The sequence below is a fragment of the Oncorhynchus clarkii genome, unplaced genomic scaffold, assembly GCF_045791955.1.
Source record: "Oncorhynchus clarkii lewisi isolate Uvic-CL-2024 unplaced genomic scaffold, UVic_Ocla_1.0 unplaced_contig_10369_pilon_pilon, whole genome shotgun sequence".
NCBI lineage: Eukaryota > Metazoa > Chordata > Actinopteri > Salmoniformes > Salmonidae > Oncorhynchus > Oncorhynchus clarkii.
The window spans coordinates 9,423-153,601 of record NW_027261126.1 but is presented as its reverse complement, the minus strand read 5'-3'; the positions used below and the strand labels follow the sequence as shown (position 1 = coordinate 153,601).

The following is a 144,179-nucleotide window of genomic DNA, read 5'->3' as shown; positions in this document are numbered from 1 at the left end:
ATTTCAATATGATAATGCATCATTAAAGTAGTCAACTACTTTTTCAAGGTAACTTTAAGGTTCAGTAAACTATATTTTCTTAAGGCTAGATTTAATGTAGCGTAACTTCTTCCAGAGTGAAGTAATTGTTAGCTTGATAAACTTTCATAGTAGCTTCCCCACCACTGGTATTTATTGTGTAATTAATTAGTAGTATTATTATTATACAGTGGGGCAAAAAAGTATTTAGTCAGCCACCAGTTGTGCAAGTTCTCCCACTTAAAAAGATGAGAGAGGCCTGTAATTTTCATCATAGGTACACTTCAACTATGACAGACGAAATGAGGAAAAAAAATCCAGAAAATCACATTGTAGGATTTTTAATGAATTTATTTGCAAATTGTGGTGGAAAATAAGTATTTGGTCACCTACAAACAAGCAAGATTTCTGGCTCTCACAGACCTGTAACTTCTTCTTTAAGAGGCTCCTCTGTCCTCCACTCGTTACCTGTATTAATGGCACCTGTTTGAACTTGTTATCAGTATAAAAGACACCTGTCCACAACCTCAAACAGTCACACTCCAAGCTTCACTATGGCCAAGACCAAAGAGCTGTCAAAGGACACCAGAAACAAAATTGTAGACCTGCACCAGGCTGGGAAGACTGAATCTGCAATAGGTAAGCAGCTTGGTTTGAAGAAATCAACTGTGGGAGCAATTATTAGGAAATGGAAGACATACAATACCACTGATAATCTCCCTCTATCTGGGGCTCCACGCAAGATCTCACCCTGTGGGGTCAAAATGATCACAAAAACGGTGAGCAAAAATCCCAGAACCACACGGGGGGACCTAGTGAATGACCGGCAGAGAGCTGGGACCAAAGTAACAAAGCCTACCATCAGTAACACACTACGCCGCCAGGGACTCAAATCCTGCAGTGCCAGACGTGTCCCCTGCTTAAGCTAGTACATGTCCAGGCCCGTCTGAAGTTTGCTAGAGAGCATTTGGATGATCCAGAAGAAGATTGGGAAAATGTCATATGGTCAGATGAAACCAAAATATAACTTTTTGGTAAAAACTTAACTCGTCGTGTTTGGAGGACAAAGAATGCTGAGTTGCATCCAAAGAACACCATACCTACTGTGAAGCACGGTGGTGGAAACACCATGCTTTGGGGCTGTTTTTCTGCAAAGGGACCAGGACGACTGATCCGTGTAAAGGAAAGAATGAATGGGGCCATGTATCGTGAGATTTTGAGTGAAAACCTCCTTCCATCAGCAAGGGCATTGAAGATGAAACGTGGCTGGGTCTTTCAGCATGACAATAATCCCAAACACACCGCTCGGGCAACGAAGGAGTGGCTTCGTAAGAAGCATTTCAAGGTCCTGGAGTGGCCTAGCCAGTCTCCAGATCTCAACCCCATAGAAAATCTTTGGAGGGAGTTGAAAGTCCGTGTTGCCCAGCAACAGCCCCAAAACATCACTGCTCTAGAGGAGATCTGCATGGAGGAATGGGCCAAAATACCAGCAACAGTGTGTGAAAACCTTGTGAAGACTTACAGAAAACATTTGACCTCTGTCATTGCCAACAAAGGGTATATAACAAAGTATTGAGATCAACTTTTGTTGTTGACCAAATACTTATTTTCCACCATAATTTGCAAATAAATTCATAAAAAATCCTACAATGTGATTTTCTGGATTTTTTTTCTCATTTTGTCTGTCATAGTTGAAGTGTACCTATGATGAAAATTACAGGCCTCTCTCATCTTTTTAAGTGGGAGAACTTGCACAATTGGTGGCTGACTAAATATTTTGGCCCCACTGTATAATTAGTGTTTTTTATTTTTTATGTTTTTTATGTTTTGGTTGGTGCGAAGAAATATCCCCTTTGGGGCGATTAATGAAATACTCTGTTATGTTAAGGTTGGGGACCAGCAGAACAAGGTCCAGATAGGTCTGCCGTCTGACCTGGCTGTGTCCGTTGGAGGGACCCACTTCACCACTACCCACCAGTACATCCAGCTGGACAGCAGCAGCCCTCTGACCGTCACCTCCCCTACCCAGGGTCACCTCCAGCCTCTCCAGCTCCACACCCACCCTGGGGTGGGCCTCCTCCCCCACACCCTCACCCTCGCCCCCTCCCAGGTGCTGGTCCAGTATACGGATGGGTTAGGGGTCAACAAAGCTGAGGGCGGACACACCAAGGTATTTACATCGTTTTTTATTGAATATATTTTTAGACGTTGAACTGTTTGCGAGGAGAGCTTGTGGGTAAGCATGTCATTGTACAGTGTAGACTACACTGTATCCTGTGGATATGATAAATAAAGATTGATTTTATTTGAAGGTGGTGCAGCTGAATGGAGAGCTGGAGAGGAGTTTCGGTAAACAGAGCTGTGCTGGCATCAAAGGAACCTCCTACTCTAACCAGAACAATCAGCAGGTTCACCATGGATATGAAGCTCGACACATCCTCATTCCCGCAGACTACACTACCCAGGATTCCACAGGACTACAAACCTCCCTGGTGCTGGTAGCAAACGCCCAGCCCAACCCCCACCCTCACCCTACCAGTGGTGCTGAGCAGGACAAGGTCCAGGTCCACCCATCACTAATACACAGTGAGGGAGGAGGCATCTGTCTAAGGAAACCTGTCTCCAGAACCTCCTCTTTCACCTCCCTCAACTCCTCTGAGGCTCTGAAGGTCTCTTCTGCCCCTCACACAGTTATCCAGACCACCCACCACTCTGACGAGCATGTACACAGCCTGTACTCCACCACCCAGGCACCAATCATCGGCTACATCGCCAGGGCAGGTAACCAGCATGGCGTCAGCTACGCCACCCTGCCGCAGCACCTGGTCATCCCGGACGGCCAGTCCCTCCAGTCTCTCCTGATACCCGTTAACGGAGTTACCACCACTACGGACCTCGAGGCTGCCTGCTCGGTGACCGCCAGGACGGCCAGCACCACCGCCTCTCAGCTGGCTCCAGCGACCGCATCCCTCCCCCGCCACACCTACCTCACCGCGTCCCTGTCCAAGTGTGAGATGCTGGGGTCGGATGGCCACCACCAGTCCCCTGCTGTACTCCAGGCCCAAGTACTACCCATCCAACACATCCAAATCCCGTCTAACACAACTGCTAATGTGGTGGCGTCCCCCTCCCCTGCCCCAGACATAGCTCCAGGACCTGTCCAGGCCTCCCCCTCTCTCTCCTCTTCCCCCTCCCCTGCCCCAGCCCTAGCTCCAGGACCTGTCCAGGCCTCCCCCTCTCTCTCCTCTTCCCTCTCCTCCACTCCAGCTCCTGTCCAGTCCACCCCCACTCTCTCCTCTTCCCCTGCCCCAGCCCTAGCTACAGCCCCTGTCCAGGCCTCCCCCTCTCTCTCCTCCTCTCCAACCACGCTCCCTCCGTTCTTCATGCGTGGCTCCATCATCCAGCTGGCGGACGGGGAGCTGAAGCGAGTGGAGGACCTGAAGACGGAGGACTTCATCCAGAGTGCTGAGATCAGCAGTGAGCTGAAGATTGACTCCAGCACAGTGGAACGCATCGACACGGGCCAGACACCCAACGCTGTCATCATACAGTTCGGTGTCGGGGAACACAAAGCACAGGTAAGCTTGCAATGCTTGTTGTTGTCTCCATTCCCCTAGACTCAGTGCCAGTCTGTTTGTACTACCCTGCCAACGCCTTGTCACTCATTCTCTCACCGCAGTGGTGTTGAAAAGAGCACAAACAGATCTGAGACCAGGCTACCATAACCCCATCCTAATGTCAATGTTTATGCCAATAACAGTTTATTGTGTATCCTTTGTGTGTTGTATTCCTCTGCAGGTGTGTGTGGAGGTGCTGTTAGAGTACCCGTTCTTTGTGTTCGGCCAGGGCTGGTCGTCCTGCTGCCCTGGCCGGACCACTCAGCTGTTGGAGCTGAGCTGTGCCAAGCTGTGTGTTGGGGACGTGTGTGTCTCCCTGACCCTCAGGAGCCTGAGGGGCGGCGGTGGCTCTGTGTCTGGGAGGAACCACAACAGCCAGGGTCACGAGGTCAAGCTGAGGCACAGCCACAACACTGGGGACATCACACAGGGGTCTAACTGCCAGGGGAACAGTCAGGGGAATAGCCAGAGTAATGGTCAGAGAGACAGTCAGAGTATGGACAAGGACTTTAGGAACAGTTTGAATGCTGCAGGCAGCAACAGTGTCTTCCTGGTGCAAGTGGCCAAAACAGACAGGTTGAATGAGGAGGACAGGGACGTCCCCCGCTGTGTGGACCAGGTGACAGGATCTGGACTGAGACCCGGATCTGGACCAGGGGTCTACGGAACTGGAGTTGGACCCAGGAGCACCTCGGACCTGCAGGCTGTCTCAGGGAATGGAGAGATGATAGGGAGAGACAATGGAGAGACGAGAGAGAGAGAACAGAATAGCCCCATGCTCCCTCCGCCCCTCAAGACAGAAGTGGGTGAGGCAGACAAAGAAAAACCCTGGGGTCGTAAGAGGAGGTGGTCTGCTCCAGAGAGAGATCAGACAGAGAGGGCGGACGAGGAACCCCCTTTGACTCTGCCAAAACCCTCTTTTATAACTCAGCAGGTCAAACTCTCCATCGAGGGAAGGTCAAATGTTAGTCGTTGAAGGAGCTGGAGTGTTGTACAGGAGGTAGGGAACATAGTTTTATATGTTTGTAACGTTGTTAGTGCTGTTTGGTTTAATCTATCTATCCACATTAATGGAAAGGATTCATTTACCTGGTATATACATGTTTTATGATTCTATTTCTATGGAAGGAACATTGTTGTCTCTGTGTTTGGCCCACAGCCTGGGAGGCCAGTCTCTCTCCAGAACACAGTTATTGGCCCACAGCCTGGGAGGCCAGTCTCTCTCCAGAACACAGTTAGTGGCCCACTGTCTGGGAGGCCAGTCTCTCTCCAGAACACAGTTAGTGGCCCACTGTCTGGGAGGCCAGTCTATCTCCAGAACACAGTGAGTGGCCCACTGCCTGGGAGGCCAGTCTCTCTCCAGAACACAGTTAGTGGCCCACTGTCTGGAAGGCCAGTCTCTCTCCAGACCACAGTTAGTGGCCCACTGCCTGGGAGGCCAGTCTCTCTCCAGAACACAGTGAGTGGCCCACTGTCTGGGAGGCCAGTCTCTCTCCAGAACACAGTTAGTGGCCCACTGCCTGGGAGGCCAGTCTCTCTCCAGAACACCGTTTTGTCACTAAAGCACCTTATACCACCCACCACTGCGACTTGTATGCTCTAATCGGCTGGCCCTCGCTACATATTCGTCGCCAGACCCACTGGCTCCAGCTCATCTACAAGTCCATGCTAGGTAAAGCTCCGCCTTATCTCAGTTCACTGGTTACGATGGCAACACCCATCCGTAGCACGCGCTCCAGCAGGTGTATCTCACTGATCATCCCTAAAGCCAACACCTCATTTGGCCGCCTTTCGTTCCAGTTCTCTGCTGCCTGTGATTGGAACGAATTGCAAAAATCGCTGAAGTTGGAGACTTTTATCTCCCTCACCAACTTCAAACATCTGCTATCTGAGCAGCTAACCGATCGCTGCAGCTGTACATAGTCTATTGGTAAATAGCCCACCCATTTTCACCTACCTCATCCCCATACTGTTTTTATTTATTTATTTTTCTGCTCTTTTGCACACCAATATCTCTACCTTTACATAACCATCTGATCATTTATCACTCCAGTGTTAATCTGCATAATTGTAATTATTTGCCTACCTTCTCATGCCTTTTGCACACAATGTATATATAGACTCCCCTTTTTTCTACTGTGTTATTGACTTGTTAATTGTTTACTCCATGTGTAACTCTGTGTTGTCTGTTCACACTGCTATGCCTTATCTTGGCCAGGTCGCAGTTGCAAATGAGAACTTGTTCTCAACTAGCCTACCTGGTTAAATAAAGGTGAAATAAAAAATAAAATAAAATAAAAAAACACAGTTAGTGGCCCACTGCCTGGGAGGCCAGTCTCTCTCCAGAACACAGTTAGTGGCCCACTGTCTGGGAGGCCAGTCTCTCTCCAGAGCACAGTGAGTGGATACTGTAGCTAGCAGATGGTTGACCTGGAAAGGCTTGAATTTACTAAACCATGAGATTTGTCCTCTATATTGACCTATAAAGTGAATTATGCATGTGTGAGTTATATCAATTGATAATTTCTGCCTTGTTAGAATACAACCCTCTACTGCTCATCGTTACCCTCAGTCATCAGAACCCCCCCCCCCCCCAAAAAATAGGATGGAATATTTGTTTCAATGAAAAACCACAATGTGTGTAGTAAAGGATTACACATATACCGTATTCAGTGCATTCCTGAAGTATTCAGACCCCTTGACTTTTCATACATTTTGTTACGTTACAGCCTTATTCTGAAATCTACACACAATAACACATAATGACAAAGTGAAAACTGTTTTTTAAAGATATTTTTATCCCCTAAAAAACAGTAATACCTTATTTACGTAAGTATTCAAACCCTAGTGCTATGAGACTCGAAATTGAGCTCAGGTGCATCATCCTTGAGACTCTTCCTAGAGCTGGCCGCCCGGCCAGAAACAACTCTCTCACCGTTGCTGCTTGCTATAGACCACCCTCTGCCCCCAGCTGTGCCCTGGACATCATATGTGAATTGATTTGTCCCCCATCTATCTTCAGAGCTCATGCTGCTAGGTGACCTAAACTGGGACATGCTTAACACCCCGGCCATCCTACAATCTAAGCTTGATACCCTCAATCTCACACAAATTATCAATGAACCTACCAGGTACAATCCCAAATCCGTAAACACGGGCACCCTCATAGATATCATCCTAACCAACCTGCCCTCCAAATACACCTCTGCTGTTTTCAACCAAGATCTCAGCGATCACTGCCTCATTGCCTGCATCCGTAATGGGTCTGCGGTCAAACGACCACCCCTCACCACTGTCAAACGCTCCCTGAAACACTTCAGCGAGCAGGCCTTTCTAATTGAACTGGTCAGGGTATCTTGGAATGACACATCCCGTCAGTAGAAGATGCCTTGTTATTCTTTAAAAGTGCCTTCCTCACCATCTTAAATAAGCATGCTCCATTCAAAAAATGTAGAACCAGGAACAGATATAGCCCTTGGTTCACTCCAGACCTGGCTGCCCTTGACCAGCACAAAAACATCCTGTGGTGTTCTGCATTAGCATCGAATAACCCCCGTGATATGCAACTTTTCAGGGAAGTTAGGAACCAATATACACAGGCAGTTAGGAAAGCTAAGGCTAGCTTTTTCAAACAGAAATTTGCATCCTGTAGCACAAACTCAAAAAAGTTCTGGGACACTGTAAAGTCCATGGAGAATAAGAGAACCTCCTCCCAGCTGTCCACTGCACTGAGGCTAGGAAACACTGTCACCACCGATAAATCCACTATAATTGATCATTTTAATAAGCATTTTTCTACGGCTGGCCATGCTTTCCACCTGGCTACCCCTACCCCGGTCAACTGCCCGGCACCCCCCACAGCAACTCGCCCAAGCCTCCCCATTTCTCCTTCACCCAAATCCAGATAGCTGATGTTCTGAAAGAGCGGCAAAATCTGGACCACTACAAAACAGCCGGGCTAGACAATCTGGACCCTCTCTTTCTAAAATGATCTGCCGAAATTGTTGCAACCCCTATTACTAGCCTGTTCAACCTCTCTTTCGTATCATCTGAGATTCCCAAAGATTGGAAAGCTGCCGCGATCATCCCCCTCTTCAAAGGGGGAGACACTCTAGACCCAAACTGCTACAAACCTATATCTATCCTACCCTGCCTTTCTAAGGTCTTTGAAAGCCAAGTTAAGAAACAGATCACCGACCATTTCGAATCCCACCGTACCTTCTCCGCTATGCAGTCTGGTTTCAGAGCTGGTCATGAGTGCACCTCAGCCATGCTCAAGGTACTAAATGATATCATAACCACCATCGATAAGAGACATTACTGTGCAGCCATATTCATCGACCTGGCCAAGGCTTTCGACTCTGTCAATCACCACATTCTTATCGGCAGACTAAACAGCCTTGGTTTCTCAAATGACTGCCTCGCCTGGCTCACCAACTACTTCTCAGATAGAGTCAGCGTGTCAAATCGGACGGCCTGTTGTCTCGACCTCTCTATGGAGGTGCCACAAGGTTAAATTCTAGGGCCGACTCTCTTCTCTGTATATATCAATAATGTTGCTCTTGCTGCTGGTGATTCTCTTTCCACCTCTATGCAGACGACACCATTCTGTATACTTCTGGCCCTTCTTTGGACACTGTGTTAACTAACCTCCAGATGAGCTTCAATGCCATACAACTCTCCTCCAATTGCTCCTAAATGCAAGTAAAACTAAATACATGCTCTTTAACCGATCGCTGCCTGCACCTGCCCGCCCGTCCAGCATCACTACTCTGGACGGTTCTGACTTAGAATATGTGGACAACTACAAATACCTAGGTGTCTGGTTAGACTGTAAACTCTCCTTCCAGGCTCACATTAAGCATCTCCAATCCAAAATTAAATCTAAAATTAAATCTAGAATCGGCTTCCTATTTCGCAACAAAGCATCCTTCACTCATGCTGCCAAACATACCCTCGTAAAACTCACCATCCTACCGATCCTCGACTTCGGCGATGTCATTTACAAAATAGCCTCCAACACTCTACTCAACAAATTGGGTGCAGTCTATCACAGTGCCATCCGTTTTGTCACCAAAGCCCCATATACTACCCACCATTGTGACCTGTATACTCTCGTTGGCTGGCCCTCGCTTCATACTCGTCGCCAAACCCACTGGCTCCAGGTCATCTACAAGTCTCTGCTAGGTAAAGCCCCGCCTTTATCTCAGCTCACTGGTCACTATAGCAGCACCCACCCGTAGCACGCGCTCCAGCAGGTATATCTCACTAGTCACCCCCAAAGCCAATTCCTCCTTTGGCCGCCTTTCAAGTTCTCTGCTACCAATGACTGGAACGAACTGCAAAAATCACTGAAGCTGGAGACTAATATCTCCCTCACTAGCTTTAAGCACCAGCTGTCAGAGCAGCTCACAGATCACTGCACCTGTACATAGCCCATCTGTAATATCGCCCATCCAACTACCTCATCCCCATACTGTATTTATTTATTTATCTTGCTCCTTTGCTCCCCAGTTTCTCTACTTGCACATTCATCTTCTGCACATCAATCACTCCAGTGTTTAATTGGTATGTTGTAATTACTTCGCCACCATGGCCTATTTATTGCCTTACCTATCTTATCTTACCTCATTTGCACACACTGTATAAAGATGTTTTCTACTGTATTATTGACTGTATGTTTGTATATTCCATGTGTAACTCTGTGTTGTTGTATGTGTCAAATTGCTTTGCTTTATTCTTGGCCAGGTCGCAATTGTAAATGAGAACTTGTTCTCAACTAGTCTACCTGGTTAAATAAAGGTAAAATAAATTAAAAAACGATGGTCACTCTGACAGAGCTCCAGAGTTTCTCTGTGCAGATGGGGGAACCTTCCAGAAGGACATCCATCTCTGCAGCACTCCACCAATCAGGCCTTTATGGTAGGGTGGCCAGATGGAAGCCACTCCTCAGTAAAAGGCACATGACAGCCCGCTTGGAGCTCGCCAAAAGGCACCTAAATGACTGACCATGAGAAACAAGATTATCTGGTCTGATGAAACCAAGATTAAACTTGTTGGACTGCATGCTAAGCATCACGTCTGGAGGAAACTTGGTACCATCCCTACGGTGAAGCATGGTGGTGGCAGCATCATGCTGTGGGGATGTTTTTCAGCAGCAGGGACTGGGAGGCTAGTCAGGATCGAAGGAAAGATGAACGGAGCAAAGTACAGGGAGATCTTTGATGAAAACCTGCTCCAGTGCGCTCAGGACCTTAGACTGGGGCGAAGGGTCACCTTCTAACAGGACAACGACCCTAAGCACACAGCCAAGACAATGCAGGAGTGGCTTCGGGACAAGTCTCTGAATGTCCTTGAGTGGCCCAGCCAGAGCCTGGACTTGAACCCGATCGAACATCTCTGGAGAGACCTGAAAATAGCTGTGCAGCGAAGCTCCCCATCCAACCTGACAGAGCTTGAGAGGATCTGCAGAGAAGAATGGGAGAAACTCCCCAAAAACAAGTGTGCCATGCTTGTAGCGTCTTACCCAAGAAGACTTGATGCTGTAATCTCTGCCAAAGGTGCTTCAACAAAGTACTGAGTAAAGGGTCTGAATACTTATGTAAATGTGATATTTCAGTTTTGTATTTTTTATAAATTAGCAAAAAAAAAAAAAGTTTTGCTTTGTCATTATGGCGTGTTGTGTGTAGATTGATGAGGGAAAAAAACTATTGAATCCATTTTAGAATAAGGCTGTAACGTAACAAACTGTGGAAAAAGTCAAGGGGTCAGAACACTTTCCGAAGGCACTGTATGTTGCAATCATGTCAGTTTACAGAAATGTGGGTGTGTATAATTTAGTTATAGGCCATATTCCAGAAAGTGAATTCAAAGAGTAACCATATTGATTTGAACATCAACCAATGTCTACAGGACAGGGTTAGTAGTATTGTTGTTGCTAGGTTGTGTCCCAAATGGCACCCTTTTCCTATAAAGTGCACTAATTTTAGGCTATGGTCAGATGTAGTGCACTATAAAGCGATGAGGGTGCCATTTGGGATGCATTCTTTGTGATTTAATGTCTTCATTCCCTTCTTGTTTTAGATATACTGTAGTAAGTTACCTGATAGCTTCTCCTGCAGTGAGTTGTACTTCACCTTTTATCGGTGGCATTCTGTGGTTCTTCTGGACGTTATACAACGTTTTACAGTGGTTCTTCTGGACGTTATACAACGTTTTACAGTGGTTCTTCTGGACGTTATACAACGTTTTACAGTGGTTCTTCTGGACGTTATACAACGTTTTACAATGGTTCTTCTGGACGTTATACAACGTTTTACAGTGGTTCTTCTGGACGTTATACAACGTTTTACAGTGGTTCTTCTGGACGTTATACAACGTTTTACAGTGGTTCTTCTGGACGTTATACAACGTTTTACAGTGGTTCTTCTGGACGTTATACAATGTTTTACAATGGTTCTTCTGGACGTTATACAACGTTTTACATTGGTTCTTCTGGACGTTATACAACGTTTTACATTGGTTCTTCTGGACGTTATACAACGTTTTACAGTGGTTCTTCTGGACGTTATACAATGTTTTACACTGTAAAAGGTGGTGGAGTGGGGAACCACTGACATTGAACTACAGGTATAGTGAACCTGTCCAATTAACTTAGTTGTAATTGTGTTGTATGTGCAATACCTGAATTATAGGTTTGTGTTTTTCCATGTTAAATCATTACAGCCAATGACCCTCTAAAATGTCTCTGATTCACTTTCATCAGTTCTTTGTATGAATGACATCCCATGTAAAACTCAAACCTCAACTTGCAATATGTCACCTAAGAATACATTGTATCTTCACGTGACATGAATCATTAAAATGTATATTTTCATACTTTTAATTCAGGCAAATCATGGTACTATCAAGTGAAAAAGCTAGAGTCAAGATCATCAGTGAAATAGGGACCAGTGCTACAGGTTCAACAGTAGAGGAACCTGTGCACATGCATGTGGACATTTCTTTACATTCTGTAACTACCTGGCCTCACTACCCACTCGTGTACCCAACTTACTTTAGACTGAATTCTAACAGGTGTCTCTCTTTTCTTTCAGTTTAAAATGATACTATTTATCATTTTTCTTACAGCCAAAATAAAGTATTTACTACAGAAGTCAGGAATGGTGTGTGTGTGTGATTATCATAAAACTGTTTATCATCACAGAAAGCAATTGGATATTTTCAAATTCATTGAGAGAGAGAGGAGGGAGAGAGAGAGCAAGAGAGGAGGGAGAGTGAGAGAAAGAGAGGAGGGAGAGTGAGAGAAAGAGAGGAGGGAGAGCGAGAGAGAGAGGAGAGGAGAGAGAGGAGAGAGGAAGAGAGAGAGAGAGCGAGAGAGGAGGGAGAGAATAGAATAAATAGAGATTATTAGACTGTTGTTTGCATCTTGCCAATAATCAGGTGAACTGGCAGAGAAACAGACACCGCCCATTGACTGTTTTTCCCTGAGATATGTATGTGCTAAAATATAAACATTGTTGTAGATATTATACAAAATAGGATCATTGTTATTATTGTTCAATCTGTGATTTAAAACATTTTCATGCATTGGTCCACAAACCCCAAAAAAGGTTGTGAAATAACTTTTTTGTGTACCTCATATGTAAGATACATTTATGTACAACAGGAAACAGGAAACAAGAGGAATTGAAGACTTCAAAGTTGCTTTTCTAACTGTGGTATTACGGTTTAATTTGTAGGATATACTCCAATCTGTTCTGTATGATCTATGGTCTCTTTCTTAGAGAGTTTTTGCAGGTTTATGGACAAAATATTTCAGTGGTTATTTTTTTAAATGTTTCATTTAGATTTCAACAAATTTGTTTAAAGAAACACAAAAGAACATGAACAAATGTACTGTCTCTGTATACTCAGAATAATAAATAACAGAGTCAACTGAAATTCTGTCATTCGTCTTTCAAGAGGAGCAACAGAGCAGCTGCTTACTCTAGCACTCTGTTTTTCCAGCCTGGTCTCATAGACTACACATAACATACTCTAGCACTCTGATTTTCCAGCCTGGTCTCATAGACTACATGTAACATAGTAAATGTAAATCCAGATTTCGAAACACTAAATTTATTATAATATGTTACATTTGGTATGGTTACATAAGACAGAAGGTTACTTAAGACAAAAAACAAAAGTAGAGTGGTTGGTCAGGTTGGGTAGGTGTAAAACATGAACATCAAGCAACCCAAAGGCTGTGTGTTCTGAATAACATCAGACAATTTTAGAATTTGATCTAATTAGCAACTTTGGAACTACTTACCAACTTTGCAACTACTTAGCATGTTAGCTAACCCTTCCCCTAACCTTAACCTAACTCCTAACCTTAACCCCTAACCTGGCTAACATTAGCGTTAGCCACCTAGATAACTTTAGCCTCAAGAAATTAGAACTCATAACATATCATCCGTTTTGCAAATTCGTAACATATTGTACGAAATGGAAGATGGACATCCACAAATGAATAGCATGCCAAACGTTACATTTCATACTATTTGAAGTGTCACAGATATACGTTTACTATGTTACGTCTACCCCTGAGTCCAGGTTGGTATTTCATTCTGTTTCTCCTCTTTCTGTTTATTGTGTACAGGCAACAAAAAAACGCATGCATTCACATAAATATTGTTGTAGATTCACACTTTTACATTTTAAGTTAAATCAGCACAATGGAAACAAGAAAGATTATGTTGTCCATCCGTCCATCCATTTACTACTATGTGAACATGTGGCTGGCCTGCTGTGTGACTCTGATAAAGGTGGTCCTGCGACTGAGCTCCTTCAGTTTGGCAGCTCCTACGTAGGTGCAGGTGGAGCGCAGACCACCCAGAATGTCCCTGATGGTGGCCTCTACATCCCCCCTGTACGGTACCTCCACCGTCCTGCCCTCTGATGCTCTGCAGGAGGAGAGGGGTATGGAGGGATTGAGGAAGAGGGGAAAACTTGTCAATAAATCTATGGTCTTTCCATTGGGTTGATCAGGCACATTGATTTCTTAGGTCTTCGACATCATCAACAGTTTTGTACTAAACAGACCAGAGCTAACTACTAAATGAACATTTTGTGAAGGAAATGTGTGCGCTTGCTTGTAAGTTACTGTAAGAAAAACTGAAAGGATACTGTATTTATATAGTGTGGGCGGAAGGTAGGCTAGTGCATGGGTTCCCAACCAGGGGTACAAGGACCCCCTGGGGTACTTGAGAAGACTCATGAGACCATAGGCCTTCTGGTAAAATGCACAAGGGGGTACTTCAGGGGTACTCCAGGCAGAGCTAAATTCAGTCGGTGGTACAGTAACCGAAGAAGGCTGGGAACCACTGTCCTAGCGGTTAGATCACTGGGCCATTAACCGTAAGGTTGCTACTTTAAATCCCCACCCCGGCAAGGTGAAAGCAATCTGTTGAAGTGCCCTTGAGCAAGGCACTTAACACTCATTTCTCCAGGGCCCTGGCTTTGAACTCACTCTCCGAGGGCGTCTCAGGGAGAACGGGATATGCCCAGTTCCCATGTGTAAGACAGGACAGATAAAAGCACCCACCTAATGAGTACTGTTTACCTGTACTCTGCCACTCCCCCTACATGTTTCTTCATGGCCGTGTCAGAGCTCATCCCATAGAACAGCTGGACCTTTCTGCCATTCTTCTCAATGACCTCCCCGGCACACTGGTCGTGGCCAGCCAGCATGCCCCCCAGCATCACAAAATCAGCTCCAGCGCCTAGAATCACACACACACAACCCTGTTGAGAGAGGGTCAGGCAAGGCAGTATTTTTGAGTGACACAACACAATGCATGCGCTCCAAATGCATCCTATTACCAATATAGTGCACTACTATGACCAGGCACCATAAAGAACAGGACACACACACAATGTCACTATGATAGTATGATTTATCAAACCAGGACTCACCAAATGCCTTAGCCACATCCCCAGGACAGCTGCATCCGCCATCCTGGTGAGATAAAACAAAACATATTGAGCAAACATTGTGGAACGTTCAGTGGTTTAATGTCTCAAAGGGAAAGCCAGGTGTAACCCGAGCTCCAGCACCTTTAACCCCTGGGTTCGTTCAGATAGAAATGTTGTGTAGATACATGTACATGTATTGTGCAGGTGCGTTGCACCCTCCTGAATCTGACCCAAGAGGTCAGAATGTCAGAAGGTTCTTGAGGTCAGAGGTCACTCACTGAGATGATGTGAGCCTTCAGGCCGTGGGCGGAGTCTGCACACTCTATGACAGCACTGAGCTGGGGATATCCCACTCCCGTCTTAATGCGCGTCGTACACACAGAACCTAGAGGGGAATCATGACGTGTCAGTTTGTCAGGAGCTGAATGCACTCAGCTGAAGTATTGTTCTCTCTTGAAGGGAGCCATGGTGAACTCATGACTCCATATAGTGCTCTACTTATAGTGCACTATGTAGGGAAGAGGGTGCTAGAGTAACAGACAGAGTAACATAGAGTAACAGACAGAGCAACATAGAGTAACATACAGAGTAACAGAGTAACAAAGTAACAGACAGAGTAACAGAGTAACAGACAGAGTAACAAAGTAACAGACAGAGTAACATAGAGTAACAGACAGAGTAACAGAGTAACATACAGAGTAACAGAGTAACAGACAGAGTAACAAAGTAACAGACAGAGTAACAGAGTAACAGAGAGTAACAGAGAGTAACAGGGTAACAGACAGAGTAACATATGGAGTACCAGACAGAGTACCAGACAGAGTACCAGACAGAGTACCAGACAGAGTAACAGACAGAGTAACAGAGTAACAGACAGAGTAACAGAGAAACCGACAGAGTAAAAGAGAGAAACAGACAGAGCAATAGAGTAACAGAGTAACTAATAGAGTAACAGACAGAGTAACATATGGAGTACCAGAGTAACAGACAAAGTAACAGACAGAGTAACAGACAGAGTAACAGACAGGGTAACAGAGTAACAGATGGAGTAACAGACAGAGTACCAGAGTAACAGACAGAGTAACAGACAGAGTATTGGAGTACCAGACAGAGTACCAGAGTAACAGACAGGGTAACAGAGTAACAGATGGAGTAACAGACAGAGTACCAGAGTAACAGACCCACCTGGCCCAATACCCACTTTAATGATGTCAGCTCCTGCCAGGATCAGCTCCTCCACCATCTCTCCTGTCACCACGTTGCCAGCCTGACCACAGTTAGACACACACAGACAGACACACAGACAGACACAGTCATAGCATTTAGAATCCCTATACAGCTACCAAACCAACTAACTACCAAACAGGTGATAGTTTAACATTGCATGGCACATCACATTGCACATGTTAGAATATTTGCAGTAATTAAAACGACATAAGCAAATTAAGTCTTGGAAAGCTGTTCAGCTGTGTTAACTTGATGGAACGGCCTCACCATTATAGTGTGTTGGGGAAACCTCCCCCTGACGGTTTTGACAAACTCCACAAAGTGTTCAGAGTAGCCGTTGGCAACGTCCAGACAGACAAATCTGATGTCAGAGACGGCCTCCAGGACGCTGCACAGCTTCTCCAGGTCGGCTTGACCGCTGCCTGAACTGACCGCTACGTGCTGAGGGGGACGGGGACAGGGCGGCAGTGTGAGAGAACAACCAGGGTTGGAAGGATGGAGGTGCTACCGTAGAAATAGAATCATTAGAACGGGTCTGGAGCCTCTGATTTGACTGGTAAACTTGACTGGTAAACTGATTTGACTGGCATCATTGACTTGTAAAGGGGTGGCCGTTCTAGCGATTATATTTCTATGGGTGCTACTATAAGCACTCCCATAACAAATCAGAGCACTAGTCCTTATAAGCGTTAGAAACATTACCATGGGCCACCCACTATTTCCATAACAACTCCTGAATTCAATACATTATTCAAACCCTGGGGACACCACTGTTGCATGAGGTCATGAAAATGCTGTATGATGACAATTCTAGCTGTCCTCCAAACATTGTTGTCTATGTTTATTACAAACCTCCAAACATTGTTGTCTGGGATTATTACAAACCTCCAAACATTGTTGTCTGGGATTATTACAAACCTCCAAACATTGTTGTCTGGGATTATTACAAACCTCCAAACATTGTTGTCTGGGATTATTACAAACCTCCAAACATTGTTGTCTGGGATTATTACAAACCTCCAAACATTGTTGTCTGGGTTTATTACAAACCTCCAAACATTGTTGTCTGGGATTATTACAAACCTCCAAACATTGTTGTCTGGGATTATTACAAACCTCCAAACATTGTTGTCTGGGATTATTACAAACCTCCAAACATTGTTGTCTGGGATTATTACAAACCTCCAAACATTCTGGAAACTTGGCTGCAAAAGCCTTCCACTCCTCCACAGTGTAGTGCTTCTGCATGGCGGTGAAGAGAGTTTGCTAGAGGAGAATGTAGAGAAACAAGAAGAACGGAAATTCACAGCGTTACTTAGTACTCTGGCAACTGACCATTCACAGGTCATCACCCTGGCAACCCATTCACAGGTCATCACCCTGGCTACCCTTTCACAGGTCATCACCCTGGCAACCCTTTCACAGGTCATTACCCTGGCAACCCATTCACAGATCATCACCCTGGCAACCCTTTCACAGGTCATCACCCTGGCAACCCTTTCACAGGTCATCACCCTGGCAACCCTTTCATAGGTCATCACCCTGGCTACTCTTTCACAGGTCATCACCCTGGCAACCCTTTCACAGGTCATCACCCTGGTTACTCTTTCACAGGTCATCACCCTGGCAACCCTTTTACAGGTCATCACCCTGGCTACTCTTTCACAGGTCATCACCCTGGCTACTCTTTCACAGGTCATCAGGTTGTCAAGACTTCACTGAAGCAGACCTGGGGATGACTGGACTTGTTGTTGTTGTTGTTGATAGAGAAACAACAGAACCACTGGAGTTTTTCCTGGTCTGGTCACGTGGTCAGTAGAAACTCCCTGACCCTTACCATGGCATGTGTCCAGGTCTGATCATGTGGTCAGTAGAAACTCCCTGACCCTTACCATGGCATGTGTCCAGGTCTGATCATGTGGTCAGTAGAAACACCCTGACCCTTACCATGGCATGTGTCCAGGTCTGATCACGTGGTCAGTAGAAACTCCCTGACCCTTACCATGGCATGTGTCCAGGTCTGATCACGTGGCCAGTAGAAACTCCCTGACCCTTACCATGGCATGTGTCCAGGTCTGATCACGTGGTCAGTAGAAATTCCCTGACCCTTACCATGGCATGTGTCCAGGTCAGATCATGTGGTCAATAGAAACTCCCTGACCCTTACCATGGCATGTGTCCAGGTCTGATCATGTGGTCAATAGAAACTCCCTGACCTTTACCATGGCATGTGTCCAGGTCTGATCATGTGTCCAGCAGTGTTTCCATACTGCCCTCTCCCACCTGGACAAAAGGAACATCTATGTGAGAATGCTATTAATTGACTACAGCTCAGCGTTCAACACCATAGTCTCCTCAAAGCTCATCGCTAAGCTAAGGACCCTGGGACTGGATCCTGGACTTCCTGACGGGCCGCCCCCAGGTGGTAAGGGTAGGTAACAATACATCCAACACGCTGGCCCCTCTGGGGTGCGTGCTCAGTGCCCTCCTGTACTCCCTGTTTACTCATAACTGCATGGCCAGGCACGACTCCAACACCATCATTAAGTTTGGTAGGCCTGATCACCAACAACGATGAGACAGCCTATAGGGAAGAGGTCAGAGACATGACAGTGTGGTGCAAGGACAACAACCTCTCCCTCAACGTGATCAAGACAAAGGAGATGATTGTGGTCTACAGGAAAAGGAGGACTGGGCAAGCCCCCATTCTCATCAATAGGGCTGTAGTGGAGCAGGTTGAGAGCTTCAAGTTCCTTGGCGTCATCACCAACAAACTAACATGTTCCAAGCACACCAAGACAGTCGTGAAGAGGGCACGACAAAACCTATTCCCCCTCAGGAGACTGAAAAGATTTGGCATGGGTCCTCAGATCCTCAAAAGGTTTTACAGCTGCACCATCGAGAGCATCCTGACGGGTTGCATCAATGCCTGGTATGGCAACTGCTCGGCCTCCGACCACAGGGCACTACAGAGGGTAGTGCGTACGGCCCAGTACATCACCGGGGCCAAGCTTCCTGCCATTCAGGACCTCTATACCAGGTGGTGTCAGAGGAAGGCCCTAAAAATTGTCAAAGACTCCAGCCACCCTAGTCATAGACTGTTCTCTCTGCTACCACACAGCAAACGGTACCGGAGCACAAAGTCTAGGTCCAATAGGGTGCCATTTGGGAATAGGGTGCCATTTTGGGAATAGGGTGCCATTTTGGAAAAGGGTGCCATTTGGGAATAGAGTGCCATTTTGGGAATAGGGTGCCATTTTGGGAATAGGGTGCCATTTGGGAATAGGGTGCCATTTTAGGAATAGGGTGCCATTTGGGAATAGGGTGCCATTTTGGGAATAGGGTGCCATTTTGGAAAAGGGTGCCATTTGGGAATATAGTGCCATTTTGGGAATAGGGTGCCATTTTGGGAATAGGGTGCCATTTGGGAATAGGGTGCCATTTTGGGAATAGAGTGCCATTTTGGGAATAGAGTGCCATTTTGGGAATAGGGTGCCATTTGGGAATAGGGTGCCATTTTGGGAATAGGGTGCCATTTGGGAATAGGGTGCCATTTTGGGAATAGGGTGCCATTTTGGAAAAGGGTGCCATTTGGGAATAGAGTGCCATTTTGGGAATAGGGTGCCATTTTGGGAATAGGGTGCCATTTGGGAATAGGGTGCCATTTTGGGAATAGAGTGCCATTTTGGGAATAGAGTGCCATTTTGGAAAAGGGTGCCATTTGGGAATAGGGTGCCATTTTGGGAATAGGGTGCCATTTGGGAATAGGGTGCCATTTTGGGAATAGGGTGCCATTTTGGAAAAGGGTGCCATTTGGGAATAGAGTGCCATTTTGGGAATAGGGTGCCATTTTGGGAATAGGGTGCCATTTGGGAATAGGGTGCCATTTTGGGAATAGAGTGCCATTTTGGAAAAGGGTGCCATTTGGGAATAGAGTGCCATTTGGAATGCACAATCCCAAACGGTACAGTGCTAACCTTGCTGAGGACCTGTGCCATCTCAAAGGTGCCCGTGGTGTCCATGTTGGCAGCGATGATGGGGATGCCATGGTAACTCTGTTTGGAATTACGGAATGTGAACGTCCTCCGTAGGTCCACCTGTGAGGAGGGGAGCACAGTAACAATAAATAATCCTAGTGTATCCCAAATGGGACCCTATTCCCTATATAGTGCACTACTTCTGACCAGAGCCCTATGAGCACTACATAGAGAACAGAGGGTGCCATTTGGGACGCAAGCCAATAAATCACACATTTTATTCATGAACGCCTATCAAAACACCAAAAGGTACAAATGCATGATTCGAAGAGGAAACCACACAGGCATTTAGCATTAGAAGTTGTGGGTATACTGCCTGAAGTCAGGACAGTTGACATAACATGAGAGGATTGGGAAGACCAGTTAAGTTGTGGTAATGTATAACATACGGGTGATGTTTGCTGGATTTGCCCCCAGACTGACGGCCTGTATTGAAACTATTTGAGGGTTTAAAGAAGTTAGAACACTGGTATTGAAGTAGATTATTTTATTGTTTTAACTATTAAAAAAATACATATGTTCATATTTCTCCCCGAGATGTCTCTCCATCCGGGATAAAATGTATGACAATGCTGGCAACAAATAACCTATTATCCATCCTTTAATCTAATTCAATGACTAATCAACGAACCAATGGCTGCTAGTGAGTGTATGGCCATATGCTAAAAGCATAATATTGTGTCAACTACAGTAAAACGACACATAAAAAAAAAGCCTTGATCTCAATCCTCTGATGATGATGTCTCATTGTTTCCTCAGCCTGCCTGGGTTCATCATGAATCAGCCTGAGCATCAGCCTGCCTGGCTTCATCATGAATCAGCCTGAGCATCAGGCTGCCTGGGTTCACCATAGATCAGCCTTAAATGTGTTCACAATGAATCAGCCTGAGACTCAGCCTGCCTGGGTTAATCAGAATCAGCCTGAATCAGCCTGTCTGGGTTTCCCGTGAATCAGCCTGAATGGGTTCATCATGAATCAGCCTGAATCAGCCTGCCTGTGTTCACCATGAATCAGCCTGAATCAGCCTGCCTGGGTTAATCAGAATCAGCCTGAATCAGCCTGTCTGGGTTCCCCGTGAATCAGCCTGAATGGGTTCATCATGAATCAGCCTGAATCAGCCTGCCTGTGTTCACCTGAATCAGCCTGAATCAGCATCATGAATCTGAATCAGCCTGTCTGGGTTCATCAGGAATCAGTCTGAACCTCAGCCTGTCTGGGTTCATCAGGAATCAGTCTGAACCTCAGCCTGTCTGGGTTCACTGTGAATCAGCCTGAATCAGCATGTCTGGATTCACTGTGAATCAGCCTGTCGAGGTTCACCCTGAATCAGCCTGTCTGGGTTCCCCCTGAATCAGCCTGTCTGGGTTCACCCTGAATCAGCCTGTCTGGGTTCACCCTGAATCAGCCTGTCTGGGTTCACCTTGAATCAGCCTCTCTGGGTTCACCCTGAATCAGCCTGTCTGGGTTCACCCTGAATCAGCCTGTCTGGGTTCACCCTGAATCAGCCTGTCTGGGTTAATCCTAAAAGAATAAGCAAATAGAACTTCAGATGTAGGACAGAACAGATTAACAGTGTCTCTGTCTACGTCCCAAATGGCACCCTATATAGTACTCTACATTTGAGAGCCCTATGGTGCATTATATAGGGAATAGGGTGCCACTCAGTGTCACACTCACTGTCCCCTATGGGCCCTGGTCAAAATAAGTGAACTATATAGGGAATATAATGCCATATGGGAATAAGGTGCAAGCTTGACTCTCTCATGTCATGTACTGTAAAAAAAATATATGTATAAAATAGAAACACCCACAAATGTAGTTGTTTCAACCAATCCTTATTCAGTAACTGGTACCAAAGCCTTGTTTAAGTTGACTCAACTCTTCAGTCAAAGTGTTACCTGGACTTTTTTAGTAGGCCCAACAATATCTCTAATATGAGAAAACGCAAGAAAAGAATTCAGCCGACTTAAAGTGATGGGTTTTCTCCATTTGTCTCATATGTTCATTCAACTATAAATGATTATTTTTGGTATGTTACCTGAAAAAAAGGCTGTGGAACAGTCACACACGCACACGCACACACAACACACACACAAATGTCCTAATAACAGCCTGTGGATTGTTGTCAACAATAAGGCATATTCCATTTAGTTAGCGTTTAACTGAGAGTGTCATGTCTCATATCCCACCGTGTCATATCCTGCCGTGTCATGTCTCATATGTCATCACATAGAGGTATAGGTGTTGACAGGCGCTAGCCAGGCAGAACATTGTGAACTCTGTGCCAGGCAGGCAGTGGGAGAAGGCACAAATATACACACACATTGACGTATGCACACACACACAAAGACCAACATTCAGCGTCAAACACACACACACACAAGCATGCACGCACAGGCGCACACACACGCCCATACAAGCCCCGCTTATGGGAAGGTGACCTCCACACACACACAGGGAAGGTTACTGTGTTCTGCTGTAGCAAGCTAAGGAACCATAGTGTATGTTCTACACAGATATCCTCTACATCACCAGTTCTATATGGAATCCTATGGTATCTTTCATCACTGACCCTCCACAACTGACCCACCCAACACAGCTGGCTTGGGATAGTTAGTATGTCATTTGTGATTCAACGCAGATTTGAACATAATACTTGATGCTCTTGGCCCCCTTGGGAGTCCACCATGGCTCTACCTTTCTCTTTTCTGTGCTGACAAGGCAAAACACATTAGACATCTACAACAGCAGCTATAAAGGCTGGTTTATAACACCTTACCTCTGACCTGCTCTTCAGGCTGCTTCTCTTGGGTCTGAACAGGACATCTTTAAAGTCCAGCTTCACATCCACGTCTATCCGAGGCATGATGGCCTGTCACCTCCGGGATGGTCCAATCCCTGTCCCAGTCCAATAAATCAATAATTCTATGAATCACTAGATCAACATAGAGCCTGTGATGTGGTCTGCTGAGACCCAGACAGTAGCCAACCCTGAACCTCCAGATGCATTAAATATTTATAGCATGTTAACAGGCTCTCCTCTCCCAGCAGCACACACACCTATGGCTTTATTTGGTCTCTCTCTCTCTCTCTCTCTCTCATATATATAACTGAGAGCAGTGCAGAGGGAGGCAGACGCAGTTGCAGCACTAGTAGAAGTGGTATTGTCACTGGCCATCTGACACACATTCATGTCAGATGGACCTATCACTGCAGAGAACAGCACAGCTGCTGACAGAACCAGGAAGTACTGGAGTCAGTCAACATCCTCAGAGGGGATGGGGTGAGGTATATACACTAAAACATTCACAAGGTAGGAAACCCCAAAACGGTTTTTTAATGGGTCACTGAAGGCCAAATTCTGTGCATTACTTTGCATGAATTCTATGAGTTATTATCCTATGGATAAAATTGTCATCGTCATCCTCTTCATTGTATCATTCTATTCATCATCCTCAACTATATAATCAAAATAATTTCTCAAATATTGAGAAAATGGAACCTGAATCACATAATGAAATAGGGTGTATTACCCAACCATACCACTAGGAGGGGAAAGGGAGTTTCTTTTCATGAGGAAACAGCTGAAATACAAACTGTTCCAAAGTCCCACAAAGAAATGTCCTAATGACTGCGGACCGTATTCAACAATGAGACATTTTCCATTTAGTTAGTATTTAACACAAATGATCACCTTAACAAATTATGATATCTTCACCCTGGGATATAGGCTACCCTAACTTTAAGGAATTCAACAAAAAGTTATTCAAATGAGCAGTAGTTCACATTGTGTGTAGCCTAAGGTTTTTTATTTTTATTTTTACATTTGTCAAATTAATATTTTATTTCAACCATTTTAAAGTATTGAATTGGTTATCTTTCAAAATGTGACAGAAACATGGTTACTGACATGCCACTCTTGTAGTCTCTTGCTTGGCACATTGCGAAGGCTGGTGGGTTGGGGACAAGTAACATAGTGTTAAATGAGCCAAGCAGCCCAGAGCAAGGCAGTTAACTCACTGTTCCCTTCGGGCGCTGAAGACGTGGATGTTGATTAAGGCATCCCCCCCCCCCTTTAGGTTATCAGTAACAGCATTGCTCAGTGCAAACACAACTCCTTTAGGATCTCTATGACATCTTGAGACAAGTCCACAACTGATAGAAAATACTCACAAATGAAACATTAAGTACGAAATAAATATTTTATTAATACTTGAAAATAAATATGAAATCTTGCTTTAAATTTCAACTCATTAAAACACAGCTTTAAATACAGAACAGAACCTTAACTACAGAAATCATTGATCAACAAATTGAAATCCATTGTTCAGGTACATGGTGTAAATAGCTATTTAAAAAGAAAGGAAGAGCTTTGGTAGAGAATTCTTCTCCATTTCCTTTAACCCTTATTTTACCAGTTAAGTTGACTGAGAACATGTTCTCATTTACAGCAACGACCTGGGGAATAGTTACGGGGGAGAGGATGTATGAGCCAATTGGCAGCTCATACATGATTAGGTGACCGTGATGGTTTGAGGGCCAGATTTGGGAATTTAGCCAGGACACCAGGGTTAACACCCCTACTCTTGTGATAAGTGCCATGGGATCTTTAGTGACCACAGAGAGTCAGGACACCCGTTTAACGTCTCATCCGAAAGACGACACGCTACACAGGGCAATGTCCCCAAACACTGTCCTGGGTCATTGGGATATTTTTTTTTAGAGCAGAGGACAGGGTGCCTCCTACTGGCCCTCCAACACCACTTCCATTAGTATCCAGGGACAAACCATGTTTAGATCTGAGCAAGCCAGCAGTGGGATGCCGGGTGGTATGAGAAGCAATAATGTGACTTCTGTAGACTGGTAACAGGCCTGGTATGGTACATTTTTTGAACACGCTGCAGGCCAGAAGATAAATTGAGTAACTCATATGTGGAAGACAGTGGGAACATCCATCCCAACGGACACCCTATATAGTGCATTACTTCATTACAGCCCTATGGGCCCTGATAAAAAAAATCAAATAAAGACTATTTACCTGGTCTGGTACACTCTTCTAGTCTAATGTAATGACTATTTCAACACTATGGTCAGAGACATCACATTTATATACCGTTTGTATATGGCAGAGATAAAGATATCAAAATACAATGGAGTGTAAAGTATACATATATTGAACAAAAAGCTTATTTCTCTCAAATTGTGCACAAATCTGTTTACATCCCTGGTAGTGAGCATTTCCCCTGTGCCAAGATAATCAAGAAGCTGGCATATCAAGAAGTTGATTAAACAGCACAATCCTTACACAGGTGCACCTTGTGCTGGGGGGCAATAAAAGATCGGTCTAAAATGTGCAGTTGTCACACAACACAATACCATAGATGTCTCAAGTTGAGGGAGCGTGCAGTTGGCATGCTGACTGCAGGAATGTTCAGAATGCTACTGTATGCAGTCATATCGCACCTCATACAGTAGCACACTACTACTACAACACCAATACTGCAGTACTACTACACTACTGGTATACTACCCCTTGGTATATTCCTACTACAGTACTACCCCTGGTATACTACTACAGCACTACCCCTGGTATACAACTACTACAGCACTACTACTGGTATACAACTACTGGTATACTAATACAGCACTACCCCTGGTATACAACTACTACAGCACTACTACTGGTATACAACTACTGGTATACTACTACAGCACTACCCCTGGTATACAACTACTACTGGTATACAACTACTACAGCACTACCCCTGGTATACAACTACTACTGGTATACAACTACTACAGCACTACCTCTGGTATACTACTACTACAGCACTACCTCTGGTATACTACTACTACAGCACTACCCCTGGTATACAACTACTGGTATACTACTACAGCACTACCCCTGGTATACTACTACTGGTATACTACTACAGCACTACCCCTGGTATACTACTACAGCACTACCCCTGGTATACAACTACAGCACTACTACTGGTATACAACTACAGCACTACTACTGGTATACAACTACTACAGCACTACTACTGGTATACTACTACAGCACTACTACTGGTATACAACTACAGCACTACTACTGGTATACAACTACTACAGCACTACTACTGGTATACTACTACAGCACTACTACTGGTATACAACTACTACAGCACTACTACTGGTATACAACTACTACAGCACTACTACTGGTATACTACTACAGCACTACTACTGGTATACAACTACTACAGCACTACTACTGGTATACAACTACTACAGCACTACTACTGGTATACAACTACTACAGCACTACTACTGGTATACTACTACAGCACTACTACTGGTATACAACTACAGCACTACTACTGGTATACTACTACAGCACTACTACTGGTATACAACTACTACAGCACTACTACTGGTATACAACTACTACAGCACTACTACTGGTATACAACTACTACAGCACTACTACTGGTATACAACTACTACAGCACTACTACTGGTATACAACTACTACAGCACTACTACTGGTATACAACTACTACAGCACTACTACTGGTATACTACTACAGCACTACTACTGGTATACTACTACTACAGCACTACTACTGGTATACAACTACTACAGCACTACTACTGGTATACAACTACTACAGCACTACTACTGGTATACTACTACTACAGCACTACTACTGGTATACTACTACTACAGCACTACTACTGGTATTCTACTACTACAGCACTACTACTGGTATTCTACTACATCACTACTACTGGTATTCTACTACAGCACTACTACTGGTATACTACTACAGCACTACTACTGGTATACTACTACTGGTATACTACTACAGCACTACTACAGCACTACTACAGCACTACTACTGGTATACTACTACAGCACTACTACAGCACTACTACAGCACTACTACTGGTATACTACTACAGCACTACTACTGGTATACTACTACTGGTATACTACTACAGCACTACTACTGGTATACTACTACTGGTATACTACTACAGCACTACTACAGCACTACTACAGCACTACTACTGGTATACTACTACAGCACTACTACTGGTATACTACTACTGGTATACTACTACAGCACTACTACTGGTATACTACTACAGCACTACTACTGGTATACAACTACAGCACTACTACTGGTATACTACTACAGCACTACTACTGGTATACAACTACTACAGCACTACTACTGGTATACAACTACTACAGCACTACTACTGGTATACAACTACTACAGCACTACTACTGGTATACAACTACTACAGCACTACTACTGGTATACAACTACTACAGCACTACTACTGGTATACAACTACTACAGCACTACTACTGGTATACAACTACAGCACTACTACTGGTATACTACTACTACAGCACTACTACTGGTATACTACTACAGCACTACTACTGGTATACAACTACTACAGCACTACTACTGGTATACAACTACTACAGCACTACTACTGGTATACAACTACTACAGCACTACTACTGGTATACAACTACTACAGCACTACTACTGGTATACAACTACTACAGCACTACTACTGGTATACAACTACTACAGCACTACTACTGGTATACAACTACTACAGCACTACTACTGGTATACTACTACAGCACTACTACTGGTATACTACTACAGCACTACTACTGGTATACTACTACTGGTATACTACTACAGCACTACTACTGGTATACTACTACTGGTATACTACTACAGCACTACTACTGGTATACTACTACTGGTATACTACTACAGCACTACTACTGGTATACTACTACTGGTATACTACTACAGCACTACTACTGGTATACTACTACAGCACTACTACTGGTATACTACTACTGGTATACTACTACAGCACTACTACTGGTATACTACTACTGGTATACTACTACAGCACTACTACTGGTATACTACTACTGGTATACTACTACAGCACTACTACTGGTATACTACTACAGCACTACTACTGGTATACTACTACTGGTATACTACTACAGCACTACTACTGGTATACTACTACAGCACTACTACTGGTATACTACTACAGCACTACTACTGGTATACTACTACAGCACTACCCCTGGTATTTATGGTTTGCACGTTGCTTCACAATATTGTTTTGAAGGTTTGTTTTAGGACTGATGCTTAACTGAACATTCTACTCAATGCATCCTCATTGGGGACTGATGAATATTCGGTCTAAAGTTTATTACTGTGGCTTGAAAACACAATGACATTTCTAAAGGTGGCAAATAATTAGTAGGAAAACCATTTTATCATCATTTTGATGTCGCCGGATTAACTTTAGATGCAGTATAACGTTAGCCAGCTAGCTAAGATTGAGGGGAGACCTCCAGATTTTAGCTAACGTTAGCAATGATAGCTATTTGGAAGTAATTCTACGTGTGACAGATCTGGTCTGTGCTGGTGTAGAACTCTCTGGAGGAACAGAGGTGAGTGGCCAGGTCTCTGGGAATATTGAAGGGGGCAGCACTGCTCACTGCCAGGGAAAGCAGGTTGGCACAGGTGGGCAGGTAGATGTGTTGGACATGGTCCACCTCTGACCGACACACCGGACACACCTGAAGGGGTGAGATCAAAAGATTTGATTAGAATATAATATGCTAATCTAACATTAAAACACTGTATATAGATGTGACTTGTGAGGAATCAAAGACTTATTGTTAAGATACAGTCCTATAGATCTGGATGAATTAGTCTATATAATCTTGTATTAACGATGTCCACAGAGTAGCTGACAGTACTGCCCTACAGGCATTTAACCTATGACCTACAGGCTACAGAAGGTTCAGGACAGCCAATACACCATGGGAAGAAGGGTAACTATAGTTTCTGCAAACATTCCTCCCGTCTCCCATACTCCTCCTCGCCAAACAGTTCACTTCATTTGTTTAAAAGGGAAAAAAACAGTACCAGCTCTTTTCATTAACTGGCAACTACCATGACCTCTCTAAAAGTTTAACTTGGAGCTTCAAAGTTCATTCAGCACAGTGGAAGATACTAGAACATGGCGTTATGGTGTAACAGGGACTAGTGTTTAGTGCTGCCACCCCTGGAACACATAAACCCCATGGAGGCTGTGGTTCAAACCCCGACTGAGTCACATTCCATTCTGTCCTTCTCCTCCATTTCAATCACTTCTTCACTGTATCTATCAATACAGACTACAAAATACATCAACAATTATATACTGTACACACACAACCGGTCAAAAGTTTTACAACACCTACTCATTCAAGGGTTTTTCTTTATTTTTACTATTTTCTACATTGTAGAATAATAGTGAGTCCATCAGAACTATGAAATAACACATATGGAATCACATAGTAACCAAAAAAAGTGTTAAACAAATCAAAATATATTTTATATTTGAGATTCTTCAAATATAAAAAAAATCTTAAAATACACCCTTTGCCTTGATGACAGCTTTGCACACTCTTGGTATTCTCTCAACCAGCTTCATGAGGTAGTCACCTGGAATGCATTTCAATTAACAGATGTGCCTTCTTAAAAGTTAATTTGTGGAATTTCTTTCCTTCATAATGCGTTTGAGACACTCAGTTGTGTTGTGACAAGGTAGAGGTGGTATACAGAAGATATCCCTATTTGGTAAAAGACCAAGTCCATATTATGGCAAGAACAGCTCAAATAAGCAAAGAGAAACGACAGTCCATCATTACTTTAACCCTTGTGTAAGTCTTAACATTCTGTATACTCACCTTGTCATAAAGGTAAAAAAATGACCCGCCTTCACTAAACCCCTAAAATAAAGCAGCTTAATTGAATTTTAAACCCTAAATGTGTTTTGCTTGAAGAAACACCCTGTCATTCATCACAAACTTTGTGAATATCTGGATTTTTTGATATATACTTATGGACTGTACAATGAGAAATTCAACTACAAAATACTAGTCTTCTCCCATTTTTTTAACCATCGCCCCCACCCACAAGGTGTAGAAACAACAATAAATAAGAATAAGATAATAGATACAAAACAAAAACGTGAAGAACATAAATCAATCAACTCTAATTAGCACCTATGGGACAGTATGCAGGTGTGTGTACATGGACTTTGCAGGTGTATTTCTCACATGTGCAGCACAGAGTATTTGTATTACAGTCCTTTGGGGGGCAGAATTGGCATCTCCTTAACTTGCCACAAGCACTGCAAAGGCTGCTGTGCGGGGGGAGGCACTCCCTTTGAATGTGTGGGGGGAGGGACTCCCTTTGAATGTGTGGGGGGAGGGACTCCCTTTGAATGTGTGGGGGGAGCTACTCCCTTTGAATGTGTGGGGGGAGGCACTCCCTTTGAATGTGTGGGGGGAGGGACTCCCTTTGAATGTGTGGGGGGAGCTACTCCCTTTGAATGTGTGGGGGGAGGCACTCCCTTTGAATGTGTGGGGGGAGGCACTCCCTTTGAATGTGTGGGGGGAGGCACTCCCTTTGAATGTGTGGGGGGAGGCACTCCCTTTGAATGTGTGGGGGGAGGCACTCCCTTTGAATGTGTGGGGGGAGGGACTCCCTTTGAATGTGTGGGGGGAGGGACTCCCTTTGAATGTGTGGGGGGAGGCACTCCCTTTGAATGTGTGGGGGGAGGCACTCCCTTTGAATGTGTGGGGGGAGGGACTCCCTTTGAATGTGTGGGGGGAGGCACTCCCTTTGAATGTGTGGGGGGAGGCACTCCCTTTGAATGTGTGGGGGGAGGGACTCCCTTTGAATGTGTGGGGGGAGGGACTCCCTTTGAATGTGTGGGGGGAGCTACTCCCTTTGAATGTGTGGGGGGAGCTACTCCCTTTGAATGTGTGGGGGGAGGGACTCCCTTTGAATGTGTGGGGGGAGGGACTCCCTTTGAATGTGTGGGGGGAGGGACTCCCTTTGAATGTGTGGGGGGAGGGACTCCCTTTGAATGTGTGGGGGGAGCTACTCCCTTTGAATGTGTGGGGGGAGCTACTCCCTTTGAATGTGTGGGGGGAGCTACTCCCTTTGAATGTGTGGGGTTACAAGTGCATTTTCCTCTCACACGTCTTGCATGTCTTGTGGGCCCTGGGGTCATCCTTATGACATGTTGACTACATGTCTTGTGGGCCCTGGGGTCATCCTTATGACATGTTGACTGCATGTCTTGTGGGCCCTGGGGTCATCCTTATGACATGTTGACTGCATGTCTTGTGGGCCCTGGGGTCATCCTTATGACATGTTGACTACATGTCTTGTGGGCCCTGGGGTCATCCTTATGACATGTTGACTGCATGTCTTGTGGGCCCTGGGGTCATCCTTATGACATGTTGACTGCATGTCTTGTGGGCCCTGGGGTCATCCTTATGACATTTTGACTGCATGTCTTGTGGGCCCTGGGGTCATCCTTATGACATGTTGACTGCATGTCTTGTGGGCCCTGGGGTCATCCTTATGACCCTGTGGTCATCCTTATGACATTTTGACTGCATGTCTTGTGGGCCCTGGGGTCATCCTTATGACCCTGTGGTCATCCTTATGACATTTTGACTGCATGTCTTGTGGGCCCTGGGGTCATCCTTATGACATTTTGACTGCATGTCTTGTGGGCCCTGGGGTCATCCTTATGACATGTTGACTGCATGTCTTGTGGGCCCTGGGGTCATCCTTATGACATGTTGACTGCATGTCTTGTGGGCCCTGGGGTCATCCTTATGACATGTTGACTGCATGTCTTGTGGGCCCTGGGGTCATCCTTATGACATGTTGACTGCATGTCTTGTGGGCCCTGGGGTCATCCTTATGACATGTTGACTGCATGCATGTCTTGTGGGCCCTGGGGTCATCATTATGACATTTTGTGCTGCCATCCTGCCCTGGTTGTCATATGGTGACAAGGACCATGTTATGTTGCTGTTATTTGACAAAAATGTCTCTTTCAGCTTGGGGGATTTCTTCTTCATCTGAAGATGATACATTGTGGCTCTGGGTTGTATTCTTCCCCATCTTCTTCTTCATCTGAAGATGATATATCGTGGCTCTGGGTTGTATTCTTCCCCATCTTCTTCTTCAGATTCCTGCTCCTCTTCTAAATCATTGTTCTCTAGTTCCTCCTGGACATCTGATAAAATCTGATCTATGACCTGTTGGGCACTGAAACGTGCACTCATGGCTTCAGCAAAGAGAGAGCTGGGGGGACTGTCATCTGCAATACATTTATAGCCTCTGTCTGCATTCCCCATTAGTAAACAAGGCTTTCAATACATTTTTATTTTGTCTGAAATTGTTTTAATTTTGTCTGTGAACTTGAGTCATGTGTGGGGTCGTGGAGGGGAGATGCTGCAGGTGCACAAGAAGGTTTTAGAGTTCAATCAGTAGCACACAGAATCTACATTTCTCATTGTGTGTGGGTGTGTGTGTGTGTGTGTGTGTGTGTCTTTTGTGGTGTGTAAATGACTTTAACTGCTAAAATGCCAAAATGCCAATACAAAGACAATCTTTGTACCCTGGTGGTGAACAGCTTTCATGGAAATATGAACAAAGGCGATGTTTCACTTTTTATAATGTTGAGGTCACTCTAGGAAAAAGTCATCAAATTTCAAGTTGAAAAAATATCATTTAGGGCGTTCTCTCTGCTGTTAAACAGAGTGGCGGGTCGTTTTCTACCCTTAAGACAACACAAAGGTTCAGTCAATACGGAACGTTTAAAGAACTTTGAAAGTTTCTTCAAGTGCAGTCGCAAAAACCATCAAGCGCTGTGATGAGACTGGCTCTCATGATGACCACCACAGGAATGGAAGACCCAGAGTTACCTCTGCTGCAGAGGATAAGTTCATTAGAGTTACCAGCCTCAGAAATGGCAGCCCAAATAAATGCGTTCAATGAGTTCAAGTAACAGACACATCTCAACATCAACTGTTCAGAGGAGACTGTGTGAATCAGGCCTTCATGGTCGAATTGCTGCAAAGAAACCATTACTAAAGCACACCAATGAGAAGAATAGACTTGCTTGGGCCAAGAAACACGAGCAATGGACATTAGACCGGGGGAAATCTGCCCTTAGGTCTGGAGTCCAAATTGGAGATTTTTGGTTCCAACCGCCGTGTCTTTGTGAGACGCAGAGTAGGTAAACGGATGATCTCCGCATGTGTGGTTCCCACCGTGAAGCATGGAGGAGGTGGTGTTATGGTGTTTTGCTGGTGACACTGTCGGTGATGTATTTAGAATTCAAGGCACACTTAACCAGTATGGCTACCACAGTATTCTGTAGCGTTACGCCTTCCCATCTGGCTTGCGCTGAATGGGATATCATTTGTTTTTCAACAGGACAACGACCCAACACACCTCCAGGCTGTGTAAGGGATATTTGACCAAGAAGGAGAGTGATGGAGTGCTGCATCAGTTGACCTGGCCTCCACAATCACACGACCTCAACCAAATTGAGATAGTTTGGGTTGAATCAGACCGCAGAGTGAAGGAAAAGCAGCCTACAAGTGCTCAGCATGTGTGGGAACTGCTTCAATACTGTTGGAAAAGCATTCCGGGTTAAACTGGTTGAGAGAATACCAAGAGTGTGCAAAGCTGTCATCAAGGCAAAGGGTGGCTATTTGAAGAATAAAATATTTTGATTTGTTTAATACTTTTTTGGTTACTCCATGATTCCATATGTGTTATTTCATAATTTTGATGGCTTCACTCTTATGTAGAAAATAGTAAAAATAAAGAAAAACCCTTGAATGAGTAGGTGTTCTAAAACTTTTAACTGGTAGTGAGTGAGTGAGTATGTATATATATATTTATTTTAAACCATGACGTTATGGTTACCTCTAGCTGGACGGCACAGTTGTGGCAGCACACCATGTGTCCACAGGGGCAGAAGGCAGCGTCCATCTCCTCTTCACAGCACAGCATACACAGCAGAGCATCCTGGAGCTGCTGCAGCTTCTCCTCCAGAACCCGGCTCCTCTGGCACCCCTCACAGCCTCCTTCCCCCACCCCAGGGGACCGCGGCGGGCTCCGCTCGCCGGACACACAGTCCCCTGCCATGCCGGCGTTGTAGAGCGCCCTGCGACAGTGGTCGTAGACCTCCTTGGAGGTGCGTCGGATGTCGAAGACATACTTCTTGCCCAGGTCGATGCTCTCGTTGAGGAAGAGAGACGCCAGGTGACCCTTGAAGTCACGGCTGTACTGCATCATCACGTCGTTCGTCACCGTGTCACACCTGAAGGACAAGTAACATCACAGTTATTGACCAAAAACACTAAAATCAATATTATAAAATGTTATTACACTGTGAAACTGGAGTGACTCCACATGTACACTAAAACTAAACTTAGCAGCAACTCATGAAAATTATCAGAAAATGTACAGTATATACTGTGCTAGCATATACTGTGCTGCATATTAAAAATGTCTTACTCTACATTGGCTCACAGCAGAGATGTTTTTACAAGAGGAAAATTTCACCCTGTGTGAGCATGTTGTTGGTGTGTGAGCCATGCTACATGCTACATGGTTGCTGACCTGTAGAAGGCATGTTCTTGGTGTGTAAGCCATGCTACATGCTACATGGTTGCTGACCTGTAGAAGGCATGTTGTTGGTGTGTGAGCCATGCTACATGCTACATGGTTGCTGACCTGTAGAAGGCATGATGTTGGTGTGTAAGCCATGCTACATGGTTGCTGACCTGTAGAAGGCATGTTGTTGGTGTGTAAGCCATGCTACATGGTTGCTGACCTGTAGAAGGCATGTTGTTGGTATGTGAGCCATGTTACATGCTACATGGTTGCTGACCTGTAGAAGGCATGTTGTTGGTATGTAAACCATGCTACATGGTTGCTGACCTGTGGAAGGCATGTTGTTGGTATGTAAACCATGCTACATGGTTGCTGACCTGTAGAAGGCATGTTGTTGGTATGTGAGCCATGCTACATGGTTGCTGACCTGTAGAAGGCATGATGTTGGTGTGTAAGCCATGCTACATGGTTGCTGACCTGTAGAAGGCATGTTGTTGGTGTATAAGCCATGCTACATGGTTGCTGACCTGTAGAAGGCATGTTGTTGGTATGTGAGCCATGCTACATGGTTGCTGACCTGTAGAAGGCATGTTGTTGGTATGTAAACCATGCTACATGGTTGCTGACCTGTAGAAGGCATGATGTTGGTATGTAAACCATGCTACATGGTTGCTGACCTGTGGAAGGCATGTTGTTGGTATGTAAACCATGCTACATGGTTGCTGACCTGTAGAAGGCATGTTGTTGGTATGTGAGCCATGCTACATGCTAGCTGACCTGTAGAAGGCATGTTGTTGGTATGTGAGCCATGCTACATGGTTGCTGACCTGTAGAAGGCATGATGTTGGTGTGTGAGCCATGCTACATGGTTGCTGACCTGTAGAAGGCATGATGTTGGTGTGTGAGCCATGCTACATGCTAGCTGACCTGTAGAAGGCATGTTGTTGGTGTGTGAGCCATGCTACATGGTTGCTGACCTGTAGAAGGCATGTTGTTGGTATGTGAGCCATGCTATATGCTAGCTGACCTGTAGAAGGCATGTTGTTGGTGTGTGAGCCATGCTACATGGTTGCTGACCTGTAGAAGGCATGTTGTTGGTGTGTAAACCATGCTACATGGTTGCTGACCTGTAGAAGGCATGTTGTTGGTATGTAAACCATGCTACATGGTTTCTGACCTGTAGAAGGCATGTTGTTGGTATGTAAACCATGCTACATGGTTGCTGACCTGTAGAAGGCATGTTGTTGGTGTGTAAACCATGCTACATGCTACATGGTTGCTGACCTGTAGAAGGCATGTTGTTGGTATGTGAGCCATGCTACATGGTTGCTGACCTGTAGAAGGCATGTTGTTGGTATGTAAACCATACTACATGGTTGCTGACCTGTAGAAGGCGTGGGTCTCTGTGATGGCCCGGTACAGGCCGCTGGCAGCTCTGGTGCTTGTCATTTTAAACAGCAGGGCCACATCCTCACCACTGTCCTTAGTGATGGTCATGTACACATTCTTCCCTGACTGGGTGGCCATCTGGATGATGGGATAAATGATCCTAGAACAGAGGACAGAGAGTCATTGTAGGCTCTATATAACTTCATATCAAATGTCCAACAGCAGAGCATTGTCTTGTGTGTCTAGACCTGTAGATAGAACTACATAATCACATAGTAATGGTGTCTAGACCTGTAGACAGAACTACATAATCACATAGTAATGGTGTCTACTCTAACAGAAGCATGCTGAGTTTGTATGGTATTGTTTGGTCAGTGTTATATTTCCAACTCTGCTACATCTGGATACAAACACTGCACAGTAGAAAAAGACAGGCAGCCGACCTCAACTTTAGTTGTTGTTGTTGTTGTTGTTGTTGTTGTTGTTCAGTGCATCAACGAATAACATGTTTTGCAAACAGCACTGTCAGGTTAGTTTAATACCTGTTGGTGGGGGTGAAGTCAGGTTAGTTTAATACCTGTTGGTGGGGGTGAAGTCAGGTTAGTTTAATACCTGTTGGTGGGGGTGAAGTCAGGTTAGTTTAATACCTGTTGGTGGGGGTGAAGTCAGGTCAGTGTAGTGAATATACCTGTTGGTGGGGGTGAAGTCCTCCTGACAGATAGATACCCCTTCAGGGCCGACCCCTATGGCCAGCCTCTGTCCCTCTGAGTCCCTGGCCCAGTGCCACTCCACCCCGTAGTTCTCCAGGGAGGACACCAGCTGTAGGGCCTGGTACTCTGCTGACGCCTGGCTCAGACCCTCTAGCTCACGGTGCTTCTCCTGGATGCTGCAGACGGACACGGCAGGACGGGACAGAAGAGTTACGTGTTCTGCTGTTGTAATACTGTTCATTCACCAGGGGGGCCCACCCATACAATGAAACATCTTTTCTACGTTCTATTTTAAATGCTGCCACCAAATAATCCCTGCTCGGTTTTCATTTTTCTGTCCCTCCATTGTTTTTTAAATGTATTATTTATATATATATATATATTTTAAAAAAAGATCTACGAAATAAAATGTACTAAAACTAAACTAAACACATGAGGAATGAGAACTGTACTTTAGTGCCCGGTAGTGAATGTATATGGCTGTAGGGCTAGCTGAGTCAGCAGCCTAGTGTTTTAGGGACAGATGTTGTGAATCCCATTTATATGCTGATTTGGGAGTATTTAGGCTCCTCCCACATCAAGGCCATAACAGAAGACCAAACCATGGTTTAGTCAGCTATTCAGATGGCCTTCACAAATCAAAAAGGTTATATTTTTATGATCTTGTATCTATAGCAGTTCTACAAGTCAGCACAGAGAAGTACTTAGTAAGACATGGAATGCATTTCGCTACACTCGCATTAACATCTGCTAACCATGTGTATGTGACAAATAAAATTTGATTTGATTTAATTTGGAGTCAAGTTACTATTGCTGTGCTGACCTGTTGATGGATGCCAGGTCAGGCTCCTGTCTGAAGATCTGGCTGGAGCAGTACTTGGCTGTGTTCTGGTTGTAGTCTCCGTACTCAGCCTGGGCTAGGAGGGCACACAGCTCCTTGGCCTGCTCAGCCTCCATCTGCAGGCTGCCACTGTCCAGCTCCTCCTTTATGTGCAGGAAGAACATATGTCTGGAGGAAAGAGGGATGTGTAAAGCGTTATATGATGGACATGAAGAACGAGAATACAACTTCACAAAAGCAGTGATAATGGGGAAACTAATTAGACATTTCTGCCTCGTCAAAAGAGGACATTGCACTGAAAAGAGGAACGAAGACAATCCTCTTTGTAGGGCCTAAATCTAGGTTGAAGATACCCAGGTTAGAACAACATAATAACTAGTATCACTGGTCCCTTTGTCTAGAATTCTTCCTCATTTATGCAAAGAATTATGGGATATTAGAATCCTCTTGTTGTTATCTTCAACATAGTCCTAAAAGAGGAAGAACAAGAATACAGCTTAACTGGTGATGGTAAACTAGCCCTCTGTGCCTCCTCAAAACAGGAAGTTGCACTGAATATAGGAATGAAGATAGCCTTCTTTAAAAAATGACAGTTCTCTCATGCCTGCTATGAGCGCTTGACCTTTCTGTCCACAGGGTCAGCTATCCATCGTATTGCTCCAGTGAGGAATGTGGGCGGCAGAATTGCTGGTACAGGCAGGTTACGACCCCAGACTGTCCCATGTGATAAACAGGAAGCCTGTTTAAACTTAACAAACTCAGTCTGTGCTTCACTCCAATGTATACTACTAGGGTGTAACGGCACAGTGTCGGGGGTGTAATGGCACAGTGTCGGAGTAGTAACGGCACAGTGTCGGAGGTGTAATGGCACAGTGTCGGGGGTGTAATGGCACAGTGTCGGAGGTGTAAAAGCAAGTCATAATGAAAGTCTTGAACCGTGTACCTGAAAATGTCAAAGCATACTTAAGTTTTTGAGTTGAAAAACAGTGCGGGGGCGCACTGGTTTCTGGTATAACATCATATATGCACTGGTCTCTGGTATAACATCACATATCCACTGGTATAACATCACATATCCACTGGTATAACATCACATATCCACTGGTATAACATCACATATCCACTGGTCTCTGGTATAACATCACATATCCACTGGTATAACATCACATATCCACTGGTCTCTGGTATAACATCACATATCCACTGGTCTCTGGTATAACATCACATATCCACTGGTCTCTGGTATAACATCACATATCCACTGGTCTCTAGTATAACATCAGATATCCACTGGTCTCTAGTATAACATCACATATCCACTGGTCTCTAGTATAACATCACATATCCACTGGTCTCTAGTATAACATCACATATCCACTGGTCTCTGGCAGTCCTACAATCTAAGCTAGATGCCCTCAATCTCACACAAATCATCAAGGAACCAACCAGGTACAACCCTAAATCTGTAAACAAGGGCACCCTCATAGACGTCATCTTGACCAACTGGCCCTCCAAATACACCTCCGCTGTCTTCAACCAGGATCTCAGCGATCACTGCCTCATTGCCTGTATCCGCTACGGATCCGCTGTCAAACAACCACCCCTCATCACTGTCAAACGCTCCCTAAAACACTTCTGTGAGCAGGCCTTTCTAATCGACCTGGCCCGGGTATCTTGGAAGGATATTGACCTCATCCCGTCAGTTGAGGATGCCTGGTTATTCTTTAAAAGTAACTTCCTCACCATTTTAGATAAGCATGCTCCGTTCAAAAAATGCAGAACCTGACTGCCCTCGACCAGCACAAAAACATCCTGTGGCGGACTGCAATAGCATCGAATAGTCCCCGCGATATGCAATTGTTCAGGGAAGTCAGGAACCAATACACGCAGTCAGTCAGGAAAGCAAAGGCCAGCTTCTTCATGCAGAAATTTGCATCCTGTAGCTCTAACTCCAAAAAGTTCTGGGACACTGTAAAGTCCATGGAGAACAAGAGCACCTCCTCCCAGCTGCCCACTGCACTGAGGCTAGGTAACACGGTCACCACCGATAAATCCATGATTATCGAAAACTTCAACAAGCATTTCTCAACGGCTGGCCATGCCTTCCTCCTGGCTACTCCAACCTCGGCCAACAGCTCCGCCCCCCCCCCCCCCGCAGCTACTCGCCCAAGCCTCTCCAGGTTCTCCTTTACCCAAATCCAGATAGCAGATGTTCTGAAAGAGCTGCAAAACCTGGACCCGTACAAATCAGCTGGGCTTGACAATCTGGACCCTCTATTTCTGAAACTATCCGCCGCCATTGTTGCAACCCCTATTACCAGCCTGTTCAACCTCTCTTTCATATCGTCTGAGATCCCCAAGGATTGGAAAGCTGCCGCAGTCATCCCCCTCTTCAAAGGGGGAGACACCCTGGACCCAAACTGTTTACAGACCTATATCCATCCTGCCCTGCCTATCTAAGGTCTTCGAAAGCCAAGTCAACAAACAGGTCACTGACCATCTCGAATCCCACCGTACCTTCTCCGCTGTGCAATCTGGTTTCCGAGCCGGTCACGGGTGCACCTCAGCCACGCTCAAGGTACTAAACGATATCATAACCGCCATCGATAAAAGACAGTACTGTGCAGCCGTCTTCATCGACCTTGCCAAGGCTTTCGACTCTGTCAATCACCATATTCTTATTGGCAGACTCAGTAGCCTCGGTTTTTCTGATGACTGCCTTGCCTGGTTCACCAACTACTTTGCAGACAGAGTTCAGTGTGTCAAATCGGAGGGCATGCTGTCCGGTCCTCTGGCAGTCTCTATGGGGGTGCCACAGGGTTCAATTCTCGGGCCAACTCTTTTCTCTGTATATATCAATGATGTTGCTCTTGCTGCGGGCGATTCCCTGATCCACCTCTACGCAGACGACACCATTCTGTATACTTCCGGCCCGTCCTTGGACACTGTGCTATCTAACCTCCAAACGAGCTTCAATGCCATACAACACTCCTTCCGTGGCCTCCAACTGCTCTTAAACGCTAGTAAAACCAAATGCATGCTTTTCTTTTTTTCTTTTTAATTTTACCCCTTTTTCTCCCCAATTTCGTAGTATCCAATTGTTGTAGTAGCTACTATCTTGTCTCATCGCTACAACTCCCGTACGGGCTCGGGAGAGACGAAGGTTGAAAGTCATGCGTCCTCCGATACACAACCAACCAAGCCGCTGCTTCTTTAACACAGCGCACATCCAACCCGGAAGCCAGACGCACCAATGCGCCGGAGGAAACACCGTGCACCTGGCCACCTTGGCTAGCGTACACTGCGCCCAGCCCGCCACAGGAGTTGCTGGTGTGCGATGAGACAAGGACACCCCTACCGACCAAGCCCTCCCTAACCCGGGCGACGCTAGGCCAATTGTGCGTCGCCCCACGGACCTCCCGGTCGCGGCCGGTTACGACAGAGCCTGGGCGCGAACCCAGGACTCTGATGGCACAGCTGGCGCTGCAGTACAGCGCCCTTAACCACTGCGCCACCCGGGAGGCCTAAATGCATGCTTTTCAACCGTTCGCTGCCTGCACCCGCACGCCCGACTAGCATCACCACCCTGGATGGTTCCGACCTAGAATATGTGGACACCTATAAACCTAGGTGTCTGGCTAGACTGTAAACTCTCCTTCCAGACTCATATCAAACATCTCCAATCTAAAATCAAATCTAGAGTCGGCTTTCTATTCCGCAACAAAGCCTCCTTCACTCATGCCGTCAAACTTACCCTAGTAAAACTGACTATCCTACCGATCCTCGACGATGTCATCTACAAAATAGCTTCCAATACTCTACTCAGCAAACTGGATGCAGTTTATCACAGTGCCATCTAGTATAACATCACATATCCACTGGTCTCTGGTATAACATCACATATCCACTGGTCTCTGGTATATCATCACATATCCACTGGTCTCTGGTATAACATCACATATCCACTGGTCTCTGGTATAACATCACATATCCACCGGTCTCTCGTTACAGCCATAACATTAACATTCAGTAGCTGATTTGGTTCTGGGTGCTGAGATTAGGCTAGATATCCACATATCTGCTGCATTGAATTTACAGCAGGTACATGAATCTACAGTACGTAGCCTACAGTGGGTATATGAATCTACAGTACATAGCCTACAGTGGGTATATGAATCTACAGTACATAGCCTACAGTGGGTACATTAATCTACAGTACGTAGCCTACAGTGGGTACATGGATCTACAGCCTACAGTAGGTATATTCATGTATGTTTCATGGCTCTAGTTCTAAAGATGTAGCCTATCAAGTCCTAACAGGCTCCCGTTAGACAATGTAGGTAGAGGACTGATAGTCACAGACAAGACACATATAGGTAGAGGACTGATACTCACAGACAAGACACTGTAGGTAGAGGACTGACAGTCACAGACAAGACACCTATAGTTAGAGGACTGACAGTCACAGACAAGACACCTATAGGTAGAGGACTGACAGTCACAGACAAGACACTGTAGGTAGAGGACTGACAGTCACAGAAAAGACACTGTAGGTACAGGACTGACAGTCACAGACAAGACACTGTAGGTACAGGACTGACAGTCAGACAAGACACTGTAGGTACAGGACTGACAGTCACAGACAAGACACTGTAGGTAGAGGACAGACAAGACAACACACTGTAGCAGCTGTTTTGACAAAATGGTTTTACTCATTATGAATTTTAAAATGGAAACTCTCAACAACACATTCTCCCATGGTGCCGCTCAGCTGTAGGACAGATGAAGTGCTGAATGCTCTCTGGAACTGTTGCTATGTGAACTCTGCCCTGCAAGTTGATATCAGCAGAACATCCTATTTAAACAGTGTGTATGCAGTACAATGTGATACAGCAGTGGGTGTTTAGCTAGTGGGGCTCTCAGCTGTAGCCAACAGGATGGATGCCTGCTTGGATTAACAATGGCTAGTACCGTGTGTTCTCACTCTCAGCCAGCCAGGAGGTAAGGGGGTGGCTGGATGTGGGGGACTGTGCATGCTAAGCCTGCAGGATGCATGGCTCTCATTGTCAGTGAGTGTGGAGCTGCATGTGGACTGCTGACAGACCGAGGGCCTCTCCCCTCTCTTGTTTGCCCAACTCTTTCAGGGCCAGCAGAGCACAGTGCTTAGAGATTACTTACATAAGCCTCCTGTTGAATTGATTCAACAAATCAAACATTGTTGTTACGAGTCATGATTCCCAAGGTGTGTTATTTTACTTTTGGAATAATCTGAAGGCTGAGTTATTTAGTAGCACTATAAATGTACCACATTATTCATTCAAATGTATACATACTTATTGGGCTACAGCCTGTACTTTGTTGTTATCTGCGATACATGGTTCATGTTCCATCGTTTGCAGTGTTTCCTCGTGTCAACCGTACTCACGCAAAGGCTGGGTACACACCAGTACGGTGTTAGCCCATCTAGCAGACAAGGGGAACATTTAAAATAAATAAAACACTAACCCCCCCCACCAAAAAACTATTTTGTACCAGTATGGCTGATCCTTAACACATTTCACGGCATCCATCTGGTGAATGTGACAAAAAAATAAACAATTGTTACAAAAAAAACATGACACTTTCTGATCTTGCCACCTACTACATATTAGCCTGCATTTTAGCCTGCATATTAGACTGCATATTAGCCTGCATATTAGACTGCATATTAGCCTGCATATTAGCCTGCATATTAGACTGCATATTAGCCTGCATATTAGCCTGCATATTAGACTGCATATTGGCCTGCATATTGGCCTGCATATTAGACTGCATATTAGACTGCATATTAGACTGCATATTAGACTGCATATTAGCCTGCATATTAGCCTGCATATTAGACTGCATATTGGCCTGCATATTGGCCTGCATATTGGCCTGCATATTAGACTGCATATTAGACTGCATATTAGACTGCATATTAGACTGCATATTAGCCTGCATATTAGCCTGCATATTAGACTGCAGATTAGACTGCAGATTAGCCTGCAGATTAGCCTGCAGATTAGCCTGCAGATTAGCCTGCATATTAGCCTGCATATTAGCCTGCATATTAGACTGCATATTAGCCTGCATATTAGACTGCATATTAGCCTGCATATTAGCCTGCATATTAGCCTGCAGATTAGCCTGCAGATTAGCCTGCAGATTAGCCTGCAGATTAGCCTGCAGATTAGCCTGCATGCTCACATTAGGTGTATTTGCCCGTGTTAGGCTATGAGAATGAATAATGTAATCTACGTAGTCCTGCTGTACATTAAGAAATGATATGAATTTCCACATAGATTACAGGATTTAGGCTACACTATGACAGAGGATTAAGAGCATCTGTCATTTTCTGTTAAATTGACTTTCTCAATCCTTTGTTTAGCCAGAGAAGTTGTCCTTACTGGTTATGTTAATGTTTCAGACATTCTTTCCCACGCCTGTCAGTTATGCAATGTGTCTTTTCTGAAGTTCAGCATTTCAGATATGCCGTGTCAGCTGTGTTATTAGTACAGGCCTCGTGTCAGCTGTGTTATTAGTACAGGCCTCGTGTCGAAAGTCATTTCGCTTAAATTAATTTTAAAAAAAAGGTAGCTTATAACAGTGAACCTTTTTTGTGGGATACACAAAGGGCAATTCTAGGTCTTGTGGCATATTTTGGTTAAACTATCCCCAATTCAATGGAATTGCAACCCTCTGCATGCACAGTGCATTCTGTACAGCTGATTCTCAAGATCTCGCACACTAATGAGATGCTATTGAGCCCACACTACTACACTGTCTGAGCCAAGGACTACATGCTTTCTGGTAAGTTTTGATTACAATACTGGGTGGGGTGACATGCTTTATCTACTCATTTGCTGGATGCAGAGTTCAAGTGAAGGTCAAGGAAATCATAGAGAAAGCAGGCTATTGCAATCATCTCTGATGGGTGGTTGAATGTTTTTATTTATTTTACCTTTATTTAACTAGGCAAGTCAGTTAAGAACAAATTCTTATTTACAATGACGGCCTAGGAACAGTGGGTTAACTGCCTGTTCATTTGCAATGATGTCTAATTATGATACAGTAAAAGGTTTATGTTTCTGTCTCCATATGATATGGTAAATACAGTGGGGCAAAAAAGTATTTAGCCAGCCACCAATTGTGCAAGTACTCCCACTTAAAAAGATGAGAGAGGCCTGTAATTTTCATCATAGGTACACTTCAACTATGACAGACAAAATGAGAAAAAAAAATTCCAGAAAATCACATTGTAGGATTTTTTATGAATTTATTTGCAAATTATGGTGGAAAATAACGAGTTGAGTTTTTAACCATAAAGTTGCATCCAAATACTTTTTTACTAAATACTTTTTTGCCCCACTGTATATCCAATGCAAAAAACACATCTAAATATAAATGGTATTCATATTAATTAGTATATATTTCCGTGAAATCCCATATATTCCCATTAATTCCCACGGAAAGTTTCCACCTCTGAATATTCCCCAAAATATGCAACCCTACTGAGGACTCATCCTGAATAAAAGTCACATACAGTAGGTTCCTGAACTAGCCTGAGGACTCATCCTGAATAACGGTCACATACAGTAGATTCCTGAACTAGCCTGAGGACTCATCCTGAATAACGGTCACATACAGTAGGTTCCTGAAATAGCCTGAGGACTCATCCTGAATAACGGTCACATACAGTAGGTTCCTGAACTAGCCTGAGGACTCATCCTGAATGTAACTCTGCTGCTCTTTCGATCGCTCCACACATTAGAAGAAACTATAGTGGGCGTGGTGTATGGCCAGAGCGATGTGGATGGTAGTCAGGCCACTCCCCTTCATGGCACACAGTGCCCTCTGTCTTGTCAGTCGATACACGGTGTCAGGGTTACCCAGGGCAAACCAAACTGGCTTGACATGTTGGGTTGACATTGACATGTAATTTGAAGCTATGCCCTAGTAGTAGGCTACTTTTTGCAGGGTAATAATTTTGTCATTGAAGAAAATACACTAGGCTCTAGTATTACCCTGGGTGGCTGGCATAGTACTGTAGGTACCCTGGCATAGTACTGTAGGTACCCTGGCATAGTATTGTAGGTACCCTGGCATAGTACTGTAGGTACCCTGGTATAGTACTGTAGGTACCCTGGCTGGCAGGCATAGTACTGTAGGTACCCTGGCATAGTACTGTAGGTACCCTGGCATAGTACTGTAGGTACCCTGGCATAGTACTGTAGGTACCCTGGCATAGTACTGTAGGTACCCTGGCATAGTACTGTAGGTACCCTGGCATAGTACTGTAGGTACCCTGGCATAGTACTGTAGGTACCCTGGTATAGTACTGTAGGTACCCTGGCTGGCAGGCATAGTACTGTAGGTACCCTGGCATAGTACTGTAGGTACCCTGGCTGGCAGGCATAGTACTGTAGGTACCCTGGCATAGTACTGTAGGTACCCTGGCTGGCATAGTACTGTAGGTACCCTCGCTGGCATAGTACTGTAGGTACCCTGGCTGGCATAGTACTGTAGGTACCCTGGCATAGTACTGTAGGTACCCTGGCATATTACTGTAGGTACCCTGGCATATTACTGTAGGTACCCTGGTATAGTACTGTAGGTACCCTGGTATAGTACTGTAGGTACCCTGGCATGGTACTGTAGGTACCCTGGCATAGTACTGTAGGTACCCTGGCATAGTACTGTAGGTACCCTGGCATATTGCTGTAGGTACCCTGGCATAGTGCTGTAGGTACCCTGGCATAGTGCTGTAGGTACCATGGCATAGTACTGTAGGTACCCTGGCATAGTACTGTAGTTACCCTGGCATAGTACTGTAGGTACCCTGGCATAGTACTGTAGGTACCCTGGCATAGTACTGTAGGTACCCTGGCATAGTACTGTAGGTATCCTGGCTGGCATAGTACTGTAGGTATCCTGGCTGGCATAGTACTGTAGGTATCCTGGCTGGCATAGTACTGTAGGTATCCTGGCTGGCATAGTACTGTAGGTATCCTGGCTGGCATAGTACTGTAGGTATCCTGGCTGGCATAGTACTGTAGGTACCCTGGCTGGCTGGCATAGTACTGCAGGTACCCTGGTATAGTACTGTAGTTACCCTGGCTGGCTGGTATAATAATGTAGGTACCCTGGCTGGCTGGTATAGTACTGTAGGTACCCTGGCTGGCATAGTGCTGCAGGTACCCTGGTATAGTACTGTAGGTACCCTGGCTGGCTGGTATAGTGCTGCAGCTACCCTGGTATAGTACTGTAGGTACCCTGGCTGGCTGGTATAGTGCTGCAGGTACCCTGGCTGGCAGGTATAGTACTGTAGTTTATTTGAATTCTATTTTGTATTTTTGTGAGCTCAATACTCATATTCCACAGTTTCTCTAGAGATAAATAGATCCAGACTAAACTGTGCGATGTGGTAGGGAGTTGTAGTTTCCAACCAGCCGATATTCTACATAGTTTAGTGCATCAAAACGTGGTAATTAACTACAATGACCATTATCCATTGAGCATCTACTTGTCCGGTATGTGCGGGTTTTTTCTTTTCACACCTGCTTCAAAAGAGGCAAAATAATGCGTTGTGTTGATGGGATGTAGCGAGCAGCTGTTGCTTCGTGAGGGATCTCTACCTGAAAATACATGACCTAAGTAATTGATAGTTGGTATTCAGCAGTCATAAAAGTATGCCTTACTTACTTTGAAGAACTACTAAAATATGAATTTTGTCAGACAGCATAGGGAGGAGCTCTATAGAGATGAGATGACTTGGAATGAAATAATAAAGTCATCAAATAAAACAAATGTAATATACACAACAACTGAAATATGTTATTAAAGTAAAGTACTGTGAATCCATGATGGTTAATAAGGGACCAGAAGTAATGGACAGTCACTACCATCATGGGGTTTTAATTCATTGTTTTATTCTGTGTTGTTACAGCGCTCATCCTAAATCATCGAAACTGTGATTTATTTTTTAAGCAGGCCTCAAAAAGCAATAAGCACTCAGCACGGTGGAGTGTGCAAAGTGCACATTTTGGGATAAGGGTAGAGAAATTGGGACACAACCCTAGTGCACCCATAGGAACGTAGTGCACTATAAAGAGAATAGGGTGCCCTCTGGGATGCACCCCGAGTCACGTTATACACTGTTACAACGCCTATAGAGCACATTGACATGTCGGTTTGGGATAGAACCTGCTGGACACACAGTGAAATGCATGCACGGTAACTAAGACGTGTCACCAGACACTGTTTGCATACGGGAGGTCAAACTTCCCCTAGACGGGGAGAGAAGTCAGTAGGTCATATTATTTATTGATCCTAAATGGGCTGAAAAACTACAAGTTGACTGAAATAGCAGGGTTTCAATGATTGATAGGGTGGGGTTTAACTCAATTTTATGTGATCTGATTTATCTGTCACTACATTTGTTAATCTTATTGCATTTAAAAAATACACTACATCTAATGTTTGCAGTATCATTAGCTACAATAGGCAGAGTGCCTTACTGCAAATAGGTCCCCTACAATAAACATACCTTGTCTGTTCTTGCAGGGTCAGATGGGGTTCCACAAAGAACTTGACTCTGAGCTTCAGTCTGCAGGGAGACAGGTTATCCATCTGTTGGGAGATCCTGTTCCTGAGATTCAACCACAAACTCTCCCCTTTGCTTCCACAGAACTGAAGCCCAAAGTAATCCACCTCTATTATTCCCAGTTTCCGACAGACCTGTGTGTCAAAACAATAGAACAACACACTTCACTAAAGAAGTCAATGCCCTATCAAGACAGGTAGTTAAATACAACGTTACATGTACTACGCTGTTGTTACATTGTTACAAGTGTACACGTTAACTTTTATTCAAATTCTCAAAATATTTACAGAAACCAAAATGATTAAAACTGCATTAATTTGCAACCCCAACACACAGATACTAACAACATGGAATAAAATAGACTTGAATGATAACTGTAACGGTACCTTGTGTAAACAGTCCTCTCCATTAGCCTTCGAATCAACATCCACCTCCATCACCATCGAGTCCGGTCGCGTGATATGGCAAAGCATTTTTATTTCTCTGTATGTTTGCAATAGTTGTCCTATAGTAGTTTAATCTATCGATGCACTTACACTTTACATGAAAAACAAACATTCAAACTGTACAGTCCATGGACCGATCAGGACGTGTCCAAAAATACAACCGTGGGTTTTATATGGCTCGGAGGGTGAAACACCGCCCCCTTCATTCAACGAACTTCTCAACAACCAATCAGTGTAAACACACAGACGTAAACAAGGTTTGTGTCGCCACCTACCAGATTGTTCATTCTAACCATGTTACCTGTCGATTCATACAAAACCCGCTTTTAGAAGCTACCCTACACACACAAATATTCATGTAAACTCACAATCATTGTATCCTCAAAATATTCAGAAATGTGTTATTGTAACATTTTGATGTACCTAATGAATGGCTTCCTGTGTTCTATGTGAAAGAATGTCGGCTGCGCATAGCTGCGCAACCCTGATTATCCTCAACAACCCCACTGCATGTTGACACTTGACTGCGTCGGGAAAACAGCTGAGCAAAGACCAAACAACAACCATCTATCAGACTTTAGCTACTTATAGAAGTATACAATCTGAACATTGACATGGCACTTGAGGAATATTCACAAAGAAGCTAGCTAATACAGTTAATGCGAAGAGAAAACAAAACGTATTTGCAGCTTGGAAGAAACCAGGAAGATGTTTGAGAATTTCAAAGAGAGGTTGCAGACGGTGCAGCAAGATTTCACAACTGGGTTTGTATTAAAGCTACCTTTATAGCTAATGCTTCATTCATGGCCCTATGTCTTGTGACCCTGCCTGTTCTGACATTTCTGTATTAGCAATTTTTTAAAAACCATCTACGTTAATTAGCTAGCTAGTTTCTCCCTCTTTGCCAGCATGGCTGAAAGGCTATCTATCTATCTAGCTGGATGTAACTGTGTGGGACGAAACCACCGAACAAGTTTTGCGTAACTAGCTAATACTAAACACAAAACACACCCAGGCTGGCAGTAAATGAAAACCATGAATTTAGATGCTGACAAAGCTTATTGATACAGTTAGCTAACTACAGCTAGCTAAGTTGATTACATTCAGCTGACCATCATGTGATGGAAGTGAGAGAGACATTCTGGACTGGAACCTGATGCCGGAAGACTGAAGCAGAACAAGTCTCAGCCAATATTTATGGCTCCCTACATAGTGCACTACTTTGGGTTCTGGTATAAATTAGTTCACTAAACAGACAAAGTGTCTACTGTCATCCAATGAATATTGACATTGCTGTGACGGCTGTCCCACATATACATGTTGTTTTACCTGCTCACATCTTTATAATTTCCCTTCAGGATGAAGACTCTGAGTGACAAATCAAAGGAGGCCAAAGTAAAGCAGAAACACAGGTAAGGCATCCATAGTGTCTCAGAGTTGGAGTCATAAAATAAAAAGGTTATTTATTTACTTTATTTAACTTAACTGAGTGATCTAATATCGGGTTGGCCTTTAAGAGCATAATGAATATAGACTATATGGACAGAGAGGACCTGATCTTAGATCAGCACTTTAAGGCACTTAATGAATACGGCCCAGGAGTACCAGTCAAATCATCCATTTACATCCACTTTCATTCTCTTATATCCTCTTCATAGTCTATTTCCCTTAATGACTCATTTCCTGTCTCTCAACAGACATGAACACCTGACACAGTTTTCTGCTGGAGTAGAACTGCTCAGTCGGTAGGTGTTGCTCTCATTGGATACAACTTTGGACCAGGCCCCACAGGTCTCTGGACCAGGCCCCACAGGTCTCTTTGGACCAGGCCCCACAGGTCTCTTTGGACCAGGCCCCACAGGTCTATTTGGACCAGGCCCCACAGGTCTCTTTGGTCCAGGCCCCACAGGTCTCTTTGGACCAGGTCCCACAGGTCTCTTTGGACCAGGCCCCACAGGTCTCTTTGGACCAGGCCCCACAGGTCTCTTTGGACCAGGCCCCACAGGTCTCTTTGGACCAGGCCCCACAGGTCTCTTTGGACCAGGCCCCACAGGTCTCTTTGGACCAGGTCCCACAGGTCTCTTTGGACCAGGTCCCACAGGTCTCTTTGGACCAGGTCCCACAGGTCTCTTTGGACCAGGCCCCACAGGTCTCTTTGGACCAGGTCCCACAGGGTCTAAATTAGTGCACAATATAGGGAATAGTGTGCCATTTGTGATGCAGACATTGAAACACTAATAAAACACAAGGCCTTGTTTGTTTCATTAGTTTCTTGTCTTTCAAAGGTACGAAGACACCTGGGTGACTCTCCACAGAAAAGCTAAAGATTGTGCGAAAGCTGGAGAGGTTTGTATGAACTGTAGCTCAATGTATTAATTAGACTTGCATTGAATTACACATCAACAATAATAATACATATGAACATCTCACCTTCTCTCTCTCGTCTGTCTTCTCTCTCTCTCATCTTCTCTCGTCTGTCTCTCTCTCGTCTTGTCTTATTTCTCTGTATGTCTCTGTATGTCTCAGACAGTGGATGGAGAGGTGGTGATGCTGTCTGCACACTGGGAGAAGAGAAGAGCAGCAGTGGTGGAACTACAGGAACAACTACAGCAGATCCCAGGCTTCCTCACAGACCTGGAGACGTGCACCAACCGCATCGGTGAGTCACTGTGTCTGAGTTTAGAGTCTTCACTCTTCTGCTCAAGTGTGTACTTGCACACTCTTTCTCGCATGGATGTTACAATGGTGGAAACTCTCCAGACAATGCTTACACCAAGTGCACACTTGGGGGGAAGAGGGTGGAAATTCAGGACGTAGCCTACGTATCATAGACTGCACCAGAAAACCTTTAGGACCAGTCAACAGTGGATCATATTATAGTGGAGAGAAATGTCACAATTACTGAATGTCAATGCCACTCTTCTTTAAAAATACATTTTGGGGGGACCTTTTGTTACTATTGTTGTAGAGTAGGTTGATGTCAGAGGTGTTTATGACGGGCTGAGCTGTGTTCACCTTGAGAGAGCGGTGGTACTGTAGGGCACCAGCTGCCACGGCCTGCCTGTTACCTGTGGTGCTTCAGCTGGCAGTGGGGTAATAACAGCTACTGGTGCAAACATGGTGAAGGGGGGGTTGGTAGGCAACGACAGAGACAACGGGAAAAGAGGAAGCCTTTTTACACATGGCTAGTTTGAAACAACACGTTTATAGTCTTAAGGGGACAGATCTGACATCAAATCGGACTTCAGAATCAGATTCCCAAGTCACCTCTGTAGGTAGCTTGACCTACTTCCACATCATATACCACACAGCACGGAGTAGTCGTCGATACTTTCTGTATTATTCTGTGTATCGGTCTATACCAGTATGTATCGGTCTATACCAGTATGTATCGGTCTATACCAGTATGTATCGGTCTATACCAGTATGTATCGGTCTATACCAGTATGTATCGGTCTATACCAGTATGTATCGGTCTATACCAGTATGTATCGGCCTATACCAGTATGTATCGGTCTATACCAGTATGTATCGGCCTATACCAGTATGTATCGGTCTATACCAGTATGTATCGGTCTATACCAGTATGTATCGGTCTATACCAGTATGTATCGGTCTATACCAGTATGTATCGGTCTATACCAGTATGTATCGGTCTATACCAGTATGTATCGGCCTATACCAGTATGTATCGGTCTATACCAGTATGTATCGGTCTATACCAGTATGTATCGGCCTATACCAGTATGTATCGGCCTATACCAGTATGTATCGGCCTATACCAGTATGTATCGGCCTATACCAGTATGTATCGGCCTATACCAGTATGTATCGGTCTATACCAGTATGTATCGGTCTATACCAGTATGTATCGGCCTATACCAGTATGTATCGGCCTATACCAGTATGTATCGGCCTATACCAGTATGTATCGGCCTATACCAGTATGTATCGGTCTATACCAGTATGTATCGGCCTATACCAGTATGTATCGGCCTATACCAGTATGTATCGGCCTATACCAGTATGTATCGGCCTATACCAGTATGTATCGGCCTATACCAGTATGTATCGGCCTATACCAGTATGTATCGGCCTATACCAGTATGTATCGGCCTATACCAGTATGTATCGGCCTATACCAGTATGTATCGGCCTATACCAGTATGTATCGGCCTATACCAGTATGTATCGGCCTATACCAGTATGTATCGGCCTATACCAGTATGTATCGGTCTATACCAGTATGTATCGGTCTATACCAGTATGTATCGGCCTATACCAGTATGTATCGGCCTATACCAGTATGTATCGGCCTATACCAGTGTGTATCGGTCTATACCAGTGTGTATCGGTCTATACCAGTGTGTATCGGTCTATACCAGTGTGTATCGGTCTATACCAGCGTGTATCGGTCTATACCAGCGTGTATCGGTCTATACCAGCGTGTATCGGTCTATACCAGCGTGTATCGGTCTATACCAGCGTGTATCGGTCTATACCAGCGTGTATCGGTCTATACCAGCGTGTATCGGTCTATACCAGCGTGTATCGGTCTATACCAGTGTGTATCGGTCTATACCAGTGTGTATCGGTCTATACCAGTGTGTATCGGTCTATACCAGTGTGTATCGGTCTATACCAGTATGTATCGGTCTATACCAGCATGTATCGGTCTATACCAGCATGTATCGGTCTATACCAGCATGTATCGGTCTATACCAGTATGTATCGGTCTATACCAGTATGTATCGGTCTATACCAGTATGTATCGGTCTATACCAGTATGTATCGGTCTATACCAGCATGTATCGGTCTATACCAGCATGTATCGGTCTATACCAGCATGTATCGGTCTATACCAGCATGTATCGGTCTATACCAGCATGTATCGGTCTATACCAGCATGTATCGGTCTATACCAGCATGTATCGGTCTATACCAGCATGTATCGGTCTATACCAGCATGTATCGGTCTATACCAGCATGTATCGGTCTATACCAGTATGTATCGGTCTATACCAGTATGTATCGGTCTATACCAGTATGTATCGGTCTATACCAGTATGCATCGGTCTATACCAGTATGCATCGGTCTATACCAGTATGCATCGGTCTATACCAGTATGTATCGGTCTATACCAGTATGTATCGGTCTATACCAGCATGTATCGGTCTATACCAGCATGTATCGGTCTATACCAGCATGTATCGGTCTATACCAGCATGTATCGGTCTATACCAGTATGCATCGGTCTTCTCTAAATAGTTTCTAGTTTTGTACATTGTTCATGGAATTGGAACCCTTCTCCCCTGCCCTGAATAGTCAGTAGTGACTATTATAGATCTCATCAGGATAATAATCTGTCTCTGATCAAATCAAATCAAATCAAATTTTATTTGTCACATACACATGGTTAGCAGATGTTAATGCGAGTGTAGCGAAATGCTTGTGCTTCTAGTTCCGACAATGCAGTAATAACAAGTAATCTAACTAACAATTCCAAAACTACTGTCTTGTACACAGTGTAAGGGGATAAAGAATATGTACACAAGGATATATGAATGAGTGATGGTACAGAGCAGCATAGGCAAGATACAGTAGATGGTATCGAGTACAGTATATACATATGAGATGAGATGATAATAATCTGTCTCTGTTGTAGTGTACCCTGTGATTTGTCACTGGCCATAGGGTGTGTTCTCCTAATGCCATTGATTTCCTGTTGATTCGCCAGATGTCTCCAAGCCTGAGCCCAAAACTGCCAAGCCCAAAATCTGGACATTAGAGCAAAACAACCCTTAGATTTGTAGTTTATTTAAACTCACTGTTCAGCGCTGGTTGTGCTGTAATCCATGTTAGATAGTAGTTGGACTGTTTAGAACTCTGAGGACTTTCATTCCGTCATTCTAGAATGGGTGTCTCCCTGTCTCAGCCAATGAGTTTCACGTGATGTGAATTCTAGCGAGCACATGGGAAATTCCAGTATGAACAGACTGAGAGATGTGTTCTAGGAAGGTGAAAGAAGTTGAATATAATTCAGTTGATTTAACTTTATTTAGAATAATTACATTTGTAAGATTTGTTCCTGCCCTGTACAGAGTTCCAGATAATGCCTCAAAAATGGCACATTTCCTTTTTAGTTGTCTTTGACTTTGGACAGAGAAAGTGGTTGGGCTCCCGAGTGGCGCAGCGGTCTAAGGTTAGGGGAGGGTTTGGCCGGGGTAAGCTGTCATTGTAAATAATAATTTGTTCTTAACTGACTTGCCAAGTTAAATACATTTTTTATTAATAAATAGTGCTCCAAGTACAAACAGTTTCCCTATATGACCACCAGATGTCAGTGTTCACTTGTGTTTCAGTAGTGTAGTGAATAATAGTTCCTTTATGTTTTATTGGAATTATTCACATGAAAATATTATACAGAGTCTGGCAACAGTCTCCCAGCAGCAGTTGGACAGAGTCTGGCAACAGTCTCCCAGCAGCAGTTGGACAGAGTCTGGCAACAGTCTCCCAGCAGCAGTTGGACAGAGTCTGGCAACAGTCTCCCAGCAGCAGTTGGACAGAGTCTGGCAACAGTCTCCCAGCAGCAGTTGGACAGAGTCTGGCAACAGTCTCCCAGCAGCAGTTGGACAGAGTCTGGCAACAGTCTCCCAGCAGCAGTTGGACAGAGTCTGGCAACAGTCTTCCAGCAGCAGTTGGACAGAGTCTGGCAACAGTCTCCCAGCAGCAGTTGGACAGAGTCTGGCAACAGTCTCCCAGCAGCAGTTGGACAGAGTCTGGCAACAGTCCCCCAGCAGCAGTTGGACAGAGTCTGGCAACAGTCTCCCAGCAGCAGTTGGACAGAGTCTGGCAACAGTCTCCCAGCAGCAGTTGGACAGAGTCTGGCAACAGTCTCCCAGCAGCAGTTGGACAGAGTCTGGCAACAGTCTCCCAGCAGCAGTTGGACAGAGTCTGGCAACAGTCTCCCAGCAGCAGATGGACAGAGTCTGGCAACAGTCTCCCAGTAGCAGTTGGACAGAGTCTGGCAACAGTCTCCCAGCAGCAGTTGGACAGACACAACAATGAGATACAGCTTCACAGCACAATGAAGTTGTCATGACAATAGTTCCATCAGGTAGCCTAGCAGTAAAACGCGTTGGGACAGTAACTGAAAAGTTGCTGGTTTGAATCTGCTGATGTGCTCTTGAGCAAGGCACTTAACCCTAACTGCTCCTGTAAGTCGCTCTGGATGACTAAAATGACTAAATGTAACATGTTCCCTCCCCCTCTGCCACATACAGCCCACCTGGAGGCAGACTTTGAGGAGCTGGAGAGCCGGCTGATGTACCTGGACAACCTGTGTGGTCAGTGTGAGCAGCAGCGCTTCAGACACTTCCAGGTCCTGCAGCTGGAGAACTACAAGAAGAAAAAGAGGTAGGTTTTCCGTTCTCTCTCTGACCTCAGGATTTTACAACATAATAACATTGTGGTCATTCGTCCTGGCTAATACTCCGCTTCACTTGACAACCATCCGCCAACTCCATATCCCTGAGTTATTGTCTGATATAAAAACAGGTTCACCACTTGATGCACCACTGTGCTGCGTCCAGATGGATTCCTCAGTATCATAACATAGTATCATACCGGCCCAGGAAAAACCAGCAGCAGGGTCAGAATACTGTGGGAAATGTGACATTTCAGAATTTTTTTTTACATTTTTGATCATTTGCAAAACCATCTATATCTGTTTTTGCTTTGTCATTATTATTATCATTAATCAATTTTAGAATAAGGTTGTATCGTAAACAAAATGTGAAGAAACTCATTGGGTCTGAATACTTTCTAAATGCACTGTATGAACAAGCTCCACATATATAATCTGCTGATGGCTATAATTATCACGTAGTCACAGGAAAAAACCTTACTGAGTCTACAAGCTCCACATATATAATCTGCTGATGGCTATAATTATCACATAGTCACAGGAAAAAACCTTATTGAATCTACAAGCTCCACATATATAATCTGCTGATGGCTATAATTATCACATAGTCACAGGAAAAAACCTTATTGAATCTACAAGCTCCACATATATAATCTGCTGATGGCTATCATTATCACGTAGTCACAGGAAAAAACCTTACTGAGTCTACAAACTCCACATATATAATCTGCTGATGGCTATAATTATCACATAGTCACAGGAAAAAACCTTACTGAGTCTACAAGCTCCACATATATAATCTGATGGCTATAATTATCACATAGTCACAGGAAAAAACCTTACTGAATCTACAAGCTCCACATATAATCTGCTGATGGCTATCATTATCACATAGTCACAGGAAAAAACCTTACTGAGTCTACAAGCTGCACTTATAGCTGCTCATTTGTGACAGATAGACTAGTGTCCTGTCCAGGGGGTGTACTGGTACCTCAAGCTGCCTCACTATAGAAATAGGAGATAGACTAGTGTCCTGTCCAGGGGGTTGTTGTGTCTTTGGCTATGCCGGATTAAGTGATATGACATGCTATTCTGTAAATAATATTACCTGATTTAAGCTAATCAGGTAAATGATTAACTAGGAAGTCGGGGCACCACGAAATAATGTTTATAGAGCTGTTGTCTTCCGAGTAAACTCTTAAAGACCTAGTAATCTTTTACGCCAGTAGCAGTCAATATTTAATCCTCACCTTATTTAGTCTGATCTGAAAGTTGTAAATTCTCATCTTCACGAACCCTGGCTAACAAGTTGAATCAGCAATACAAAATTTTGTTTTAATTATTTATTTACTAAATACCAAACTAATCACACAGAATTACATCTACACAGAATGAATCATACATTGATGGACCTGGTGAACGGAGCCGATACAGCGGCTGGTTACACAAAGAAAAGGGGCGGGGTTTGAGTGAAAGAGCGGGAAGACTGAGTAACAAAGGGAGAAGCTGTACTATCGTAAATACAGTTTCTTATGCATTCTAAATTACCGTGCATTTGAGAAAGGAAAATGCAATAAATATTTACTCTGAGCTGCGCTTCGGTAGATTGGTCGTAGATGGTAGGCCGGGTTGTCTAGTGATGAACTGGAGCGTGGTAGAATGGATACTCTGTCCGTCCTCTCCTAGCCCACGTTTAGCGGGCGGAGGGGGTAGCACTTCTTTAGTGAATAACAGTTCATAACACCAAGTTGCCATACTTTAAGCCCGTGCTATATTCTGGCTGGTATAGTCGAAATTCATGAGAGCCAGAAACCTTGCTTGTTTGTAGGTGACCAAATACTTATTTTCCACCATAATTTGCAAATAAATTCATTAAAAATCCTACAATGAGATTTAAAAAAAAAAAAATCTTCTCATTTTGTCTGTCATAGTTGAAGTGTACCTATGATGAAAATTACAGGCCTCTCTCATCTTTTTAAGTGGGAGAACTTGCACAATTGGTGGCTGACTAAATACTGTTTTTGCCCCACTGTATGACCCATTGACGTTGTATATCCCTGTGGGGGAAACTGTATACTTCATAGAAACGTGCAGGGAAAGCGATGTACTGTCATTGCTGCTTAAGCCTTTCTTCACCTCGGTAGAAAAGCCTTTACAGCAGCAATCCTCCAGCGACATTGTCCTCTTATCTGTGATGTGGGATTATTATTCTGTACGCCTTGAGGTTCTCATTACGGTGTGATGTGGGATTATTATTCTGTACGCCTTGAGGTTCTCATTACGGTGTGATGTGGGATTATTATTCTGTACGCCTTGAGGTTCTCATTACGGTGTGATGCTGCCGGACGGTTTACCTAGATGCACAAAGCTGCTTCTTCAATTCCCCTGTTGTTACGCCGTCAGAAACTGCCAGGTCTATTTGATGGCATGTCCACTAGACTAGAGTCATCATTTTAAGAGTCCAGTGCAGTGCTTCATTTGTCAATGTGAGAGTGGGCTGACCTGGGGAGTTCTGAGGTAGCAGAATGTATGAGAGAGAAAATAATTCACCTTTTATAATAAAGCATTGCATGCATATCACCGTATTGGCATAGAGCAGTAGAGTAGAGACACTTACTGACATTCCACACATGGGGACATTATTAGTAGCCCGGGGTCCTGGGAAAATGTTGGCCTTTTATAAACACATTACATGAAGTTGTCTTTTTACATGACTGGAGACTTTGACAGAATGTTGTTTTAATACCACACACCTGATGGAGACTGACATAATCTTGTTTTAATACCACACACCTGATGGAGACTGACAGAATCTTGTTTTAATACCACACACCTGATGGAGACTGACAGAATCTTGTTTTAATACCACACACCTGATGGAGACTGACATAATCTTGTTTTAATACCACACACCTGATGGAGACTGACAGAATCTTGTTTTAATACCACACACCTGATGGAGACTGACAGAATCTTGTTTTAATACCACACACCTGATGGAGACTGACAGAATCTTGTTTTAATACCACACACCTGATGGAGACTGACATAATCTTGTTTTAATACCACACACCTGATGGAGACTGACAGAATCTTGTTTTAATACCACACACCTGATGGAGACTGACAGAATCTTGTTTTAATACCACACACCTGATGGAGACTGACAGAATCTTGTTTTAATACCACACACCTGATGGAGACTGACAGAATCTTGTTTTAATACCACACACCTGATGGAGACTGGCAGAATCTTGTTTTAATACCACACACCTGATGGAGACTGGCAGAATGTTGTTTTAATACCACACACCTGATGGAGACTGACAGAATGTTAGGGATATCCTTGTCTCATCGCGCACCAGCGACTCCTGTGGCGGGCCGGGCGCAGTGCACGCTAGCCAAGGTTGCCAGGTGTATCCTCCGACACACTGGTGCGGCTGGCTTACGGGTTGGATGCGCGCTGTGTTAAGAAGCAGTGCGGCTGGTTGGGTTGTGTATCGGAGGACGCATGACTTTCAACCTTCGTCTCTCCCGAGCCCGTACGGGAGTTGTAGCGATGAGACAAGATAGTAGCTACTACAACAATTGGATACCACGAAATTGAGGAGAAAAAGGGGTAAAAATAAATAAATAAAAAACCCACCTTGTCTTGAATCCTTCACTAGGCCTCGGTGTGTGGAGACACGTTGTAGGTTACAGTATGAGGAGGAAATTATAGTCCTTTTTTATGTTACCTTTTATTTAACTAGGCAAGTCAGTTAAGAACAAATTCTTATTTACAATGACGGTCTACACCGGCCAAACCCGGACGACGCTGGACCAATTGTGCACCGCCCTATGGGACTCCCAATCACGGCCGGATGTGATACAGCCTGGATTCGATCCAGGGACTGTAGTGATGCCGCTTGCACTAAGATGCAGTGCCTTAGACCGCTGCGTCACTCGGGAGCCCAGTTTCACTGAATCACTCACTGATGAGCAGCTCACTCTCTGGTGGTTGACGATGCACTCGTGTCAAAAGCTTCTCTCTCTTCTTGTAAAATAATATTTGGAAGTAGATCTAGTATGTTGGTAGCCTACAGCAGAGTGTTTTCAGCAGGAGCCATTTGCTTTCCAACCTGTCTTTTCACTGACAGATTTGCCTCACGTTCCCGACTGTAGGCTCTTCCTTTTTATTGGGCTACAGTCCACAGCTAGTGGTCCTCTGTGGATAAATGATAGTCCTTTTTATTGGGCTACAGTCCACAGCTAGTGGTCCTCTGTGGCTAAATGATAGTCCTTTTTATTGGGCTACAGTCCACAGCTAGTGGTCCTCTGTGGCTAAATGATAGTCCTTTTTATTGGGCTACAGTCCACAGCTAGTGGTCCTCTGTGGCTAAATGATAGTCCTTTTTATTGGGCTACAGTCCACAGCTAGTGGTCCTCTGTGGCTAAATGATAGCCATTTTTATTGGGCTACAGTCCACAGCTAGTGGTCCTCTGTGGCTAAATGATAGTCATTTTTATTGGGCTACAGTCCACAGCTAGTGGTCCTCTGTGGCTAAATGATAGTCATTTTTATTGGGCTACAGTCCACAGCTAGTGGTCCTCTGTGGCTAAATGATAGTCATTTTTATTGGGCTACAGTCCACAGCTAGTGGTCCTCTGTGGCTAAATGATAGTCCTTCTCATGCTGTACCAGGCTGTTCTGAATGATTTATTTATTTATTTCTGAACAGGAATTCTATAACTTTGGTAAATGTATTTCCATGAATCAGGGTGCTGCAGCTCGTTCAGAACCCTTCACGTGGCTATGATTCTATAAGGAAATAAATGATGAAGTGCAATGCTGGAGAGGTTAATTAAAGTTGTTTTTTTTACCTTTTATTTAACCAGGCAAGTCAGTTAAGAACTAATTCTTATTTTCAATGACGGCCTAGGAACAGTGGGTTAACTGCCTGTTCAGGGGCAGAACGACAGATTTGTACCTTGTCAGCTCGGGGTTTGAACTTGCAACCTTCCGGTTACTAGTCCAACGCTCTAACCACTAGGCTACCCTGATGAGAGTTGCAGGCTCATGCCTAGCAGAGTAGAGGGAGCGAGATAACAACTAGAAGGAGATTCACGTTCAGTGATTTATGTGAGACAGAATGAGGCGTCATCTGTTCATAGGAAAACAACATGCCTGTTATTCATGTCAGGCCTGGGCATTCTAGTGCTTATAGTCGTCCGGGTTTGGCCGCGGTGGGCCGTCATGATGAATAAGAATTTGTTCTTAACTGACTTGCGAATAAAATAAAGGTTAAATAAAAAATATTTGTGTTTTTAGTTGTACTTTGCCATTAAACAGCCATTAAATAGCCCTGGCTGTTAAGTGATGTGTAAACCCAGACCGCTGAAAGACTTTGTTTCTGGCCTTGATTCACAGATGGGAGGTTATTGTTCATCTGAGGGTGTAGACTAGAGAGAGAGAGGAGCTGATGGGAGGTTACTGTTCATCTGAGGGTATAGACTAGAGAGAGAGAGGAGCTGATGGGAGGTTACTGTTCATCTGAGGGTAGAGACTAGAGAGAGAGAGGAGCTGATGGGAGGTTACTGTTCATCTGAGGGTATAGACTAGAGAGAGAGAGGAGCTGATGGGAGGTTATTGTTCATCTGAGGGTATAGACTAGAGAGAGGAGCTGATGGGAGGTTACTGTTCATCTGAGGGTAGAGACTAGAGAGAGAGAGAGGAGCTGATGGGAGGTTACTGTTCATCTGAGGGTATAGACTAGAGAGAGAGAGGAGCTGATGGGAGGTTACTGTTCATCTGAGGGTATAGACTAGAGAGAGGAGCTGATGGGAGGTTACTGTTCATCTGAGGGTATAGACTAGAGAGAGGAGCTGATGGGAGGTTATTGTTCATCTGAGGGTAGAGACTAGAGAGAGAGAGGAGCTGACGGGAGGTTACTGTTCATCTGAGGGTATAGACTAGAGAGAGAGAGGAGCTGATGGGAGGTTACTGTTCATCTGAGGGTGTAGACTAGAGAGAGGAGCTGATGGGAGGTTACTGTTCATCTGAGGGTATAGACTAGAGAGAGAGAGGAGCTGATGGGAGGTTACTGTTCATCTGAGGGTATAGACTAGAGAGAGGAGCTGATGGGAGGTTACTGTTCATCTGAGGGTATAGACTAGAGAGAGAGGAGCTGATGGGAGGTTATTGTTCATCTGAGGGTATAGACTAGAGAGAGGAGCTGATGGGAGGTTACTGTTCATCTGAGGGTAGAGACTAGAGAGAGGAGCTGATGGGAGGTTATTGTTCATCTGAGGGTAGAGACTAGAGAGAGGAGCTGATGGGAGGTTATTGTTCATCTGAGGGTAGAGACTAGAGAGAGGAGCTGATGGGAGGTTATTGTTCATCTGAGGGTGTAGACTAGAGAGAGGAGCTGATGGGAGGTTATTGTTCATCTGAGGGTGTAGACTAGAGAGAGGAGCTGATGGGAGGTTATTGTTCATCTGAGGGTAGAGACTAGAGAGAGAGAGAGGAGCTGATGGGAGGTTACTGTTCATCTGAGGGTATAGACTAGAGAGAGGAGCTGATGGGAAGTTACTGTTCATCTGAGGGTAGAGACTAGAGAGAGAGAGAGGAGCTGATAGGAGGTTACTGTTCATCTGAGGGTATAGACTAGAGAGAGCAGCTGATGGGAGGTTATTGTTCATCTGAGGGTAGAGACTAGAGCGAGAGAGGAGCTGATGGGAGGTTACTGTTCATCTGAGGGTGTAGACTAGAGAGAAGAGCTGATGGGAGGTTATTGTTCATCTGAGGGTATAGACTAGAGAGAGGAGCTGATGGGAGGTTATTGTTCATCTGAGGGTATAGACTAGAGAGAGAAAGAGGAGCTGATGGGAGGTTACTGTTCATCTGAAGGTAGAGACTAGAGAGAGGAGCTGATGGGAGGTTATTGTTCATCTGAGGGTGTAGACTAGAGAGAGAGAGGAGCTGATGGGAGGTTACTGTTCATCTGAGGGTATAGACTAGAGAGAGGAGCTGATGGGAAGTTACTGTTCATCTGAGGGTATAGACTAGAGAGAGGAGCTGATGGGAGGTTATTGTTCATCTGAGGGTATAGACTAGAGAGAGAGAGGAGCTGATGGGAGGTTACTGTTCATCTGAGGGTATAGACTAGAGAGAGGAGCTGATGGGAGGTTATTGTTCATCTGAGGGTATAGACTAGAGAGAGGAGCTGATGGGAGGTTATTGTTCATCTGAGGGTATAGACTAGAGAGAGGAGCTGATGGGAGGTTACTGTTCATCTGAGGGTAGAGACTAGAGAGAGAGAGGAGCTGATGGGAGGTTACTGTTCATCTGAGGGTAGAGACTAGAGAGAGAGGAGCTGATGGGAGGTTACTGTTCATCTGAGGGTAGAGACTAGAGAGAGAGAGAGGAGCTGATGGGAGGTTACTGTTCATCTGAGGGTATAGACTAGAGAGAGAGAGGAGCTGATGGGAGGTTACTGTTCATCTGAGGGTATAGACTAGAGAGAGGAGCTGATGGGAGGTTACTGTTCATCTGAGGGTATAGACTAGAGAGAGGAGCTGATGGGAGGTTATTGTTCATCTGAGGGTAGAGACTAGAGAGAGAGAGGAGCTGACGGGAGGTTACTGTTCATCTGAGGGTATAGACTAGAGAGAGAGAGGAGCTGATGGGAGGTTACTGTTCATCTGAGGGTGTAGACTAGAGAGAGGAGCTGATGGGAGGTTATTGTTCATCTGAGGGTAGAGACTAGAGAGAGAGAGAGGAGCTGATGGGAGGTTACTGTTCATCTGAGGGTAGAGACTAGAGAGAGGAGCTGATGGGAGGTTATTGTTCATCTGAGGGTATAGACTAGAGAGAGGAGCTGATGGGAGGTTATTGTTCATCTGAGGGTATAGACTAGAGAGAGAAAGAGGAGCTGATGGGAGGTTACTGTTCATCTGAAGGTAGAGACTAGAGAGAGGAGCTGATGGGAGGTTATTGTTCATCTGAGGGTGTAGACTAGAGAGAGAGAGGAGCTGATGGGAGGTTACTGTTCATCTGAGGGTATAGACTAGAGAGAGGAGCTGATGGGAGGTTACTGTTCATCTGAGGGTATAGACTAGAGAGAGGAGCTGATGGGAGGTTATTGTTCATCTGAGGGTATAGACTAGAGAGAGAGAGGAGCTGATGGGAGGTTACTGTTCATCTGAGGGTATAGACTAGAGAGAGGAGCTGATGGGAGGTTATTGTTCATCTGAGGGTATAGACTAGAGAGAGGAGCTGATGGGAGGTTATTGTTCATCTGAGGGTATAGACTAGAGAGAGGAGCTGATGGGAGGTTACTGTTCATCTGAGGGTAGAGACTAGAGAGAGAGAGGAGCTGATGGGAGGTTACTGTTCATCTGAGGGTATAGACTAGAGAGAGAGAGGAGCTGATGGGAGGTTATTGTTCATCTGAGGGTAGAGAGAGAGAGGAGCTGATGGGAGGTTACTGTTCATCTGAGGGTGTAGACTAGAGAGAGGAGCTGAACTCTGCTGTATCTGAATGAAGCTTTAGAATGAGCATCATGTAGTTATGGACTCACTGTAGCAGCACTTTGCAGTTGGTGTTAAATGAAAAGCATGTTACAATTTAAATGTCTTGCTGTTATTTCTGGGCCTGCAGTTTGTCTTCATAGATAGTTAAGGAACAAGCTGTAAAGACTCTGGCTCAGAGCGTGAGTGACTCTAGTGAAAAGACTGCTTCTAACTGTTGTTCCTATTTTCTTTCACAGGAAAGAGCTGGAGTCTCTCAAAGGTAAGAACCCATCTAAACAGAACATTATTCTGTACAGTCAGTAAGATGTCGTCTAAACAGAACAGTATTGTCAGTAAGATGTCCTCTAAACAGAACAGTATTGTCAGTAAGATGTCCTCTAAACAGAACAGTATTGTCAGTAAGATGTCCTCTAAACAGAACAGTATTGTCAGTCAGATGTCCTCTAAACAGAACAGTATTGTCAGTAAGATTCCCTCTAAACAGAACATTATTCTGTACAGTCAGTAAGATGTCCTCTAAACAGAACATTATTCTGTACAGTCAGTAAGATGTCCTCTAAACAGAACATTATTCTGTACAGTCAGTAAGATGTCCTCTAAACAGAACAGTATTCTGTACAGTCAGTAAGATCCCCTCTAAACAGAACATTATTATCATGTACAGTCAGTAAGATGTCCTCTAAACAGAACATTATTCTGTACAGTCAGTAAGATGTCCTCTAAACAGAACAGTATTCTGTACAGTCAGTAAGATGTCCTCTAAACAGAACAGTATTGTCAGTAAGATCCCATCTAAACAGAACAGTATTCTGTACAGTCAGTAAGATGTCCTCTAAACAGAACAGTATTGTCAGTAAGATCCCCTCTAAACAGAACAGTATTGTCAGTAAGATGTCCTCTAAACAGAACAGTATTGTCAGTAAGATCCCCTCTAAACAGAACAGTATTGTCAGTAAGATGTCCTCTAAACAGAACAGTGTTGTCAGTAAGATGTCCTCTAAACAGAACATTATTCTGTACAGTCAGTAAGATGTCCTCTAAACAGAACAGTATTGTCGGTAAGATGTCCTCTAAACAGAACAGTATTGTCAGTAAGATGTCCTCTAAACAGAACAGTATTGTCAGTAAGATGTCCTCTAAACAGAACAGTATTGTCAGTAAGATGTCCTCTAAACAGAACAGTATTGTCAGTAAGATGTCCTCTAAACAGAACAGTATTGTCAGTCAGATGTCCTCTAAACAGAACAGTATTGTCAGTAAGATCCCCTCTAAACAGAACAGTATTGTCAGTAAGATGTCCTCTAAACAGAACAGTATTGTCAGTAAGATCCCCTCTAAACAGAACAGTATTGTCAGTAAGATGTCCTCTAAACAGAACAGTGTTGTCAGTAAGATGTCCTCTAAACAGAACATTATTCTGTACAGTCAGTAAGATCCCCTCTAAACAGAACAGTATTGTCGGTAAGATGTCCTCTAAACAGAACAGTATTGTCAGTAAGATCCCCTCTAAACAGAACAGTATTGTCGGTAAGATGTCCTCTAAACAGAACAGTATTGTCGGTAAGATGTCCTCTAAACAGAACAGTATTGTCAGTAAGATGTCCTGCAAACAGAACAGTATTGTCAGTAAGATGTCCTCTAAACAGAACAGTATTGTCGGTAAGATGTCCTCTAAACAGAACAGTATTGTCAGTAAGATCCCCTCTAAACAGAACAGTATTGTCAGTAAGATGTCCTCTAAACAGAACAGTGTTGTCAGTAAGATGTCCTCTAAACAGAACATTATTCTGTACAGTCAGTAAGATGTCCTCTAAACAGAACAGTATTGTCGGTAAGATGTCCTCTAAACAGAACAGTATTGTCAGTAAGATGTCCTCTAAACAGAACAGTATTGTCAGTAAGATGTCCTCTAAACAGAACAGTATTGTCAGTAAGATGTCCTCTAAACAGAACAGTATTGTCAGTCAGATGTCCTCTAAACAGAACAGTATTGTCAGTAAGATCCCCTCTAAACAGAACAGTATTGTCAGTAAGATCCCCTCTAAACAGAACAGTATTGTCAGTAAGATGTCCTCTAAACAGAACAGTATTGTCAGTAAGATCCCCTCTAAACAGAACAGTATTGTCAGTAAGATGTCCTCTAAACAGAACAGTGTTGTCAGTAAGATGTCCTCTAAACAGAACATTATTCTGTACAGTCAGTAAGATCCCCTCTAAACAGAACAGTATTGTCGGTAAGATGTCCTCTAAACAGAACAGTATTGTCGGTAAGATGTCCTCTAAACAGAACAGTATTGTCGGTAAGATGTCCTCTAAACAGAACAGTATTGTCAGTAAGATGTCCTCTAAACAGAACAGTATTGTCGGTAAGATGTCCTCTAAACAGAACAGTATTGTCGGTAAGATGTCCTCTAAACAGAACAGTATTGTCGGTAAGATGTCCTCTAAACAGAACAGTATTGTCGGTAAGATGTCCTCTAAACAGAACAGTATTGTCGGTAAGATGTCCTCTAAACAGAACAGTATTGTCAGTAAGATGTCCTGCAAACAGAACAGTATTGTCAGTAAGATGTCCTCTAAACAGAACAGTATTGTCAGTAAGATGTCCTCTAAACAGAACAGTATTGTCAGTAAGATGTCGTCTAAACAGAACAGTATTGTCAGTAAGATGTCCTCTAAACAGAACAGTATTGTCAGTAAGATGTCCTCTAAACAGAACAGTATTGTCGGTAAGATGTCCTCTAAACAGAACAGTATTGTCGGTAAGATGTCCTCTAAACAGAACAGTATTGTCAGTAAGATCCCATCTAAACAGAACAGTATTCTGTACAGTCAGTAAGATGTCCTCTAAACAGAACAGTATTGTCAGTAAGATCCCCTCTAAACAGAACAGTATTGTCAGTAAGATGTCCTCTAAACAGAACAGTATTGTCAGTAAGATCCCCTCTAAACAGAACAGTATTGTCAGTAAGATGTCCTCTAAACAGAACAGTGTTGTCAGTAAGATGTCCTCTAAACAGAACATTATTCTGTACAGTCAGTAAGATGTCCTCTAAACAGAACAGTATTGTCAGTAAGATGTCCTCTAAACAGAACAGTATTGTCAGTAAGATGTCCTCTAAACAGAACAGTATTGTCAGTAAGATGTCCTCTAAACAGAACAGTATTGTCAGTCAGATGTCCTCTAAACAGAACAGTATTGTCAGTAAGATCCCCTCTAAACAGAACAGTATTGTCAGTAAGATGTCCTCTAAACAGAACAGTATTGTCAGTAAGATCCCCTCTAAACAGAACAGTATTGTCAGTAAGATGTCCTCTAAACAGAACAGTGTTGTCAGTAAGATGTCCTCTAAACAGAACATTATTCTGTACAGTCAGTAAGATCCCCTCTAAACAGAACAGTATTGTCGGTAAGATGTCCTCTAAACAGAACAGTATTGTCAGTAAGATCCCCTCTAAACAGAACAGTATTGTCGGTAAGATGTCCTCTAAACAGAACAGTATTGTCGGTAAGATGTCCTCTAAACAGAACAGTATTGTCAGTAAGATGTCCTGCAAACAGAACAGTATTGTCAGTAAGATGTCCTCTAAACAGAACAGTATTGTCGGTAAGATGTCCTCTAAACAGAACAGTATTGTCAGTAAGATCCCCTCTAAACAGAACAGTATTGTCAGTAAGATGTCCTCTAAACAGAACAGTGTTGTCAGTAAGATGTCCTCTAAACAGAACATTATTCTGTACAGTCAGTAAGATGTCCTCTAAACAGAACAGTATTGTCGGTAAGATGTCCTCTAAACAGAACAGTATTGTCAGTAAGATGTCCTCTAAACAGAACAGTATTGTCAGTAAGATGTCCTCTAAACAGAACAGTATTGTCAGTAAGATGTCCTCTAAACAGAACAGTATTGTCAGTCAGATGTCCTCTAAACAGAACAGTATTGTCAGTAAGATCCCCTCTAAACAGAACAGTATTGTCAGTAAGATCCCCTCTAAACAGAACAGTATTGTCAGTAAGATGTCCTCTAAACAGAACAGTATTGTCAGTAAGATCCCCTCTAAACAGAACAGTATTGTCAGTAAGATGTCCTCTAAACAGAACAGTGTTGTCAGTAAGATGTCCTCTAAACAGAACATTATTCTGTACAGTCAGTAAGATCCCCTCTAAACAGAACAGTATTGTCGGTAAGATGTCCTCTAAACAGAACAGTATTGTCGGTAAGATGTCCTCTAAACAGAACAGTATTGTCGGTAAGATGTCCTCTAAACAGAACAGTATTGTCAGTAAGATGTCCTCTAAACAGAACAGTATTGTCGGTAAGATGTCCTCTAAACAGAACAGTATTGTCGGTAAGATGTCCTCTAAACAGAACAGTATTGTCGGTAAGATGTCCTCTAAACAGAACAGTATTGTCGGTAAGATGTCCTCTAAACAGAACAGTATTGTCGGTAAGATGTCCTCTAAACAGAACAGTATTGTCAGTAAGATGTCCTGCAAACAGAACAGTATTGTCAGTAAGATGTCCTCTAAACAGAACAGTATTGTCAGTAAGATGTCCTCTAAACAGAACAGTATTGTCAGTAAGATGTCGTCTAAACAGAACAGTATTGTCAGTAAGATGTCCTCTAAACAGAACAGTATTGTCAGTAAGATGTCCTCTAAACAGAACAGTATTGTCGGTAAGATGTCCTCTAAACAGAACAGTATTGTCGGTAAGATGTCCTCTAAACAGAACAGTATTGTCAGTAAGATCCCATCTAAACAGAACAGTATTCTGTACAGTCAGTAAGATGTCCTCTAAACAGAACAGTATTGTCAGTAAGATCCCCTCTAAACAGAACAGTATTGTCAGTAAGATGTCCTCTAAACAGAACAGTATTGTCAGTAAGATCCCCTCTAAACAGAACAGTATTGTCAGTAAGATGTCCTCTAAACAGAACAGTGTTGTCAGTAAGATGTCCTCTAAACAGAACATTATTCTGTACAGTCAGTAAGATGTCCTCTAAACAGAACAGTATTGTCGGTAAGATGTCCTCTAAACAGAACAGTATTGTCAGTAAGATGTCCTCTAAACAGAACAGTATTGTCAGTAAGATGTCCTCTAAACAGAACAGTATTGTCAGTAAGATGTCCTCTAAACAGAACAGTATTGTCAGTAAGATGTCCTCTAAACAGAACAGTATTGTCAGTCAGATGTCCTCTAAACAGAACAGTATTGTCAGTAAGATCCCCTCTAAACAGAACAGTATTGTCAGTAAGATGTCCTCTAAACAGAACAGTATTGTCAGTAAGATCCCCTCTAAACAGAACAGTATTGTCAGTAAGATGTCCTCTAAACAGAACAGTGTTGTCAGTAAGATGTCCTCTAAACAGAACATTATTCTGTACAGTCAGTAAGATCCCCTCTAAACAGAACAGTATTGTCGGTAAGATGTCCTCTAAACAGAACAGTATTGTCAGTAAGATCCCCTCTAAACAGAACAGTATTGTCGGTAAGATGTCCTCTAAACAGAACAGTATTGTCGGTAAGATGTCCTCTAAACAGAACAGTATTGTCAGTAAGATGTCCTGCAAACAGAACAGTATTGTCAGTAAGATGTCCTCTAAACAGAACAGTATTGTCGGTAAGATGTCCTCTAAACAGAACAGTATTGTCAGTAAGATCCCCTCTAAACAGAACAGTATTGTCAGTAAGATGTCCTCTAAACAGAACAGTGTTGTCAGTAAGATGTCCTCTAAACAGAACATTATTCTGTACAGTCAGTAAGATGTCCTCTAAACAGAACAGTATTGTCGGTAAGATGTCCTCTAAACAGAACAGTATTGTCAGTAAGATGTCCTCTAAACAGAACAGTATTGTCAGTAAGATGTCCTCTAAACAGAACAGTATTGTCAGTAAGATGTCCTCTAAACAGAACAGTATTGTCAGTCAGATGTCCTCTAAACAGAACAGTATTGTCAGTAAGATCCCCTCTAAACAGAACAGTATTGTCAGTAAGATGTCCTCTAAACAGAACAGTATTGTCAGTAAGATCCCCTCTAAACAGAACAGTATTGTCAGTAAGATGTCCTCTAAACAGAACAGTGTTGTCAGTAAGATGTCCTCTAAACAGAACATTATTCTGTACAGTCAGTAAGATCCCCTCTAAACAGAACAGTATTGTCGGTAAGATGTCCTCTAAACAGAACAGTATTGTCGGTAAGATGTCCTCTAAACAGAACAGTATTGTCGGTAAGATGTCCTCTAAACAGAACAGTATTGTCAGTAAGATGTCCTCTAAACAGAACAGTATTGTCGGTAAGATGTCCTCTAAACAGAACAGTATTGTCGGTAAGATGTCCTCTAAACAGAACAGTATTGTCGGTAAGATGTCCTCTAAACAGAACAGTATTGTCGGTAAGATGTCCTCTAAACAGAACAGTATTGTCGGTAAGATGTCCTCTAAACAGAACAGTATTGTCAGTAAGATGTCCTGCAAACAGAACAGTATTGTCAGTAAGATGTCCTCTAAACAGAACAGTATTGTCAGTAAGATGTCCTCTAAACAGAACAGTATTGTCAGTAAGATGTTGTCTAAACAGAACAGTATTGTCAGTAAGATGTCCTCTAAACAGAACAGTATTGTCAGTAAGATGTCCTCTAAACAGAACAGTATTGTCGGTAAGATGTCCTCTAAACAGAACAGTATTGTCGGTAAGATGTCCTCTAAACAGAACAGTATTGTCAGTAAGATGTCCTGCAAACAGAACAGTATTGTCAGTAAGATGTCCTCTAAACAGAACAGTATTGTCGGTAAGATGTCCTCTAAACAGAACAGTATTGTCGGTAAGATGTCCTCTAAACAGAACAGTATTGTCAGTAAGATGTCCTGCAAACAGAACAGTATTGTCAGTAAGATGTCCTCTAAACAGAACAGTATTGTCAGTAAGATGTCCTCTAAACAGAACAGTATTGTCAGTAAGATGTCGTCTAAACAGAACAGTATTGTCAGTAAGATGTCCTCTAAACAGAACAGTATTGTCAGTAAGATGTCCTCTAAACAGAACAGTATTGTCGGTAAGATGTCCTCTAAACAGAACAGTATTGTCGGTAAGATGTCCTCTAAACAGAACAGTATTGTCAGTAAGATGTCCTTCAAACAGAACAGTATTGTCAGTAAGATGTCCTGCAAACAGAACAGTATTGTCAGTAAGATGTCCTCTAAACAGAACAGTATTGTCAGTCAGATGTCCTCTAAACAGAACAGTATTGTCAGTAAGATGTCCTCTAAACAGAACAGTATTGTCAGTAAGATGTCCTCTAAACAGAACAGTATTGTCAGTAAGATGTCCTCTAAACAGAACAGTATTGTCAGTAAGATGTCCTCTAAACAGAACAGTGTTGTCAGTAAGATGTCCTCTAAACAGAACAGTGTTGTCAGTCAGATGTCCTCTAAACAGAACAGTATTGTCGGTAAGATGTCCTCTAAACAGAACAGTATTGTCAGTAAGATGTCCTGCAAACAGAACAGTATTGTCAGTAAGATGTCCTCTAAACAGAACAGTATTGTCAGTAAGATGTCCTCTAAACAGAACAGTATTGTCAGTAAGATGTCGTCTAAACAGAACAGTATTGTCAGTAAGATGTCCTCTAAACAGAACAGTATTGTCAGTAAGATGTCCTCTAAACAGAACAGTATTGTCGGTAAGATGTCCTCTAAACAGAACAGTATTGTCGGTAAGATGTCCTCTAAACAGAACAGTATTGTCAGTAAGATGTCCTGCAAACAGAACAGTATTGTCAGTAAGATGTCCTGCAAACAGAACAGTATTGTCAGTAAGATGTCCTCTAAACAGAACAGTATTGTCAGTCAGATGTCCTCTAAACAGAACAGTATTGTCAGTAAGATGTCCTCTAAACAGAACAGTATTGTCAGTAAGATGTCCTCTAAACAGAACAGTATTGTCAGTAAGATGTCCTCTAAACAGAACAGTATTGTCAGTAAGATGTCCTCTAAACAGAACAGTGTTGTCAGTAAGATGTCCTCTAAACAGAACAGTATTGTCAGTCAGATGTCCTCTAAACAGAACAGTATTGTCAGTAAGATGTCCTCTAAACAGAACAGTATTGTCAGTAAGATGTCCTCTAAACAGAACAGTGTTGTCAGTAAGATGTCCTCTAAACAGAACAGTATTGTCAGTCAGATGTCCTCTAAACAGAACAGTATTGTCAGTAAGATCCCCTCTAAACAGAACAGTATTGTCAGTAAGATGTCCTCTAAACAGAACAGTATTGTCAGTCAGATGTCCTCTAAACAGAACAGTATTGTCAGTAAGATCCCCTCTAAACAGAACAGTATTGTCGGTAAGATGTCCTCTAAACAGAACAGTATTGTCGGTAAGATGTCCTCTAAACAGAACAGTATTGTCAGTAAGATGTCCTCTAAACAGAACAGTATTGTCAGTAAGATGTCCTCTAAACAGAACAGTATTGTCAGTAAGATGTCCTCTAAACAGAACAGTATTGTCAGTAAGATGTCCTCTAAACAGAACAGTATTGTCAGTAAGATGTCCTCTAAACAGAACAGTATTGTCAGTAAGATGTCCTCTAAACAGAACAGTATTGTCGGTAAGATGTCCTCTAAACAGAACAGTATTGTCGGTAAGATGTCCTCTAAACAGAACAGTATTGTCGGTAAGATGTCCTCTAAACAGAACATTATTGTCAGTAAGATGTCCTCTAAACAGAACAGTATTGTCAGTAAGATGTCCTCTAAACAGAACAGTATTGTCAGTCAGATGTCCTCTAAACAGAACAGTATTGTCAGTCAGATGTCCTCTAAACAGAACAGTATTGTCAGTAAGATGTCCTCTAAACAGAACAGTATTGTCGGTCAGATGTCCTCTAAACAGAACAGTATTGTCGGTCAGATGTCCTGCAAACAGAACAGTATTGTCAGTCAGATGTCCTCTAAACAGAACAGTATTGTCAGTAAGATCCCCTCTAAACAGAACAGTATTGTCAGTAAGATCCCCTCTAAACAGAACAGTATTGTCGGTAAGATGTCCTCTAAACAGAACAGTATTGTCGGTAAGATGTCCTCTAAACAGAACAGTATTGTCAGTAAGATGTCCTCTAAACAGAACAGTATTGTCAGTCAGATGTCCTCTAAACAGAACAGTATTGTCGGTAAGATGTCCTCTAAACAGAACAGTATTGTCAGTAAGATGTCCTCTAAACAGAACAGTATTGTCGGTAAGATGTCCTCTAAACAGAACAGTATTGTCGGTAAGATGTCCTCTAAACAGAACAGTATTGTCAGTAAGATGTCCTCTAAACAGAACAGTATTGTCGGTAAGATGTCCTCTAAACAGAACAGTATTGTCAGTCAGATGTCCTCTAAACAGAACAGTATTGTCAGTCAGATGTCCTCTAAACAGAACAGTATTGTCGGTCAGATGTCCTCTAAACAGAACAGTATTGTCGGTAAGATGTCCTCTAAACAGAACAGTATTGTCAGTCAGATGTCCTCTAAACAGAACAGTATTGTCGGTAAGATGTCCTCTAAACAGAACAGTATTGTCGGTCAGATCCCCTCTAAACAGAACAGTATTGTCAGTCAGATGTCCTCTAAACAGAACAGTATTGTCGGTAAGATGTCCTCTAAACAGAACAGTATTGTCAGTCAGATGTCCTCTAAACAGAACAGTATTGTCGGTAAGATGTCCTCTAAACAGAACAGTATTGTCAGTAAGATGTCCTCTAAACAGAGTCGGTAAGATGTCCTCTAAACAGAACAGTATTGTCGGTAAGATGTCCTCTAAACAGAACAGTATTGTCGGTAAGATGTCCTCTAAACAGAACAGTATTGTCGGTAAGATGTCCTCTAAACAGAACAGTATTGTCAGTCAGATGACCTCTAAACAGAACAGTATTGTCAGTCAGATGTCCCTCTAAACAGAACAGTATTGTCAGTCAGATGTCCTCTAAACAGAACAGTATTGTCAGTCAGATGTCCTCTAAACAGAACAGTATTGTCAGTCAGATGTCCTCTAAACAGAACAGTATTGTCAGTCAGATGTCCTCTAAACAGAACAGTATTGTCGGTAAGATGTCCTCTAAACAGAACAGTATTGTCAGTCAGATGTCCTCTAAACAGAACAGTATTGTCAGTCAGATGTCCTCTAAACAGAACAGTATTGTCAGTCAGATCCCCTCTAAACAGAACAGTATTGTCAGTCAGATGTCCTCTAAACAGAACAGTATTGTCAGTAAGATGTCCTCTAAACAGAACAGTATTGTCAGTCAGATGTCCTCTAAACAGAACAGTATTGTCGGTAAGATGTCCTCTAAACAGAACAGTATTGTCGGTAAGATGTCCTCTAAACAGAACAGTATTGTCAGTCAGATGTCCTCTAAACAGAACAGTATTGTCGGTAAGATGTCCTCTAAACAGAACAGTATTGTCGGTAAGATGTCCTCTAAACAGAACAGTATTGTCAGTCAGATGTCCTCTAAACAGAACAGTATTGTCAGTCAGATGTCCTCTAAACAGAACAGTATTGTCAGTCAGATGTCCTCTAAACAGAACAGTATTGTCAGTCAGATGTCCTCTAAACAGAACAGTATTGTCAGTCAGATCCCCTCTAAACAGAACAGTATTGTCAGTAAGATGTCCTCTAAACAGAACAGTATTGTCGGTCAGATGTCCTCTAAACAGAACATTATTGTCAGTCAGATGTCCTCTAAACAGAACAGTATTGTCGGTCAGATGTCCTCTAAACAGAACAGTATTGTCAGTAAGATCCCCTCTAAACAGAACAGTATTGTCAGTCAGATGTCCTCTAAACAGAACAGTATTGTCAGTCAGATGTCCTCTAAACAGAACAGTATTGTCAGTCAGATGTCCTCTAAACAGAACAGTATTGTCAGTCAGATGTCCTCTAAACAGAACAGTATTGTCAGTCAGATGTCCTCTAAACAGAACAGTATTGTCAGTCAGATGTCCTCTAAACAGAACAGTATTGTCAGTCAGATGTCCTCTAAACAGAACAGTATTGTCAGTCAGATGTCCTCTAAACAGAACAGTATTGTCAGTCAGATGTCCTCTAAACAGAACAGTATTGTCGGTAAGATGTCCTCTAAACAGAACAGTATTGTCAGTCAGATGTCCTCTAAACAGAACAGTATTGTCAGTCAGATGTCCTCTAAACAGAACAGTATTGTCAGTCAGATGTCCTCTAAACAGAACAGTATTGTCAGTCAGATGTCCTCTAAACAGAACAGTATTGTCAGTATTGTCAGATGTCCTCTAAACAGAACAGTATTGTCAGTCAGATGTCCTCTAAACAGAACAGTATTGTCAGTCAGATGTCCTCTAAACAGAACAGTATTGTCAGTCAGATGTCCTCTAAACAGAACAGTATTGTCGGTAAGATGTCCTCTAAACAGAACAGTATTGTCAGTCAGATGTCCTCTAAACAGAACAGTATTGTCAGTAAGATGTCCTCTAAACAGAACAGTATTGTCAGTAAGATGTCCTCTAAACAGAACAGTATTGTCAGTCAGATGTCCTCTAAACAGAACAGTATTGTCAGTAAGATGTCCTCTAAACAGAACAGTATTGTCAGTAAGATGTCCTCTAAACAGAACAGTATTGTCGGTAAGATGTCCTCTAAACAGAACAGTATTGTCAGTCAGATGTCCTCTAAACAGAACAGTATTGTCAGTCAGATGTCCTCTAAACAGAACAGTATTGTCGGTAAGATGTCCTCTAAACAGAACAGTATTGTCAGTCAGATGTCCTCTAAACAGAACAGTATTGTCAGTCAGATGTCCTCTAAACAGAACAGTATTGTCAGTAAGATGTCCTCTAAACAGAACAGTATTGTCAGTAAGATGTCCTCTAAACAGAACAGTATTGTCAGTCAGATGTCCTCTAAACAGAACAGTATTGTCGGTCAGATGTCCTCTAAACAGAACAGTATTGTCAGTCAGATGTCCTCTAAACAGAACAGTATTGTCGGTCAGATGTCCTCTAAACAGAACAGTATTGTCAGTCAGATGTCCTCTAAACAGAACAGTATTGTCAGTCAGATGTCCTCTAAACAGAACAGTATTGTCAGTCAGATGTCCTCTAAGAACAGTATTGTCCTCTAAACAGAACAGTATTGTCAGTCAGATGTCCTCTAAACAGAACAGTATTGTCAGTCAGATGTCCTCTAAACAGAACAGTATTGTCAGTCAGATGTCCTCTAAACAGAACAGTATTGTCAGTCAGATGTCCTCTAAACAGAACAGTATTGTCAGTCAGATGTCCTCTAAACAGAACAGTATTGTCAGTAAGATGTCCTCTAAACAGAACAGTATTGTCAGTCAGATGTCCTCTAAACAGAACAGTATTGTCAGTCAGATGTCCTCTAAACAGAACAGTATTGTCAGTCAGATGTCCTCTAAACAGAACAGTATTGTCAGTCAGATGTCCTCTAAACAGAACAGTATTGTCAGTCAGATGTCCTCTAAACAGAACAGTATTGTCAGTCAGATGTCCTCTAAACAGAACAGTATTGTCAGTCAGATGTCCTCTAAACAGAACAGTATTGTCAGTCAGATGTCCTCTAAACAGAACAGTATTGTCAGTCAGATGTCCTCTAAACAGAACAGTATTGTCAGTCAGATGTCCTCTAAACAGAACAGTATTGTCAGTCAGATGTCCTCTAAACAGAACAGTATTGTCAGTCAGATGTCCTCTAAACAGAACAGTATTGTCAGTCAGATGTCCTCTAAACAGAACAGTATTGTCGGTCAGATGTCCTCTAAACAGAACAGTATTGTCGGTCAGATGTCCTCTAAACAGAACAGTATTGTCGGTCAGATGTCCTCTAAACAGAACAGTATTGTCAGTCAGATGTCCTCTAAACAGAACAGTATTGTCAGTCAGATGTCCTCTAAACAGAACAGTATTGTCAGTAAGATGTCCTCTAAACAGAACAGTATTGTCAGTAAGATGTCCTCTAAACAGAACAGTATTGTCAGTCAGATGTCCTCTAAACAGAACAGTATTGTCAGTCAGATGTCCTCTAAACAGAACAGTATTGTCAGTCAGATGTCCTCTAAACAGAACAGTATTGTCAGTCAGATGTCCTCTAAACAGAACAGTATTGTCAGTCAGATGTCCTCTAAACAGAACAGTATTGTCAGTCAGATGTCCTCTAAACAGAACAGTATTGTCAGTCAGATGTCCTCTAAACAGAACAGTATTGTCGGTCAGATGTCCTCTAAACAGAACAGTATTGTCAGTAAGATGTCCTCTAAACAGAACAGTATTGTCAGTCAGATGTCCTCTAAACAGAACAGTATTGTCAGTCAGATGTCCTCTAAACAGAACAGTATTGTCAGTCAGATGTCCTCTAAACAGAACAGTATTGTCAGTCAGATGTCCTCTAAACAGAACAGTATTGTCAGTCAGATGTCCTCTAAACAGAACAGTATTGTCAGTCAGATGTCCTCTAAACAGAACAGTATTGTCAGTCAGATGTCCTCTAAACAGAACAGTATTGTCAGTCAGATGTCCTCTAAACAGAACAGTATTGTCAGTCAGATGTCCTCTAAACAGAACAGTATTGTCAGTCAGATGTCCTCTAAATAGAACAGTATTGTCAGTCAGATGTCCTCTAAACAGAACAGTATTGTCAGTCAGATGTCCTCTAAACAGAACAGTATTGTCAGTCAGATGTCCTCTAAACAGAACAGTATTGTCAGTCAGATGTCCTCTAAACAGAACAGTATTGTCAGTCAGATGTCCTCTAAACAGAACAGTATTGTCAGTCAGATGTCCTCTAAACAGAACAGTATTGTCAGTCAGATGTCCTCTAAACAGAACAGTATTGTCAGTCAGATGTCCTCTAAACAGAACAGTATTGTCAGTCAGATGTCCTCTAAACAGAACAGTATTGTCAGTCAGATGTCCTCTAAACAGAACAGTATTGTCGGTCAGATGTCCTCTAAACAGAACAGTATTGTCGGTCAGATGTCCTCTAAACAGAACAGTATTGTCGGTCAGATGTCCTCTAAACAGAACAGTATTGTCGGTCAGATGTCCTCTAAACAGAACAGTATTGTCAGTCAGATGTCCTCTAAACAGAACAGTATTGTCAGTCAGATGTCCTCTAAACAGAACAGTATTGTCAGTCAGATGTCCTCTAAACAGAACAGTATTGTCAGTCAGATGTCCTCTAAACAGAACAGTATTGTCAGTCAGATGTCCTCTAAACAGAACAGTATTGTCAGTAAGATGTCCTCTAAACAGAACAGTATTGTCAGTAAGATGTCCTCTAAACAGAACAGTATTGTCGGTAAGATGTCCTCTAAACAGAACAGTATTGTCAGTCAGATGTCCTCTAAACAGAACAGTATTGTCAGTCAGATGTCCTCTAAACAGAACAGTATTGTCAGTCAGATGTCCTCTAAACAGAACAGTATTGTCAGTCAGATGTCCTCTAAACAGAACAGTATTGTCAGTCAGATGTCCTCTAAACAGAACAGTATTGTCAGTCAGATGTCCTCTAAACATGCTGCCTACAAAATAGAATGAACAGTGTGACATTACAACGTTACTTCACCTCCAATAGAATGAACAGTGTGACATTACAACGTTACATCACCTCCAATAGAATGAACAGTGTGACATTACAACATTACTTCACCTCCAATAGAATGAACAGTGTGACATTACAACATTACTTCACCTCCAATAGAATGAACAGTGTGACATTACAACGTTACTTCACCTCCAATAGAATGAACAGTGTGACATTACGTTACTTCACCTCCAATAGAATGAACAGTGTGACATTACAACGTTACATCACCTCCAATAGAATGAACAGTGTGACATTACAATGTTACTTCACCTCCAATAGAATGAACAGTGTGACATTACGTTACTTCACATCCAATAGAATGAACAGTGTGACATTACAACATTACTTCACCTCCAATAGAATGAACAGTGTGACATTACAACGTTACTTCACCTCCAATAGAATGAACAGTGTGACATTACAATGTTACTTCACCTCCAATAGAATGAACAGTGTGACATTACGTTACTTCACCTCCAATAGAATGAACAGTGTGACATTACAACATTACTTCACCTCCAATAGAATGAACAGTGTGACATTACGTTACTTCACCTCCAATAGAATGAACAGTGTGACATTACAACATTACATCACCTCCAATAGAATGAACAGTGTGACATTACGTTACTTCACCTCCAATAGAATGAACAGTGTGACATTACAACATTACATCACCTCCAATAGAATGAACAGTGTGACATTACGTTACTTCACCTCCAATAGAATGAACAGTGTGACATTACAACATTACTTCACCTCCAATAGAATGAACAGTGTGACATTACAACATTACTTCACCTCCAATAGAATGAACAGTGTGACATTACAATGTTACTTCACCTCCAATAGAATGAACAGTGTGACATTACAACATTACTTCACCTCCAATAGAATGAACAGTGTGACATTACAACGTTAATTCACCTCCAATAGAATGAACAGTGTGACATTACAACGTTACTTCACCTCCAATAGAATGAACAGTGTGACATTACAACATTACATCACCTCCAATAGAATGAACAGTGTGACATTACAATGTTACTTCACCTCCAATAGAATGAACAGTGTGACATTACCACGTTACTTCACCTCCAATAGAATGAACAGTGTGACATTACATTACATCACCTCCAATAGAATGAACAGTGTGACATTACAACGTTACTTCACCTCCAATAGAATGAACAGTGTGACATTACAACGTTACATCACCTCCAATAGAATGAACAGTGTGACATTACAATGTTACTTCACCTCCAATAGAATGAACAGTGTGACATTACCACGTTACTTCACCTCCAATAGAATGAACAGTGTGACATTACGTTACATCACCTCCAATAGAATGAACAGTGTGACATTACATCACCTCCAATAGAATGAACAGTGTGACATTACAACGTTACTTCACCTCCAATAGAATGAACAGTGTGACATTACAACGTTACTTCACCTCCAATAGAATGAACAGTGTGACATTACAACATTACATCACCTCCAATAGAATGAACAGTGTGACATTACAACGTTACATCACCTCCAATAGAATGAACAGTGTGACATTACAACGTTACTTCACCTCCAATAGAATGAACAGTGTGACATTACAACATTACATCACCTCCAATAGAATGAACAGTGTGACATTACAACGTTACATCACCTCCAATAGAATGAACAGTGTGACATTACAACGTTACTTCACCTCCAATAGAATGAACAGTGTGACATTACAACGTTACTTCACCTCCAATAGAATGAACAGTGTGACATTACAACGTTACTTCACCTCCAATAGAATGAACAGTGTGACATTACAACGTTACTTCACCTCCAATAGAATGAACAGTGTGACATTACAACATTACTTCACCTCCAATAGAATGAACAGTGTGACATTACAACGTTACTTCACCTCCAATAGAATGAACAGTGTGACATTATGTTACTTCACCTCCAATAGAATGAACAGTGTGACATTACAACGTTACATCACCTCCAATAGAATGAACAGTGTGACACAGATGATGTGGGAGGGGAGGAGAGATGATGTGGGAGGGGAGGAGGAGGAGGAGGGGAGGAGGGGAGGAGAGATGATGTGGGAGGGGAGGGGGAGAGCAGGAGAGATGATGTGGGAGGGGAGGAGGAGGGGAGGAGAGATGATGAGGGAGGGGAGGAGGAGGGGAGGAGAGATGATGTGGGAGGGGAGGAGGAGGTCGAGGAGAGATGGATCAACCTGACTGTAAAGGTCTGCCTGACAGTGATGTGTCCAGAAAAGAGTTTGTCACTAGAAGCTTAGTCCTGTCCAGTGTCTATAATGAATCATTCATGAGCCATTCAATAACCACTTTACTTGTGTGTGTGTGGTACTAAAAAAGAAAATAGCGATTTGGATGTTGCTATGCAGAGTTGCGTTCTCAGGATATGAATAATGGAAGGCGATCAATGAGTGTGTCTGTTGTGGTCTTTTAAACAGGTAGGCTGTTCTCTGTGAAATGTTATTGTCCAATGATATTCTCATCTGGAAATGTTACGTGGTAGAACACATATCCTTTTTGTATAGTTAATATTCATACGTGGCTTTTATTATTTATATTTGTGGCTTTTATTTCGTATTAACATATAAATTAAACTGAATGGGCCAGAATAGCAGTAAGACACCAGATTTTAGCTTTAGGGGGGGTACATTTCCTTGAAATTCTCCTCGCCTCATTATGCATGACGTTAATTTCCTGTTGTAGGCAGGATGGGACCTGCTTAGAACACCCCACCACCTTGCTCTTTTAGTCGGAGTGATCTAGCACGTTACATACACCACAGAGATAATGGCACAATAAGGAGTTAAAGAAAGAAAGGAATTAGATAGTTGTTTGTCCCCTTCAGCAAGCTGAGACATAAGGAAGCTGAGACATAAGGAAGCTGAGACATAAGGAAGCTGAGACATAAGGAAGCTGAGACATAAGGAAGCTGAGACATAAGGAAGCTGAGACATAAGGAAGCTGAGACATAAGGAAGCTGAGACATAAGGAAGCTGAGACATAAATTGCGTCTCTTTTCAGAGATTTATATTTTATATGTCTGTTCTCTACACTTTTAGATTTGTTTAGTCAGAATTTAAGCTGTGTCTGTATCCCAAATAGCACCCAATACCCTATATAGTGCACTATTTTGGGCCTGGGCCCTGGTCAATAGGGTGCCATTTGGGATGCTACCTTGAAGCAGTGTGGTCTTGTTCAGTACTGCAGGAGCAGAGCCTTTCTAGTAGAAAGAGAGAGAGAGCTGCTGAGCTAATGTGAGATTAAACTAAAGGCTTGTGTCTTGACCGCAGACGGAACTGGCGTGACTGTGTCTTGACCACATAAGGAACGGGCGTGACCGCGTCTTGACCACAGACGGAACGGGCGTGACCGTGTCTTGACCGCAGACGGAACGGGCGTGACCGCGTCTTGACCGCAGACGGAACGGGCGTGACCGTGTCTTGACCGCAGACGGAACGGGTGTGACCGTGTCTTGACCGCAGACGGAACGGGCGTGACCGTGTCTTGACCGCAGACGGAACGGGCGTGACCGTGTCTTGACCGCAGACGGAACGGGCGTGACCGTGTCTTGACCGCAGACGGAACGGGCGTGACCGCGTCTTGACCGCAGACGGAACGGGCGTGACCGCGTCTTGACCGCAGACGGAACGGGCGTGACCGCGTCTTGACCGCAGACGGAACGGGCGTGACCGCGTCTTGACCGCAGACGGAACGGGCGTGACTGTGTCTTGACCGCAGACGGAACGGGCGTGACTGTGTCTTGACCGCAGACGGATTGGGCGTGACTGTGTCTTGACCCCAGACGGAACGGGCGTGACTGTGTCTTGACCCCAGACGGAACGGGCGTGACTGTGTCTTGACCCCAGACGGAACGGGCGTGACTGTGTCTTGACCGCAGACGGAACGGGCGTGACTGTGTCTTGACCGCAGACGGAACGGGCGTGACTGTGTCTTGACCGCAGACGGATTGGGCGTGACTGTGTCTTGACCGCAGACGGAACGGGCGTGACCGTGTCTTGACCGCAGACGGAACGGGCGTGACCGTGTCTTGACCGCAGACGGAACGGGCGTGACCGTGTCTTGACCGCAGACGGAACGGACGGGAGGAGACTGTTCTAAGCTCAGTCACAGAATCTCTTCCGCTGTCAGGGATCTTAACTAAAGACATGGAAGTTGTGTGGTTCTTTTATAGAAACTCATCTAGCTAGGTGCTTTGAATTTCTAATGCAGTAGGTGTGTCAATCCCTCCTCCACAGTAGTCTCTATAGAGATCAATCTCAATCAATATCTCTTAAGAGATTCTCTTCAGCAAAAATACCATTTTAACTCAACTTGGAAGGAGCACCATACATTAAATGTATCTTTATATAGCAAATGCCTAGGATAAGGTTAATTACATGGTCATTTGCATAGCATTATGATATGCAGATTGTACAGTAGCTCAGTGGTTCCCAAACATTTTCACACAGGATTAAATCAAATGTATTTATAAAGCCCTTCGTACATCAACTGATATCTCAAAGTGCTGTACAGAAACCCAGCCTACAACCCCAAACAGAAAGCAATGCAGGTGTAGAAGCACGGTGGCTAGGAACAACTCCCTAGAAAGGCAGGAACCTAGGAAGAAACCTTTGTTCCTTGGGGAACGCGACACGTCTATTTCTATGGGCACAACCACTGGCCATGACACATTGTTCACACGCCTCTTGTTGGCGGAGAGAACATTTTGCAGTTTTAAAGCAAATTTCTTGCAATTCTACACGTTTTGCCATGTGTTCGTATGATATCTGAGTGACTCAAACATTATAACAAAATCAAAGGGCTAAAAAAACAACCCCTAGCTAAAACAACGTTAGCTGACATGGGCTAGTTGCTCTGGGCATTTCTGAACCTGGACGTTATAAATAGCTGTCTAAGGCAGTGGTCCAAGGACGATCAAAGGAAATTGGATGCAGCTGAGCTCAATTTGGAGTGTCGCGGCAAAGAGGTGTGAATGAGATATTTGTGTTTTTAATTTTCAATAAATTTGCAAACGTTTCTCAACATGTTTTCACTTTGTCATTATGGGGTATTGTGTGTAGATGGGTGAGGGGAAAAAATATATATTTAATCCGTTTTGAATTCAGGCTGTAACACAACAAAATGTGGCATGTCTGAAGGCACTGTGGCCTACCACTTCATGGCTGAGCCGTTGTTGCTCCTAGATGTTTTCACTTCACAAAAACAGCACTTAAAGTTGACCGGGGCAGGTCAAGCAGGGTAGACATTTGATGAACTTGGGGGGGGAGGGGGGGGGGGACAACAACAACAAGGGGACAACAACAACAAGGGGGGCACAACAACAAGGTAATTGGCAGGTTGTTTAGTGCACTACTTCCAAAAGCAGTGCACTATGTAGGAAAGAGGGTGGCATTTATGATGCTGCCTAGGTTTCCCACTGTCTGTCTTTATTATTAGAAGCCCCTCCCCCTCTTGTGAGAAGTGAGTGGTACACTCCCAGGCAGACCTCCCCCTCTTGTGAGAAGTGAGTGGTACACTCCCAGGCAGCTCTCCCCCTCTTGTGAGTAGTGAGTGGTACACTCCCAGGCAGACCTCCCCCTCTTGTGAGTAGTGAGTGGTACACTCCCAGGCAGACCTCCCCCTCTTGTGAGAAGTGAGTGGTACACTCCCAGGCAGCTCTCCCCCTCTTGTGAGTAGTGAGTGGTACACTCCCAGGCAGCCCTCCCCCTCTTGTGAGAAGTGAGTGGTACACTCCCAGGCAGACCTCCCCCTCTTGTGAGAAGTGAGTGGTATACTCCCAGGCAGCCCTCCCATCCTCTCTCCTCACCACTACAGCAGTGTCTCCTCAGCCTGGCAGTACTGCACGTGCTCCCTCACAGCATCGCGGTGTGTGTGTGTGTTTGGCAGCACAGAAGCGTTATCCGTCCGAGCGAGGTAGTGTGTAACCACTCTGTCGATGCAGAATGGGGGGTTAGCTGTAGTGGTGGTGTAGCCGTGGCATAGCTGAGCGTCTGGTCTCGCTCTCCGCTCGGGGTCTGGGCCGGCCTGGGTCGTCACGATCACCAGGACACCAGTCATGTCCTCTCCAGGGAGCAGCTCCATTAACTCCTGTAGGTTACAATGCTTTTCTCCTCTCTGTCACTCGTTTTTCTCTCGTTTTTTTTCTCTCTGTTATATCTCTCCATTTTCCTCTTTCTTTTTATGTCTCTCTCTCCATGTCCCTGTCTTTGTCTTCATGTCTGTCTCTCTCTCCATGTCCCTGTCTTTGTCTTCATGTCTGTCTCCCTCTCTTTGTCTGTCTCTCTCTATGTCCCTGTCTTTATGTCTTCATGTCTGTCTCCCTCTCTTTGTCTGTCTCTCTCTATGTCCCTGTCTTCATGTCTGTCTCTCTCTCCATGTCCCTGTCTTCATGTCTGTATCTCTCTCCATGTCCCTGTCTTTATGTCTTCATGTCTGTCTCTCTCTCCATGTCCCTGTCTTTATGTCTTCATGTCTGTCTCTCTCCCTCTCTTTGTCTGTCTCTCTCTCCATGTCCCTGTCTTTATGTCTTCATGTCTCCCTCCCTCCCTCCCTCTGTCTGTCTGTCTCTCTGTATTAGTTATTCTCCTCATGTTTAAAGTGGAATGTCTATTTGATGATGCTTTGATGTTGGTGATCTGTGCCACTGCCACGGTATTCTTTCAGTAGGACTTTACTTAGTGCAGCCTGGTGTGTGTGTGTGTGTGTGTGACTCAGTCATATGATGAACCCATGCAGTTACGCTCTGCTCCTTTTTGCCCCAACAGTTTGTCTATTGTCAGGAAACAGAAAAGGTCAGGTTGAAAGGAAGGGATCTAAGTGTTAGTGACGTAGGTCACGGGAGCAACTCTACCAGTCAATAACTCCTCTATGAATGCAGTGATCACCAGTTACTTGACTATGAAATAGTCCCTTAATATACATCACTGGTCAGGAATGTGCAGCAACGTCCTTACATAACATGTAGAGCTGATATGCCACATTAGAATCTAATTAGAATGCCCCCACGCAGACATAGACGGTCTGGGGTATCTGCTCTGGTGTTCACTGGACTGTGAACGGTGTGTTCCACTGTTACCGGGCGACTTGCCGTGTCGCTATGGGTGATTTGGGGCGGCAGGGTAGCCTAGTGGTTAGAGCGTTGGGCTAGTAACCGGAAGGTTGCAAGTTCAAATCCCCGAGCTGTCGTTCTGCCCCTGAACAGGCAGTTAACCCACTGTTCCTAGGCTGTCATTGAAAATAAGAATTTGTTCTTAACTGACTTGCCAAGTTAAATAAAGGTAAAAAAATATATATTAAAAAATAAATTTGCAGGCAGCGATAGGACACCTGTCTTTGTTGTTGTTGTTGACGTTTTACTATTTAAATCCGTCTCGGCAGCGGGAGCCGGGTGAGGAGGGTAATTCGCTCGGTGGTGTGGGTAAAAATGCAGCACTGGAGAAGTAATAGCAGGAAAATGGCTTAAAGTGTCAGTCTATTCACTCCTTACTTTGACGCTCCCTTCAGAGGGTATTGATTTCTCTAGCTCTTAACCATTATAGTAAAGAGGCAGGGATTTAGAGTAAGATCAGCAGTAGGTCTACGTCCCAAATGGTACCCTATTCCCTATAATAGTGCACTACTTTTGATCCGATCTCTGGTAGAAAGTAGTGCACTATATAGGGTGACATTTGGGTCGTACACTGTGGCTGCTATTGCGGAGATCAATGGCTTGCTGAGGTAAGCTGTGCTGTCTGAAACCGCTATGATTGGATTACTTGTGAGTACCACATCTGGTCAGGCCTGACGGGAGGTGGGACGGGAGGTGATATCTGAAGAGCAGGCTGCCCACACCTTTAATTTTTAATTTCACCTTTATTTAACCAGGTAGACTAGTTGAGAACAAGTTCTCATTTACAACTGCAACCTGGCCAAGATAAAGCAAAGCAGTGCAGTGTGTGTGCCAGTGTAGCCTAGCTTGGCAGCCCACAGTAGCCTAACTTGGCAGCCCACAGTAGCCTAGCTTGGCAGCCCACAGTAGCCTAACTTGGCAGCCCACAGTAGCCTAACTTGGCAGCCCACAGTAGCCTAACTTGGCAGCCCACAGTAGCCTAACTTGGCAGCCCACAGTAGCCTAACTTGGCAGCCCACAGTAGCCTAACTTGGCAGCCCACAGTAGCCTAACTTGGCAGCCCACAGTAGCCTAACTTGGCAGCCCACAGTAGCCTAACTTGGCAGCCCACAGTAGCCTAACTTGGCAGCCCACAGTAGCCTAACTTGGCAGCCCACAGTAGCCTAACTTGGCAGCCCACAGTAGCCTAACTTGGCAGCCCACAGTAGCCTAACTTGGCAGCCCACAGTAGCCTAACTTGGCAGCCCACAGTAGCCTAACTTGGCAGCCCACAGTAGCCTAACTTGGCAGCCCACAGTAGCCTAACTTGGCAGCCCACAGTAGCCTAACTTGGCAGCCCACAGTAGCCTAACTTGGCAGCCCACAGTAGCCTAACTTGGCAGCCCACAGTAGCCTAGCTTGGCAGCCCACAGTAGCCTAACTTGGCAGCCCACAGTAGCCTAACTTGGCAGCCCACAGTAGCCTAACTTGGCAGCCCACAGTAGCCTAACTTGGCAGCCCACAGTAGCCTAACTTGGCAGCCCACAGTAGCCTAACTTGGCAGCCCACAGTAGCCTAACTTGGCAGCCCACAGTAGCCTAACTTGGCAGCCCACAGTAGCCTAACTTGGCAGCCCACAGTAGCCTAACTTGGCAGCCCACAGTAGCCTAACTTGGCAGCCCACAGTAGCCTAACTTGGCAGCCCACAGTAGCCTAACTTGGCAGCCCACAGTAGCCTAACTTGGCAGCCCACAGTAGCCTAACTTGGCAGCCCACAGTAGCCTAACTTGGCAGCCCACAGTAGCCTAACTTGGCAGCCCACAGTAGCCTAACTTGGCAGCCCACAGTAGCCTAACTTGGCAGCCCACAGTAGCCTAACTTGGCAGCCCACAGTAGCCTAACTTGGCAGCCCACAGTAGCCTAACTTGGCAGCCCACAGTAGCCTAACTTGGCAGCCCACAGTAGCCTAACTTGGCAGCCCACAGTAGCCTAGCTTGGCAGCCCACAGTAGCCTAACTTGGCAGCCCACAGTAGCCTAACTTGGCAGCCCACAGTAGCCTAACTTGGCAGCCCACAGTAGCCTAACTTGGCAGCCCACAGTAGCCTAACTTGGCAGCCCACAGTAGCCTAACTTGGCAGCCCACAGTAGCCTAACTTGGCAGCCCACAGTAGCCTAACTTGGCAGCCCACAGTAGCCTAACTTGGCAGCCCACAGTAGCCTAACTTGGCAGCCCACAGTAGCCTAACTTGGCAGCCCACAGTAGCCTAACTTGGCAGCCCACAGTAGCCTAACTTGGCAGCCCACAGTAGCCTAACTTGGCAGCCCACAGTAGCCTAGCTTGGCAGCCCACAGTAGCCTAACTTGGCAGCCCACAGTAGCCTAACTTGGCAGCCCACAGTAGCCTAACTTGGCAGCCCACAGTAGCCTAACTTGGCAGCCCACAGTAGCCTAACTTGGCAGCCCACAGTAGCCTAACTTGGCAGCCCACAGTAGCCTAACTTGGCAGCCCACAGTAGCCTAACTTGGCAGCCCACAGTAGCCTAACTTGGCAGCCCACAGTAGCCTAACTTGGCAGCCCACAGTAGCCTAACTTGGCAGCCCACAGTAGCCTAACTTGGCAGCCCACAGTAGCCTAACTTGGCAGCCCACAGTAGCCTAACTTGGCAGCCCACAGTAGCCTAACTTGGCAGCCCACAGTAGCCTAACTTGGCAGCCCACAGTAGCCTAACTTGGCAGCCCACAGTAGCCTAACTTGGCAGCCCACAGTAGCCTAACTTGGCAGCCCACAGTAGCCTAACTTGGCAGCCCACAGTAGCCTAACTTGGCAGCCCACAGTAGCCTAACTTGGCAGCCCACAGTAGCCTAACTTGGCAGCCCACAGTAGCCTAACTTGGCAGCCCACAGTAGCCTAACTTGGCAGCCCACAGTAGCCTAACTTGGCAGCCCACAGTAGCCTAACTTGGCAGCCCACAGTAGCCTAACTTGGCAGCCCACAGTAGCCTAACTTGGCAGCCCACAGTAGCCTAACTTGGCAGCCCACAGTAGCCTAACTTGGCAGCCCACAGTAGCCTAACTTGGCAGCCCACAGTAGCCTAACTTGGCAGCCCACAGTAGCCTAACTTGGCAGCCCACAGTAGCCTAACTTGGCAGCCCACAGTAGCCTAACTTGGCAGCCCACAGTAGCCTAACTTGGCAGCCCAAAGTAGCCTAACTTGGCAGCCCACAGTAGCCTAACTTGGCAGCCCACAGTAGCCTAACTTGGCAGCCCACAGTAGCCTAGCTTGGCAGCCCACAGTAGCCTAACTTGGCAGCCCACAGTAGCCTAACTTGGCAGCCCACAGTAGCCTAACTTGGCAGCCCACAGTAGCCTAGCTTGGCAGCCCACAGTAGCCTAACTTGGCAGCCCACAGTAGCCTAGCTTGGCAGCCCACAGTAGCCTAGCTTGGCAGCCCACAGTAGCCTAACTTGGCAGCCCACAGTAGCCTAACTTGGCAGCCCACAGTAGCCTAACTTGGCAGCCCACAGTAGCCTAACTTGGCAGCCCACAGTAGCCTAACTTGGCAGCCCACAGTAGCCTAACTTGGCAGCCCACAGTAGCCTAACTTGGCAGCCCACAGTAGCCTAACTTGGCAGCCCACAGTAGCCTAACTTGGCAGCCCACAGTAGCCTAACTTGGCAGCCCACAGTAGCCTAACTTGGCAGCCCACAGTAGCCTAACTTGGCAGCCCACAGTAGCCTAGCTTGGCAGCCCACAGTAGCCTAGCTTGGCAGCCCACAGTAGCCTAGCTTGGCAGCCCACAGTAGCCTAGCTTGGCAGCCCACATGGTGTAGATGGGATGAGTAGTATACAGCAACCTAACATGAGAGCTGAGGCTGGGGCCAGTGCTCTGCCTCCCCCTCTCAGATCATAGCTAATATAATAGCTTTACATCTATGGCTCAGACAGACCCTTTAGAACAGTGGTCAAAACCGCAGTCAAAGTTATCATTAACCTAATTAAACCAGTTCGCTAGGAATGAGGTTTGTGCAGTAGGCCTGAAACGTTATCACATCATATATTGGCTATATGCCTGGCCTGCCAATATTGTTCCTCTCAGACCATATTATATTTTGAAACTTAAGCTTTAATAACAATACATCAGTTGGTGTAGAACATACTGAGCCTAAATTGAGACAATTGTGTTTTACTGGACTGATGGTACATGCATCTGATGGTCATGGTGCTTTCAAGACAACTGGGAACTCTGAAAAAACGAGATCAAATGATGACGTCCGTGAACATCAGGTCGGTAAGTCTGAGCTCTAGAAAGATGCCAGAGTTTCCGAGTTGGATGACCTTTTAAAAAAAAATAATTCCCCTAGAGTTCCCAGTTGTCTTGAATGTACTGAAGTCAGACATTTCCAAGTTCCCAGTTGTTTTGAACACGGTATTAGTCTCAGCGGAGGGAGAGCGAGCAGCAGAGGGTCTGCCTCTCACGGTCCCTGCTCTCTCTTTCATTTCCTCGAGTATCAAACTGTGCCTGGGTCGTGGAAGCTGTAGGGAGGCACGGTGATTTGAACTATCCGATTGGCCAGCGCAGTAGGCACCGTCGATTTAGCCACCGATCTCAAGAGTCCGCCGGGTTGGGGAAGTTTGTCTTTTCAGACAAATGAAATGGTTCAAACTGGGAACACTTTGCCTACCTGGTACATCAAGTGCACCGACCGCCAACAGCACAACACGAAGAAAACAAAAAGGAACTCAAGCCTTTATGCCTTTGGCTTTTCTACTGAAATGTTTGGTGATCCGCTAGAAATGCCTTGAAGATGGCGATCGACCGGTTGCTGAGCACTGCTTTGATAATATATAGGAATGTAATGCACTGTAGGGGTCTCTGACCTTTTTTTTCACTCTCCACAAGTCTATCAGTTGAGGGTATATGACTGAATTCACTAGGCTTTACAGAATGTCACCACTGGTTGCTCTCTGAAACCCCCCTAAAATATCTTGGTATTAAATATAATTACATTTCTCTGAACATTTCATCTTGGTTCCTATTTATAGTGGTGACGCATGACTTGGAGAATGTTTATAACAGTGGAATTAGGAGCAGTAATAGAATGTTTATGACAGTGGAATTAGGAGCAGTAATAGAATGTTTATGACAGTGGAATTAGGAGCAGTAATAGAATGTTTATAACAGTGGAATTAGGAGCAGTAATAGAATGTTTATAACAGTGGAATTAGGAGCAGTAATAGAATGTTTATAACAGTGGAATTAGGAGCAGTAATAGAATGTTTATAACAGTGGAATTAGGAGCAGTAATAGAATGTTTATAACAATGGAATTAGGAGCAGTAATAGAATGTTTATGACAGTGGAATTAGGAGCTGTAATAGAATGTTTATAACAGTGGAATTAGGAGCAGTAATAGAATGTTTATAACAATGGAATTAGGAGCAGTAATAGAATGCTGTGTCTCTCCTTCCCTGGGGGTCAATAGAGAGGTTAGAGGGCTCATCATTATATATTTATCCTGCTGGGGGATTTAGGCTCTGATCAAAAGTATTGCACTATGGGGAATCTCTTCCACTGTCTGATATATATTTTAACACCCCTTCTCTCTCTCAGAAAGCCATTGACATTATTTTAGAAACCCATTGACATCCCTTCTCTCTCTCAGAAAGCCATTGACATCATTATTTCTCTCAGAAAGCCATTGACATCATTCTCTCTGTCAGAAAGCCATTGACATCATTCTCTCTGTCAGAAAGCCATTGACATCATTATTTCTCTCAGAAAGCCATTGACATCATTCTCTCTGTCAGAAAGCCATTGACATCATTCTCTCTGTCAGAAAGCCATTGACATCATTCTCTCTGTCAGAAAGCCATTGACATCATTCTCTCTGTCAGAAAGCCATTGACATCATTCTCTCTGTCAGAAAGCCATTGACATCATTCTCTCTGTCAGAAAGCCATTGACATCATTCTCTCTCTCAGAAAGCCATTGACATCATTCTCTCTGTCAGAAAGCCATTGACATCATTCTCTCTGTCAGAAAGCCATTGACATCATTCTCTCTGTCAGAAAGCCATTGACATCATTCTCTCTGTCAGAAAGCCATTGACATCATTCTCTCTGTCAGAAAGCCATTGACATCATTCTCTCTCTCAGAAAGCCATTGACATCATTCTCTCTGTCAGAAAGCCATTGACATCATTCTCTCTGTCAGAAAGCCATTGACATCATTCTCTCTGTCAGAAAGCCATTGACATCATTCTCTCTGTCAGAAAGCCATTGACATCATTCTCTCTCTCAGAAAGCCATTTGACTTCCACTATGAGAAACAAGAGAACGTCACGGGTCACAGCTCCAGCTTGTGGGTCACATCTAAAAATACATTCCTCAGTTGTTGCAGCATGCATAAATAAATGCAACTGGTTAACCATTTGTCAAGCAACTTTGCATAATGTTACCTAATGAGAGGCCATAATGTTACCTATGGGATGTTACCTAATGAGAGGCCATAATGTTACCTATGGGATGTTACCTATGGAAGGCCATAATGTTACCTATGGGATGTTACCTATGGAAGGCCATAATGTTACCTATGGGATGTTACCTATGGAAGGCCATAATGTTACCTATGGGATGTTCCCTATGGAAGGCCATAATGTTACCTATGGGATGTTACCTATGAGATGTTACCTATGAGATGTTACCTATGGAAGGCCATAATGTTACCTATGGGATGTTACCTATGGAAGGCCATAATGTTACCTATGGGATGTTACCTATGGAAGGCCATAATGTTACCTATGGGATGTTACCTATGAGATGTTACCTATGGGATGTTCCCTATGGAAGGCCATAATGTTACCTATGGGATGTTCCCTAATGAGAGGCCATAATGTTACCTATGGGATGTTATCTATGAGAGGCCATAATGTTAACTATGGGATGTTACCTATGGAAGGCCATAATGTTACCTATGGGATGTTACCTATGGAAGGCCATAATGTCACCTATGGGATGTTACCTATGGAAGGCCATAATGCCACCTATGGGATGTTACCTATGGAAGGCCATAATGTCACCTATGGGATGTTACCTATGAGAGGCCATAATGTTAACTATGGGATGTTACCTATGGAAGGCCATAATGTTACCTATGGGATGTTACCTATGGGAGGACATCACGTTACCTATGGGATGTTCCCTATGGAAGGCCATAATGCCACCTAATGGATGTTACCTATGAGATGTTACCTATGAGAGGCCATAATGCCACCTATGGGATGTTACCTATGGAAGGCCATAATGTCACCTATGGGATGTTACCTATGAGAGGCCATAATGTTACCTATGGGATGTTACCTATGGAAGGCCATAATGTTACCTATGGGATGTTACCTATGGGAGGACACCACGTTACCTGTGGGAGGCCGTCATGTAGATGTATTGTGGATGAAGAGTTGTGGTGTTGCAACGTGATAAAAGGAGAGTGGTATTTCTAGTGAATCAGAGGCTGGTTCTGTTGAGCTGCTGTTCACCATGTGGAAGACCAGAATGCATGTCTCTGATCACAGGTAGCTTCCCAGATGGAAGCCTAGTGTTCCCTAGAAATGGCACCCTAGTCTGTGTATTTCCTATGGGCCCTGGTCCAAAAGTAGTGCACTATGAAGGGAATAGGGAGCCGTTTGGGGGACAGACAGTTATTGTGGGGCCCTGCCTGGTGACAGCTGGCTTGACTTCCTGCCCACCTGGGACTAGTCGAGTTGACACATCCAGCCCACTGACAACAACACCCCTTTACCACAGGGGTGACACTGACTGACTGTGTTCAAATGCTTTGGTAGATTCTGACAAGGAGAAATTACCTACCTGGAAATCCTGAGCCTGTATTGGCACCTTGGCGGGCATTTCAAGGATTTGTGAGAATCCAATGATTCAGGGTTGAAATTCTTATTATCTTATCTGGGATGAACTTTTGTCAGAAAACAAAGAAGATACTTAGTTCCTCAATCTGCTGTTACTTGACTCCACACGGATGTCAGTTCTTGTAAAGGCAGCTGATGATGAGTAGAGCTTGATCTAGGACAAAAGATTCACTGCAACAATATGCGTCTTTTTAAAAGGATGTAGCACCTCTAGCCGTAACACAGACACTCCTATGGTTCCATAAAAGTAACATAACCACTTCCTGCTGTTCTGAGAAGTGGGTAGGTGCTTCCTGTCTTTAAGACCGAGAGAGGCATGGCTCACAGTGGGGACTAGAGCTTACTGGGACTATAGTCTAGATACATGTCTAGCTTCACATAACAGAACCGTCCGGTTGTTTTCTGATCTGGAGGAGACACACTTGGGCAGGCAGGTAAATAATTAGCCTACAATGTGGGTGATATCAATTTACATGTTAGTCATTTAGCAGGTGCTCTTATCCAGAGTGATTTTCATCTTAAGGTAACTAGGTGAAACAGCCATGTATCTCAGTCACAGTAAGTCTGTATGTAGCCTCGCTACTTTTATAGCCTCGCTACTGGTTATAGCCTCACTACTTTTATAGCCTCGCTACTGTATATAGCCTCTCTACTGTATATAGCCTCTCTACTGTATATAGCCTCTCTACTGTATATAGCCTCTCTACTGTATAGAGCCTCTCTACTGTATAGAGCCTCTCTACTGTATATAGCCTCTCTACTGTATAGAGCCTCTCTACTGTATAGAGCCTCTCTACTGTATAGAGCCTGTCTACTGTATATAGCCTCTCTACTGTATAGAGCCTCTCTACTGTATAGAGCCTCTACTGTATGTAGCCTCTCTACTGTATATAGCCTCACTACTATTATAGCCTCTCTACTGTATAGAGCCTGTCTACTGTATATAGCCTGTCTACTGTATAGAGCCTCTCTACTGTATAGAGCCTCTCTACTGTATAGAGCCTCTCTACTGTATAGAGCCTCTCTACTGTATAGAGCCTCTCTACTGTATATAGCCTGTCTTTTTACTGTTGTTTTATTTCTTTACTTACCTATTGTTCACCTAATACCTTTTTTGCACTGTTGGTTAGAGCCTGTAAGTAATAATTTCCCTGTAAGGTCTACTACACCTGTTGTATTCAGCATTTCACTGTAAGGTCTACTACACCTGTTGTATTCAGCATTTCACTGTAAGGTCTACTACACCTGTTGTATTCAGCATTTCACTGTAAGGTCTACTACACCTGTTGTATTCAGTATTTCACTGTAAGGTCTACTACACCTGTTGTATTCAGCATTTCACTATAAGGTCTACTACACCTGTTGTATTCAGCATTTCACTGTAAGGTCTACTACACCTGTTGTATTCAGCATTTCACTGTAAGGTCTACTACACCTGTTGTATTCAGCATTTCACTGTAAGGTCTACTACACCTGTTGTATTCAGCATTTCACTATAAGGTCTACTACACCTGTTGTATTCAGCATTTCACTGTAAGGTCTACTACACCTGTTGTATTCAGCATTTCACTGTAAGGTCTACTACACCTGTTGTATTCAGCATTTCACTGTAAGGTCTACTACACCTGTTGTATTCAGCATTTCACTGTAAGGTCTACTACACCTGTTGTATTCAGCATTTCACTATAAGGTCTACTACACCTGTTGTATTCAGCATTTCACTATAAGGTCTACTACACCTGTTGTATTCAGCATTTCACTGTAAGGTCTACTACACCTGTTGTATTCAGCATTTCACTGTAAGGTCTACTACACCTGTTGTATTCAGCATTTCCCTGTAAGGTCTACTACACCTGTTGTATTCAGCATTTCCCTGTAAGATCTACTACCCCTTTTGTATTCAGCATTTCACTATAAGGTCTACTACACCTGTTGTATTCAGCATTTCACTGTAAGGTCTACTACACCTGTTGTATTCAGCATTTCACTGTAAGGTCTACTACACCTGTTGTATTCAGCATTTCACTGTAAGGTCTACTACACCTGTTGTATTCAGCATTTCACTGTAAGGTCTACTACACCTGTTGTATTCAGCATTTCACTGTAAGGTCTACTACACCTGTTGTATTCAGCATTTCACTGTAAGGTCTACCTACACCTGTTGTATTCAGCATTTCACTGTAAGGTCTACCTGTTGTATTCAGCATTTCACTGTAAGGTCTACCTACACCTGTTGTATTCAGCATTTCACTGTAAGGTCTACTACACCTGTTGTATTCAGTATTTCACTGTAAGGTCTACTACACCTGTTGTATTCAGCATTTCACTGTAAGGTCTACCTACACCTGTTGTATTCAGCATTTCCCTGTAAGGTCTACTACACCTGTTGTATTCAGCATTTCACTGTAAGGTCTACTACACCTGTTGTATTCAGCATTTCACTATAAGGTCTACTACACCTGTTGTATTCAGCATTTCACTATAAGGTCTACTACACCTGTTGTATTCAGCATTTCACTGTAAGGTCTACTACACCTGTTGTATTCAGCATTTCACTGTAAGGTCTACTACACCTGTTGTATTCAGCATTTCCCTGTAAGGTCTACTACACCTGTTGTATTCAGCATTTCACTGTAAGGTCTACTACACCTGTTGTATTCAGCATTTCACTATAAGGTCTACTACACCTGTTGTATTCAGCATTTCACTGTAAGGTCTACTACACCTGTTGTATTCAGCATTTCACTGTAAGGTCTACTACACCTGTTGTATTCGGCATTTCACTGTAAGGTCTACTACACCTGTTGTATTCGGCATTTCACTGTAAGGTCTACTACACCTGTTGTATTCAGCATTTCACTGTAAGGTCTACTACACCTGTTGTATTCAGCATTTCACTGTAAGGTCTACTACACCTGTTGTATTCAGCATTTCACTGTAAGGTCTACTACACCTGTTGTATTCAGCATTTCACTATAAGGTCTACTACACCTGTTGTATTCAGCATTTCACTGTAAGGTCTACTACACCTGTTGTATTCAGCATTTCACTGTAAGGTCTACTACACCTGTTGTATTCAGCATTTCACTGTAAGGTCTACTACACCTGTTGTATTCAGCATTTCCCTGTAAGGTCTACTACACCTGTTGTATTCAGCATTTCCCTGTAAGGTCTACTACACCTGTTGTATTCAGCATTTCACTATAAGGTCTACTACACCTGTTGTATTCAGCATTTCACTGTAAGGTCTACTACACCTGTTGTATTCAGCATTTCACTGTAAGGTCTACTACACCTGTTGTATTCAGCATTTCACTGTAAGGTCTACTACACCTGTTGTATTCAGCATTTCACTGTAAGGTCTACTACACCTGTTGTATTCAGCATTTCACTGTAAGGTCTACTACACCTGTTGTATTCAGCATTTCACTGTAAGGTCTACCTACACCTGTTGTATTCAGCATTTCACTGTAAGGTCTACCTGTTGTATTCAGCATTTCACTGTAAGGTCTACCTACACCTGTTGTATTCAGCATTTCACTGTAAGGTCTACTACACCTGTTGTATTCAGTATTTCACTGTAAGGTCTACTACACCTGTTGTATTCAGCATTTCACTGTAAGGTCTACCTACACCTGTTGTATTCAGCATTTCCCTGTAAGGTCTACTACACCTGTTGTATTCAGCATTTCACTGTAAGGTCTACTACACCTGTTGTATTCAGCATTTCACTATAAGGTCTACTACACCTGTTGTATTCAGCATTTCACTATAAGGTCTACTACACCTGTTGTATTCAGCATTTCACTGTAAGGTCTACTACACCTGTTGTATTCAGCATTTCACTGTAAGGTCTACTACACCTGTTGTATTCAGCATTTCCCTGTAAGGTCTACTACACCTGTTGTATTCAGCATTTCACTGTAAGGTCTACTACACCTGTTGTATTCAGCATTTCACTATAAGGTCTACTACACCTGTTGTATTCAGCATTTCACTGTAAGGTCTACTACACCTGTTGTATTCAGCATTTCACTGTAAGGTCTACTACACCTGTTGTATTCGGCATTTCACTGTAAGGTCTACTACACCTGTTGTATTCGGCATTTCACTGTAAGGTCTACTACACCTGTTGTATTCGGCATTTCACTGTAAGGTCTACTACACCTGTTGTATTCAGCATTTCACTGTAAGGTCTACTACACCTGTTGTATTCGGCATTTCACTGTAAGGTCTACTACACCTGTTGTATTCGGCATTTCACTGTAAGGTCTACTACACCTGTTGTATTCGGCATTGCACTGTAAGGTCTACTACACCTGTTGTATTCGGCGCACGTGACAAATAAAGTTTGATTTGATTTAAAACCATTCCTCAATAAAGTAGCTGTCAGCAAAGTTAGTGCTTATAAGAAAATACAAGTGTGACGACAAAGTCAAGGGTTCCTCTGCTGTTGTTACTATCCTGTAGTACTGTAGTGGTATCTTGTTAGTATCCTGTAGTAGTATAGTGGTATCTTGTTAGTATCCTGTAGTACTGTAGTGGTATCTTGTTAGTATCCTGTAGTATTGTAGTGGTATCGTGTTAGTATCCTGTAGTACTGTAGGGGTATCTTGTTAGTATCCTGTAGTATTGTAGTGGTATCGTGTTAGTATCCTGTAGTGGTATCTTGTTAGTATCCTGTAGTATTGTAGTGGTATCGTGTTAGTATCCTGTAGTGGTATCCTGTAGTACTGTAGTGGTATCTTGTTAGTATCCTGTAGTATTGTAGTGGTATCGTGTTAGTATCCTGTAGTATTGAAGTGGTATCTTGTTAGTATCCTGTAGTATTGTAGTGGTATCGTGTTAGTATCCTGTAGTGGTATCTTGTTAGTATCCTGTAGTATTGTAGTGGTATCGTGTTAGTATCCTGTAGTGGTATCCTGTAGTACTGTAGTGGTATCTTGTTAGTATCCTGTAGTATTGTAGTGGTATCGTGTTAGTATCCTGTAGTATTGAAGTGGTATCTTGTTAGTATCCTGTAGTATTGTAGTGGTATCGTGTTAGTATCCTGTAGTGGTATCTTGTTAGTATCCTGTAGTATTGTAGTGGTATCGTGTTAGTATCCTGTAGTGGTATCCTGTAGTACTGTAGTGGTATCTTGTTAGTATCCTGTAGTATTGTAGTGGTATCGTGTTAGTATCCTGTAGTATTGAAGTGGTATCTTGTTAGTATCCTGTAGTATTGTAGTGGTATCGTGTTAGTATCCTGTAGTGGTATCCTGTAGTACTGTAGTGGTATCTTGTTAGTATCCTGTAGTATTGTAGTGGTATCGTGTTAGTATCCTGTAGTACTGTAGGGGTATCTTGTTAGTATCCTGTAGTATTGTAGTGGTATCGTGTTAGTATCCTGTAGTACTGTAGGGGTATCCTGTAGTACTGTAGGGGTATCCTGTAGTACTGTAGGGGTATCCTGTAGTATTGTAGTGGTATTCTGTAGTATTGTAGTGGTATCCTGTAGTAGTATAGTGGTATCTTGTTAGTATCCTGTAGTATTGTAGTGGTATCGTGTTAGTATCCTGTAGTGCTGTAGTGGTATCTTGTTAGTATCCTGTAGTATTGTAACGGTATCCTGTAGTATTGTAGTGGTATCTTGATAGTATCCTGTAGTATTGTAGTGGTATCGTGTTAGTATCCTGTAGTGCTGTAGTGGTATCTTGTTAGTATCCTGTAGTATTGTAGTGGTATCCTGTAGTATTGTAGTGGTATCCTGTAGTACTGTAGGGGTATCCTGTAGTGCTGTAGTGGTATCTTGTTAGTGTCCTGTAGTATTGTAGTGGTATCCTGTAGTACTGTAGGGGTATCCTGTAGTACTGTAGTGACTCAGGGCTCTGTGAGGAGACTCTACAGTAAGGATGGTGTCTCTGGCCAGACTCAGGGCTCTGTGAGGAGACTCTACAGTAAGGATGGTGTCTGGCCAGACTCAGGGACCTGTGAGGAGAGAGCCCCTACAGTAAGGACAGTGTCTCTGGCCAGACTCAGGGACCTGTGAGGAGAGAGCCCCTACAGTTAGGACAGTGCGAGAGAGATAAGGAGCTCTGTTCTCTGCCGCTACAGAGGAAGTCTTTCAATAATAACTTGGGACTAATTATCTTATGATATCTGTAGGATGATGTTGATCATTATAATAGTGAGAAGACATGTATCTAATGATATCTATAGGATGATGTTGATCATTATAATAGTGAGAAGACATTTATCTGATGATATCTATAGGATGATGTTGATCATTATAATAGTGAGAAGACATTTATCTGATGATATCTGTAGGATGATGTTGATCATTGTAATAGTGAGAAGACATTTATCTGATGATATCTGTAGGATTATGTTGATCATTATAATAGTGAGAAGACATTTATCTGATGATATCTATAGGATGATGTTGATCATTGTAATAGTGAGAAGACATTTATCTGATGATATCTATAGGATGATGTTGATCATTATAATAGTGAGAAGACATTTATCTGATGATATCTATAGGATGATGTTGATCATTGTAATAGTGAGAAGACATTTATCTGATGATATCTGTAGGATGATGTTGATCATTATAATAGTGAGAAGACATTTATTTATCTGATATCTGTAGGATGATGTTGATCATTATAATAGTGAGAAGACATTTATCTGATGATATCTGTAGGATGATGTTGATCATTGTAATAGTGAGAAGACATTTATCTGATGATATCTGTAGGATTATGTTGATCATTATAATAGTGAGAAGACATTTATCTGATGATATCTATAGGATGATGTTGATCATTGTAATAGTGAGAAGACATTTATCTGATGATATCTATAGGATGATGTTGATCATTATAATAGTGAGAAGACATTTATCTGATATCTGTAGGATGATGTTGATCATTATAATAGTGAGAAGACATTTATCTGATGATATCTGTAGGATGATGTTGATCATTATAATAGTGAGAAGACATTTATCTGATGATATCTGTAGGATGATGTTGATCATTATAATAGTGAGAAGACATTTATCTGATGATATCTATAGGATGATGTTGATCATTGTAATAGTGAGAAGACATTTATCTGATGTAAACGGCTAACTACAGGTTGCGTCCCAACCTGTATGTATGTGGTCAATGGATTTGGGGGCACTAGAAAAGAGCGGAGGTAACTCTGACAAAAAGCTGCCACTTCCCATGGAGCTTAACAGGAATACCAAACAATGACTTGTTTATATTCAGTAACTGTACAGTGACCTACAGTGACCTACAGTAACTATATAGTGACTTATACAGTAACCATACAGTAACCTATACAGTAACTATACAGTGACCTACACAGTGACCTACAGTAACTATATAGTGACTTATACAGTGACCTACACAGTGACCTACACAGTAACCTATACAGTAACTCTATAGTGACTTACACAGTGACCTACACAGTGACCTACACAGTGACCTTCACAGTGCAGATTTGTGAAACATGTTTCCATTAAATAATGAATGATTGAGGCGTCATCATTTGACTGTGGCTTGTCCTTATGTCTATCCAGAGGGTATTACTGACCTCCATTAAAATGTACTAGAGCTCATCTACTATCTTTTCAATGGCTGCTTCCGTGAGAGCAAGTCAACCCTCTATCCACCTCTGTCCTCTACTTCCTGTTTCCCCCCCAGCCGAGCTGGACTCTGAGCACGCCCAGAAGGTGCTGGACATGGAGCACGCCCAGCAGGGGAAGCTGAAGGAGAGGCAGAAGTACTTTGAAGAAGCTTTCCAACAGGACATGGATCAGTACCTCTCTACTGGCTACCTGCAGATCACCGACAGAAGAGGTGAGCTGGAACCCAGAACACACACTGTGTGGCTCCCCTTTTTATAGTGCACTGCTTTGGACCATAGCACTACGGGCCCTGGGAAGTAGTGCACTACGGGCCTTTAGGAAATAGGGGTCCATTTGGAACACTACCTCTGTTGATACGGCAGGGGGCGGCAGGGTAGCCTAGTGGTTAGAGCGTTGGACTAGTAACCGAAAGGTTCCAGGGTTCCTTGTGAGAAATGGAGAAATGGAGGCAGGATGGGACTGTGGTGCAGCTGCAGTGTGAAGTGACGCTGGTTGTGTGTGTCGCTCCACAGGGCCAATAGGTAGCATGTCTTCCATGGAGGTAAACGTCGACGTTCTGGAACAGATGGACCTGATGGACGTGTCGGACCACGAGGCCCTCGATGTCTTTCTCAACTCTGGAGGAGAAGACGACAGCCTGACCTCCTCACTCACCTCAGGTAGTTATCAACACAGTGCACTCTGTAGGGAATAACCAACTCAGTGGCCTTGTGGTTAGTGTCCTCCCTGAAATTGAAGGATTGGGAGTAGCTTCACGCTACGGAAACAGGAGATAGACTAGTGTCCTGTCCAGGAGGTGTACTGGTACATCAAGCTGTCTCACTACAGAAACAGGAGAAAGACTAGTGTCCTGTCCAGGAGGTGTACTGGTACATATGCATGCGCGTCACCCTGGGGATAACAGAGTTGTGTTGTCATGAGTTCAAACAAAACAGAGATTATACACTGCAGCACACTAGAATCACATGATGGAGCATGTGGTTGAGTCCCAAAAGTAACCCTGTATCCCATATATGGGCAGAGCCGTGATGTTGGACTGATCCCCTCTCCCTCCCTCCTGTCCCCCAGGTCCAGACCCTGAGTCGTTGTCCTCTGAGATCTCCCTGCGGGTGCCCACACAGGCGGAACTGAGGAACAAGCCGTCTTCCTTCTCCTCCACGGAGCCAGGCTCAGCCAGCCAGGACACCAGCCAGGACACCAGCCTGGGGGAGTACCAGGAGGGGGAGGGCAGCGAGGCCAGCGGAGACGGAGACCAGCCCCTGGTACTGCCAGACGAGGAGGAAGTGCAGGCCGACACAGCCCTGGTGTCGTTGCCCGAGGCAGAGACGTTCAAGAACTCTGACGACAGCGACTCGCAGGCCTCTTAGGAGCCGTCACAGAGCTGCCCCCTGGGTGAGACCGGCTCTAGGGGGTATAGGGTAGCTCCTAGACGCTGATCTGGGGGTCCGTTTTGCATTTTTCCCCCCCCAAAAAACTTTTTTCTTTTCTGTTTTTTATAAATGAAATGTAGCTTCCTTCCTTGTATCCAATTATATCTAAGTAAATACTAATAAAGTTGTTTAAAATGTTCAAGGGACTGCATTCTTCAGACATTACACTGGGAGTTTAAACCAACGCTTTGAAGTCAATAACTAGAATAGCTTGGTGGTTCTTAAACACAGAGATGTTTGGGTTAGGATGCTTGGAGGGTACAGACACACGGCACTGAGAAGAACACATTTGGATAGACACTGTCAAACCTTTTTATTCAAACCTTAATGGGTACTAACAAATACAATAGAAAATAAATCGGTCATTGTCCAACTTGAATCAGCATGGAAGGAAAACAGAATCCGAGATAAGAAATGAGACGGTCGGCTGTAATGAGCCTGTTGTAAAAAAAAAACAACCAAAACATTAAGCACGCTTTTTAAAAAAAAACATCCAACTCTGTATATATGTGAACTTCTAAAATGGATTGTTTTTGTAAGGGGTCTCAACAAGCTGATTTTAAAGGACTCTTGTCGCGAGGCTGGAGTGCAACAACAGGAGTTACTCCTTCTGTACATAGTAGATTTTTGCATTTTTATTATTCTTCTACTTATTTTCCCTTTTCGTAAAAACAAAAGTTTAGGTAAAAAACGAGGGGATTCAAACTATGCAGCACTTCTCCATATGTGTTACCAGGGCAACCCTGGCCCCATACAACTAATGTCCAACACAGTTGACACAAGGGTTGTGATACAATATATTATTTTTTTTTGTCTGCACAAAAAGTGTTTACACAACCATTTCACTGTCTCCACAACACTTGTGTAATTCTAGATGTTTTTTGTATCACAACCGTTGAGTGTATACGGGGCCACAGATGAAGTAACTGGTGGTGGTGGAGGGGGGGGGGGGTAAGGCTTTTTCTTCATAAATCCCCTACTCCAAAACACTGCATTCCATTCCTTAAAAGGCTCAGGTACATGTATCTTTAGACATTGACAATGTTTTATATGTACAATGCTGTTGTGGTTTTCACTTTTTGTTCTTTGATAAAACACCTGGACTGTGACTCTCCCAAATGGCACCCTATTCCTTATATAGTGCCCTTGGGGCTCGGGTCAAAATTAGTGCTCTAAATAGGGGATAGGCTGCCATTTGGAACGCAGTGCCGCAGACCCAAGAGTTGCAGATCAAGAGCCTGTAAGGGTCTAGAGTGGATAACTTGGTCACAAAACAAAAACTATCGGCACCAGGAGTGATTAAAAATGATTAGTATGCATTTTTTTTTTTTTTTTTTAGGCACAGTGTTTCACACCAAAATGGTCAGATGAGCGGTGTGAAGCCCATTATTACCGTTCCACTCTTGGCCAATTCTCTAAATAATTATTACACCAATGATCTGAGAAGGGGCCCTGTTTAATACTGAGGCCAGGGTCGTATTCACTAGGAACCAAACGGAAGGCAAAAGGGCCAAAACGAGGAGGGACTACCTGAACATGTCCAATAAGGAACGCTTGTTTTTTTTTTCTGTTTGCAAAAACGTTTTGCTACGTTTAGCACTAATAAACACAACCCACTTTTTGCGCTCCGCTGGAAAAATCTTTGTATCGTAATGCATGTATTACAAACCCCTGAAGAGCCTTATTACTGGTTGGAGTCTAAACGCAAAACTGTGTGTAGAATCCACTTATTGGTAACAAGTTCTACAAACGTGTTCACAGTTCAGGATGCAGTCCAATGGCTTTGAGCAAAAGGAGAAATGATCATTATTATTACTACTACTACACCAATGACAGTATAAATTGAGCACCAAGATGTAGCACCAGGGAAGTGAAGTCTGTAGGTAATAACAGTAGGTGTAGCTAGGAGGATTTTGTGATATCTAGATACAATATACAGTATTGGACGAAGGGCTGGGTTTCCATCCATACGGCTGAAGATCCGCGCTAACATTTTTTAAAGCTAATTTCCAATTGAGCTGAGATACGCGGGAACGTTGCCTTCAAATTTCAATTGAGCTGTTAAGCGGATCCTCCGATACGGAACTGAACCCAGCCATTAATGCCTCTTAAAAACATGTTTTTTTTTTACTCTAGTGCAAAAGCCGTGGTTTAAGGAGCACATTCTCCACACTGAGCAGAGAGAAATGTACCGTAGTGAAGCACTGGTCCTGTTGGAACACTTCAGAAGTCCTTCCTTCCTACCTTCCTTCCTTCCTTTGAAGTAATCACAGATGTGAATCGGTTGGATTGGTGACAGTAATTGGGTGGTAATAACCTAACCACTTGTACATCTGTGTTTACCTCAAAGAACCCAGGAAGGAAGGATGTGAAGTAATGGAACGCGGCCCATGATGTGAGTTATTTAGAGCTGAGGGCGGTCTTGGGCAGGGTGGAGGAGGGGAGGCGGGTGAGGGACACAGTGATGGAGGTTCTGTTTCGGGCGCTGCGTTTGGCCGGGGTGGACGCCTCACCGGGGCCCTGAAGTCCTCTCGTCCCTCTCCTCTTCATAGCGCCGCTCTTCTCCAGCACTCTCCCACACACCCTGCTCACCAGATGGTTGATTTGGTCCTGAGAGGAAGAGAAATTGGAATCGGGAGAAGAAGAATGTGGGTTGACATTGAAGAGTGGGTGTAGTAATTGACGACCTCCTACTGCCTAATAATGGAGGTCTGGACTATGAATGTATTGATGGTGTTGAACTGAACTGCTTTCAAGTTCTGAGAATTTTCACTCTCCTGGTTAAATAAGGTTACATCAAATGTTGGAAAGAATTTAAAGTAGTGTACTGTAGTAGTGTACTGTAGTAGTTTACTGTGGTAGTGTGTAGTTTACTGTAGTAGTGTACTGTAGTAATTTACTGTGGTAGTGTGTAGTTTACTGTAGTAGTGTGTAGTGTGTGTAGTGTACTGTTGTAGTGTGTAGTGTACTGTAATAGTGTGTAGTGTAGTAGTGTGTAGGGTAGTGTACTGTAGTAGTGTAGTTTACTGTAGTAGTGTGTACTGTAGTAGTGTGTAGTTTACTGTAGTAGTGTGTAGTTTACTGTAGTAGTGTGTAGTGTACTGTAGTGTAGTGTACTGTAGTGTAGTGCACTGTAGTGTACTGTACTGTAGTGTAGTTGACTGTAGTATTGTGCAGTTTACTGTAGTAGTGTACTGTAGTAGTGTGTAGTGTACTGTAGTGTACTGTAGTGTAGTTTACTGTAGTAGTGTGTAGTGTAGTGTAGTGTAGTGTACTTTAGTAGTGTGTAGTGTACTGTAGTGTAGTTTAGTGTACTGTAGTGTACTGTAGTGTAGTTTACTGTAGTAGTGTGTAGTGTGTGTAGTGTACTGTAGTGTACTGTAGTGTACTGTAGTAGTGTGTAGTGTACTGTAGTAGTGTGTGTAGTGTACTGTAGTGTACTGTAGTAGTGTGTAGTTTACTGTAGTAGTGTGTAGTGTGTGTAGTAGTGTAGTTTAGTTTACGGTAGTGTAGTGCAGTTTACTGTATTAGTGTGTAGTGTACTGTAGTAGTGTGTAGTGTACTGTAGTGTAGTTTAGTTTACTGTAGTGTAGTGCAGTTTACTGTAGTAGTGTGTAGTGTGTGTAGTAGTGTGTAGTGTACTGTAGTGTACTGTAGTGTAGTTTACTGTAGTAGTGTGTAGTGTGTGTAGTAGTGTGTGTAGTAGTGTGTAGTAGTGTAGTGTACTGTAGTAGTGTGTAGTGTACTGTAGTAGTGTGTGTAGTGTACTGTAGTAGTGTGTAGTGTGTGTAGTAGTGTGTAGTAGTGTAGTGTACTGTAGTAGTGTGTAGTGTACTGTAGTAGTGTGTGTAGTGTACTGTAGTGTACTGTAGTGTAGTTTACTGTAATGTGTGTAGTAGTGTAGTGTACTGTAGTAGTGTGTAGTGTAGTGTACTGTAGTAGTGTGTAGTTTACTGTAGTAGTGTGTAGTTTACTGTAGTAGTGTGTAGTGTACTGTAGTGTAGTTTACTGTAGTAGTGTGTAGTGTGTGTAGTAGTGTGTAGTAGTGTAGTGTACTGTAGTAGTGTGTAGTGTACTGTAGTAGTGTGTGTAGTGTACTGTAGTGTAGTTTACTGTAATGTGTGTAGTAGTGTAGTGTAGTGTACTGTAGTGTACTGTAGTGTAGTGTACTGTAGTAGTGTGTAGTGTAGTGTACTGTAGTAGTGTGTAGTTTACTGTAGTAGTGTGTAGTGTACTGTAGTGTAGTGTACTGTAGTACCTCGTCGTAACGGTACATCATTTTGAGGCCTCGGCAGGACTTGTGTTTCTGTACGTACAGCAGGACACACTCCAGACAGAACACCACGTTCTCACTCTCCTGAACCACCTACAGCGACATGAGGAGCATGCCATCAGGACAAAGAATAAACACATTTTCTCTCCTGAACCATCTGTAGCGACATGAGGAGCATGCCATCAGGACAAAGAATAAACACATTTACCCTCCTGAACCATCTGCAGCGACATGAGGAGCATGCCATCAGGACAGAATAAACACATTTTCCCTCCTGAACCATCTGCAGCGACATGAGGAGCATGCCATCAGGACAGAATAAACACATTTTCCCTCCTGAACCATCTGCAGCGACATGAGGAGCATGCCATCAGGACAGAATAAACACATTTACCCTCCTGAACCATCTGCAGCGACATGAGGAGCATGCCATCAGGACAGAATAAACACATTTTCTCTCCTGAACCATCTGCAGCGACATGAGGAGCATGCCATCAGGACAGAATAAACACATTTACCCTCCTGAACCATCTGCAGCGACATGAGGAGCATGCCATCAGGACAGAATAAACACATTTACCCTCCTGAACCATCTGCAGCGACATGAGGAGCATGCCATCAGGACATAGAATAAACACATTTCCCTCCTGAACCATCTGCAGCGACATGAGGAGCATGCCATCAGGACATAGAATAAACACATTTCCCTCCTGAACCATCTGCAGCGACATGAGGAGCATGCCATCAGGACATAGAATAAACACATTTCCCTCCTGAACCATCTGCAGCGACATGAGGAGCATGCCATCAGGACAGAATAAACACATTTTCCCTCCTGAACCATCTGCAGCGACATGAGGAGCATGCCATCAGGACATAGAATAAACACATTTTCCCTCCTGAACCATCTGCAGCGACATGAGGAGCATGCCATCAGGACAGAATAAACACATTTTCCCTCCTGAACCATCTGCAGCGACATGAGGAGCATGCCATCAGGACAGAATAAACACATTTACCCTCCTGAACCATCTGCAGCGACATGAGGAGCATGCCATCAGGACAGAATAAACACATTTTCCCTCCTGAACCATCTGCAGCGACATGAGGAGCATGCCATCAGGACAGAATAAACACATTTACCCTCCTGAACCATCTGCAGCGACATGAGGAGCATGCCATCAGGACAGAATAAACACATTTTCCCTCCTGAACCATCTGCAGCGACATGAGGAGCATGCCGTCAGGACAGAATAAACACATTTACCCTCCTGAACCATCTGCAGCGACATGAGGAGCATGCCATCAGGACAGAATAAACACATTTTCCCTCCTGAACCATCTGCAGTGACATGAGTGGCATGCCATCAGGACATAGAATAAACACATTTACCCTCCTGAACCATCTGCAGTGACATGAGGAGCATGCCATCAGGACACAGAATAAACACATGTTCCGTTCAGGGACAATAAAGTAAGATCGGTCTTTTTACAGGACATTTACGATTGAGCCCCCATCTGCAGACTTAACCATTGATGCCATCTCCACGAACATCAGAGAAATGGCCTTTAGAAGGCGCCTTGTTGGGGCCTCCCGGGTGGCGCAGTGGTCTGTGCCACCAGAGACTCTGGGTTCGCGCCTAGGCTCTGTCGCAGCCGGCTGCGACCGGGAGGTCCGTGGGGAGACGCACAATCGGCCTAGCGTCGTCCGGGTTAGGGAGGGTTTGGTCGGTAGGGATATCCTTGTCTCATCGCGCACCAGCGTCTCCTGTGGCGGGCCGGGCGCAGTGCATGCTAACCAGGTCGCCAAGTACACTGTGTTTCCTCCGACACATTGGTGCGGCTGGCTTCCGGGTTGGATGCGCGCTGTGTTAAGAAGCAGTGCGGCTTGGTTGGGTTGTGTTTCAGAGGACGCATGACTTTCAACCTTCGTCTCTCCCGAGCCCGTACGGGAGTTGTAGCGATGAGACAAGATAGTAATTACTAATAATTGGACACCACGAAATTGGGGAGAAAAAGGGGTAAAATTACCAAAAATTATATAAATAAAAAAAAATTAAAAACAGTGTTCTTGTCGACAACATGCCTTTGATTGAATCCCTGCCTATGTTTGTGCCCAACCTTCCCGGCCCAGTAAAGACTCACCATGGAGAGGTAGCAGAGGTGTTGGCACACTTGGCAGCGTCGGTCTGAGGGGTCGAGCCTCAGCCACTGGCGCTGGATCCTCCTGCTCTCTGACGAGGCCTGGTTGTCATGGCTACAGTAGCGGGCAACAGACCGCAGCCCGGCGTCAAACAGATCCCTGCGCTGTCTCAACTCTGTATCCCTGGAACAGGTAGAGCAGACTGGTGTATCGTCTGTCATCAATGGCTACTGTTTCCCTTTTAAGTTGTGGAAAGGGTCAATTTGAGATAGGTAACATGTTGTACTTTTAAATGAATGATGTATAGCTAGCTATTGATTCTTGAGTGGTTACATTTCTCCAGCCCCACCCCACTGCTGTTTATTCAACAGGTGGTGACTGCTGTTTATTCAACAGGTGGTGACTGCTGTTTATTCAACAGGTGGTGGGGTGACTGCTGTTTATTCAACAGGGGGTGACTGCTGTTTATTCAACAGGGGGTGACTGCTGTTTATTCAACAGGTGGTGACTGCTGTTTATTCAACAGGTGGAGGGGTGACTGCTGTTTATTCAACAGGTGAGGGGTGACTGCTGTTTATTCAACAGGTGGTGGGGTGACTGCTGTTTATTCAACAGGTGGTGGGGTGACTGCTGTTTATTCAACAGGGGGTGGGGTAACTGATGTTTATTCAACAGGTGGTGGGGTGACTGCTGTTTATTCAACAGGTGGTGGGGTGACTGATGTTTATTCAACAGGTGGAGGGGTGACTGATGTTTATTCAACAGGTGGAGGGGTGACTGCTGTTTATTCAACAGGTGGTGACTGCTGTTTATTCAACAGGTGGTGACTGCTGTTTATTCAACAGGTGAGGGGTGACTGCTGTTTATTCAACAGGTGGTGGGGTGACTGCTGTTTATTCAACAGGTGGAGGGGTGACTGCTGTTTATTCAACAGGTGGAGGGGTGACTGCTGTTTATTCAACAGGTGGAGGGGTGACTGCTGTTTATTCAACAGGTGGAGGGGTGACTGCTGTTTATTCAACAGATGGTGGGGTGACTGCTGTTTATTCAACAGGTGGAGGGGTGACTGATGTTTATTCAACAGGTGGAGGGGTGACTGCTGTTTCTTCAACAGGTGGTGGGGTGACTGCTGTTTCTTCAACAGGTGGTGGGGTGACTGATGTTTATTCAACATGTGGTGACTGCTGTTTATTCAACAGGTGGAGGGGTGACTGCTGTTTATTCAACAGGTGGTGGTGTGAATGTTTTGTCATTTTTTGAATCCCAGATTGCCCTTTTAAGAATTACATTCCATGTATGATGATACTGTGATCTACAATGATAATACTGCTATTAATACTGTGATCTACAATGATAATACTGCTATTAATACTGTGATCTACAATGATAATACTGCTATTAATACTGTGATCTACAATGATAATACTGCTATTAATACTGTGATCTACAATGATAATACTGCTATTAATACTGTGATCTACAAATATAGTACTGCTATTGATACTGTGATCTACAAATATAGTACTGCTATTAATACTGTGATCTACAAATATAGTACTGCTATTGATACTGTGATCTACAATGATAGTACTGCTATTGATACTGTGATCTACACTGATAATACTGCTATTAATACTGTGATCTACAATGATAATACTGCTATTAATAATGTGATCTACAATGATAATACTGCTATTGATACTGTGATCTACAATGACAATACTGCTATTAATACTGTGATCTACAATGATAATACTGCTATTAATACTGTGATCTACAATGATAATACTGCTATTAATACTGTGATCTACAATGATAATACTGCTATTAATACTGTGATCTACAATGGCAATACTGCTATTAATACTGTGATCTACAATGATAATACTGCTATTAATACTGTGATCTACAATGATAATACTGCTATTAATACTGTGATCTACAATGATAATACTGCTATTAATACTGTGATCTACAATGATAATACTGCTATTAATACTGTGATCTACAAATATAGTGCTGCTATTGATACTGTGATCTACAAATATAGTACTGCTATTGATACTGTGATCTACAAATATAGTACTGCTATTGATACTGTGATCTACAATGATAGTACTGCTATTGATACTGTGATCTACAAATATAGTACTGCTATTGATACTGTGATCTACAAATATAGTACTGCTATTGATACTGTGATCTACAAATATAGTACTGCTATTAATACTGTGATCTACAATGATAATACTGCTATTAATATTGTGATCTACAAATATAGTGCTGCTATTGATACTGTGATCTACAAATATAGTACTGCTATTGATACTGTGATCTACAAATATAGTACTGCTATTGATACTGTGATCTACAATGATAGTACTGCTATTGATACTGTGATCTACAAATATAGTACTGCTATTGATACTGTGATCTACAATGATAGTACTGCTATTGATACTGTGATCTACAATGATAGTACTGCTATTGATACTGTGATCTACAAATATAGTACTGCTATTGATACTGTGATCTACAAATATAGTACTGCTATTGATACTGTGATCTACAAATATAGTACTGCTATTGATACTGTGATCTACAAATATAGTACTGCTATTGATACTGTGATCTACAAATATAGTACTGCTATTAATACTGTGATCTACAATGATAATACTGCTATTAATACTGTGATCTACAAATATAGTGCTGCTATTGATACTGTGATCTACAAATATAGTACTGCTATTGATACTGTGATCTACAAATATAGTACTGCTATTGATACTGTGATCTACAATGATAGTACTGCTATTGATACTGTGATCTACAAATATAGTACTGCTATTGATACTGTGATCTACAAATATAGTACTGCTATTGATACTGTGATCTACAAATATAGTACTGCTATTGATACTGTGATCTACAATGATAGTACTGCTATTGATACTGTGATCTACAAATATAGTACTGCTATTGATACTGTGATCTACAAATATAGTACTGCTATTAATACTGTGATCTACAAATATAGTACTGCTATTGATACTGTGATCTACAAATATAGTACTGCTATTAATACTGTGATCTACAATGATACTGTGATCTGGAATGATAATACTGCTATTGATACTGTGATCTACAATGATACTGTGATCTGGAATGATAATACTGCTATTGATACTGTGATCTACAATGATAATACTGCTATTGATACTGTGATCTGGAATGATAATACTGCTATTGATACTGTGATCTGGAATGATAATACTGCTATTGATACTGTGATCTGGAATGATAAAACTGCTATTGATACTGTGATCTGGAATGATAATACTGCTATTGATACTGTGATCTGGAATGATAAAACTGCTATTGATACTGTGATCTGGAATGATAATACTGCTATTGGTTAAATAGTTAAACCCACCTGAGGTCTTTGAGAAGTGAGGTCATGGTACTCAGAATGACACCATTCTCCCGTTTGGATTCTGACATTGCGATCTGGTACAGCAACTTCTCCATGGAGAAGGACCTCTCTATGCGTCGACATTTCAGCTCCTGGGAAGGAGAGGTAAGAGATATTTGAACATTTGATAGGACAGGGTCTTTTCACAACATATCCCAGTTCAGATTAATGGAGGTGCTCAGTTTGGTAAACCCTCGCAAATCCCTCCTTTCATGCAGTAGATGTGTAGGGAACTAAGATCCATGTGGATAACAGAATCTTTGATACTGAATTGGCCAGCGGAACACTGGGTACACAGAGGCACTCTCTACCCTCAGTTTGTCCACTCTATCTGAACTGACTGACTGATAGACAGACTGACTGACTGACTAAACTAAGCTGGTTAAGTCAGACTTTAGAGCCTGGTTTACCACCCCTTCGTGAGGAGCTTTCAGGACTGGAACTCAGTCAAACTGGCCACCCCAAGATGTACAGGAGCATGGAGAGGTACAGGACAGGTACAGGAGTTCATACTCTATGTGGTCAGACCCCTAAACGAAAATGGATTTTCGTTAATTTTAGCAAAGACATTTATATCATTTTAAAATTGTCTTGAATAACAATATATTTATATTTTATTGTAACAGCAAAGTAATTCAGAATTTTTTTTTAATGGAGAATTGAATCTGTATTAATGCTGAAGACCAATACTTTAAACAAACTGATCTTGCAACTTTATCTGTGAAAACAACATTTAACATGCCGATTCCAATGACTAGTAACACTATACTAAATACTATAGTAATGTTAGCATGGCACGTAACATTATAATACATTATGTACTGAATTAAACTCTACTCTTCTTTCAACTAATGGCTTTTCCTTCAAGCATTGATACGACGGGGGGCTCCAACCTTGGCAGCCTGGTATCCCGTGTTCAGCCACTGGGGGGTGGCGAAGTGCACTGTCTCGGAGACGCTGTAGCCGCAGCACACCTTGGAGACGAACGCCGCCGGGAAACAGACGACGAACTGGCCACTCTGCTGGACGGTCCGGTGCACTTTGACCCCCGCTCGACACAGCACCTCCGGAGAGATCTGGCGGGAGGGAGAGAGACAGAGAACATGTATTACCTAACGACCAAGTCTACATCCCAAATGGCATTCTGTTCCCTATATAGTGCACTACTTACACCCTGTTCCCTATTTAGTGCACTACTTACACCCTGTTCCCTATATAGTGCAGAACTTTTCACCAGAGCACAGTGTGTATGTGTGGGGACAGTGTTTCTGTAGTCCATGTTTGTACTGTAGGGGGGGGAACAGTGTTTCTGTAGTCCATGTTTATACTGTAGGGGGGGGGACAGTGTTTCTGTAGTCCATGTTTGTACTGTAGGGGGGGGGGGGGGCAGTGTTTCTGTATTCCATGTTTATACTGTAGGGGAGGGGGGGGGGACAGTGTTTCTGTAGTCCATGTTTATACTGTAGGGGGGGGGGGGGGGGCAGTGTTTCTGTAGTCCATGTTTATACTGTAAGGGGGGGGGGGGGGAGTGTTTCTGTAGTCCATGTTTATACTGTAGGGGGGGGGGGGGGGGGGACAGTGTTTCTGTAGTCCATGTTTGTACTGTAGGGGAGGAACGGTGTTTCTGTAGTCCATGTTTATACTGTAGGGGGGGACAGTGTTTCTGTAGTCCATGTTTATACTGTAGGGGGGGACAGTGTTTCTGTAGTCCATGTGTATAGTGTAGGGGGGGACAGTGTTTCTGTAGTCCATGTTTGTACTGTAGGGGGGGGGGGACAGTGTTTCTGTAGTCCATGTTTATACTGTAGGGGGGGGACAGTGTTTCTGTAGTCCATGTTTATACTGTAGGGGAGGGGGGGGGCAGTGTTTCTGTAGCCCATGTTTATACTGTAGGGGGGGGGGGGGGGGGCAGTGTTTCTGTAGTCCATGTTTATACTGTAGGGGGGGGGACAGTGTTTCTGTAGTCCATGTTTATACTGTAGGGGGGGGACAGTGTTTCTGTAGTCCATGTTTATACTGTAGGGGGGGGGAACAGTGTTTCTGTAGTCCATGTTTATACTTTAGGGGGGGACAGAGTTTCTGTAGTCCATGTTTATACTGTAGGGGGGAACAGTGTTTCTGTAGTCCATGTTTATACTGTATGTGTGGACAGTGTTTCTGTAGTCCATGTTTATACTGTATGTGTGGACAGTGTTTCTGTAGTCCATGTTTATACTGTAGGGGAGGGGGGGGGGCGACAGTGTTTCTGTAGTCCATGTTTATACTGTAGGGGGGGACAGTGTTTCTGTAGTCCATGTTAATACTGTATGTGTGGACAGTGTTTCTGTAGTCCATGTTTATACTGTAGGGGGGGACAGTGTTTCTGTAGTCCATGTTTATACTGTAGGGGAGGGGGGGGGCAGTGTTTCTGTAGCCCATGTTTATACTGTAGGGGGGGGGGGGGGACAGTGTTTCTGTAGTCCATGTTTATACTGTAGGGGGGGGACAGTGTTTCTGTAGTCCATGTTTATACTGTAGGGGGGGGACAGTGTTTCTGTAGTCCATGTTTATACTGTAGGGGGGGGGGGCAGTGTTTCTGTAGTCCATGTTTATACTGTAGGGGGGGACAGTGTTTCTGTAGTCCATGTTTATACTGTAGGGGGGAACAGTGTTTCTGTAGTCCATGTTTATACTGTATGTGTGGACAGTGTTTCTGTAGTCCATGTTTATACTGTATGTGTGGACAGTGTTTCTGTAGTCCATGTTTATACTGTAGGGGAGGGGGGGGGGGTGACAGTGTTTCTGTAGTCCATGTTAATACTGTAGGGGGGGACAGTGTTTCTGTAGTCCATGTTAATACTGTATGTGTGGACAGTGTTTCTGTAGTCCATGTTTGTACTGTAGGGGGGGACAGTGTTTCTGTAGTCCATGTTTATACTGTAGGGGGGGACAGTGTTTCTGTAGTCCATGTTTATACTGTATGTGTAGACAGTGTTTCTGTAGTCCATGTTTATACTGTAGGGGGGGACAGTGTTTCTGTAGTCCATGTTTATACTGTAGGGGGGGTGACAGTGTTTCTGTAGTCCATGTGTATACTGTAGGGGGGGGGGGGGGGGGACAGTGTTTCTGTAGTCCATGTTTATACTGTGGGGGGGGGCAGTGTTTCTGTAGTCCATGTTTGTACTGTAGGGGAGGAACGGTGTTTCTGTAGTCCATGTTTATACTGTAGGGGGGGACAGTGTTTCTGTAGTCCATGTTTATACTGTAGGGGGGGGACAGTGTTTCTGTAGTCCATGTGTATACTGTAGGGGGTGACAGTGTTTCTGTAGTCCATGTTTGTACTGTAGGGGGGGGGGGACAGTGTTTCTGTAGTCCATGTTTATACTGTAGGGGGGGGACAGTGTTTCTGTAGTCCATGTTTATACTGTAGGGGAGGGGGGGGGGCAGTGTTTCTGTAGCCCATGTTTATACTGTAGCGGGGGGGGGGGGGGGACAGTGTTTCTGTAGTCCATGTTTATACTGTAGGGGGGGGGGAACAGTGTTTCTGTAGTCCATGTTTATACTTTAGGGGGGGACAGTGTTTCTGTAGTCCATGTTTATACTGTAGGGGGGAACAGTGTTTCTGTAGTCCATGTTTATACTGTATGTGTGGACAGTGTTTCTGTAGTCCATGTTTATACTGTAGGGGGGGACAGTGTTTCTGTAGTCCATGTTTATACTGTAGGGGGGGGACAGTGTTTCTGTAGTCCATGTTTATACTGTAGGGGGGGACAGTGTTTCTGTAGTCCATGTTTATACTGTATGTGTGGACAGTGTTTCTGTAGTCCATGTTTATACTGTATGTGTGGACAGTGTTTCTGTAGTCCATGTTTGTACTGTAGGGGAGGGGGGGGGGCAGTGTTTCTGTAGTCCATGTTTATACTGTAGGGGGGGTGACAGTGTTTCTGTAGTCCATGTGTATACTGTAGGGGGGGGGGGGGGGACAGTGTTTCTGTAGTCCATGTTTATACTGTAAGGGGGGGGACAGTGTTTCTGTAGTCCATGTTTATACTGTAGGGGGGGGGACAGTGTTTCTGTAGTCCATGTTTATACTGTATGTGTGGACAGTGTTTCTGTAGTCCATGTTTATACTGTATGTGTAGACAGTGTTTCTGTAGTCCATGTTTATACTGTAGGGGGGGACAGTGTTTCTGTAGTCCATGTTTATACTGTAGGGGGGGGACAGTGTTTCTGTAGTCCATGTTTATACTGTAGGGGGGGACAGTGTTTCTGTAGTCCATGTTTATACTGTATGTGTGGACAGTGTTTCTGTAGTCCATGTTTATACTGTATGTGTGGACAGTGTTTCTGTAGTCCATGTTTGTACTGTAGGGGAGGGGGGGGGGGGGCAGTGTTTCTGTAGTCCATGTTTATACTGTAGGGGGGGTGACAGTGTTTCTGTAGTCCATGTGTATACTGAAGGGGGGGGGGGGACAGTGTTTCTGTAGTCCATGTTTATACTGTAGGGGGGGGACAGTGTTTCTGTAGTCCATGTTTATACTGTATGTGTGGACAGTGTTTCTGTAGTCCATGTTTATACTGTATGTGTGGACAGTGTTTCTGTAGTCCATGTTTGTACTGTAGGGGAGGGGGGGGGGGGCAGTGTTTCTGTAGTCCATGTTTATACTGTAGGGGGGGTGACAGTGTTTCTGTAGTCCATGTGTATACTGTAGGGGGGGGGGGGGGGGACAGTGTTTCTGTAGTCCATGTTTATACTGTAAGGGGGGGGACAGTGTTTCTGTAGTCCATGTTTATACTGTAGGGGGGGGACAGTGTTTCTGTAGTCCATGTGTATACTGTAGGGGGTGACAGTGTTTCTGTAGTCCATGTTTGTACTGTAGGGGGGGGGGACAGTGTTTCTGTAGTCCATGTTTATACTGTAGGGGGGGGACAGTGTGTCTGTAGTCCATGTTTATACTGTAGGGGAGGGGGGGGGGGCAGTGTTTCTGTAGCCCATGTTTATACTGTAGCGGGGGGGGGGGGGGGGGACAGTGTTTCTGTAGTCCATGTTTATACTGTAGGGGGGGGACAGTGTTTCTGTAGTCCATGTTTATACTGTAGGGGGGGGACAGTGTTTCTGTAGTCCATGTTTATACTGTAGGGGGGGGGGAACAGTGTTTCTGTAGTCCATGTTTATACTTTAGGGGGGGACAGTGTTTCTGTAGTCCATGTTTATACTGTAGGGGGGAACAGTGTTTCTGTAGTCCATGTTTATACTGTATGTGTGGACAGTGTTTCTGTAGTCCATGTTTATACTGTAGGGGGGGACAGTGTTTCTGTAGTCCATGTTTATACTGTAGGGGGGGGACAGTGTTTCTGTAGTCCATGTTTATACTGTAGGGGGGGACAGTGTTTCTGTAGTCCATGTTTATACTGTATGTGTGGACAGTGTTTCTGTAGTCCATGTTTATACTGTATGTGTGGACAGTGTTTCTGTAGTCCATGTTTGTACTGTACTGTGGGGGAGGGGGGGGGGCAGTGTTTCTGTAGTCCATGTTTATACTGTAGGGGGGGTGACAGTGTTTCTGTAGTCCATGTGTATACTGTAGGGGGGGGGGGGGGGGGACAGTGTTTCTGTAGTCCATGTTTATACTGTAAGGGGGGGGACAGTGTTTCTGTAGTCCATGTTTATACTGTAGGGGGGGGGACAGTGTTTCTGTAGTCCATGTTTATACTGTATGTGTGGACAGTGTTTCTGTAGTCCATGTTTATACTGTATGTGTAGACAGTGTTTCTGTAGTCCATGTTTATACTGTATATGTGGACAGTGTTTCTGTAGTCCATGTTTATACTGTATGTGTGGACAGTGTTTCTGTAGTCCATGTTTATACTGTATGTGTAGACAGTGTTTCTGTAGTCCATGTTTATACTGTATGTGTGGACAGTGTTTCTGTAGTCCATGTTTATACTGTAGGGGGGGACAGTGTTTCTGTAGTCCATGTTTATACTGTATGTGTGGACAGTGTTTCTGTAGTCCATGTTTATACTGTAGGGGGGGGACAGTGTTTCTGTAGTCCATGTTTATACTGTATGTGTGGACAGTGTTTCTGTAGTCCATGTTTATACTGTAGGGGGGGACAGTGTTTCTGTAGTCCATGTTTATACTGTATGTGTAGACAGTGTTTCTGTAGTCCATGTTTATACTGTATGTGTGGACAGTGTTTCTGTAGTCCATGTTTATACTGTATGTGTGGACAGTGTATCTGTAGTCCATGTTTATACTGTATGTGTGGACAGTGTTTCTGTAGTCCATGTTTATACTGTATGTGTAGACAGTGTTTCTGTAGTCCATGTTTATACTGTATGTGTGGACAGTGTTTCTGTAGTCCATGTTTGTACTGTACTGTAGGGGAGGGGGGGGGGCAGTGTTTCTGTAGTCCATGTTTATACTGTAGGGGGGGTGACAGTGTTTCTGTAGTCCATGTGTATACTGTAGGGGGGGGGGGGGGGACAGTGTTTCTGTAGTCCATGTTTATACTGTAAGGGGGGGGACAGTGTTTCTGTAGTCCATGTTTATACTGTAGGGGGGGGGACAGTGTTTCTGTAGTCCATGTTTATACTGTATGTGTGGACAGTGTTTCTGTAGTCCATGTTTATACTGTATGTGTAGACAGTGTTTCTGTAGTCCATGTTTATACTGTATATGTGGACAGTGTTTCTGTAGTCCATGTTTATACTGTATGTGTGGACAGTGTTTCTGTAGTCCATGTTTATACTGTATGTGTAGACAGTGTTTCTGTAGTCCATGTTTATACTGTATGTGTGGACAGTGTTTCTGTAGTCCATGTTTATACTGTAGGGGGGGACAGTGTTTCTGTAGTCCATGTTTATACTGTATGTGTGGACAGTGTTTCTGTAGTCCATGTTTATACTGTAGGGGGGGGACAGTGTTTCTGTAGTCCATGTTTATACTGTATGTGTGGACAGTGTTTCTGTAGTCCATGTTTATACTGTAGGGGGGACAGTGTTTCTGTAGTCCATGTTTATACTGTATGTGTAGACAGTGTTTCTGTAGTCCATGTTTATACTGTATGTGTGGACAGTGTTTCTGTAGTCCATGTTTATACTGTATGTGTGGACAGTGTATCTGTAGTCCATGTTTATACTGTATGTGTGGACAGTGTTTCTGTAGTCCATGTTTATACTGTATGTGTAGACAGTGTTTCTGTAGTCCATGTTTATACTGTATGTGTGGACAGTGTTTCTGTAGTCCATGTTTATACTGTATGTGTGGACAGTGTATCCTGCAGTCACACCATGATGTTGTTCTCCAACATCTCCAGTCCTGGGGTTCCATTAGCCTGCAGTAGTGTGTGAACCACCTTGTCCAGCTTCACCTTCTCCTCAGCAGGAATACAGTACCTGAACACCGGGTCACATGGGTTATTGGGATCTAATTGTGTATCACTTTATGATAACATGTTGGAGTTAGTGGACACATGTCATAGCACTAGTAAATAAAAAATATCCTTGTCTGGCAATGAAACTTTATTTTTTTATTGTAGTTTTATAGGATTTTATTTGAGCTCAACAATTACATTAAGGGGAATTTTATAAGGGGAAAGATTTGCTTTCGGAATTTTCTAAATATTTTCAATATTATTCATTTCCATGTTGGCTCGATACCCGGAAATGCCATTGTCTGGAGAAAAGGATCCCAATTTCAAACTCTCCAAAAAAGTGTAATTATATATATATTTTTAACTGGCAATAATTAATATTAACTGAAAAAGGATATTGTGTAGTTATTTGCAATAGCCCTTATCTCGAAACTGTGATTCCTAAAAGATGTGTCTGGAGATTTGGTCAACTCAAATCAGGAATGAGCAGGGTGAGCTCTACCATAATGACCTCTTATTCATGTTCTCATTACATGTAGTGCAACAAGACCACTTATGGTCTGGAAAGTTCTCTACTATCTGATATGTTTTAAACAAACAATATAGAAATCACCACGGTAAAAGAAAATATATATTTTTGTCTAACGTTAACTCCGTCAGAGTGCTGAAAGAATAATTTAATATATTTTACAAATGTAAAATACTTTGAGGCAAAAATGTCTGTTTTGAGTATCTGTTGTCAACTCCGTCACCGATGGCTAAACCACTTATGAACTTTTAAAAAAAAGATTGTTATAAAAAAACATTTGAATCACTCTTCTGCAACACATGGTTAAACTATTGACATATTTGCTGTGATAGAGCTAAGGGATCATGTTTCCTTTATAAATGTTGTTTTATGCCAAAACGCTAATAAATGCTTTATGTTCTGAATCTAGAAAAACATGCCAAAATGCTAATAAATGTTTTATGTTCTGAATCTAGAAAAACATGCCAAAATGCTAATAAATGTTTTATGTTCTGAATCTAGAAAAACATGCCAAAATGCTAATAAATGTTTTATGTTCTGAATCTAGAAAAACATGCCAAAATGCTAATAAATGTTTTATGTTCTGAATCTAGAAAAACATGCCAAAATGCTAATAAATGTTTTATGTTCTGAATCTAGAAAAACATGCCAAAATGCTAATAAATGTTTTATGTTCTGAATCTAGAAAAACATGCCAAAATGCTAATAAATGTTTTATGTTCTGAATCTAGAAAAACATGCCAAAATGCTAATAAATGTTTTATGTTCTGAATCTAGAAAAACATGCCAAAATGCTAATAAATGTTTTATGTTCTGAATCTAGAAAAACATGCCAAAATGCTAATAAATGTTTTATGTTCTGAATCTAGAAAAACATGCCAAAATGCTAATAAATGTTTTATGTTCTGAATCTAGAAAAACATGCCAAAATGCTAATAAATGTTTTATGTTCTGAATCTAGAAAAACATGCCAAAATGCTAATAAAATTATCCCCGGAGCTAATTATATAGCGTTGTAAAAATGCTTTATAAAAATAAGTTTGGAGATTTGTATTTCATATTTGAATAATGTAATGATAGAATTAAACAAACAAGGTCTTCAAACACTTGGACAATAAATGTACAAATTAAATGCATTTTATGGTGTCTGACTGAGTTGACGTAAATCCACTTAGTTGTAAATTTATGAGAAAAACATTTCTGAATTAGGAGGTTGTTCCTTTACATGGTGTGATATATATATTATTTGGTCTATCAGATATTAAGACAAATATTTGTGGAAGAAAATGTTATATTGTACCGTCTTTCAAGAATTCCTGATTATTTGTGTATATATATATATATATATATATATATATATATAATAAACTGGGTGGTTCGGGCCCTGAATGCTGATTGGCACTCATCGTGGGTTTGTGGTATATGGCCAATATACCACGACTAAGGGCTGTGTCCAGGCACTCCGCAATGCGTTGTGCTTAACAACAGCCCTTAGCCGTGGTATATTGGCCATATACCACACCCCCTCGTGCCTTATTGCTTAAATATATACCATTTAGCAGATTTATCCAATAAAGACTTACGTCATACTGCATACATTTTACGTATGGATGGCCCAGATAATCAAACACACTATCCTGGTGTTGCGAGCGCCATGCTCTACCTACTGAGCCATACAGCGTTTCCTTCATACTGTACTGACCACGCTCAGGGAGTTCTATTAAATCAATCTCCACCAGTTCTATTTGACCAGGCTTGACTAACTGACGCTGAGCTCCATTGGCTGTGGCAGGTGGTGAACCTGAGTTGACCGTACGATTATACTGGGAGAGGGCAGTGAGCAGTGAACCACTACTTACCAAATGCAGTCAGCACCCGTGTGTAAGTAGTCAATGTATGGAAGGCGGTGATGGTCTCGCGACCAGCATGAGGTAGAGAAGACCATGCCGATGTTCAGCCAAGGAATGGTGACTCCTGTACAACCACAAAGGAAGACACAGTAGACTGTCAAGATGTTCTAGTCAGTTGAAGTTCACTTCATTCATAGCAGAAAGCTATTGAATTGTGTCACCAAAAATGAGGATATACGGTATAAAACAACAAACTAACGCAACATACATTCAAGGAACTGTTGTGGTTAAGCTTCAGTCCTTCAGTTCACTCTGCAGCTACTTACAACCGTCTGTATTACAATACAATGTACTGTCATCCTGTGTAACAGGAGAGGGTCATAGGTACAGATGATTACCTGGCACAGCACCAAGATGGCGTAGGATGGATCCTGAATTATTGGGAAGGATTGTAAGGTTCCATCCATGTCTTGAGTGGAGACAAGAGAACAGAACACATATTTTATGCATGTCCTTATAGGGTTGTAAAATTCCCCTAACTTTCCAAAAATTCCCCGGTTCTCCAGAAATCCCAGTTGGAAGATTCCAGGAATCAGGAGGGAATAAGCAGGAAATTCAAAATCCTCCATTCATGTGATAGGATAATGCCGTTAGGACCTTACTTTGAAAACGTCTCAGACTTTCCAACTGGGAAGCCACTCCCATGAGTTTTAGTGTCCACTTTCCCACAGTGCACGGCAACATGACATTCCCTCTGCTCCACGATGTTCCAGTACTCCTGCTGCAATCACAGACAGAAACATTATTGCATTAATGTAGATGAAAAAACGAGTAGTGACAGACGATCACACAGTGGGATGGCTGACAAGAAAGACAAGAGGAGAGAAGAAATATGTCAATGACCTGATCAGTCATCTCCATACTACTTATGGTCCCAGTGAATTATACTACTTATGGTCCCAGTGAATTATACTACTTATGGTCCCAGTGAATTATCCTACTTATGGTCCGGTCCCAGTGAAATATACTACTTATGGTCCCAGTGAAATATACTACTTATGGTCCCAGTGAATTGTACTACTTATGGTCCCAGTGAATTATACTACTTATGGTCCCAGTGAATTACACTACTTATGGTGTGGTCCCAGTGAATTATACTACTTATGGTCCCAGTGAATTACACTACTTATGGTTCCAGTGAATTACACTACTTATGGTCCCAGTGAATTACACTACTTATGGTCCCAGTGAATTATCCTACTTATGGTCCCAGTGAATTATCCTACTTACGGTCCCAGTGAATTACACTACTTATGGTCCCAGTGAATTATACTACTTGTGGTCCCATTGAATTATACTACTTATGGTCCCAGTGAATTACACTACTTACGGTCCCAGTGAATTATACTACTTACGGTCCCAGTGAATTACACTACTTATGGTCCCAGTGAATTATACTACTTATGGTCCCAGTGAATTACACTACTTACGGTCCCAGTGAATTATCCTACTTACGGTCCCAGTGAATTATCCTACTTATGGTCCCAGTGAATTATCCTACTTATGGTCCCAGTGAAATACACTACTTATGGTCCCAGTGAATTACACTACTTATGGTCCCAGTGAATTATCCTACTTACGGTCCCAGTGAAATATACTACTTACGGTCCCAGTGAATTATACTACTTACGGTCCCAGTGAATTATCCTACTTATGGTCCCAGTGAATTATCCTACTTATGGTCCCAGTGAAATATACTACTTACGGTCCCAGTGAATTATACTACTTATGGTCCCAGTGAATTATCCTACTTATGGTCCCAGTGAAATATACTACTTATGGTCCCAGTGAATTACACTACTTATGGTCCCAGTGAAATATACTACTTATTGTCCCAGTGAATTATACTACTTATGGTCCCAGTGAATTATACTACTTATGGTCCCAGTGAATTATCCTACTTACGGTCCCAGTGAATTATACTACTATATACTACTATACTACTATGGTTGCGTCCCAAAAAGCAGGGCCCTGACCAAAAGTAGTGCACTAAGGGCCGATTCAGACTTGAAATAAGTAGACTTAACATGGATTTATGTCTATAAAATATGGACAAGTCCATTTTTTATTTATTTTTTATTTAAGTCCATGTTAAGTCAACTTCTCTGAAACCTGAATAGGGCCTTAAGTAGTGCAACCTACGTAGCAGGTATATAACAGTTTGGGATATGTAGACCTTACCTCCACCTCAGCCGTCCCAGGCTCCTTATTGAAACACATGTTCATAGTATTCCTGGCTGTCCTGTAGAACGTAGTGAGAGAAACCGACTTCCCCTGCCATAGAGAAACACAAAGAGAGAGCTGAGACCTTACGGTCCCTTTCAAGTTCCCTGATACACAGTCAATGTAAAGAATATCACAGCAAATCATCAACACAAAGAGTGTACGAGCTTATGGACCGAGGTGTTTTGATATCCTGCCAATCGAATGACTCAGAAGCACAACCAAAGAGACTAGTAAGACCATACAGGAAGTCGTCTTTTATGTCCCTTGATACACTGTCTCCGTCCCTAACGTCATCCTACTTTTGAACAGGCTCTGGTCAAAAGTAGTGCATCAGAAAAGGGAATAGGAATGTGATTTGGGACGCAGACCACTGTCAATGTAACGATTATCACAGCCAACCAGATGGGAGAGTTAGTTGAACAGCCAGACAAAAATGATACATGTGGATGTCACTGTGCTGCATGACATCATCTTCCTTCCTCTCCCCGCTGCTGTCTCAGCACATTCTGAAGGAGAGTCTTCCATCCAGACGGTTTTCTCAGGTTGCCTCCCAAATGGCACCCTATTCCCTTATCCAAATGGCACCCTATTCCCTTATCCAATTGGCTAACTATTCCCTTATATAGAGTACTACTTTCGATCGGAGCCCTAAGGGCCCTGGTTAAAAGTAGTGCACTAGACAGGGAATTGGGCACCATTTGGGACATAAGCTCAGATACACGACAGACAGCTGGGCAGGGACAGAGACTGAGAGCCTGTATGAATGTGCCAGGAAAATCCCTGGTTGGTTGGACTACGGTCAGTCACTGTAAGCTTTCCCACATGTGTGGAGGAGATTGCTGTATTTCTTATTATGGCCCTATATATTGATTTCATATGGGTCCAGCTATGCTGGCATTCACAGACAGAATAGTCCCTACGAGCCAGGTTTAAAAAGTAGGAAGTCAAACTGAGAGAGGAAACGCTAGAAGTAACTGATACTACAGGAGAACTAACTGATACTACAAGAGAACTAACTCATACTACAGGAGAACTAACTGATACTACAGGAGAACTAACTGATACTACAGGATAACTGTAACTGATACTACAGGAGAACGAACTGATACTACAGGAGAACTAACTGATACTACAGGAGAACTAACTGATACTACAGGAGAACTAACTGATATTACAGGAGAACGAACTGATATTACAGGAGAACTAACTGATACTACAAGAGAACTAACTGATACTACAGGAGAACTAACTGATACTACAGGAGAACGAACTGATACTACAGAAGAACTAGCTGATACTACAGGAGAACTAACTAATACTACAGGAGAACTGTAACTGATACTACAGGAGAACGAACTGATACTACAGGAGAACTAACTGATACTACAGGAGAACTAACTGATACTACAGGAGAACTAACTGATACTACAGGAGAACTAACTGATATTACAGGAGAACGAACTGATATTACAGGAGAACTAACTGATACTACAAGAGAACTAACTGATACTACAGGAGAACTAACTGATACTACAGGAGAACGAACTGATACTACAGAAGAACTAGCTGATACTACAGGAGAACTAACTGATACTACAGGAGAACTAACTGATATTACAGGAGAACTAACTGATACTACAGGAGAAGTAACTGATACTACAGGAGAAGTAACTGATACTACAGGAGAACTAACTGATACTACATGATAACTGTAACTGATACTACAGGAGAACTAACTGATACTACTGGAGAACTAACTGATACTACAGGAGAACTGTAACTGATACTACAGGAGAACTGACTGATACTACAGGAGAACTAACTGATACTACAGGAGAACTGTAACTGATACTACAGGAGAACTGACTGATACTACAGGAGAACTGTACCTGATACTACAGGAGAACTAACTGATACTACAGGAGAACTAACTGATACTACAGGAGAACTAACTGATACTACAGGATAACTGTGACTGATACTACAGGAGAACTAACTGATATTACAGGAGAACTAACTGATACTACAGGAGAACTAACTGATACTACAGGAGAAGTAACTGATACTACAGGAGAAGTAACTGATACTACAGGAGAACTAACTGATACTACATGATAACTGTAACTGATACTACAGGAGAACTAACTGATACTACAGGAGAACTAATTGATACTACAGGAGAACTAACTGATACTACAGGAGAACTAACTGATACTACAGGAGAACTAACTGATACTACAGGAGAACTTACTGATACTACAGGATAACTGTGACTGATACTACAGGAGAACTAACTGATATTACAGGAGAACTAACTGATACTACAGGAGAACTAACTGATACTACAGGAGAAGTAACTGATACTACAGGAGAAGTAACTGATACTACAGGAGAACTAACTGATACTACATGATAACTGTAACTGATACTACAGGAGAACTAACTGATACTACAGGAGAACTAATTGATACTACAGGAGAACTAACTGATACTACAGGAGAACTAACTGATACTACAGGAGAACTAACTGATACTACAGGAGAACTAACTGATACTACAGGAAAACTAACTGATACTACAGGAGAACTGTAACTGACACTACTGATAAGAGAAGTGTGAGCAACAGAAGATCATCATGGAGCATCAAGACAGAAACACTGGCAGTGATAAGTTGACATGAGGTGACGTGTTGTCAAAATGAGGTGTGTGTGTGTGTGTGTCTGATCGTGTGTGTGTCTGATCGTGTGTGTGTGTGTGTGTCTGATCGTGTGTGTGTCTGATCGTGTGTGTGTGTGTGTGTGTGTCTGATCGTGTGTGTGTCTGATCGTGTGTGTGTGTGTGTGTCTGATCGTGTGTGTGTCTGATTGTGTGTGTGTGTGTGTGTCTGATCGTGTGTGTGTCTGATCGTGTGTGTCTGATCGTGTGTGTGTCTGATCGTGTGTGTGTCTGATCGCGTGTGTCTGATCGTGTGTGTCTGATCGTGTGTGTGTCTGATTGTGTGTGTGTCTGATCGTGTGTGTGTGTGTGTCTGATCGTGTGTGTGTGTGTGTGTCTGATCGTGTGTGTGTCTGATCGTGTGTGTGTGTCTGATCGTGTGTGTGTCTGATCGTGTGTGTGTCTGATCGTGTGTGTGTCTGATCGTGTGTGTGTCTGATCGTGTGTGTGTCTGATCGTGTGTGTCTGATCGTGTGTGTGTCTGATCGTGTGTGTCTGATCGTGTGTGTGTCTGATAGTGTGTGTGTCTGATCGTGTGTGTGTCTGATCGTGTGTGTGTCTGATCGTGTGTGTGTCTGATCGTGTGTGTCTGATCGTGTGTGTGGCTTCTGTGCTTGCAGATGTGCAATGACCTATATTAGATGTGAGAGCAACTGAACCAGGGATATTGTAGTTCTGCCTCCAGGCATTAACAGCTATACACACTGTATTGACAGTGCTGCACTGTATTCAATCTGCCCACACACAGCTACCACAGAGCTCATTAACCAATAGACTTAACCAATCGAATATTTACACAAGCATTGTGCATGTTGTAGTGCCTCCACTATGCTTGGGTAATTATTTTGGTCCAGAAAAAATGTCTGTTGTATCACATTTGTTGTGCCAAATGTGTTGTACATCAGTTGTTCAACATGAGTGTGTACAGGGTCAGAGAAAGGGGCTAACATGACCTACCCTGTATATACACTTGTGCTGGTCGCTAAGAAACTCTTTCTCCTCCTCTGCTCCTCCTCTTCCTCCTTTCTTCTCCTGAGAGAACAGTCTCCTCCTGCTGGACCTCAGCCACATGTCCTTCTCCTGTTTCTTCCCCTCTTTCGCTCCTTCCTCCAGGTTCCTGGGCAGGCCGTTCCTCCGGATCACCCCGTTTACCAGGCCATTCTTGGGCTCACAGCGGGGCAGCTGGAGCAGGCTCTGTTGGGAGTCATCTGAGTGGCCCTCCAGGGGCCCTCTCTTCTTCTCCAGCCTCCCCTTCTCCTCCAGCACCTCCCTCTCCAGGCGGATGCGCTCAGCGGGGTCCAGGGAGTCGTAGGACAGTAGGTACTGACAATAGGCCTCCTGCAGCTTGGCCAGACGATCCTGTGGTCGGGTGGTAGGATATTATTACGTTGCAGTTGACAGTTGACAGGGAGGGCAGTGTTAACATCAAATGTCAAAGTGCTATACTTAGCTATGCAGCTAGCTGGGCTGGCTGTTGGTTTTCATCAGAAGTCAATCTCAAATAAAAAAGTAGGATAAAAACAAAATGACCCACTTCAGTGTAGATGAAACACTACAAGGCACGGATGCCGGAAGGAATTGTTTGTTACAGAACAGCATCATGGTCAACACAAGAGACTGAGTACCGAATGGCCCCCTATTCCCTATATAGTAGGCCAGAGCCTTATGGACCCTGGTCAAAAGCAGTCTACTATATAGAGAGCAGGGTGCCATTTATGCAACCTTGAAGCAGTACAGTACCTGTGCAGTCTTGGGGATACGGAGCTGGTCGGCTAGCTTATTCCATTTCTTCATGTCGCTGACCTGCTGCATGCCGCCCATGTCGTTGATGAGCTGAAAGAACCGGGCCAGGTCCAACTCACATCCGCCTGGCAGGGAGGGAGAGTGGGAGGAAGAGGAGGGAGTGAAGGGGAGAGAGGGAGGAAGAGGAGGGAGATAGGGAGGATATGGAGGAAGAGGAGGGAGTGAAGGAGGGAGGGAGGTTAGGGAGGGAGTGAAAGAGGGTGAGAGTGAGGATAAGGAGGAAGAGGAGGGAGTGGAGGAGAGAGAGAGAGAGGGAGGATAGGGAGGGAGGGGGAGAGGGAGGATATGGAGGAAGAGGAGGGAGTGAAGGAGGGAGGGCGTGAAAGAGGGTGAGAGGGAGGGAGGGAGGATAGGGAGGGAGTGAAAGAGGGAGGGAGGGAGGGAGGGAGGGAGGGAGGGAGGGAGGGAGGGAGGGAGGGAGGGAGGGAGGGAGGGAGGGAGGGAGGGTGAGAGGGATAGGGAGGGAGTGAAGGAGGAAGAGAGGGAGGGAGGAGGTTGGGAGGGAGTGAAGGAGGAAGCGAGGGAGGGAGGATAAGGAGGAAGAGAAGGGAATGAAGGAGGGCGAGACAGAACACAGAACAAGGAGGTTAAAACAATGTTCTTTAATCCTGGATCTGTGAAACCACATGGCTTAATAATAATAATTGGTTGGTTTGGTGTATTAGTACTGGGCTGTTAGTGCTGGGTTGGAACAAAAGCATGCACACCCTGTGGGCGCCCATGACCAAGATAGAAGAACACAGGTTAAAATGGATATACTGTATACATCTGGGAGGATATAGAGAGGACCAACGGGGCTGATAAACATGGATTCTGAAAAAGCAGCAACATTCACTACATTTACAATAAGCTTTCAAACAAATTACAGCCAAATGTTCTAGATGAGAGGCTGTGGATGTTTGATGAATGAATGACTTGGCTCTGTTAGCCAGGACAGCCTGGTTTAGACAGCCATGATCCTGTTTGAGGTTGAGGCCCACTCTGACAAAGCAGAGGCCTGTAGGTATTGGAGCCTGAGAGAGAGAATGTCTATGTCCCAAATGGCACCCTATTCCCTATATAACTAGTATGGGCCCTGGTCATGCACTATATAGGGAATAGTGTGCCATTTGAGATGCAGACAGAGTGTAATATCTCTGCTACTTCGTTCCTCTCCTTTCCCTCACCATGGGTGTCTGCTGCCTGTAAAATCAGACGTTCCCCATTTGTCACACACACTCATTCTCACACACACTCACTCACTCACTCACTCACTCACTCACTCACTCACTCACTCACTCACTCACACACACACACACACACACACACTCTCTCTCTCTCTCTCTCTCTCTCTCTCTCTCTCTCTCTCTCTCTCTCTCTCTCTCTCTCACTCACTCACTCACTCACTCTCACACACACACTCTCTCTCTCTCACTCACTCACTCACTCACTCACTCACTCAATTTTGTCTGTGTGTGTGTGTGTGTGTGTGTGTGTGTGTGTGTGTGTGTGTGTGTGTGTGTGTGTGTGTGTGTGTGTGTGTGTGTGTGTGTGTGTGTGTGTGTGTGTGTGTCGGGGATCCTGACAACCCCCATCTCTCCCAGTGTAATCTCATCAAAGCTGCCACCTGGCAGAGGAACTGTAATCCTTCCTCACTAGGTAAGGTCAGAATCAAGGTCTCACTTACAAACACACTAAGAGCAATCAGCAGCAGCCAATGGGCAGAATGGTCAGGATGAGAGGTGGTTCAGAGGTCAGGAGGAGAGGTGGGTCAGAGGTCAGGATGAGAGGTGGTTCAGAGGTCAGGATGAGAGGTGGTTCAGAGGTCAGGATGAGAGATGGTTCAGAGGTCAGGATGAGAGATGGTTCAGAGGTCAGAATGACAGGTGGTTCAGAGGTCAGGATGAGAGATGGTTCAGAGGTCAGGATGAGAGGTGCGTCAGATGTCAGGATGAGAGGTGGTTCAGAGGTCAGGATGAGAGGGTGGGGGGGTCAGAGGTAATTTGGGAGAAGCCATTTAACTATAGTATAGTTCCCTCAGAAGGAAACCTTTGGCAGCACACTAAATTAACAAGAGGAAACTTCAAACTGTACAACCTGATAGATAGCCACTCTATGTAGAGTTGACATATGTGCTAGAATAACATGAAGCTGTACTAGAATATCGTGAAACTGTACTAGAATAACATGAAGCTGTACTAGAATAAGATGAAACTGTACTAGAATAACATGAAACTGTACTAGAATAACATGAAACTGTACAAGAATAACATGAAACTGTACTAGAATCAGATGAAACTGTACTAGAATCAGATGAAACTGTACTAGAATAAGATGAAACTGTACTAGAATAACATGACTGTACTAGAATAAGATGAAACTGTACTAGAATAAGATGAAACTGTACTAGAATAACATGAAACTGTACTAGAATAAGATGAAACTGTACTAGAATAAGAGGAAACTGTACTAGAATAAGATGAAACTGTACTAGAATAACATGACTGTACTAGAATAAGATGAAACTGTACTAGAATAAGATGAAACTGTACTAGAATAACATGACTGTACTAGAATAAGATGAAACTGTACTAGAATAAGATGAAACTGTACTAGAATAACATGACTGTACTAGAATAAGATGAAACTGTACTAGAATAAGATGAAACTGTACTAGAATAACATGACTGTACTAGAATAAGATGAAACTGTACTAGAATAAGATGAAGCTGTACTAGAATAACATGAAACTGTACTAGAATAACAGGATGTGGAGGAACTATTTGTAGCTCCCTAAATGTCTTTGACATTAAACCTTAGTGACAGTCTTAGTCCCAAATGAAACCCTTTTCTTAGTGCATTATTTTTTACCAGGGTCCATAGGGCCCCCATAGGGCTCTGGTCAAAAGTAGTGTACTATGTAGCAAATAGGGTGCCAGTTGGGATGCACCCTAAGTATCAGTTCTACAGAAATGTACCTATGAGCGGGGGGTCCTCCATGGAGATGCCCTGGGCCTGGAGGTGTTTCCTGATGCAGGCCAGCCGGAGTACATTGGGCCCCCAGCGCCGACCCAACTTATGGATGTGCTGCACCTGGGTCACAAACCTCATGTCCTCTTTCAGCTTGCACTCTGGCCTCCAGTCCTGAGGAGGAGCCACCCTGCACAGCCCATAGCTCTCTGCCTGCCCGCGCACCGCTTCCACATACACCAGAGGGTCGTGGAACTCCTCCAGACTGGGTCTGAACACTGGCACCTCGGTTAGGGGCGGGGGAGGGGGTGGTGCTGCACCTCTCTTCTCCCCACTCTCCCGCTGCCTCTCTGCTGCTTTAGGCTCTGCTGCTGGTTTAGCTGGGCTGCTGGTGCCTGGTTTCACCTTGGCTGCTGAGCTAGTGGAAGTGGAGGTGGAAGTGCCCTTGGAAGTGACATGGGAAGTGTTCTTGGAAGTGCCCTGGAAAGTTTTCTTAGAAGTAGTGTTCTTAGCTGGTGGTGTAGTATTAGCAGTAGTAGTAGTATTAGCAGTAGGGGGTATGGGCTGTGCTTGTCGGGTCAACATCAGCTTGCCAGCGGAGGCTCGTTTGGGTCTTTGCTCCGAGGAGGAAGGTCGGGATGACGTGACCTTACCAAGATGGCCGCCGGACCCCGCCACAGCCTTCTCCTGGACATTGACCTTCCTGCTGCTTCGCGTCTCCGGGGCATTGATCTGCAGTCTAACCTTCTTGACCTCCGGCGAAGACTCCGGTGTCTCTGTTGGACTCTCCTCAGCCGGGAGCCCCAGACGTCGCTTGGAGTGTCTGACGCCCTCACGCCCCTGCAGTACCTGCTTACCGCCACATCGGCGTGGGTGAAGCTGCCCGTTGACTCGTTGTAGGCAACACCTGCCGGCTGCCTTGTTGGATTGTACCTTCTGTTTGTTGGGAGTCTTTGCATCGCCACTTGAGAGTTTTCCTGAGTTGGAGTGTGGTGGGCGTGGGTGGCGGCGGGCACTGCCACAGGCAGAGCGCCGTTGGTTCTTCAGGGGTTGGCGAGCTTTGGAGGAGGCTCTCTTGCCCACGGTGAGTTTGGCCTCTTTGAGAAGTCTGGCTTTGGTGTAGCGGACGTGGCCCCTGGGAAGCGCTGTGGCTGTGGACTTCACAGTTCTGGACAGCAGTGGTCGGGAGGCCGGCGGCTTTTTGGCACAGGAGTTGCGTACGGTAGCTGACGATACCCGCGACAGCCTGTTCACTTTTGAAACCTGCAATAGACACAAGGATGATTATCAAAAATAAGTACTTTTTGGAAATCTCACATCATCATCATTTGTACGTAAGCTCCATCATCATTTATACCTAGCTCCATCATCATTTATACCTAGCTCCATAATCATTTATACCTAGCTCCATCATCATTTATACCTAGCTCCATCATCATTTATACCTAGCTCCATCATCAATTATACCTAGCTCCATCATCATTTATACCTAGCTCCATCATCATTTATACCTAGCTCCATCATCATTTATACCTAGCTCCATCATCATTTATACCTAGCTCCATCATCATTTATACCTAGCTCCATCATCATTTATACCTAGCTCCATCATCATTTATACCTAGCTCCATCATCATTTATACCTAGCTCCATCATCATTTATACCTAGCTCCATCATCATTTATACCTAGCTCCATCATCATTTATACCTAGCTACATCATCATTTATACCTAGCTCCATCATCATTTATACCTAGCTCCACCATCATTTATACCTAGCTCCATCATCATTTATACCTAGCTCCATCATCATTTATACCTAGCTCCATCATAATTTATACCTAGCTCCACCATCATTTATACCTAGCTCCATCATCATTTATACCTAGCTCCATCATAATTTATACCTAGCTCCATCATCATTTATACCTAGCTCCATCATCATTTATACCTAGCTACATCATCATTTATACCTAGCTCCATCATCATTTATACCTAGCTCCATCATCATTTATACCTAGCTCCACCATCATTTATACCTAGCTCCATCATCATTTATACCTAGCTCCATCATCATTTATACCTAGCTCCATCATCAATTATACCTAGCTCCATCATCATTTATACCTAGCTCCATCATCATTTATACCTAGCTCCATCATCATTTATACCTAGCTCCATCATCATTTATACCTAGCTCCATCATCATTTATACCTAGCTCCATCATCATTTATACCTAGCTCCATCATAATTTATACCTAGCTCCATCATCATTTATACCTAGCTCCATCATCATTTATACCTAGCTCCATCATCATTTATACCTAGCTCCATCATCATTTATACCTAGCTCCATCATCATTTATACCTAGGTCCAGTATGTCTTCTCCTTCTATATCTATAGCTGCTGTACATTTCATCATTGACCATCGGCCCACGTTTTAACCTGATCATATACAGTAGTGGAACATTACAGACTTCAGATCTCCTCTCTTACTGAGGTGTAGTTGATTAGTTCCACACCAAGGTGGACAGGACACCAGACAATCTGTCACCTGTTGGTTTGCCAAGGACAGGGAGAGGTTTCTGGCATCCCTCCTATACAACAGCAGATGCACAAAGGAGATCAGGCCTGTGTCCCAAATGGCATCCTAATCCCTATATAGTTGCCTACTTTTGTCCAGAGCCCATAGGGCACCAATCAAAAGTAGTGCACTACATAGGGAATAGGGTGCCATTTGGATCAGAGACTGAATGAAGACCCAAATTGGAATGTGTTTGAAATAGCACTCATGCTAAATATTCTTAATGACGTATGTCTGCCATGGTTATGTACATGAAGCCAGTAACTGTCAGTATTATTCCTCTGCATAAAGGTGTCTGTGTGTGTGTGTCGGGGAGGGGCTGAGCGTTGCTGGGAAGAATGAGGAAACCATCCCACTCCGCCCACCAGAGGGCATCACTGCTCCCAGTTGCCATACAGAACAGTGTCACTATGTCAGCACTGTAATGGTGGAGTTTCCATCATATTGCTTCCTTAAACCTTACAGATCAGATTTGTAAACGTTGAGGGGTTAGTTACGGCCGAGGGGAAGGGGAAGTCTGGCTTGAGAGATAGAGAGAATTTGGGGGAGAGAGAGAGGTCAGCATGTCTGTAGCCAACAGGAAGCTGTACCAGGAGGACAGGAAATGTAAACCCTCCAGCAGCGACAGAATACTGGGGCCAACACTAACAGACTGGCATGCTGACATCAGACCATTAAGATACACACTTAATCTGTCCCGAAAGGCACCCTATTCACTATATAGTACACCACTTTTAGCCAGAGCCCTATAGGCCTTGGTCAAGGGTAGTACACTACATAGAGAATATTCAATAGAGTGCCGTTTGGGATTCAGCCCAGGTACTCTCCATCCCAGCCCATCTGTGTCTCCCTGGTGTACCTGCTTTGGGTGCTCCTTGTTGGGCCTGCTGTGGCGAAGACTGTGGGTGGTGCTGGAGGTCCTGGCTGGGCGTCCTGTAGAGGTCCTGTGGTTCTCCCTCCGGGCCTCTCCCCGCTCAGCCCTCTCTCTGGCCTGGATAGCCTCTCTCCCTCTGGGCCTCAGGAAGAGCTCCTTCCCCCGTAAGGACCTGCTGTGGCCATTCAACACTGGAACACAGAATGAGAACGATGAAATGTATGGACTGTTTACACTGTTTTCAACATCAGTTTTACAACTTTTCTGTTTACTCTATCCTTACATTAACCTTGAACCTGGTGTGGCCAAAGCCACATCCACACTGAATGTGTGTGCAGCTATTATTAACAAACCATAAATACCATACTAAATGGACAAACAAATGTAGGCTAGCTATTCAAACTATGCAGACGCTTCTCAGATAAACCATATTTCACACTTGAATAATATACGGAGGACAATGCCTAAGCTGATAACTATGATAGCAGTGTCAGTCTATCTGTCATGTGTTAAGAGCTATCCCCACTGGGCACAGACGTCAATTCAACGTCTAATCCACGTTGGTTCAATGTAACTTCATTGAATTGACGTGGAAACAACATTGATTCAACCAGTGTGTTCTCAGTGGGATGCAACTGTCAGTCCGTTATGATATGTCTCTATTTGTTTTATGTCTGTTACAGTTACAGGTACATTATTATTACAAAGTAACTTGAAGAGACTGTACATTGAAGAGACTGTACATTGAAGACTGTATGTTGAAGACTGTACGTTGAAGACTGTACATTGAAGAGACTGTACATTGAAGACTGTATGTTGAAGACTGTACGTTGAAGACTGTACATTGAAGAGACTGTACATTGAAGACTGTACATTGAAGAGACTGTACGGTGAAGACTGTACATTGAAGAGACTGTACATTGAAGAGACTGTACATTGAAGAGACTGTACATTGAAGAGACTGTACATTGAAGACTGTACATTGAAGAGACTGTATATTGAAGAGACTGTACATTGAAGAGACTGTACGTTGAAGACTGTACATTGAAGAGACTGTACGTTGAAGACTGTACATTGAAGAGACTGTACATTGAAGAGACTGTACATTGAAGAGACTGTACATTGAAGACTGTACATTGAAGAGACTGTACGTTGAAGACTGTACATTGAAGACTGTACATTGAAGAGACTGTACATTGAAGATACTGTACGTTGAAGAGACTGTACATTGAAGACTGTACATTGAAGAGACTGTATATTGAAGAGACTGTACATTGAAGAGACTGTACATTGAAGAGACTGTACGGTGAAGACTGTACATTGAAAAGACTGTACATTGAAGAGACTGTACATTGAAGAGACTGTACATTGAAGAGACTGTACATTGAAGAGACTGTACATTGAAGACTGTACATTGAAGAGACTGTACGTTGAAGAGACTGTACATTGAAGACTGTACATTGAAGACTGTACATTGAAGAGACTGTATATTGAAGAGACTGTACATTGAAGAGACTGTACATTGAAGACTGTACATTGAAGAGACTGTATATTGAAGAGACTGTATATTGAAGAGACTGTACATTGAAGAGACTGTATATTGAAGAGACTGTACATTGAAGAGACTGTACATTGAAGAGACTGTACATTGAAGAGACTGTATATTGAAGAGACTGTACATTGAAGAGACTGTACATTGAAGACTGTACATTGAAGAGACTGTACATTGAAGAGACTGTACGTTGAAAAGACTGTACATTGAAGAGACTGTACATAATCAAATCAGTTGAAAAGCTTCCAGTGACTCCCTGTGGTGCTCCCAGAAGTGTCGTTCTAACAAACACCTATTTGAACGGCGACCAATCCCATTTCTTTACAGCGCTCTCATTTCAACGCCACTCAATATCTCTTTGACAACAGGAACCAAATACACCAAGAACCACCCAAGGTTATATTAACATCTCATATCCATCCCTTCAAATATCCTGCAGCTTTCAAACTCCAAGTACTGTGACGATAGGCCTACTGAAAGAACGTGTCCAATGTTGGAAAGTAAGATGATAGTGAAACAGAGAAATAGTGTTTGTTGGGTCAGTTAATCAGTGAAAGCAGTGCTCTATATCTGCCTGAGGGAGCTGTATTTTACACGAAGCAGTTGGCCTCCCGCCAGTGCAGCATATTAAAGTGTCCTACTTGGCACAAGCTCTAGCTGGGAGAAGTCTCTGGTTCCCTCAACGTGTGTCGGACCAACACTCTGGCGCCGGGTAACGTTTGGCTTTCCCACAGAGCACTTTTCAGCACACACACACACACACACACACACACACACACACACACACACACACACACACACACACACACACACACACACACACACACACACACACACACACACACACACACACACACACACACACACACACCCCCCTCTGTATACAGTACACACACACACACACAAACAAATGCTCTCACACACACTCATACACACAAACAAATGCTCACACACACATCCCTCCCCTAACTCTGGCCAGGCTGGTTTAAGTGTATGTCCAACATGTAGACAAGCACTCCTCCTCCTCCTCCATCCATCATAGTTGACAGAATAAACATGAGCTCAACTTTTGACCTCCACAGTAAGTTTCTCTCTCTCTCTGTAAGGTGGTGTCAGTGCTGAGCTGTGTGTGGACTGTTGACCTCCACAGTAAGTTTCTCTCTCTCTCTGTAAGGTGGTGTCAGTGCTGAGCTGTGTGTGGACTGTTGACCTCCACAGTAAGTTTCTCTCTCTCTCTGTAAGGTGGTGTCAGTGCTGAGCTGTGTGTGGACTGTTGACCTCCACAGTAAGTTTCTCTCTCTCTCTGTAAGGTGGTGTCAGTGCTGAGCTGTGTGTGGACTGTTGACCTCCACAGTAAGTTTCTCTCTCTCTCTGTAAGGTGGTGTCAGTGCTGAGCTGTGTGTGGACTGTTGACCTCCACAGTAAGTTTCTCTCTCTCTCTGTAAGGTGGTGTCAGTGCTGAGCTGTGTGTGGACTGTTGACCTCCACAGTAAGTTTCTCTCTCTCTCTGTAAGGTGGTGTCAGTGCTGAGCTGTGTGTGGACTGTTGACCTCCACAGTAAGTCTCTCTCTCTCTCTGTAAGGTGGTGTCAGTGCTGAGCTGTGTGTGGACTGTTGACCTCCACAGTAAGTTTCTCTCCCTCTCTGTAAGGTGGTGTCAGTGCTGAGCTGTGTGTGGACTGTTGACCTCCACAGTAAGTTTCTCTCTCTCTCTGTAAGGTGGTGTCAGTGCTGAGCTGTGTGTGGACTGTTGACCTCCACAGTAAGTCTCTCTCTCTCTCTGTAAGGTGGTGTCAGTGCTGAGCTGTGTGTGGACTGTTGACCTCCACAGTAAGTTTCTCTCTCTCTCTGTAAGGTGGTGTCAGTGCTGAGCTGTGTGTGGACTGTTGACCTCCACAGTAAGTTTCTCTCTCTCTCTGTAAGGTGGTGTCAGTGCTGAGCTGTGTGTGGACTGTTGACCTCCACAGTAAGTTTCTCTCTCTCTCTGATTCCTGCTGAGTTGACTGCAGTCTCTGGTTTCACCCCCCCCCCCCCCCCATACATACTGGACTGTCTGCACAAGACCTAGCATGTTCACATCCGTCCTAAGACACGCTTCCTCAAACAGCAAAACTATTACCTTTATAGTGACCAGGGCCCATAGGTCAAAAACTAAGGGCTCTGGTTAAAAGTAGTGCACTATTTTACCTTTATTTAACTAGGCAAGTCAGTTGAGAACTAATTCTTACTTTCAATGACAGCCTAGGAACAGTGGGTTAACTGCCTGTTCAGGGGCAGAACGACAGATTTTTACCTTGTCAGCTCAGGGATTCGATCTTGCAACCTTTCGGTTACTAGGCCAATGCACTAACCACTAGGCTACCTACCAGCTACCTGCCGCACTATGAAGGGAATAGGGTGATGGGACCTGGTTTAAATGTAGTGCACTATGAAGGGAATAGGGTGATGGGACCTGGTTTAAATGTAGTGCACTATGAAGGGAATAGGGTGATGGGACCTGGTTTAAATGTGGTGCACTATGAAGGGAATAGGGTGCCATTTGTGACTCGGCCTCTGTAGGCCCATAGAACAACCGAGGGCAGAGGAGAGGAGGAGGTCTATATATGTCCAACCATAGGTTCTATATGGAACTCTATATGTCCAACCATAGGTTCTATATGGAACTCTTTATGTCCAACCATGGGTTCTATATGGAACTCTATATGTCCAACCATAGGTTCTATATGGAACTCTTTATGTCCAACCATAGGTTCTATATGGAACTCTGTATGTCCAACCATAGGTTCTATATGGAACTCTATATGTCCAACCATGGGTTCTATATAGAACTCTATATGTCCAACCATAGGTTCTATATGGAACTCTGTATGTCCAACCATAGGTTCTATATGGAACTCTATATGTCCAACCATGGGTTCTATATGGAACTCTATATGTCCAACCATGGGTTCTATATGGAACTCTGTATGTCCAACCATAGGTTCTATATGGAACTCTATATGTCCAACCATGGGTTCTATATGGAACTCTATATGTCCAACCATAGGTTCTATATGGAACTCTATATGTCCAACCATAGGTTCTATATGGAACTATATATGTCCAACCATGGGTTCTATATGGAACTCTGTATGTCCAACCATGGGTTCTATATGGAACTCTATATGTCCAACCATGGGTTCTATATGGAACTCTATATGTTCAACCATAGGTTCTATATGGAACTCTTTATGTATACTGTACAAACATGGCTGCTACTATTTTAAGACCCATGGCCCTGGGTGAGAGCTGCTGCTCCTATAAGACCAATGACCCTGGGTGAGAGCTGCTACTCCTTTAAGACCCATGGCCCTGGGTGAGAGCTGCTGCTCCTATAAGACCCATGGCCCTGGGTGAGAGCTGCTGTTGCTTTAAGACCCATGGCCCTGGGTGAGAGCTGCTACTCCTATAAGACCCATGGCCCTGGGTGAGAGCTGCTACTCCTATAAGACCCATGGCCCTGGGTGAGAGCTGCTGTTCCTTTAAGACCCATGGCCCTGGGTGAGAGCTGCTACTCCTATAAGACCCATGGCCCTGGGTGAGAGCTGCTGCTCCTATAAGACCCATGGCCCTGGGTGAGAGCTGTTGTTCCTTTAAGACCCATGGCCCTGGGTGAGAGTTGCTGCTCCTATAAGACCCATGGCCCTGGGTGAGAGCTGCTGCTCCTATAAGACCCATGGCCCTGGTTTATACTTTGCTTCAGTAGAAGTGAAAAACACCTGGTGCTAGGTGTGTGTGTGTGTGTGTGTGTGTGTGTGTGTGTGTGTGTGTGTGTGTGTGTGTGTGTGTGTGTGTGTGTGTGTGTGTGTGTGTGTAAAGGGAGGATGATGGAGCTCTGTTTGTGGACGCGGATCATTGAGTACATGGTTTGCTTCCTAAATGGCACCCTATTCCCTATGTAGTGCACTACTTTGGGACTGGGCCCTGGTTAAAAGTAGTGCACTATAGATTTGGGATGCTCTCCATCAACTCTTGGTGTGAGAGGAGACAGAGATGTAATTCACTAGGCTTCTTCTGATTGGTGAGGGAGAATTATACAGTATGGGCCTCTAGGCTCTGTTACTAGGTAGAGTAGAACGACGTCTGGGAAAGAGTGAGTGATGTGACTGGCTGACTGAGTTATTGTGAGCAAACCGAGCAAACGACTGACTGAGTGAGTGAGTGAGTGAGTGAGTGAGTGAATGACTGAGTGAGTGACTGAGTGAACAAGAAGGAGAACAAAACAACATGGAGATCAGTAGTGAGTACCAAAACAACATGGTATATCAGTAGTGTGTACCAAAACAACATGGTATATCAGTAGTGTGTACCAAAACAACATGGTAGATCAGTAGTGAGTACCAAAACAACATGGTAGATCAGTAGTGTGTATCAAAACAACATGGTAGATCAGTAGTGTGTACCAAAACAACATGGAGATCAGTAGTGAGTACCAAAACAACATGGTATATCAGTAGTGAGTACCAAAACAACATGGTATATCAGTAGTGTGTACCAAAACAACATGGTATATCAGTAGTGTGTATCAAAACAACATGGTATATCAGTAGTGTGTATCAAAACAACATGGAGATCAGTAGTGAGTACCAAAACAACATGGTAGATCAGTAGTGTGTACCAAAACAACATGGAGATCAGTAGTGAGTACCAAAACAACATGGAGATCAGTAGTGTGTACCAAAACAACATGGAGATCAGTAGTGTGTACCAAAACAACATGGAGATCAGTAGTGAGTACCAAAACAACATGGAGATCAGTAGTGAGTACCAAAACAACATGGTATATCAGTAGTGAGTACCAAAACAACATGGTAGATCAGTAGTGTGTACCAAAACAACATGGAGATCAGTAGTGAGTACCAAAACAACATGGTAGATCAGTAGTGAGTACCAAAACAACATGGTAGATCAGTAGTACCATGTCCATTGGAGACCTTCTTCCCCGGCGTTGTTTTGTTTTTCCGCTGTGAGGACGGACAGGAAGTTGAGTTGTGGCTGTGAGCTGACATCCTGTCGTCACACTCCTCCTCTTCATCATCTTCATCCTCCAGATCCACATCATCCTGGGCACTCCCAAAGTACGCCATGTTGCCTGGCAACGCAGCCGAGCCTGAGAGGGAGGATGGGAGGGAGGAGAGTAGAGAGGGGGAGCACAGACAGAGGGATGGGCATGGAGGAAGAGAGGGACAGAGAGAGGGATGGGCATGGAGGAAGAGAGGGACAGAGAGAGGGATGGGCATGGAGGAAGAGAGGGACAGAGAGAGGGATGGGCATGGAGGAAGAGAGGGACAGACAGAGGGATGGGCATGGAGGAAGAGAGGGACAGAGAGAGGGATGGGCATGGAGGAAGAGAGGGACAGAGAGAGGGGTGGGCATGGAGGAAGAGAGGGACAGACAGAGGGATGGGCATGGAGGAAGAGAGGGACAGAGAGAGGGATAGGTATGGAGGAAGAGAGGGACAGAGAGAGGGATGGGCATGGAGGAAGAGAGGGACAGAGAGAGGGAAACAGATGCCTTTAGAAAGGAGTCTGCAGCACACAACTGAGCCGATATTACCACTAGCAACAAGAACATAGCACATAGCAACAAGAACATAGCACATAGCAACTAGCCGTAGCAACAAGAACATTCATTTATTGCAACTCAAACACATTTTGACGTAGAGATACTCAACACAATGATGTAGAGCTCTTATTGCAGTATGACTTGGTTTGAGGCCCTTGTTGGCATGGAAAATGCCAGATGTGCTTCAATCTTCCTCTGACCAGGAAATCAGCTGTCATTTTCTGTTTATTTTCCAATTCTACACGCTGAATCAGCATCGTTGGTCGACACCCAGCAGGTGATCACATGGCCACACCGACACGGTGTGTTTAGTTCTTTACTCATCTCCATCTATACTACCCACCTCCCTCCTCATCTCCATCTATACTACCCACCTCCCTCCTCATCTCCATCTATACTACCCACCTCCCTCCTCATCTCCATCTATACTACCCACCTCCCTCCTCATCTCCATCTATACTACCCACCTCCCTCCTCATCTCCATCTATACTACCCACCTCCCTCCTCATCTCCATCTATACTACCCACCTCCCTCCTCATCTCCATCCATACTACCCACCTCCCTCATCTCCATCTATACTACCCACCTCCCTCCTCATCTCCATCTATACTACCCACCTCCCTCCTCATCTCCATCTATACTACCCACCTCCCTCCTCATCTCCATCTATACTACCCACCTCCCTCCTCATCTCCATCTATACTACCCACCTCCCTCCTCATCTCCATCTATACTACCCACCTCCCTCCTCATCTCCATCTATACTACACACCTCCCTCCTCATCTCCATCTATACTACCCACCTCCCTCCTCATCTCGATCTATACTACCCACCTCCCTCCTCATCTCCATCTATACTACCCACCTCCCTCCTCATCTCCATCTATACTACACACCTCCCTCCTCATCTCCATCTATACTACCCACCTCCCTCCTCATCTCCATCTATACCACCCACCTCCCTCCTCATCTCCATCTATACTACCCACCTCCCTCCTCATCTCCATCTATACTACCCACCTCCCTCCTCATCTCCATCCATACTACCCACCTCCCTCCTCAT

The 144,179-nt window shown here is 43.8% G+C and overlaps 5 protein-coding genes across 7 annotated transcripts in view; 2 read left to right on the top strand and 3 right to left on the bottom strand.

The window, feature by feature from the left end:
* The window catches only part of LOC139404980 (ataxin-1-like), a 12,558-nt gene extending 7,786 nt beyond the window's left edge, over positions 1–4,772 (top strand). Inside the window, exons 3-6 of the mRNA XM_071147545.1 lie at positions 1,907–2,188; positions 2,331–3,245; positions 3,354–3,596; positions 3,817–4,772. Of these exons, the coding sequence (XP_071003646.1) occupies positions 1,907–2,188; positions 2,331–3,245; positions 3,354–3,596; positions 3,817–4,611 (2,235 nt within the window). The 3' untranslated portion in view covers positions 4,612–4,772. The remainder of the gene's footprint in view (positions 1–1,906; positions 2,189–2,330; positions 3,246–3,353; positions 3,597–3,816) is intronic.
* Positions 4,773–12,342: 7,570 nt separating this feature from the next.
* Positions 12,343–23,010, bottom strand: LOC139404977 (GMP reductase 1-like). 2 transcript variants are annotated; one of them, XM_071147540.1, is made up of 9 exons: positions 22,639–23,010; positions 19,799–19,918; positions 17,004–17,087; positions 16,089–16,262; positions 15,780–15,861; positions 14,873–14,979; positions 14,595–14,637; positions 14,242–14,401; positions 12,343–13,582 (listed from the first exon to the last, which is right to left on the bottom strand). In XM_071147540.1, the coding sequence occupies exons 1-9, from the start codon at positions 22,723–22,725 to the stop codon at positions 13,402–13,404; spliced, it is 1,038 nt and encodes a 345-aa protein (XP_071003641.1). In that variant the 5' UTR covers positions 22,726–23,010; the 3' UTR covers positions 12,343–13,401. The 2 variants fall into 2 exon arrangements, with proteins under 2 accessions (XP_071003641.1, XP_071003642.1); XM_071147541.1 differs by having other exon boundaries at positions 12,740–13,583; positions 14,261–14,401; positions 22,639–22,959.
* A 4,882-nt stretch (positions 23,011–27,892) lies between these two features.
* On the bottom strand, positions 27,893–48,567 carry LOC139404979 (E3 ubiquitin-protein ligase MYLIP-A-like). Its single transcript, XM_071147544.1, has 7 exons — positions 48,350–48,567; positions 47,907–48,097; positions 37,322–37,507; positions 36,477–36,674; positions 35,784–35,948; positions 33,707–34,103; positions 27,893–28,488 (listed from the first exon to the last, which is right to left on the bottom strand). The coding sequence occupies exons 1-7, from the start codon at positions 48,434–48,436 to the stop codon at positions 28,306–28,308; spliced, it is 1,407 nt and encodes a 468-aa protein (XP_071003645.1). The 5' UTR covers positions 48,437–48,567; the 3' UTR covers positions 27,893–28,305.
* A 332-nt stretch (positions 48,568–48,899) lies between these two features.
* Positions 48,900–103,257, top strand: LOC139404978 (dysbindin-A-like). The gene is made up of 10 exons (XM_071147542.1): positions 48,900–49,173; positions 49,768–49,821; positions 50,107–50,154; positions 50,695–50,755; positions 50,936–51,068; positions 55,694–55,826; positions 64,588–64,610; positions 101,744–101,899; positions 102,201–102,347; positions 102,757–103,257. Exons 1-10 carry the CDS (start codon positions 49,118–49,120, stop codon positions 103,053–103,055), a joined length of 1,110 nt encoding a protein of 369 aa, XP_071003643.1. The 5' UTR covers positions 48,900–49,117; the 3' UTR covers positions 103,056–103,257.
* A 1,233-nt stretch (positions 103,258–104,490) lies between these two features.
* Positions 104,491–142,655, bottom strand: LOC139404976 (protein Jumonji-like). 2 transcript variants are annotated; one of them, XM_071147537.1, is made up of 15 exons: positions 142,468–142,655; positions 135,945–136,150; positions 132,508–133,762; positions 129,488–129,615; positions 128,705–129,106; positions 124,988–125,080; positions 123,409–123,527; positions 123,145–123,215; positions 122,756–122,870; positions 120,284–120,389; positions 113,903–114,085; positions 112,971–113,101; positions 109,537–109,717; positions 107,377–107,484; positions 104,491–105,728 (listed from the first exon to the last, which is right to left on the bottom strand). In XM_071147537.1, the coding sequence occupies exons 1-15, from the start codon at positions 142,634–142,636 to the stop codon at positions 105,519–105,521; spliced, it is 3,477 nt and encodes a 1,158-aa protein (XP_071003638.1). In that variant the 5' UTR covers positions 142,637–142,655; the 3' UTR covers positions 104,491–105,518. The 2 variants fall into 2 exon arrangements, with proteins under 2 accessions (XP_071003638.1, XP_071003640.1); XM_071147539.1 differs by having other exon boundaries at positions 113,984–114,085.
* Positions 142,656–144,179: the final 1,524 nt, after the last annotated feature.

Excerpts from the sequence above, each read along its gene's own strand:
- LOC139404978 (XM_071147542.1), top strand. The coding sequence starts at position 49,118 with ATGTTTGAGAATTTCAAAGAGAGGTTGCAGACGGTGCAGCAAGATTTC. Across the intron at positions 64,611-101,743 it reads AGAGCTGGAGTCTCTCAAAG|CCGAGCTGGACTCTGAGCAC; the intron begins GTAAGAACCCAT and ends TTTCCCCCCCAG. Across the intron at positions 102,348-102,756 it reads GACCTCCTCACTCACCTCAG|GTCCAGACCCTGAGTCGTTG; the intron begins GTAGTTATCAAC and ends CCTGTCCCCCAG.
- LOC139404979 (XM_071147544.1), bottom strand. The coding sequence starts at position 48,436 with ATGCTTTGCCATATCACGCGACCGGACTCGATGGTGATGGAGGTGGAT. Across the intron at positions 35,949-36,476 it reads GACTTCACCCCCACCAACAG|GATCATTTATCCCATCATCC; the intron begins GTATATTCACTA and ends CCTCTGTTCTAG. Across the intron at positions 34,104-35,783 it reads GAGACCCACGCCTTCTACAG|GTGTGACACGGTGACGAACG; the intron begins GTCAGCAACCAT and ends CTTGTCCTTCAG.
- LOC139404976 (XM_071147537.1), bottom strand. The coding sequence starts at position 142,636 with ATGGCGTACTTTGGGAGTGCCCAGGATGATGTGGATCTGGAGGATGAA. Across the intron at positions 129,107-129,487 it reads GTATCCCCAAGACTGCACAG|GATCGTCTGGCCAAGCTGCA; the intron begins GTACTGTACTGC and ends ACCCGACCACAG. Across the intron at positions 114,086-120,283 it reads TGTTGGAGAACAACATCATG|ATCTCTCCGGAGGTGCTGTG; the intron begins GTGTGACTGCAG and ends CCCTCCCGCCAG.
- LOC139404977 (XM_071147540.1), bottom strand. The coding sequence starts at position 22,725 with ATGCCTCGGATAGACGTGGATGTGAAGCTGGACTTTAAAGATGTCCTG. Across the intron at positions 16,263-17,003 it reads AGTTTCCAGAATGTTTGGAG|CACGTAGCGGTCAGTTCAGG; the intron begins GTTTGTAATAAT and ends CGTCCCCCTCAG. Across the intron at positions 14,638-14,872 it reads TGAAGGCTCACATCATCTCA|GATGGCGGATGCAGCTGTCC; the intron begins GTGAGTGACCTC and ends TTATCTCACCAG.